The 105310-nt window shown below is 31.2% G+C and overlaps 3 protein-coding genes across 3 annotated transcripts; 2 read left to right on the forward strand and 1 right to left on the reverse strand.

Annotated features, from left to right (window-relative positions):
* The first annotated feature begins 34482 nt into the window (after nucleotides 1-34482).
* Nucleotides 34483-56371, forward strand: LOC107442737 (sodium/potassium-transporting ATPase subunit beta). Its single transcript, XM_016056375.5, has 6 exons — nucleotides 34483-34724; nucleotides 38733-38873; nucleotides 39905-40024; nucleotides 45248-45423; nucleotides 49111-49224; nucleotides 54091-56371. The coding sequence occupies exons 1-6, from the start codon at nucleotides 34604-34606 to the stop codon at nucleotides 54331-54333; spliced, it is 915 nt and encodes a 304-aa protein (XP_015911861.1). The 5' UTR covers nucleotides 34483-34603; the 3' UTR covers nucleotides 54334-56371.
* A 10152-nt stretch (nucleotides 56372-66523) lies between these two features.
* Nucleotides 66524-99931, reverse strand: LOC110282031 (uncharacterized). Its single transcript, XM_043050022.3, has 8 exons — nucleotides 99675-99931; nucleotides 82349-82522; nucleotides 79362-79656; nucleotides 76248-76460; nucleotides 73258-73386; nucleotides 71600-71722; nucleotides 69702-69896; nucleotides 66524-68291 (listed from the first exon to the last, which is right to left on the reverse strand). The coding sequence occupies exons 2-8, from the start codon at nucleotides 82515-82517 to the stop codon at nucleotides 68126-68128; spliced, it is 1290 nt and encodes a 429-aa protein (XP_042905956.2). The 5' UTR covers nucleotides 82518-82522; nucleotides 99675-99931; the 3' UTR covers nucleotides 66524-68125.
* Nucleotides 84286-93935, forward strand: mesh (sushi domain containing 2 mesh). The gene is made up of 2 exons (XM_016056386.5): nucleotides 84286-85652; nucleotides 90831-93935. Exons 1-2 carry the CDS (start codon nucleotides 84409-84411, stop codon nucleotides 92953-92955), a joined length of 3369 nt encoding a protein of 1122 aa, XP_015911872.2. The 5' UTR covers nucleotides 84286-84408; the 3' UTR covers nucleotides 92956-93935.
* Nucleotides 99932-105310: the final 5379 nt, after the last annotated feature.

Genomic DNA, 105310 nt, shown 5'->3' on the forward strand with positions numbered 1-105310 from the left:
GGAAATAATCCGCATTTGCGTTACTCGGAGAGGAAAACCACGAAAACCTCAAACGGTTAGAATGATGTCAGGGGGACTCCAACCCATGATCCGTCTACCACTGAGGATGAGATGTCGGCTTTGTGGTGTGTGCGAGTCGGGAGTGGAATTCATATCGACCAACCATTGCTGGGATTCGAATCCGGTTCATTTCATTGCTAAGCGAACGCTCTATCCCCTGAGCAACCACGACTCTACATTTCCCTATATTTTATTTTATTTGATAACCGTCGCTGAGCAGCCGACCCAATTATTCGGGTTTGTGTTTATTAATGCTAAACTCAGTAAGGCATTGTAATTTTGAACCTGATCCAGAAGACAAGGGAACTCCTGAATCAAGTATTGTGATGAATTTGCCTTCTTGGAGGACTTTTTTAATTGAACTAATCCGCATTTGCGTTACATGGACAAGTAAACCACGGAAACATCCCACAGTTAGAATGATGTCATATTGACTCTAACGCATGATCCGTCCACCATTGAGAATATTTTACGTCAACACTCTGTTCGGTGCAAGCCGGATGCGGAATTCGTATCAAATAGTTATCGCTTAGATTCGAACCCGGTTCAAATCATTGGAAAGCGAGCGCTCTATCCTCTGAGTCATAACGCATCATATTTCCACACAGTTAATATTGCAGCTGCTTTTGAAACTCAGATATTTGTTTAAAAAATGAATCAAGTTTATTGTCCTTATAATGTTTCAATATTTCGCTGTAAAGAATTTCGGCTTATATACCTTACAAGTACTGAAAGAAAAAGAATTACATTGATAGAAAATCATTGATTAAGAATTGTTGTTTAATCTTTCTTCTTCCTTCTTTCAGTATACCACGCAATCCATTCTTTTCTTCATGAGAGCCTAAAGATATCATCTTTAGGGCGCTTTTTCATTACACGACACGATACCGACAAAATCGGACGACAAATGTGTGAACGACAATGTCGTTGCCGGATCGTTTAAGCAACTGTTTTTTCACTTGTCCGATATCGTTAGTCCGAGAAGTAGAAATTCTTGTTCATTCAATGTTTTGAGCTTGAGTGTGTAGAGACATAAAATTTAAATAATTTATTTGAACGTGTTTCGAAAAATTATAAGTTTTAGTTTTGAATTCGTTTTGGCAACGGAGTTAGATACATAATAAATGTTGTTGTGTTCTAAAATGTTTAAGAAATAAAATATGTTATTTTTTGATAAAATTATTGGTAGTATCGTAAATTGACGTTCATTTAATTTAGTTGGCACAAAGACCCAACAAGTGAGCAGTTGCTTGTGTTCTGCTGTGATTTTTTTCTGCAAACTTTAAATATGCCGGATGATAATCGTCGTCTCAAACTTCTTACTTTATTTTAGAAGAAAAAAACTAGCAGTGCAGAAACGTTTTTGGGTGAACGAAATGGTACTTACGTATTAACGCCACAGCAGCTACAGATTTGGCGGTTTTTAAGTGCCGCCAATCTACACTTAAAATTATGTCTGTAATCACTTAACATTACTTAAATTCTTTAAATGCTTTAAAGTATTAACGTTTTTTTTCAAATCAAATTAAAATATTAGTTTCATTTAGAATAATCTTTTTAGATGATTTTTTAAATGAGTTTTATCAAATTTATCTTATGAAGCCGTTCTATCATGTTTCAAAAAAATGTTTCAGTTGAATCAGGGAACAGACTTTATATTATTCAATCAAGCAGAAACCAGTAGTTAAATCGAGTTCTGTTTAAAATAAATAAGGGTCTTTATTTGCCTTTTTATCAAACCATTACTATTATAAAAAATACCATCCCTTCATTAAAGCATATAATGAATTTATAAAAATTTCCAATGAAACTTTTATGATTGTTTACGTCGTTCAACCTCATTATAATGTAAAAAATGCAACTTCATGAAATTAAAAATTTATAACCAGACATGAGAATAAATTATATAAAACTTTTATTTTCGAATTTTACATTTGACATGATCTAATAAAATATTAAAATTGATTAAAAGAATAAAATAATGATATCAAAAGAGGAGATAAAACAGGAAGGATACACAACAACTAATAAAATCGCCACGATTTGAGGAGAAATTTTCTTGCCTAACCGACATTTGATTCCGACAAACGTTATCGTCTTGTCGGATACGACATAATCGTTATCGTATCGGTGAGTGAAAAAGCGCTCCGTTGCTGACCATGTATTTTACTTGACCCTATGTCGTTCGCCGACAATCGGATCCGTTTTGTCGTTATCGTGTCGTGTAATGAAAAAGCGCCCTTAGGATTCCATGTCTAAATAAACCACATGAGGCCTATTTTTGAATGTTATCTCTTGGTTCCAATGTTCCATCAGTTTGTTTCTTACAATAAGCTTGTCTTACATTCATGGTTTTGGACTTCTTTTCTCATGACTTCAAGGCAAATGCAGCCTTAATATTATGATTATTATTTGTTTTTTGCAACTTCATTTATTTTGGAAAGTGTAGAAAATGGTACAATGTAAATTTCTTCTTTTGTTTTTAAATAAAATAATAAATAAATATTTTCTTGTCTTTTAATTTCCATAGTACGGGTATTGAGAATAATTTTGCTCTTATTTAGCTTACTAACTTTCTAGGCGAAAAACAGCAATGACAGTAGACAAAATATCATAATATGTTAAATATAACAATATCATCAATCAAGATATAATGTTATCCGTCAGTATACATTTTTCTTTATATGTATTTAAGTAATTAGAATTATTAAATATTAAATTTAAAATACATTCTTGAAAATATTATTTCCATTAGTACCTTATATCTAATTTATTTTTTAATTTCTTTCGCATAACAAATTTCTTGTGAAATAGATTTCTTAATATACGAGTAACGATACATTAAGAAAATTTATGAAAAGTACAATAAATCTATTTTTAAATAAATACATCATTTATTGTGGAGAAAAGCATTATTCTTAAACTTTATAGGACCGCAAAATTTGCCAAACTTTTCTCGATTCCAGTGAATGCTTGATTTATTGTGGTACTAGGTACTACTGGAAATTTCATAACTGGTGTTGTGGTATTTGGTACCTATTATTACTTAAAAAAAGGGCTTCGGTAAAATGATTTCCATATTTTCTCTGAAGCAAATAAGTATCAAGATTTAATTAATTTTTTTGAAGTTATTCAGAGTAATATTTTGATTTTTGTAAATAACTTTTTTTGGTAATGATTGGATTTCTATGAACTAACTTAATCTCTCCTATCTTTACTTTTTGTGCGTAACAGCATATTAAATCTCTTTACTAAAATGAGTTATATTCTTCAGGGATGAGATTCTTCCGCTGATTCGCGGATTTTCGCTTCTTCTTACATTTTTCCATTTTTTTGCACAAGTTAAAATATTTTATGAGGAATTTAATTTTCCGCTGAGCGAAATTATTAAAGTCCTCATTCCTCCCTCTGAAGTTTCTCTAAAAATCACTTCCTTGGGATAAAACTGGTTGACCTTTATACAGGGATGAGATTTTTTTCGCTTATGTCTCTCGAATTTCAGCCTTTTTTATCAAAAACTCAGATTCTCTAAAAGTTTGGTTTTTTTTTATTCATTTATAAATATCCCGTTTTTTTTAAAAAAAATTCTGTCGTTGAAGTCAAATTATTATATTTATTTACGATTTTCAAAGAAAAACAGAAAATTCAAACTACATCCTAGTTGCTAATCCTTCCGCATGTTTACTTATATTAGCTATTTTCTCCGATTTCACGCACAGAAATAAGATTTTCCGTATTTTTTATTCGTCGGCGGGATAGCTCGTATTTTCGTAATTTAGACGTCGCTGCTTCTTGTATTCTGGAGAGAAAGCAAAACAAAAAAAAAAGCGAAAAAAAATAGAGGTGGATTTGTGGTGAAAATATTTATTTGCTCATTCAATTAATCTTGTAAATTTTTATTTATTGTGTAAACAAAAAACAATTCAAACAAGCCTTTTAGAAATCAGAAGTCCAGACTCTGCAAATATCTCGATTTTTATTCACGCGATTTTAATATCAATCATCGATTTTCGTATTTACCTGATTTAAAAGTTGCGCATTACAATTCTTATTTACGCTTTTTAAATATCGTACATTATGACTCGTATTTACGAGATTTAAGAATCTAATATCGTGTTTTGTATTTTTGCATTTTTAAAATCGCGATTTTATTATCAAACATCGATTTTCGTATTTATCTGATTTAAAAGTTGAACGTTGCGATTCTTATTCAGGCCATTTAAATATTGTACATGGCGATTCTTATCTACGAGATTAAAAAACCAATATCGCGATCTGTATTTACGAGCTTTTAAAACCATATGTAGCTACGCGAGCTTAAAATCCAATGTCGTGATTCGTTTTTGCGGTTGTAATATCGCGCGATTTTCAAATTATGCATCTTGATCTAAAAACTAAGCATCATGATTTGTATTTTCGCATTTTTTAAATTCGATGTAGAGTTTCATATTCGCGTGATTTAAAAGTCTCATATCGGGATTTATAATCACATGGATTACAAGTTTAAACAAAAATTTGACAAATATATATATATATATATATATATATTCTTGGATTTCCTCTTTTTTACTTTTTGACTACTCTCATCCCTGATTCTTGAATTAAATTCATTTAATTTAAATTTGAAGTTTATTTTATGATTCTAACAAAAATCCTGCTTTTGTTAAAACAGTTAGATAAGTGCCATCCTGAAATAATTTTTAATTGTATCGAATTTTTTCACCGTGATTGAATTTTTTGTACATCTTTCAGCCTTTTTGTACTTTTTTGTATAACGCAGTTGCCTTACTTAATGCTTCATGATATCTGTATAAAAGAAAGAAATATGAGTGAAATCAGAAATAAGTGTAAATTAGTTGTTGTTTGTTGTTGCTTATCCCCTTGGTCTAGATCCCTAGACCAAGTCCAGAAGATCACGTCGCATCAGCAAGTCATAGACAGTCTCTCCATCACTCATCAGTTGCCTCACAGAGGCACCAATGCAATCCAAAAGAGTGTAAATTAGTTTACAAGACTACTGCAGAAAACAATTTTTATTCAATTTAATGGAATGGTTTTTGCAAACATTTGTATATACTTTTTAAAGGATTCTCACATGTGCTTTTCGCATCATTATTAAGTTTGAACTAGCTAAAATATAATGAGGGAAATAATATATTATCTTAAATATTTATCCTTGTTAGATTTTAGATATTTAATTTTCTATTTCTGATGGAAGCGATAAATGATTGAAAGGTGCATTATTAATATGGCAAGTTTTTGATTCCAGGCGAGCTGTAAGCTCGTATTTTTTATTTCCAATGCTATTCGTAATAATGTTAGCCCTATGACGTCATCGTGTTCCATAAATATTAAATTTATTATTTGCTCTTGTTATAAGTGTTATGCTACTGAATATTTAAGATCATATGAAGATGATAAATTTTCTAAAAAAACTGTAAATTTTAAAATATTTTCAATTTTTAATTCATATTTAAGATTAAGTTGAATAAAAATAATTTTCTAGTTCTTTTTTAAAGTTATTATGCATTCTTCTAATAATAATGCATAAATTAATTTTGAACTGCTCCTTAAATTATCACATATTAAGAACTGATTTTAAATAATCTTTTTGATCAAAACTGTATGCATATTATTTATTTACTAGGAGGCTTCGCCCCCTGCTCGCTAACGCTCACCAACCCCCGGAACTGCTTTCGCAGTTCATTTCGGATTGCTTCGCAATCCAATGCTCGCTTTACTCGCTCATTGGATACGCTCTGAACGTCTAGTTTTGTATACCTTTTTGAATACTGAAGTTCCGAAAACTTTTCACTGTAGAAAATTCTGAACCTGTACATTTCAATATTAATTTGATATTGCAAACAGTTCACATATTTTGCTTAATCACACTATTCTAAATTTCAGTTGTTAAGAAAAGTAACTGTTGTAAGTTTTGTTTCAAAGTCTTTCCCACCAGAGGGCTAAAGCCATGTGTTGTAAAACAGTATGAAATAGTAATCTGACACTGAACGCCGGATGTAAAGCATCGGCTTTGATGAAGATAATTTTGCATTTTTAATTCTCTGAAGGGCGCCTACCTAATAATATGAAATTTGTAAAATAAATGTATATATTTTTGATTGTTGATGAAGCCCATCATTTTGGGTTTTCATCAGTGTTCAGAAGCAGAACAACTATAAGTTTTTTATTTTATCGCAGAAATATAAAATGTATAAAAAACAAAGAAAAGAGTAAGAAAATGAGTATAGTCATAGAAAAAGTCTAAATTATAATATAGCATACCTGCCAACTCTTCCGGATTTTCCGGAAGATTTTATTTTTATATTTAAAGTGGTAGTAAATATATACTTTTTTTTCTTTTATAAATTTAATTTTTAAATGATTTTGATCACCACTATTCTTACAAAAATTAAGCACATATATTAATATGCGTTACTATCATGGTTGTCAACTTAAGGTTTCTCAAATACAACGTATTTGTTTGCTTAAAATTGAAGTTTTAATTCCATTTTAGTACCACTGGGAAAAATGATAACGGAAAGGATTAAAAGTTGGCAGGTATGAATATAGTATTTGTCAGTTAAAATAAAACTTTTTGTTTAAGTCATTTCTAACAATTCAAATTTTTCCGAGGCAATTCTAAAGTATAAATTAAGGTAGTATTGTTAAGTTGAAATACAATATTTTTAGTTTTGATGTCAACAATACAAATCAATTTTTCGCAAAAACGATTGTTTCCATTGTTAAATTCAATGTCAACAATTCAAATTTTTCTGAGGCAAACTCTTAACCTCTAAATATTACTTTTTTATGTACACATTTCTAAGTGTAAGTATTCAACCACAAAACAACTTAAAGTCCTCAAATTTAGCATGAAGTTGTGAAATGTAATGAAAGAGGGTCATAGCAATAAAGAAAGTAGAAGTAAAGTTAGTACTGTAAAATTAAAGCAATATTTTTAATCAATGAGCCAAGTTCTTCAAGAAGCAGTTGTAGAAGTAGGTTGTTTTTTTAAAACTTTTTATAGAATTTCTTTAAAAGCACAATTGTTAATTTGGGCATTTGGAGATACAACACTTACAGAATTGAAGGATTTGTTATGTTAAGCGCTCAGGTATCATAATTTTGATCTAGTTGCGCTTCTATGTCATTTTGATTTATTAAGTTAACTTTCAAAAAATTCTATGGCTGGCAACAGCATTTTTATTTTTTAAGTTGTTTATTTTTATTTCTGTTAGAATTCGTTATTTTTTAGCGAAATGTTTTTAACCTAACAGAATTCTTTGCCGACTGATATATGAAGAAAATAAAGTAAATATTTAAGTGTTGTGGAACGAATCTTATTCAGTTGTACAAAGTACTTCAGCCAAAATTTGGGAGCCACGTAAGATAATTATATATATTAGATCAGAAACTCATTATTAAAAGGCAGAATGCTTTGATGTTTTCAAAACGTAAACAAAACAAAGCAAACGTTGCCATCGGCGGAAAAGAAATACAGCCAAAATTTGGGAGCCACGTAAGAGAATTATATATAATAGATATTATATGATGAATGATCGTAATTGTACTATTAATTCATTTATTTTTGTGTAGGAGTACAAATAATTTCTATGACTTAAATTTTGAATTTAGTAATGCATGATGCTTTTTAAAACTCGTATCGAAAAAATGCAGTGTATGTTTTAAATTTGAAAATATGAAAACTCCATATTGATTGTATTTAAATCTTTGATAGAATGGGAAATTTAAATCGTGTCCCTGAATAAGGAATTCATTTCATTTTCTGAGTATTCAGAGGATTTTATACGCCATTAGATATTTTGCGTTTTGTTAATTTGAGCTTGTTTTATAGTTCCGTACAATGTAAATTCGTATATTTAAATTTCATGTTTACAGTGAGTAGGATAAAAAAAAATACTTCATATTATTAAACTGCTTAAGTAAATTCAAGTTTTTATTAACCTTCCTGTTATTATTTCACGTGAAAGTTTTTTCGTCAGATAATTAAATTCATCGGTTCTTCAAAACAATTCCAGCAATTCTTTTTAATGCGATAGTGAATCTTGATGGGTTTTTTTCTACTTCTTAATGTTTATTAGTTTCTCCATAAAATAAATGAATAAAATTATTTTCAGTTGATATTTCTTGATTTAATTTTATTTTGAAATAAAATAAGTGCTGCAAGTGAAATTGCCACACATTAGTGTCACTTCGAAAGTATTATCAAGTACTCATACTGTCTTTTATTAAAATTTTTAAAAACACAGTTTTAGAAATGTTTATGTTTCTCAGGAAATAGAAAAAAAAGTAGTTTAGAACTTTAATCTCTGTAATATTCTGAGATTAGGTAAGATGACGATATTAGTAATGATAAGAGTGTCGATAGTCTGTCATTGTTATTTGCCAAACTGTCATATTTTTTACTCCTTTCAATCTAAATTGCGATTTAAAATATTTAGAATTTTTTTTAAATATTTTCTAAAATTTGCTGTTTATCAGTCTTAATCTATTTAAATGACTTTCAAAGAAGATTTTTATAGCTGCTTAATTACTGTAATGCCGCTCTAAAATGGTTTAATGTTACCGAAACGTTCAAAACCATTATACGAGTAAGTTATAGTATAGAAAAGTAAAAATAACATAATACCTCCGGAAAAAAATCTTCATATTTGCAGATTTTTGTACCTTATTAAAAAAAAATTTTGCGGAACTGTATGTTTTAAAAAGTTTTACACTTGACATTTATCTAAAAAAGCATTTTAATAAGAGATTTTTTTAAAAATTAAAACGTGGTATAAGTCTTTTAGTGCGATTATTAATACATTCGCCCATAATATACCTCATATATGCTAAAAATTGGCACACCGAATTTTAGGTGTTTTAGCCCCTACAATAAAATATTTTGTTTCTATGGTTCACCGTCTCATTAAGTTTTACAATATAATAAATTTAGTCTAGAGCATTATTTTTAACCCTTTCCGATGCAGTGTATCCAATAACTGATACAAACAACTAGAAATGTAAAACTAATTGCATTTTAACGTTTAGCAATCACTATTCTTTTAACAACATATTGCTTCATTTAGAATGTATTCTAAGCATCTAGTAACATTTTGTAATAGTTTATCGATTGAAGCAAAAAGTTTCTATGTCTGTGTCTTCTATGTTCCCAGAACGGTTTTTGCTAGCGTATCGGGACTGGGACAGCGAATGATTGAGGAAATATTATACCCTTATCCTAGAAATTAATCAAATATTTCTATTTATCCATTCGGGAAGGACATTTGAAAAAAATAACATTCTTCTCTTAGATATAACGCATTGTTCCCACTTCAAAAGCAGACTTTTCTATCAATTAAATTATGAGAATTGTTGCGTTTCCTTTCGTAAAGTTCTTCCTTTTTTCATTCATTATTTCATGTATCCTCAAGTAATAACAACGATGGCATATGAAGACGACTTCACAGAATCAGTGCTTTTATAGCTATCTAAAACAATGAGTGTCTTTTTGAATATTTTTCGGGGTTGTTTCTATAAATTTAAATAATGTAAAATCAACAGTAATTGAAGTGAAAACTCAGTTATGTACTAAAATGAAATTTTATTCAGAGAAAGTTTTAAATTTCTTAAGTTTCGAACACACCTGAAAATGTCATGATCAATAGCAACATATTCAGTGTAGGTTGATCTTTATTTTAATTAATTAATCTTTATTTCGATTTAAAGTTTTGTAAAAATAATTTTCAAAACTATAAATCTAAATTCCACGGGAAGGATACTAAATGATATAAAAATTGGATTTTTTTTTCTCTTTATACATTTTTTTGTATATGCTTTTCATATTACGTTTATGCTAATCTTTATTGTCGATTCATTTATTATTCTCCGCATACGAAGAATTGGAATTCATTTATTGGCGACCAGCAATAATCATTAGCTGTATTTTATATCAAAAGGAAAACATAAAGTGATTTTCAAGTTTACCTGATATGAAAAGGGCCGTAACTATGAAACACTTCTAATAGAGAATGTTTAATGAGAACTAATAATTGAACGGTGCCTAATTTTATTTTTTTGGATTTGTATTTGGTTTGCTACAAGGCTCGATACATTCCTTTAAAAATTTTTGAACTATAATGTTAAACTGAATTAAGTTGCTCTTCTTTCTCTTCAGGCGACGGGCCTTTGGAGGCAAACGAAAAGGAGATGTTGAAGAACAGAAGAAGGAAAAGATTCCACTTCTTCATGTGACTCAAGAGGAAGATGAAGACTTCTTTCGTTGGAAAGTCCCTTTTCAGGAATGCAATTTGATGAATTGCCAACCTAATGTTCACAAGGTGGTGAAGTTGTGTGAAGAGAAAGACTTGTTTGTTACCACCACCAGGAAAGATGAAGTTGAGGATCAGTCGACTAAAGTGGACTTAGTTTTCACCGATGTTGAATTGAAACCATCTCTTCATCGTGCCTGGCTAGATGTCAACTACATCTTAAGAGAGGTAAGTCCAAATATGTGAGTCTATGATTCAAAAGAGAAAAATGTTTTGAGATAGTTCCTTACGATTTAAATTCTTATTAAAAAGCGCTCAACAGAAACGCTGACAGTGTCTGAAGGCAGACCAACTTACGTTAATTTTCCGTATATAATTCATATTATTTTATGTAAACTGTTGCATACCTTTTTCATTCACTCTCTCCGTCAGTAAGTTTTTTTTTATGAACGCATTGTTTGTTATTAAGTAATTTTGGATCTAACAATAAAATATGTCTGCATAATACGTGACAAAATTTGGTAAATTTGGCAAAATTTGATAATTATATCATGCTATCTTAAAACATGGCATAAATACCATATTTATTAGATTAAATTTACATCTTGGTTTTGTATTTTCTTCTAAATATGTGGTAATAAAATGTATAAGTTTGAAGTCCACAATTTCTCCCAATTCCACAAATGTAAGAAAGTTATACCAAAAGAAAAGGAAAAGTGCGAATGAATTGTTTATATTTTTGTTCTCATCGCCAAAGTTATAAATTTTTTGTTGCCAGAACTGTCATTATCATGTAGTACAGTAATTTTTCACTGAATTTTTTTTTTCGTGTGGTATTTAAGTATGAATCAAAAAATTTCTCAAATAGTTAAATATTAAAACTGCTGTGTTATGATGTTGAGGACAACTATCGTCACAAGTGTTTTAAATTTTTGCTAAGTAGGGTTAAAAAGTATTTTCTCGAAAAATTTTGCAATCACAAAGTTTGATCATAAAGCTTAATGAACACAATTCTCCCCCATTTACAGAAGTCCAGATTTTTCTCAATGAAGCCGAAGTCCAATAAGAAGCTGATGTTTTCTCAAAAAACTCTTTCATTATATACTTTAATTAGATCCATTGACTTCCACTGGTGAATGTTGACAATCACATAGTCGCTTTGGTTTCTGAAATATATACTATGTCTAGTTAAGTGGTCTAGTGGTTATTTAGGGGAATCTTTTAAAAAGGCACTTACTCAAGTGCCCTTCTTTGCCTCACACACCCATGGGGCTGCTCTCTTTCATCAAGTACGCATCAAGTTTTTCCTCAAGTATCAAGCATTTTAATCAAGTATCAACTGACAGTATCAACAAGTATCAACTAGATACACTTTAATGCATCTAATTTATTTATTTAAAATGTGTTTCTATTTACAGTACGACATCGAAAGAAGTCTCACTATTCCCTTTATGACGAAAGGTATTCCGCCTAATTTTGCGGGAAAATTTGATGCCACTGTTGTGCGCTGTAACAGTTGTACTTGGTGGTGACAGGTGAGTGGAATGCTTACAATTTCTCGTGCGTAGTAACACTGTTATTTTCACTGTAATCTTCAATATATTTCGCTTCGAAAAACGCACTCACATTGTTAGGTGTATGATGTAGTATTATCAATTCGTCGATTATCGTCGATTTTAAAAAAATTAAATAATTAAATTATATATGTAGCTATTTAAAAAAAATTTATAACTTTAAACAGACAAATGATTTATTAATTTCATTATGATTTCTATTACTAAGAATAATTTTCAAAGTTTGCCTAAAAAGCAATAAAGGAACTACCATAATTTTTTGCTACTTGCAACAAATATAGAAAAATAACTTAGTAGTAATTATTTAAACATTGAAATATAAAACAATTCTATTACTATAAATGCATTTTTAACTCCTAATTCGATTTCTAAAATATCAAACAAAATTAACTAATTTCTAAATTTATAAAAAATAATTTCCGAGAAATCATATATAGACAAAACAATTTTCTGAACAATAAAGAGCTTTTTTTATTCTCTTAACGTGATTGTAAACCCATGCAGTTTTTTTTAAAAAGGATAGCTGTAAAAACTCCTTAACCTTGCTAATTCTTCAAAGTATATATTAATTTCTATCTATTTTCAATAATTGTTTCAATAAACTTTTTCTATCAGATGTTCGGATTTAAATTTAACCCTTTTTTAATTATTAAATATGAATAATTTTTTAATGTCCCAATTTTGCCAGATTTTCTGCATCTATTTGTACTTTTACATTCCAGCATTTATAATTTTTTTAATTTTTTCTATCAAAGTGCAAGATTTATTGTTAAGATTTTTAATACTTATTTTCTTTTTAATTTTAAAATTTCTGAGCAGTACTGAAAAATATAAATTTTATTTCGATGCTCATTGTTTGAAATTATCGATTTTTTTTATATTAAACAAAAACTGAAATTGAATAAAATAAATTTTGTTATTTTAATTTCTTTTCTATGTTGAAAATAAAATCTAATGAATACTGATAACAAAAAAATATGCTCAATTCATATTTAAATATTTTACTCACAAAACACTTTTTCTGTTCACTAAGCATTATGAAATAACATTTGAACATTCGTCTAAATATCAAACTGAGACTGGAACTGTAAAATATTTTTGTAATGTCATTTATAATGAAAAATTCAGAAATTGTATTTTGTTTTTTTTATTATTTAGACTAATATTTTTAGCAGGATTCCCACGATCTGGAAAGAAATAGAAATGTTTTACAAAATCTTGGGAGAGACAGATGCATTTAACATAAAAGTTTTTCTAAATTCTCAGAAAAAACTTTTAAGATAAGAATCTGTTGCACTCTTAAAAATAACTTTTAATTTGGAAAATCTTGACTTCATCGCTGCAACGATTAAATCAAGTGCGATAACAGCAACACTATTAAAATTACAGCTAAATTATTTTACACCGTGACCAATAAGTTCTCATACACAATCAAATTTTTCAAGACAGTAATTCAAAATAAATAATTCATAAACTTTTTGCTTTAAATTAACGTAGAAATCTTTACTATAAATGCTTTGAAATAACACCGCTCTTTATCTTCTTAAAGAGCTTATATTCAAACTCATCGCATGCGGGATTTCCTGCTATATCTTTTGAATTTATTAAGATTGACGATTTTGTAATTATTAAGTTGGGAGAGCATGTATGACCAAACACTATAATCAAGCGGTTTTATACCGGTAGAGTTGGGAGACCTTTCATTTAAACAAAATGTCCCCTAAATGTTTGCTGCCCAACTCTTGAACAGCACGTGTGGTACGAAAAGCACCATCTTTTTGGAGGCAGAAAAATTTCCCTTATACATACATACTCTTTAACTAAAACTTTTTGAAAACCTCAGTTTTATATTATCGGTCATTGGTATTTAATCCCTTTTTAATGAAAACTAACAGGAGTTTCCATCTCTTTAAATTAGCCCCACACCCTCAAAGCCATTGCTAAGATGAAACATTTTTATAACGCAGAACATAATGCTAGAATTCGGGGATGTATAATCAATAGAAATTGATCATATTCTATCATTTTGTGGTCATATTCTATCATTTCAAACCGTAAAATGAGTACTTTCTCGTCTGAAAAGGCAACCTCGTTTTCAGGGTGCCAAGCAAAAGATTCTGCCATCCTCTGCCTCTTTTTCTTCTCAGCAAACTCTGAAAATCCGTGAATTTTGCTCTTTCTATAAGTTTTGAAGTCAAGGTCTTTTCTACGAATGTTTAACTTTGATTCACTCGAAATCTTGAGCTTTAAGACTAGCTTTGTAGCAAATCTTTGTCCGTTTCGTCATATCTTTTCCCTGACCCTTTTTACAGTCTCTTTTATGAGTTTCGTCGTATTCTTTCCCTGAACCTTTTTACGGGCTCTTTTGTCCGTAAAGTCATTGGTCTGCTAGATTTTTCTTCATCTCATTATACCTTCTGATTGCTCTGTAAAAAAAAAAATCTCTCTTCACCCCCCGGGGATTTTTAAGTCTCTAAAAATTTGCTCGGCTGGTCTCCTTTGATGAATTTACTCAACACTATTTCTCTAAATTTCTTCATTATACCAAGGTGAAAAAATTATAAGTAGTAAAACATATAAGCTTGCAATAGCTTTCACTAAATTGCCCAAAAGATATTGGCATTAAAGCAACAATCACATAATTTTTTATCATCCTTCAAAGGTTGTATGAGAACGCTTTGGTCACGGTGTGCATTATGTCATAACGTGCACTAAAATCTTAAATTCTGTACAAATGTTTTTCTTTTAACTGAAAATAAAATGAAAGTGTAAAAATATTCAAAAAGATTTTCTAAAGATATTAAATTTCCTCAGAATTCTGGAAATTTTATTGGTAGTTTTCACTTTTTCCTGGGTCGTAGGAATCCTATTTTATTTACAGGTTCTGTGTAGAAGTAAGTCGCTACCTTAAAATGCAAACGGAAATATTGTCAATTGCAGATTCTATGGTAATATGGTATTTTTTTTCTTACTTTGATGTTTATCCGTAGCTGATTGTGGTCGTTTTAATAAGTAAATATATTTAAAAAGCACAGAAACTTATTTATAGTTAATTTATTCGAAAATAGTTAGCAATTCAATCCATTGATATCTGTTTTTTAATTAATATGTTGCAATTTCTACATTTTTACAGCATTTTAAAAGGAAATTGTTTTTTGGAGGTGATAAATAATTGCAATAGAGAATTCATTTCCAAAATTTTTTCATCCATTGCTGTTATGAAATAGCATTTTTAATGACGACTTTACATGATTAATAAATATTGCCTGTAACTAAATTAGCACCTTCATACTGAATTAATTATTTTTTTTTAAATTAAGAAAAAGTAAAATGTTTTAATTGCTTATTTCTAGGAGATAAATAATTCCGTATTTGTGAGTTGATAAATAATTCAGTTAGAGAATTCATGTCTAAAATTAATTGCTTCAATTGCTATTTTAAAGTAATCGTTTTTTTATGCCGACTTATTATGACAAAAAAATATTGCTCGTTACTAAATTAGCAATTTTGTACTGTATTAAAAAAATTTTCCAATCAAGAAATAGTAAAAAAAAAAAATTTTCTTATTTCAGTAGTTTGTGAAGCCAATAATCAGCTAGAATTTGTAATTGTTTTCGTAATATCATTCTCAACGAAACATTCAATTTTTCTTATTTTTAAATTAATATATTTTCACATGATTGCGTTCTGAGAAATATAGAAACTTGCAAAAAAATTATGGGATTTTTTGTTTTATTTGAAAAGATTATAAAAAATAGCACAATTCTCAAAATTGAGTTTAAATTTGGTAATGTCAGCACTTTAAACTGTAATATCTTCGACCACTTTATCGTGCCACAATCTTAACAAGACTTTCCAGTTGTAAGATATTTTTTGTATTAGTTAAAACATAGCAAATGACTAATCACGTTTAGTAATTATTAAATTGAAAGATAATACAACAATATGATATTTCTAACCCTATCGTGGTTTAAGCAAATATAGCTATACTTTTAAGATGCAATCGGTCAATATTATCTGTAATTATTAAAATGTTTTTCATTTAAAAAAGTTTCAGATTTAAACATTTTTTGAATGATATTTTAAATCCATCTAATATGCTAAATGTGTAAACATTTCAGCATTTTTTCAAAAATTTAGTTACAGGTTGTGGGAAGTTCTAGTTGTGGGAATTCTGTTTTAATTCCAGGTATGTATCTACTTTAATATAAGAAAGCGCACAAGTTACAGCTACTGCTTTATCCATTGCAATGAGGTATTTTTTGTTATTACCACCTTACAGTCGTTAGTACGATTTTTTTTATTATATTGTTGTTGATGATTATTATGAAACTGATCAGATTTCTAGTTAATTTTATTAAGAAAAAACTAATTATTTAATATATTTATATTATTATACATCTTATTTTAAAGTCAAATTTCTATACATCAGAGCTTGAACACTAATTTTAAATAAAACATTTTTATTTGCGGAATTGAAAAAAATTTAATTGAATAAAATTTGCAGATTGTATTACGTCACATATGGTCTCAGTAATGCTTAGACCGTTATTAAAATTTAAATAATTTTTTTTTACTTTGTGAACTTCACATATTTTGTATAGGCATTACCTAATAGTGGATATAATTAAGAAGTAGTCTATATAATGTATTTAAATGTTTTCGATAAAATTTTTGTGCAAACATCAGATTGTTTATTATGATTGAGCTTAAAATGACTAAAAGTATATTATTTCTGTTACTTGCAGATTTCTTTTTAGTTAGTTTTAGAGATGATTTTAAAGTAAAGATAATTTTGAGAATTTTTTTATTTATACGCTAAATATTCGGAAAAACTGTAAATAACAACTTATTTCTTATTTTTAAAAAAGCAAAATCTATATAATTTTTTAAATTTTCTGTGTTATGAAACCGTTGCAAAATATGTTCGTTATTTTAATGGGCATAACTGTAATAGTTGTCATCCCGTAATTCTGCATATCAACTATTAGCTATGAAAAAATAAGTTAAAACAACTACTTAGTCTGAAGTAAATAAAAACAATTGTATAAATAGCAATATATTAATGTAACTAACTAAATCAATATATGAAACACATGAAAGTAAAATCATCAATAATTTTAATTAAAAAATAATAATGAAATAACAATTTAATTAAATTATTATTTTTAATAATTAAAAATAATAATAATTAATTAATAATAATTAATAAATAATAATAAATAAATAAAAATGAATGAACAAAGATCGAGATACAGTCGATTGTTTCTTAGATTTTGTATGCATTTCTATGTTCCAAGAACAATGCTCTATGAAGGAACTTTTACAAAAGATGTTACTTAATTTAACGGGAATCTCTGGTAATATTTATCAGCAAATACTATCAAAAATTATACAATATATCAACAATTAAAGACTTAAAAATAAATAAAAATTATTAATTACTCTAAAGTAAATATTTAAAATTTTAGAAATTAAACTAAACTAATGAAATTAAAAAAACACATTAAACTAAAAAATAATAAAGTAAAAATAATAAATAAATAAGAACAATCAATAATTAACAAAAAATAAATGAAAATATAACAGTAAAGTTCAAAATACAGTAAGATGCCTTTAAGGAAACTCCCTGGTTCTATATACAGGGTATCTGCTGCATTTTAGAATTTCAAATTCATGACTTTTCATGACTAATTGCAAGAACTTTTCATGCCTTAGCGAAATTACTATTATCTCCCGACAAAAACAGAACAATAAATTTTAAAAAACATTATTATAACATTAATTGAAATGATAGGTATAACCATAACTGCTATACTCTACATCTTCAAATTTATTGATTTTAAATTTAAATACAGAGTAAAGAAAGAGTTGAAGCAATAAAATAGCTGGAAAAAAATACAAAAGCAAACAATTTTTTTTCTGCAGAATTATATTTTAAAGATACTTTTCTTGTTCTTCGGCAAGAAAAGAAATACTCCGGATTTTTCTGTTCTCGTTTCGGAATAGTTAGAATTTTAAATTGATAAAATAAAAATAATAAATATCAAAAATTTTGAAATCATGGAAGTTTAAAAGGTAATTCGCTCGAGAAATGATGTTTTTTCTTTCATCTTTTGAAGAGCACCATAATTTTTAAAGAATGTGATAAAACATTTTATATTTTAATAAAATATGACTGAGACTGGGGATTTTGTTACAAATTCAGGTAATCGGAGAACCATGAAATCGCTGGGGGGGGGGATAAATTCCATTTTAAAAATTAGATTTTTCGGTGACCTAAATCCATGATTTGATTTTTTTTAAAAATAGTTGATTTTTTAAAAAATCATAACATTTTATGACAAATTTTGTTCAGTGCCAAAATTCATGACTTTGCATGATTTCTCATGATTTTCCAGGCGGGCAGATACCATGTATATATTAACAAATTGTACAATTTTAAAATGGTTATATTAAAAATAAATAAAATTTGCTCCTAAGATCAAACAAAAAATTTGCAATTAATATGAAATAAATAAAATTTAATATACATCAATAAAAGTACAAAACCAATAAATAAATTAAAACCGATAAATTATTAAGAAAAAGAATAAAATAAAAAATAATTATATATTGACATAAAAAACATTTGTTTTAATGCTAACAATAACACAATATCATAACATCATGCAAACATTAGAACTTTGATATAAAAGTCAACTTCAGAAACCCCCAAAATTTTAAGAAAACCAGAGGGTCGACTTAAACTCCGGCAATAAAGTTGTTGATCGTGAAATATCAAAGCATTTTAATTTATGAGATGGATATAAATAACTCTGTATCAATTAATTCTTTTTAATTGCTTTTTTTAAAAACAAGTTATACGTAAGCAATTTAGCATTTTCTCTTTTCTTTTTTTCACTTATAATGTTTTCTTTAGAAACAATACTTTAAATTACTTTCAGAAAAAAATAAGAATCAGTACAGTTAACATACTTTTTTATATAATATAAGCAGTCAAACCCCGCTATAGTGAACCCTCAAGGGATTGAAATTTCTGTTCACTATAACCGGGAGTTCATTATATCCATACTACAAACAATTTTAACTCATTTTTCTGAACTGCTCCCTTTTATGACACATCATTCAAATAAATGACCCATAAAAAGAAATACAAAAATGATTAAGAAACAATATGTAGTAACAAAATATGTGTTAACTTTTATTTTTTATTACTCTTCGTCTTGCGTACAAAACATTTAGGGATGGAAAACTGAGATAGAAGAAGCAAACAAGAAAAACTGCTTATGGCTACATTCAACTCAATAGATGGTCTTAATAATCGGCATACGTATTTTATGTAGAAATTTCAAAATTACCAAAAAAGTAAGAAAACAAAATCAGTGGAAGACAGAAAAAAGTTCATAATATCCTCTCTTCTTTTGGTTCACTATATCCACAAAAAATAATATTATATGTGTATAGCAAGGCACAGGAGCAAACATTTCGTTCACTATATCCGGGAGTTCACTATAAACTGTGTTCACTAAAACGGGGTTTGACTGTATAAGGAAAATATTTAAATAGAAGGAGTATTTTAAGAAGTATAACATATTTAAAACTTATCTTAAAGCTACAAATATAAAGATTTCAGACTTCAAGATTCAAAAACGGCATCGCTGTACAAAAACCGTTCAACAATGAATCTTTATTTGCCGAATCCTACAAAAATTCACTCCCACACAAAGAATTTGGAATTCCACACTTTAAATATTTTACAATGACATTTGAATCCCGATTTTGCAAAGTGTCTACTATCATTTTAGGACAAATATATCGTTCACACAGATCAATGTAAAATATTTCTAACTTAAAAAAATATATTAAAGCTTCAAAAGTTTTTAAAGTTTTTTTTTTTTTTTGGAAATTTTTATATTTATTGTTTTTATCGGTTCCGACACACCAGAAAAATGTTGTCTCGTAAGATAGATATGTAGTATTTCTGAATTCAAGCTATAAAATATGAATAAACTATTCTGAAATTTTTTTAAAATTGTAAAGTCTTTTGTAAATTATAAATTAGGGCAAACAGTAGTATTATATTTATTAATGGTAGTTCTTTCTTTCATGTGACTTACTGATATGCATGAATTGACAAGCTGGTTCACTGAATGAGAAGCCTTTAAATTTTTATTTGATGAAACATCACAAATTAAAAAATATAGAATATATAATAATATGGAATTGAGTATTACTACATCAATAAAAAAAAATAAAAAAAAAAAAATAAAAAAATATTAAAAAAACAGATTAATTATTCCACTTTGGTTTGATAGGGCAGAGGAGTAGAAGTTGAAGTTGTTGTTTTCGTTCTTCTCACGTGATCATCTCTCTTCAGAGTTAGGGTTGAGATTCTCCTAATAGAAAAATATCTTTTGGTTTCTTATTTGACTTCAAAATTGTGTCTTAAAAATCAGAATATTATAGTTAAGTTACTTATTTATCTATTTATTCATCTTTTTCTAATTATTTTAGTATTAAGCAAAATTTATTTCCCTTGCATTTTGGCTCATTAGCTTTTAAGGTGTGTTGGCTTTTTAGCCGTTCTATATAACATTAGAATATCTAAGATTTATTTGGTTATTTGAGAGTCTAAATTTCTTGTGTTGGTACACATCATGTGTATATTTCTATTATCTCTTTTTCTATTCTTATATCTTCCTCTTAATATTTTTCTTTTTGGGAGAATTCTCAGATCTGCTTCGAAATTGATGTTTGCGTGGGATACATGGATTCAGCGATTTTTATCTATCTACTCTTCGGGGGGTTGCCACTAAGTCAACACCTGGAATGAAAAAAGCAGAGTGTGGCAGCCCCTTTGGGGAACTATTTTGACTGCTAACACACTAAAAGTGAACACATTATGATTTAAATTTATACAAATATTAACGATGCTTGAAATTTATTATAAGTTTAAATAAATGTCTTTTTTCGTTCATACTGGTCATACTGCTATTCAACAATTTATGGTACCTCTAAAATTTACGTTGAATTTCTATTTCAATGATCTGAAATTTTTGTTTTTAATTATATTGAGACTACAAGAAAATGGATTTCTTTTGCTCGGGATAAAGTAGATAAAATGTAAAGTTCGATTAAAGACTGTTTTTAATAGAATGGTAGAATTTATTTTAAATAAAATCTAATGCCACAAAATACTTTTTGCTTGTGAGAAATATTTTAATATTCCTAAAAAGATTCTATTCACGCAATTGATTTTTTAATATCTTCAATTAATTCGTGGCAATTTCTTTATTCCAATATCTTACACTTCTGTTATTGTTGTTTTTAGTGTTTTAGCAGTCAAAATAATATAACCTCGCCTCCTCGTATGGCGTTCCCTGGGCAACATTGTAATTACAGAAAAGGTAATAAAAAGCAACAGGAGAAATCATTTTAAAAATTTGATTATGTTTTTAGAAATTCTTTAAATGAATTAATAAATGTCAAAAATAATTTCAAAATTTAAGCGAATGTTAGTTCAAGTAAAAAAGGAAATTATAATTACCGTAAATTAGTTTAAAAATGTTAATCAGTATAAAATATTTTATATAATCTATTATATTATACTACTCATTACTAAAATAAATTACTAATACTATGATAAGATTTTTTTCATAAATATTTAATTTAGTTTTTATGCTTTTTTAAAAGTTTTGTTTAAAAATGCAAACATTTTTTTAAAGTCGAGAGAAAACAAGATTGTATTTTATGATTCTTAAAGAATTCAAATAATCTTTGTATTAAAATCCAACAGTACACTTTAAATTTTTTTTTAATTATTAGGAACAAAGAAAGGCTTATTTTGATGATTTTAAAAGACTTTTAAATTTATTTGTATTAAAGTAATAAAATAAACATTTTTTTAAATTGTTTAATTTTTGCAAATATTGTTTTAAAACTGTGAATCTTATATAAGCTCGAATCTTGTTTACTGTAACCTGAAATAAGTATTTTGATATTTTGTCTGGTAAATTTGTAGTTAAAAGATTCCATAGAACTTCCTGTTGTTTTTTAGTATACCTTCAAATAAAGAACAAAGCGATGCAGTTCTTTTCGATTACAGTGGCTAAGAGGTTAAGTGACTAAAGTGGAAAAAAATATGTTTTATTTGAAAAACAAAAATCTTTTTTAACGTATAAATAACGATAAAACATATATATTTTTAAATTTTCTTAAAAGGACATATTACTTATAAATAAGCTTTACTTTCAGATTAGCTGCGATAATATGTGATTGAAAGAAACCAAAACACTTCTATACTTTCCTTCATTATATAGTTTTTTACTTTTAAAACACCACTAGTTCAATTTGTCATTTATGATAGTTAAAAAAAGATTCTTAAAAAGGAAAGGTAAAGGGTAATTATAATTCAACCATTATTTTTGAAATAAATCTGTAATATTGTTGTTTTGCTCTTCTTGTAATTTTATGTTTTGTATTGTTAATGTGCTCTTTATTTGTAATTTTTTCTCTTTAAGAGAAACCTATAAAACGAGTAAGTATGATTTTTTCTTAATCGCATTTATCAATATGAGGAACACTTTTAATTATACATTCCTTTTTCGGAGGGAATGAGTATTAAAGAATGATTCCTAAAAATAAAAAGAATAATTATATTTAGATCGTAAAAGAATAATTATATTTTGAAAATAAATTTTTTATTATATTGTTTATTTTGCTTTTTTTTTTTTTTTTTAAATTTTTGTCTTTTGCATTGTGATTTGCTCTTTAGTAATTTTTTTATGAAAAAAATAATACAGATGATACGAGTAAGTGGGATTTTTATTATCTTACTTATCAATATGAGGAACATTTTTAATTAAACATTCCTTTTTAGGAGGGGTTTGAATTTATTAACCATAAAGACTGAAATAGATTTCGAAAGGTCATTAGTTTGCAAAATGATCACAAAGTGAGGCACATCAACCTTAGAAAATGTTTAGCAATTTCAGCATAGTTTTTGTGAAATTATGTAAGTAGTTTTAGATGATATTTCTCTTCCATATTCGGTCTTTGTTATCTGTCGATGAATAATGCGGGAGTCATTGAATATTAATACGTTATTTCATGAATTCTCAATTGAAGAATTTAGATAACTGAAATTTGAACGTCTATTTTCATGCGTACGACAAGTTTTCTTGCTCACTCTAAAGTTGAGTCTTTTACATCTTTTTTTCTTGGTAAAATTTTAAGTATCTCATGAATTCTTAGCATGGAATTATTAATGTATCAGAAATGCTTAAGGTGGTTTACATCGTAGGAAATATTTTTTTCCTGAATGTAAATGCACATATACAGTGGCGCTCACGTACTTAAGGACTGTGTTTTCAAAATAGATGCGTCATTATTTTGGATGAATATTATGCTTTGATCAAGATATCTATAATGAAAAATTCTACCTTTGTTGAACTTCAATCCTCAAATAATTCATTCGTGATCATAAGTGTTTCATAAAAGTTTATTTAAAAATTATAGTATTTTGTTAAGTTTCTTATACTTAAGGACAGTTTGTCTAATCATGAGTTATTGAATGATTACAATCAATTTATCGATCAATGTAAGTGTAATTTACTACATTATCTTTGTTTGATGCTTTAAAACATATTAATATTTTTTTTCCATTTTTTAGTACAAATTTCAACATTAGTATGAGTAAAGGAAAAAATGTTAGCAATGAGCAGAGATGTCGAATAAATACTCTGAGAAAAGAAGGTTTAAGCATTAGAGAAATTGGTAGGCGGTTAAAATTATCAAAAACAGCAGTTTCACAAGCATTGAAATCTATTAAAGTGACCAAAAGTATTAAAAAATCATCCCGAAAACCACGTCCTTGCAAAACTAGCGAACGAGAAGATCGAATTATTCATCGAATTTCTGAAGCTGATCGTCACAAAACCGCCCCTGACATCAGAAAAGAATTCCCTGAATTAACAGGCAAGCACGTAAGCAATAATACCGTCAAACGGCATTTAAATGAGTTTCGGCTTATGGGTCGCGTATGTAGGAAAAAACCGTTGATGTCAAAGAAGAATATAGCAGCTCGATTAGCTTTTGCAAAAAGACTCCGAAACTGGACATCGGCTGACTGGAATCGAGTTATACTTACAGAGGAATCGAAGTTCAACAGAATGGGCTCAGGTAGCAAAAGTTATGTGAGGCGTCGAGTCGGTGAAGAATTTAATGTACGGTGTACAAAATCAACTGTAAAAAGTGGAGGCGGCTCGGCGATGATGTGGGGTTCACGATGTGGTCCAATTCACAAAATCGAAGGCATCATGGATCAGCATGTGTATGTGGACGTTATCAAAACTGTTTTTCTGCCTTATTACAGGAAACTTCGCTCAAGAAAACCAATCATGCAAGCCGATAATGATCCAAAGCACACGAGCAAAACTGCGAAGGCCTTCTTGTCAAGCAAAAAAATTGAGGTTTTGCAGTGGCCTTCCCAACCGCCAGTTCTCAACCCGATCGAGATGCTGTGGATAGATGTGGATAAATATGTGAAACAGCAAAAACCAAAAAAATTAGGTGATTTAGAGAAATGTGTCCAAGAAGGCTGGGCAGCTATACCTCCTGAGCGATGTCAAACATTAGTAGATTCGATGTCTCGTAAATGTGAAGCAGTAATTGCTGCAAAAGGCTTACCGACTAAATACTAGCTCCAAATCTTTATTTTTTGTTACATTTTTTACATTGTTATTAATTTTATTAACGATTACGAAATATTTATTTTGTTGTCCTTAAGTATGCGGAATGCATATTTTTTCTAAAATATTACATAATTCAAGTATAACAGTTAGATAAGAGATTTTCATTGTGAAAATACACTGGTTATCATAAATTAAGGAAAAATCACAAAAATAGCGATAACTCTTTCAAAAGTAAGCCAAACCGTGCAAAATTTGCATATGTTGTCCACTAAGAGTAGCTGAGTAAAATTGCAATATGCAAATTAGTGGCGCTGCACTCGGCTTACGTCATCTGCCTGGAGCATAAAAGTCCAAGTTTGAGAGAAAGCACACAAATTTTACTGTGATTGCGACATTGAAAATCTGAGATAGCCAATTCGTAATAATGACCTCTAGGCATCATTTGCCTGAAGAACTACGATGGAGAGCCATCGGGAGACTAGAGGCAGGGCAGAGTCAATCAGAAGTGGCCAGATGGCTAAATGTGAGTCCATCTGTGGTTCATAGACTTTGGAGGCAATTTCAAACCACAGATTCGGCATCTAGGAGGTTCAGTCAAGGACGGCCAACTGTTACGACCAGTGCCGATGACCGATATTTGACATTAAGTGCACGCAGGAATAGAACCGCTACTCCGACACATCTTAGATCCTCTCTTGCTGCAGCCACCGGAAGGTTGGTGTCAACGTCAACTGTGCGCAGAAGGCTCCACGAAGGTGGTCTGTATGCGAGACGACCAGCCATTTGCGTGCCGCTCACATTACGCCATAGGAGAGACCGTTTGCAGTGGGCCCGACAACATGTCCACTGGACGTCAGATCAATGGAGGCCTGTTCTCTTTACGGATGAGTCCAGGTTTAGTCTAGAAAGTGACAGTAGACGTTATTTGATATGGAGAGAACCTGGGACCCGTTATCATCCATCAAACATCCGTGAAAGAGATGCATACGGAAGACGCAGTGTCTGTGTTTGGGGAGGCATATCCTTAGGAGGGCGCACATACCTCCATGTCTTTCCAAGGGGAACCGTGAATGCTCAGGTTTATCGAGACAACATCCTTGATGCTTATGTGCGCCCATATGCCGGGGCAATTGGTGATTGCTTCCTGTTACAGGACGATAATGCAAGACCACACAGAGCTCGCATTGTTGATGATTATCTTCAACAGGAAACAATTACTCGCATGGAGTGGCCAGCTCGATCCCCGGACTTGAATCCTATCGAGCACGTTTGGGATGCTCTAGGGAGGCGTGTATCTGCCATCAATCCGCCCCCTCAGACCCTTGCCACTGCTTTACAAGAGCAATGGCTCTCACTTCCTATTGAACTGATAGACCGCATAATTGAAAGCATCACACATCGCTGTTTGTGCTGTATTGCTTCTAGAGGCAATCATATTCCATATTAAAGGTACTTTTTCTATTGCAAACCGATACTTCCAATTTGTTTATTTTATACATGTGCTAATTTCTATACTACTATTAATGTCTGATAATTTCTTTTTATGTTGTTTAATACCTTACTATGTGTTGTATATTGTGGGTAAGTTTCATAAAATTCCATGTGTAATTTCTTGAGTTATCGCGATTTTTGTGAATTTTCCTTAATTTATGATAACCAGTGTATATTAAAAAGAAGTTATTTGTTCCAATACATAATTATCAACTCGATAAACTTATGCGTGAACAATAAATTTTGGATTTTACTTTTCATAAAGACATGTCCTTAAGTATGTGAGCGCCACTGTAGAAATTCAACAGAATACGTAAAATAATGTATAATATATATATTTATAATATGAATTATCTTAATACATATAAATAAAGTGCCATGAATGTAAGTTGGATGTTTAAATTCAATTTTTATTTCGTAAAAATCGAAGTAAAAACTCAGTTCTGCATCTTCTTGAAACTGTACGAACAAAATACAGATTTAATAACACATTCATTGATTCTCCATACTCTTTCATTTAAGCGCGCACCCGACTAGATACCGTAAGGTTCTTTTCAACAAAAATCTTTCCTACTCGCTACTGCTCTCATAATTATTAGCAATTGTTTCGAATCAGATCACTTATGTTCCCATAACAAATCAATACCTCTGGGGGTACCGATACAGAAGTTTCCTTGTCTTCTGGATTGGTTCAAAATTACAAGGCTACGGCGTTGAACATTTGTAGTCGTAAACCCAAAAATTGGGTCGACTGTTCAACGGCGGTCATAAAATAAAATAAAATAAAATCAGATCACTTAGAGATACGAGTTAACACTTTGCTTAGAAATGACTAATTTGACCAGAAGTCTCAGAAAAGATAAATTTGGGAAAAGTTTAGCAGAGAATTTCATACTGCGGAAACTAAAAAAAAAATTATAAAGAGCCCTTTAATAATCTTAAATTGACTATTACAGGGGGAAAGGGTGACTGACAATTTGATAAAAGTTTAGGCTGGCTGTAAAACTCAAGAGCATTTTTAACAATTTAACATATCTGGGAAAAGATGAACATATCGTTACGTTCCTTTGTGAAATCGAAATACCCGGGCGTAGAGCTTTTTACAACTTGAAAACTGGTTTACTCGTTATGGACTGAAGAAATTTCATTAGTTGTTGTAATATGGATAAATTATCGAAAGATTCTATTCATAAGCATAGTTAGAATAACCTTGCTTTTATCTCCTTTATATTCTAGCATATGATTAAAAAGTTATTATACGTCAATGAAAGCTAAAAAGAAATGCCTGCCTCTTTAGTACTCTACGAAACTTTATGCTTCTTAACAGTTTACAGTCCTAAAAACTACCCTGAAAAAGAAAAATTCTTCAATGAGTATAAGTCTTGTTGAGTTCCACCAAATAAGCAGATTGAAGACGATGCGAACAATTTCTAGAATATGGTCAGTCTAAGTTTTACCAACCTTAAAAATTTTTTTAGAAAAAGTGACATGATTAAAGTGTGCAACTTTTCATAAGTTTCCTTGAACGCCCTTTATTTTGAGGTTGAACTAAATAAGATGAGTATATTTTTCTACCAAGAAACTATCCGCTCCCCTTCTGAATTTTCTAAACTCAAACTAAACGTCAATGTTCATTCCGCAGACAAAACAAATTTTCGTTATGGTTATTTGTGGAAAATTCTAAGTTTCATTAGCAACCTTTATTTCAAATCGTGCCCCAATACCTACTAGAATATGCAGAGTATACCCACTAGATTATGTTATTTTTCCTGAAAATACAATTTTTCCTAAATTTAAGATTCTGCATGAATTTAAAATGACCTTTTCCAAATTTTAGAATATTTGAATCTTAAACCTATCTATGTGCATTGTTTTCACAATCAAAAATGATCACAATAGTAGTACTAGATTAATAAAATTGCCTGTCATTCTAGTGTGAAATAACTTCCAATATAAAAATACTGATTTCAACTTAATGACTTTGTGATAGATTTCTATTTTATAATTTTATGTTAAACAAATCAATGAAAAGAAAAAAATTTAAATACTGACAGTATTTTATTAAATATTTTCTTTTTAGAACTTTAAAGAATTTAAGTCAAAATATGCAAGACTAACACTTTACTTTACAAATTACAATATATATACGAATACATTTGACGTTAACATAATCACGTATTTAAAATAGCATTCTTAACAAATCAATTTGACACTTTAATTGGTAGAGAATAAATAAAAATATCACATTGTTCTTTACATGACATATTAAAAATTCCAATTTAGATTGAAATAGAATACTGGAAAATTTGAACAATGACAAAGGATATTTAACACAAGATACAGATTAATAACAAACTTCAGTTAAATTGTATTTCCACTTACGAGATGGAAGACATATAAGACTAGATTTCATTAGAGTACAAAAAAAGGAATTGATAAGAAATTTAATTCTAAATATGTGGTGGTGGCTGCTTAAATTTTTTACTTAAACTGTGTTTAAAAATATTAGAGATTAAGATTGGGGGATTTGAATTTTTAGAAACCTAATTTTACTTTAGAAATACCAAAACTCTTTAGAATTAATTTGTTTTAAATTTGAGTATAATAGTGAAACAATTTTGCATGCATTGAAACCTTACGGTTATGCAATGTATTTACACTAAATTTCCAAATAACTATTTACAAAATTTTAAAGAACGTTCATTTAAATTCTTTAGCTAAATTTTGAACTGTCTTGTTTTTTAAACTATGAAACAAATAAAGTTAGTCCAAAGTTTTTTTTTTTTTCTTAAATTATCCAATTTTGAGTTTTAAAATCTTCGTAAATTTTATTTCGACGCAATTTTAGATACGTAATTTTTTTATTTACCTGAAAATTAACTGAATCGCGATTTATGATACTGATAAGCTTTTATTCCTTTATTAATATTCCTCAACCTTTTCATTAGAGAATTCTTATTAAATTTTAAGCCAAGCAAAATTTAAGTACAAATTTATGCTCTATAGATCAAACGTAACATTCAAATGACATTTGAATAACGAGTTGTTTTATTTGAATGATTTAATGAAACCTTACATGAATTTGCTGCTTAAACATGTTTCTAGATATCAATCTATTAAGAGTATGAAGTTAATAGTACAATAGTATAAAAGTACAAAGTTTAATCATGTCTTAAACAAATAACTTTCAATGCAAAATATTTCTGCAAAAGCGCGAGAAAAATATATTCAAAACAATTATAAATTCACATAATACTATTAAAACAATTTTAAATCAATTGCTGAATAAAATGAGGCTATTATTCATTTACTAAAATTTATTGCAAGATTTTTTTAGTTAAAATTTGGTACTAAACAATTAAAGGTAATCGAGATGCTGCATCTGAAAAAGCGTTATTTGTAACAATAACGTATTAAAAAAAACTCCCCACAGTATTATTAATACAGTGATAAAACTCATATTCTCTTAGTAAAAAAATACTGCCTGCACAAAAAGTATCGTTAGCTGCCTGAAATCTACGGGAATACCAATCCACTGCAGAAACTTACATGAATGAATCGAGGAAGTTCCGAAACGGCTGAAAGAATGTGAAACGCGAAGAGAAAGCAGAACGACTGTCTACCACTTCCATTTCGTACGACACATTCTCCCATCTGGACTCTAATGTCCCATAATTCTAACTGAAAAACATCGGAGTCTAATCACTTAGTTAGATCCGATACACATTTGTGTACGGCCATATGCGCTTTTATAATCTATAAAGTGCATAGCTATTGTATTGACTTGCTGACTTTGAGGAATACAGTTATATTTTTTATGAAGAGATATCAACTACATTTAAAATACTATTACAACCGACTAACTTGACCGAGAATATTGAACGAATTTTATTCACTAAAGGCTTTAGGAATGTATGTTTATCCGTACTTTGGAATGTACGTTTTTATTTTGACAATTTAATCACGTAATAATTTTAACAGGATTTTATACGGTGGATATATATTTATCCAGAAATATCTCCAATATATGTTTTATTTATACCAAAATCTGCCAAATGTGCCTGCGGTATGCTTTTATTTCTTAATGCAGCAGGTGTTATAGTTTATTAAATTTTCCTGCTTGTTAAAGTCTTATTATCAAAATGCATTGAAAGATCAGATTCTTTATCTACATAAAATATTTCAAATTTTTTCAAAAACTTACCTTCCTTTATTGCTAATCTAACCACATTAAGCTGTTTCCGATACTTTCTTCTCCAGGATTTTTACATTGTCTAGGTAAATATTTTTATCACCAGCGATATTGCTTACATTAACATAATTCGTATCGTTCTGACAGATACTATCAGGTTGTATGTAATCTAGATCTATATTATTATTCCAATTCTTAGATCAGATTTGCTGTATAATTTTTTCTAGAAGACAAACATGTAAATACAGCTCTGACACAGTTGCAACCTAGCAGCTTGTCACTCAATTGTCTTAAACACCAAACCAAAAACGAAACTGTGATATATTACAAATATTACTTAAAATATACATTATAAACATTGCATTGAACCCTGAGCCCAGTTTAGGAACGGCAAGAAAAAGTAAAGAAAAATATTTTGCTAAGAGCCGATCATTACCAAATTTGAATTTTAAAAAACTAAAGATAACTGCTATCGAGTTTTATTGGACAGAATAATTAATAAGTAAAATCTTGTAGTAGTTTGTTAATTTTTAAACAAACTACTTGAAAAAAAGGATGGTTAATTTGTTTAATTTTCAATTAAACAACAACGACAACTGTTAAGTTTGGAGGTGGCAGGTTCGAATCCTGCCGTAACCTTGGATGTATTCCTTGTGATGTCCTTCTCTGTATTGTGCTATCTGTCCTTCTACTTGTCAGAGGTTTGTAAGCCTTAATTGAGCACACAAGCCTGCAAATGTATATTGTACCAATAAACCAATAAAGGAATATATATGTGGCCATCCTAGCAGAGCGCACTCGTTCTTCTGACGCTTTAGTGGAAGTAGCGGACCTGGATATATTTTCGTGATGTTCTTCTCTGATTTGTACTATCAGTCCTTCAACTTATAAAATAATTGAAAGATATCTTTCTTTATGAGCATACAAGACTGCATATTAATGTGCAACAATAAGCTGTTGCTGTAGTTTATTTACGTCGTACTAGAGCTGCACAATGGGCTACTAGCGACGGTCTGGAAAACATTCTTGTCAACCTCATGAGGTTGATCCGAAGACATGTCATCATAATTTTGATCCTCTGCAGAGAGGATGGCACCCCCGCTTCTGTAGCCGGACGACCTGCACGTGAAGTGGAACACTTTAAGGTAGAACAGTTTAATGAGAACCAACACCGCACATCCTCGGTTACTTCGTAGACTGATCAAAGTGGTCACCCACCTACACACTGACTGCAGCCACTAATGTTTGACTTTCTGTATTCTACGGGGAATCGTGCCTTAATGATACGATCAGTTCACTGCGGGGCACAACAATAAAATGATGTATGAAATGTCTACTATGATTCAGCGGTCTTGCCCGTGAAGGGCCGTAAACGGCTTCAAGAGTTCAGATAAATTTTGAAGATGATGATAATAATCCTACCGGCCAGCATCTAGGTAGCTCGTTCGAATAATGGTTGTCTGTGCTTCAATTTATGAACCGTGCTATGCATTGAGCATACAAGCCTGGATGTGCATCGTAAGATAGTCCCGCAGAGGACTGATCGTTAAGACACGATTCCCAGCAGATCACCGAAGTCAAGCATCACTGACTACGGTCAGTGTGCGGGTGGGTGACCACTTGGATCAGTCTGATGTAAGGACCGAGGGTGTGCGGTATTGGTCCTCTTTAAACTGTTCTACCGTAAAGTGCTCGACTTCGCGTGCAGGTCGTTGGGCTATCGAAGCGCGGGTGCCATCCCCTCTGCAGAAAATCAAAATTGTCTTCGGATCATCCTCAGGGATGTTTCCCAGACCGTCGCTCCAATAACCCATTGTGCAGCTCTAATGCGACGTAAATGAACTGCAACAACAACGTATCATAAGATTAAATAAATAAAAAATATGAATGAAATTTTACTCAGCACTCGCGTAAGTCAAGTTCCTCGTAAGTTAACACATTTAAACATTTATCGTCCCATTTAAATATCTTCATTGTCAATAAATTATTTCTTTTAAAATAATTAATTTTAATTTTTCTAGGCTTCTATCCAATAAAAACTCCTGGAACTTAAGATTTTTCAATAGAAAAATACGTAGATTAATATGGTATAAAAAAATTTATACCTCATAATTCAAAATTTTTAAATCCGCAATGAAATTAAATAGTCAGTAAAAAAATTTTTTTGCAGTTGTCAAATTATCTTTGAGTAAATGTGTTTTATAAATGAGTACAATTAGTGCTTAATTAGTTTTGAAAGTATAACTAAAACGCAAAAAGTGAAATTAGCATTAAGGGGTTCGAACTTTGGATCGCTCTCCTGACCAAACTATGGGGACCGTATTTCCCAGATTGCGGCTACCCCTTATATTTTGAGGGTTAAAAATCTTAATATGTAAAAAAAAATACATGTTTATTCAAGGAAAGTACGTTTTTATGTCCGATTTCGCAACTTAATTAATAGTTAGCCCTAAGTAATTTTCATATTTGAGGTCACCCCTAGGAACCTTTATGATCAAAAATTACATCATTAGGACGAAAGTTATTCAGAGTGATATAATTTTTTTGCCTACTGTACAAGATCCCCATGGATTCGCAGATATACAATTGGTAATAGTTTTAGTAGTTCCTGTACTTAAGTGAAAAAAGAAACATTTTTTAAAAGTTATGCATTTTTTTTTTTTTACAAACAAGGGATGAAAATTGTCTTAACATGGAAAATCGTTAAATCGTAATAAAATACTAGGATTGTTTTTGTGAAAAACATAAGAGTGTGATGTAGCGATGAGGAGGGAGTAGTGAGATAGGAGCTTTTAATATATTTCTCTCGCATATCGAATGCTTTCAATAGCTAATTTTTCTTCCTGTTAATTTCAACAAATATTTGAAAAAAAAACATAAAACTTTCAGAACATCTATTGAGATGTTTAATAATTAAGGACACATTTTTTTTAAAAGGAAATTAAGGATATCTTAAAACCTTGATTATGTATTACTATAAAGCATCAGTTACAGGTTTTAGTGCATGAAATGTTTTGTTATAATTTAATTTTCATAGTATTTCAATTATGATTACTTTTATAAAATTTAATTTAATCAATTATGAAGTTATGTTTTAAGCATCTTTTTAAAAAATTCAATTTAAGTCAAAAAATAATATTCCTTTTCATTTCATACATTTTTTTAGAAAACACAAAGAGAGACTAAGTCAGTAGGAAAATCATTTATTTATTATAAAAAGAAAGCAATTTAGGCATGCAATACATTTGAATCAAAAATACCGTAGCTACCTACATTAAAAGAAAAATCCAGTAGCAAGTAGTACCCCTACAAGCAATTAGACTGATACTAACATACGCCTGTCCGGCTTTAACAACCATGAGCAACAACCAAAAGAATAGACTCTCTAATACGAAGGGAACAATTATCAGGATGATGCTAGGGGCCCCATGGGCCATTAGCAACGCCTCACTAAGAAAAGATCTCAAAATCGAAAATATAAATGAATTCATAGCAAAATTGAATGCTAAGTTCTACAACGATGTCACTAAGCGTCAGAATTTAATCTACTTCTCAATCTAGAACTAATGATTATATTAATTATAGCCCAGTCACCGCCTTCCTGAGCTCCGACTGTATTATATCAAAATATTATAAAATTTTAACACCATAACAACACAAACACACACAGATCTCAACACCAGGATATGGCGAACCCGGTGAAGGAGCAACGCGGAAGATAGTCCGATCTGGGCGAGCCACATACCTGCTAATTCTCACAGCGAGCAAACCTGGTACGAGTGGTGATCACAGGGACGGCCGGGTCACTGTGCTAACAGAAAAACACGTACGAGTGGTGAACCTATCTCCCGTGTAAATAATTGAAAATAATTTATTATTTTTAATTTAAATGTATTAATTTAAATTTATTTTCTGCTCATGTTCATTTTTCAACTTTGTTGTTCATTTCAAATTCGTCTAGTAATTTTAACTTTTAACAATTTATTTGTGCTCTAAATCATAAAACTTGACAATGGAGTTTTTTCTAGCACCTCTCTTTATTTAATTTATGGCTTGTTTTAGATGTATATGTCTTTTTAGCTCATGTCTATTAGAACAGGATGAATCAGATAGTGGCGCGCCGAGATCTCAATCATATCCAGCATCCAGACAATGCGTAAAGAGAATGGTTACCGAGTATAAGTTTTTCTTTTCATTGAAAGCTGCAAGCTTGTCCAAAGGTGTGCTACCACCAGTAAGCACATCCGGGCTTCTTTCATGTTTGTCGTTGACTTTTCGATCGATTAGTTTGAAGAAGTCTATAGAAGTGTATTCAAAATGGGTGAGAAAGACGGTGATATAATGAAATCTTCTAGAGATTCAGAAGATAAAGGTGCAATGTATTTTATATGGAATCCCGACAAAAGAGAATTTTGTGGACGCAGCGGATCTAGTTGGTGTAAGTTTGTTTACGAAACCCCGCCCTCTAGCATGCTTTCTAACGTTAAAGGGCACTTCTATTTCTGAAATGCCCTTTACTACAAATCGGCTGTTATAGAACAATAAATATATTTGCAGCAGGAGAATTTCTGTTGTGTATTTTAATCTGATACGTGACAATATCAACATTGTCTTTTGATTGTTTCATGCATTTTGTGTTAATCTTGATTAAATAATTCTTAAAAATCGGTCCCATTTATCGAATAAAGTCTTCTTCATCAATTAATAATTTATTTGACATAATGTGGATAGTTTCTTAACATTCCATGTTATAGTCAACTGCTATCAAGGCACTAAATGGGTTTTAAACTTTCAAAATTATTTTAAAAAATTTGTACAGTGATAGCTATGAGTTATACTTTTCCTGAGTTTGTCCTTTGCCCTGAATTTTTTATTCAATTTTATAAAACATATTTTGGTTAAAATGTAGAATGGGGTGTTACTTGGAACTTAGTGCTGCATTTGAAACCTTCTGTCTTCCTATTTCTATTGCGGTTTATTAATATTAGCAAATCTCTTATAATTTATTTTTCATGATTTTTGTTAGTCCTAACGATAAAAAAAATGCAATGTGCAGTATAGCGGTCCTTAATGTTTTTGTATGGAGGGCGACTTGAACCAATGAAGGCTTAGCTAATTAAAGATAGATAAAAGAAGCAAACAAGAAAAAATACTTATTGCTACATTCCACTTTATAGATGGTTTTGAAAATTAGTATAAGTATTTATTTTGAAGTAGCCATTTCAAAATTATTTAAAAAAAAAAGAAGAAAAAAAATTTGTTGAAGACAGGAAAAAGTTGATAATATCCAACCTCCTGACTTTTTTAGTTCACTATATCCACAAAAAATAACGTGTGTATAGCAAGGCACGGGCCAGAGCATTTCGTTCACTATAACGGGGTTTGACTTTATTATAATTTTTGTAGAAACATTGTTTTAGATACTAAATTCTTTTTATCAGTCATTAACCTGAATATGCAAAAAAGGAAATGCTTAAATTCAATCAAATCTGAACAATACTAACTGATATTTTTTAAATAAACGAATAATGTTTAAAACTTTGAATCAAAAAAATAGGAAAACTTATGTTTTTTTAATTTTTATCAAATCATATAATACAAAGTTTTATTTAAAAAATAAATTATCTTTAATGTTTGTAAAAAAATAATATTTTTTTTTTATTGTGTAAAAATGCATATTAAAAATTTTTAATTAAAGAAATTTTACGGTTTTCTGAAATGATTTAAAATAAAGCACATTATAGTTCAACGTAAGTTGTACTTAAATACTAACTTTAGGACATTGAATAATTTAGAGAATTATTAAAGATTTTATGAATGTTGAAACTTAAACTGTTTTTTAAGCTATAGAATATAAAAAAAAAGCAGTTTTTTTTTTTTTTTTACTCATTTAAATTTTGTTGTAATATAGTGTAAAAAATATCAAGAGAATTTCTGAAAACATATGAACGTATGTAGCAATAACTGCCAAAAAAGAATTTTTCAATAAATTGAGAGTAAAATCTAGACAAGTAAGGAAGTTTTTAAAAGTAAGTTGAAATGCTTTATTCGAATTGTATTAATTAACATATTTCAAGACTTTCTTAACCATGGAGGAAAATGTGAATAAATAGCTTCGATTGATGTCTAAATTAACACATAGAAACAAGATATCTGCACACCTGGAAAGTCAGGGATTTTGATATTGAGCAAAATTTTTCATGAAGTATCGTGATTTTAACTATTTTTAAAAAAATAAAACATGGAAAGTCATGAGTTTTGGTCGCAGAAATTTTTTTATATAACATGAAATTTACCACCCCCTTTCCCCCATTTTCCAAATATCTCAATTAGTTACAAAATCCCCACTTATAATCCCCAAAAAGTGAAAGAAAGAACATCTGGAGCAAATTATCTTTTAAACTTCTGTGATTTCAGAAATTTTTTATTTATTTATTTATTATATCAATTTAAAATTCTAGTTTAGGCTCTTTGTATTACACTTACTTTAAAGAAGAAATAAAACAGCTTTAAATAACTACATATATTTGACAGTATTTAGTTATTTGCTTTTGTATTTTTTTCCAGCTATTTTTTTGTTGCAACTCTTTCTTTACTCTGTTTAAGTTTAAAATCAATAAATATGAAGATGCAGAGTTTTGGTTATACCTATCGTTTTAATTATTGTTACTATAATTCTTTTTTTAATTTTATTGTGTTTTTGTGGAAAAAATAGTAACATTTGTTAAGTCATGAAAAATTCTTGAAATTATTCAAGAAAAGTCATGGATTTGAAAATCTAAAATGTAGGAGATTCCCTGGATAAAGCACATCAAAAGGGATTAATAAAATGCGTGATTGAGATGTCAAAAGGCGTAAAAACATCATATTAAAATATTAGAATTTTCAAAATCATTTAGAAAAAAGTAGCAATAATTGCCTAAGAACGATGGCAAGAAATCCTTTAAATTTGTGATAAAATCGACTCAAATATAGCACTTGTTTTAATGCACAATCAAAGTGCCATAATAATATTTATTAAATATATCAGGATTTGTGTAACCTTGTAAAAATGTGAGCGATAACTGTCTTAAAACGATAGAAGAATAGCTTGGATTTGTGATGAAATTGGCTTGAATAAGACAAATTTAAAGTGATTATTTAAATATGCAATTCGAAACTCTTGATACATATTAATCATCACCGTAGTTGACCAGGCAGCCCAATGTGGGCCAGTGCCCTCCTCTGAAGATTTCTCCATAATGACTTCCAATTTATCTTTGATCTCCAATTCTTTTAATTAATTGCAAGAAAATCAGACTCCACCGAGTCAGCCCATCTCAGCTGCGGCCTTCCCCGCTTTCTTGCTCCAGTGGGTTTAAAAGCAGTATCTTTTTTATTGAATTGTCATTACTCATTCAAATCACATGGGCCATCCAATTCATTCTACTTATTTTTATGTATTTAATAATATCGGGTTGTTCATTAGTCTTGTACATGTACAGTTCAGAGTTAAATCTCCTTCTCTAGTTATTGTTTTCATTTACCCCACCAAGTATACTCCGCAAAATCTTTCTCTCAAATATTGCGATATAATTTCCTTCTTGTTTTGTCCTTGTCCAAGCTTCAGAAGCATATGTAAAGACTAGCCTGACAAGAGTTTAGTAGATTAAGAACTTTGTTTTTCTAGATAGAAACCTAGATTTAATAAATTTTCTCAGTCCATAGACAGCCCTTTTTTGCCAGATAGAGTCTGTTTTTTCTTTCAGGAGTCATTCTGTTGTCAATAATGTTATATTTGGTCCTAGGTAAGTAAAATTCCTTACTGTTTCAAATCTATAAGAATCTTATAGATTTTATCTATAAGAATCTTATAGATTTTATCTATAAGATTCTTATAGATTTGAAACAGTATATGACTATATTATACTTATAGATTCATATAGATCAAATCTATAAGAATCTTAAGACATATTAATATAGAAAAAAATAGAGATTTAAAAAACTACCTGGAAATTCGATAATAAATACCAAGCACACAATCGGAAGATCCCTATAATTTACAATTAAATAGATGTAAATAAGGCTCATAAAAAAATAACTCTATTTTGAAATTTGATTTGTCATAAATATATATAAAAAAGCATTAAGATTTTTAAAACTGTGGTATTGCCGAAAAACCTAACAGATTTAGGATGGAATCTGTGCAATTTGGGTGTGTTTAGAATTAGGGACTCGAATGCACAATGGAAAATTTCTCACTTTTTTTTTCTCTTCAGAAAAGAAGTAAAGGTTATAATAATTATTTAAATTATGTTCCGGTGCTGCCACAGTTCAACAGCAGGCAGGCCACAGTTAGTGTACTGCTAGCGTAGTATAATTATTTTAATATGGTTATGTATGTTTTTTTTGCAGTCGTGAATTTTATACAAGGATTTTAATATGTAAATTTTTTTTCTTGTTTCAGTGAAAATAGGAGTTTTCTACGTAATATTTTATCTGTTATTAGCTGGATTTTGGACTGTTATGTTATTAGTATTCTATCAAACATTGGACTATTACACACCTAGATGGCAGCTTGGTGATAGTCGTATTGGTACAAATCCTGGTGATTATTTTTTGTTCCTCTTTATCTAAAATATAGCAATAGTAGTAGTATATGTTTTATATTTTAATCAGTTATCGAACTTTATCTTAATAAAAATGCATGGCATTTATAATTTGCTCAGTATCAAGGAGTGGAAATATACATGTTCCTTCTTATCAGTTAGATTACAAAAATATATTTTACTGGTGCATGCACAAATAGGTGTGTTTGTATATCACATGGTGCATAATGTTTTAAAAAAGTGCTTAAAGGTGCTTATTTTCGATTATCGTTTTTTAAAAGCCTTTAAAGATGTTTTTTTATTTGGTATTTTTAAAAAATGCTTAATTTTCCTTTCACGAAAATTGTATTTTTTTCTTTACCATATCGATTTTTGCCACATATTATGCAAAAGTGTAGCTTTCACGTTAGTCTATTCAATGTTTTCACAATTCAATCAAAGAAATGCATTTTGGCGTACTTCCGGATCATAGTATGAAAGCACCAATCATTTTGCAAGTTTGATTAAATACTTGCGAAACCGCATGTCCCTATACTCATCTGGGTTCAGTGAGATTATTGCACACTCATGTGCAACTCTGTTTGCATTTTGCAAGTTATTCCCAAATTCAGACTTCATTTTCTACCCTCTGATATAGAACCAAAGAATCTCTTGATCATTATATAATGGCTAATATAATCCAGAAAAGAGTTCTTTGTTAGAATGTAATTATTTTATAATGTAAAGTCTAAAAAAATGATTTCCAATTTTGTTAATGTATAGTGCGCTTAAATTTTTTTTGCAGTGATTAAAAAGTACTTAAAACGTGCTTATTTCTTGCACCCTTGCTATGACCATTTGGCTATGCACCCTGTATAACAGTCAAGAAACTTGCTTTTGATACCTCTGCATATTGCCATTTAGATGCTATAATCTTTTGTGTTTTTGTAAAAAATATAAATATATATAATTACCTTTGACGAGCAATTATATAATATCCTTTTTCTTTTATTTAAGTTGAGAAGGTTTTCAATTTTGATATCTTTTTCAGGTTTAGGTTTTCGTCCCCTTCCTCATCCAGACAATGTTGATAGTACTCTCATCTGGTTCACACATGGAAGTGCAAGAGAGTGGGATTATTGGGTCACTTCTTTAGATCAATATCTACAGCGTGAGTATCTTTTACTAATCAAATTAGTGCAGCACTTTTTGTCTTTATAAATAAAATATATAAAGACAACTATGAATATATTAACCTATTAAAGCTTCTTTATTTTGAAAATAAGAGGAGTGAAAAAATTTTTCATTGTATTATTATTAATGATTTTAAACTAGATTTTATGACTGATTCAATCCTGGAACTAAGTTTAGTCTGGCTATGAATTTGTTATTGGTGTACATTAGGGGAAGGGTGCACAACCTTTTTGAGTGAAGGGCCACTTGCACAGCAGGTAAATTAACGAAAGGCCGCATGCATCTTTAGTCATGTCACTTTTTTCAAAAAACTTTTTCAATTTTTCACAATAATTCATTTATCAAATATATATAGATATACATAAGTATTAAAGAGGATATAAATTCTAACCAAAAAGAACTATACAGAATGAAATTGCAAAAAAATATAGGCATTTTAGTGTAATATAAATTTGAATTAATTATTTTAATTTAAGAAAATGTATATTGTTTAAACAAAAAACAAACTAAAAGATTTTTTTTGTTGCGCTCAGAAGTTCCCACGGGCCACACATAAATAGTTGATGGGCCGCATTTGTTGCCACAGGTTGTGCACCCCTAGTGTACATATATGGGTCATTAACTAGAAATGTCCAACGTTAACATCAGAAAGAAAAATTTTCATGTGATTTTTTTTTTGTTTGTATTAGGCAAAATATTAATATCAAGATATCATTACTATTCCTTATTAGAATTTTTGTCTTACTATGTATAAAAATTTTATGGATCATGAAAACAAAGTTTTATATTACCATTCGCATTAAAAGTTTTTTACATTTCACTGTAATTTAAAAATATTTTTGTACTGCGATTAACTTTTCTCTAGCATCATTACTATCCTACAGTTTTTACAACCATTCGGTTCATGCTATTGGTGACTTAAATAACATTTATTCTTAGAAGAGTTATGTTTGATGGAAGAATTTTGTGTGAGAAATTCTTTAACACTAAGCATAGCAGCATTTAATATATACCTATTTCTGACATATCCGGTCAATTGACCGAACTTTATGTCCTTGATTGAATGTATGAAATATGGATGTTAGGACGGAAACAATTATAATTAAACAAAATTGTATGTTGCCAATTTTTTATGTATTACAAACACAAAGAAGAAGAATTCTTAATTCATTGCTCAATGCATTTTTTAAATTTACAGGGTGTTTCCATTGTAGGGTGACCCGGGGTAATTCACGGTACACTTTACTAAAGTATAATTATATTTACTTAATAATAGTTTTTTGTTTAATCATGTTTTGTTTAATCATCAACAAAATAAGTATCTTTTAAACTGCTTTCTATATTTTCCATTTCAAAATGGGTTTCAAAATGTGCACATTTCTGCAAAGATCCCCCTCCTTCTCTTAATAATAAATATTTTGAGTTACTTTCTTTTTCTTTGATATAAAAGTAGTGTAAGCTTTTGTTTAATTGTTTCACATCTACTGTAAACATTATAATTGATTATAAGAAACTGTATCAAATGTTGCCCCCTACAGATGGGGTATTTATTAATCACTGGGGTAATTCCTGATAATTGTCATTTCTTCTTATAAATAGTATATAAAATAGCTAATTGTCTTTTCTTAGATAACAGTTCATATTTATCAAGTGGAACAACTATAAAATATATTTTAACTGTCATCACAAATTTTTTTTAACTTGTACAAGACTGTATTCTGATTAGCACCATTTCTGGTTTGTCTTACCTTGCTTCTATCTTAATTTTATGTTTGTACATTGTTAGAATAATTTTTTAAGTTTATAAATAGTGTAGATATATATATATGTGAGAATATGGTGAGAAATTATAAGCCTAAAAAGGATACTAAACTTCTAGAAAGCAAAATTAGTGAATTTCTTTTAACCCACTGGCGGTTAAGCAAATGGGTAAAATTGGGAGAATGTTTCTCCCTTATACACAATTCAACTATCTTTTAACATGGGAAAACCGATTTTGCTATGTAGAGAAGACTGCAGGTTAAAATGCGACTTTTTACGTGCAGACCCGTCAGTGGGTTAATGATTGAAAATGAAAATTTCAGTTTAAGAGCTGCTGCCAGAACTGTTGACATACCTTACTTAACTTTACACTTTCCCTTAATGAAGTTAAAAAATCCAGAAAAAGTAACCCATGTGGGAACTCTCTCATATTTCAGCAGAACATGAGAATGAGTTGGCTGATTGCCTCAAATGTATGGCATGATGCAAAGATTTTTGGAAAATTTAAAGTGTTAATCTTTCTTCTTGCTTTTAAATAAATCGTTTTATTATCTGGTTAAACATATCTTTTTGGTTTATTTGTTTAATCTTGATGTCTTATTTGTTAATTACTATTATATAATTATTTTTAAACAGTCCCTTTACAATAAAAACTGGGGATCAGTAATTACCCCAGAAATGATCAAGACCAGGGGTAATTCCTGATCACTAAAAATTTAAAATCTTTTCAATTCTAATTAGATTTTCAAACAAAAGAAGGTGGCATGGGACTCATCTCACATAGACTCAAACTTCCAGTATATGTTAAAATTCTACCTTGAATAGCTTTTTCCCAAAATAGATGTTTGCAGGGGTCGCATTCCCCCTAAAATTCATAAAATTCCTAAAAGTATGTGCAAACCCTAAAATTCCTAAAAATCTGATAAAATTTTGTTGGTGTTCCTAAAAAATTAGAGTTATAGGCTAAATATAAATAAAAAAGCAATAATCTAAATTGTAAGAATTTAACTACATTAATTAAAACTGTTTTAATTTTGCCAAATGGGAATTCTGATCCTGAGAGAGGTTTTTCGATAAATAAAGCAATGCTTAATGTGAGTCACCATGAGAATACTATTATGCCTCTTAGACTAATCAAAGATACCATTCGAAATTATGGAGGAATGTTGAAGATCACCACAACACTATTGAGGGCAGTAAAAGAATCTCACAAATCATATCAAGAATATATTAGAAAAATGATCATGATTAATTTGTTTTTCTCTAACTTCTAATATAAATTGCTGATTTGAAATCTAATAATATCACACAATAGTTTTTCTTAATAAAGTAAGGTAAAGGGTAATAATAAAGTTTTGATTAAGAAGGTAAAAATTAAATAAATATCCAAGTTGGTGTTAATTTATTTTTTCTCTTGATTTATTCTCACTTTTGCCTGGTCCTGAATTATGCACTTAATTTCTGATAGGTAATATGTAAAGTTGAAATTTCATTTTTACACTTTAGAGATTTCATTCTTGACTTAATAAATTTCAGAGCTTTATTTTATGGCTTGCAATTATTATGATATGTGTGGATGAATTGTAATAATCTTCTGTTATGTAATAAACTACCGTGTGATCTGTTTTTATCCTAGCGTAATCATATATTGCCCCTAAAATTTTTTGAAAAAAGTTCCTAAAATTTTAAAAAACTTTGCTGCTACCCCTGTGTTTGCATTTTTTGATCAGGAATCACCCCAGGTCACCCTACATTTTCTGCAAACATATTTTTCACATTTAGAACAAAATTTGATGGTTTTATTGCCATTACAATTTGGCATGTCTTGCGTTCATAAGAATCTTTCTGCTTACCAAAACTTTTTCTTACACAAAAATGCCAATCTAACATTTTAGGTACTTGCTTGAAACTTGAATTGACAGTTATTCTGATTGAACTAACTATGCAGCAGTCTTTGCAGAAATATGCAACTGATCAAAGGCAATACATTGAACACGCTTTACATTGTAATTTCTGACCCGTTAACCTTAAAAGCTATAAATTGTTCTCCCAGTCAAATGATCAGTTGTGGTAGAAAAAGGTGTACGACAAGTATCATTCAAAAGGAACAAAATATAATTATATAACTATTTTAATAAGTTTTAATCATGCATTTTATGTGTGGTGTATTGCTACAAAATGATTTATAATGCAGTAATATAGTTATAAATCTTTTGTTCTGATTTATTTTTCATATTACTCATCTTAAAAATTTATTTATGAAATTTGAGTAGTTAAACTATATCTAAAACACAACAACAACAGAAAACCTGATATAAGTAAATAAAGAAAATTAAGTTTTTTTAAGTGATTAACTTTGATATATAAACTAAATTTATTGTGGCCACTGAAAGCTTGAGCAGTTTTTCTAGACCCCCTTTTCGGACAAATGTTGTGCACCCTTAATATATGCAGGGTCCCCATGGCAGAATCGCAGCGATATTGTCGCAGAATGCTACAATGTTCTTGCAGAAACAGTTTTTTTTTTTTTTTTTTAAAGTAAAAAAAAACCACTTTTCTTTTCTATAAAAATGTACACATATTTGAACTATGTATTTAGAGAATCACTTTTTCATGCGCTCAATTTACGACGATGGTATTGTAAATCAATGTAATGTTTCGATTGTATTTTCTGCAGTTATTGATTTTCAAGTGGATTTTAAATAACCCGATGTATTTCAAACAATATCGAAAATTCCAATCGTGCATTTGAGCATTTACTTTTTACGGTTAGATAATTCTAGAGAATTTTTTGCTCTTATTGCGATTTATTTTTAAATTCGATATTTTTAATACGATATTATTTATTACAGCAACCTAATCTTGAAACGAAACACGCGCTCGAGGAGTCCGATTCGCGTGGTTTCATCACCGATTTTTTTTTTTATTTATTTTTTTTTTTGGCTATTACTACTACGGATTTTATAATTTTTAATTACTTTTTTTTATTGTGATAATTATTTACAAAATTTAATAATTTGAAAAAACAAAATGCGAGAATATTATCCATAATAAATAAAAAAAATTATCACATGTTCAATTAAGAAAAAATTATACAGTATTTTTTTTTTGTAAACACAGCTTATTAGCAATTCACATTATTCTCTGTGGAAATGTTAAAAAAAATTGGTTTTGCTTAAAAAGTGAGCTGCCATGGTTTAGAGTTCAATATTTGGGGATTTTATTATCGACTATGTCAAACTTCATCTATCGAAAGGTACCTCAAGATCGAATCAAGTTAACTTGTCTTATATACTAGTGAATTGGTATTTAATATTTGTAGTGGTAGTTATGCTACAAATACATTTTGTGTTGAGTTGAATGGTTTTAAAAAGAGAGAAGTAATTAGAGTAGGTTTCTTTTGTCCCTAAATCTAAGCAATGACTGTTTTCCTTTGCAGCCTACACTGGAGGTCGTCAATTTGGAGAACATGTACGCTCATGCGACTTTTCCAGCCACTATCCTGAACCACATGTTTGCAATTTTCATTTGGAAGATATTAGCCAGTTTTGTTCTAAAGCAAATAACTTTGGATTCGATGTGGGTCGTCCATGCATTCTACTAAAGATTAATCGAGTAAGTAGTTCTTGGAATTATTTTTATTTAAATTTTTAGTGTTATATAGATTAAAATATTTAGTGTATTATCTTTTTTGTTATATTAAATTGTATTAAAAAGGACTGTGTGTTCTTTACTCCTTCCAGGGTTTGGAAAAACTGAGCCCACCTGAGTTTTTCATCAAAAATTATTGTTGATAAAAGATTGATTGTTTTTTTGGGGGGGAGGGGGATATTTGGAAACATTTTCATTTTTTATTCTTCAATCCTTAATGACATATTTCCGTCTAAAATGAAAATTAAATATTTGGTAACTATTTAAAACTTGTTTTGTTGCAAAGTAAATAGTTTTTGGAAGGTTTTTAAATTGCTGTGCTATCATTTTTATTTCTTATTGGCCAGTGTATATTTACATTAAACTCAATTAAAATATCTAAAAAAAAATTTCTTGCATTGACACAGGTTGAGTTCCAGAGTCTATCGAAATAAAATTTAAACTCTTTCGTTTTCTGAGTGTCTTAATATGTACAATTTAATTTTTAAGTTAATTCACTGTAATATTTTAGTGTTCATTATTTGAAATGCTTATTTTAACTGGACAGAGTTTTATATAAAGCCCTCCCTTACCTGCTATATGTCCCTTCTTCATTCACCTGACTTAACTTTGCTTTCCCTTCATGGGACAAAACCAGTTGACTTTTCTGAGATTGTCTATTTTTATTCAAGAGGGAGAAACTTTTTTTTTCTTATTTCCTCCAGTGAAAAACTTATTGTTTGAAAAATTCGTGTACTCTATATGTTCTTTTTGAGAATGGGCATTTTTAAAATTATGAGAAAGTAAAAATAATATTTGATCAATGTGGTTGTGCATCTAAACCAGGGGTTTCCAACTTACATGAGGCCGGGGGCCCCCTATTAAAAACACCAGTCAAATGTCGGGCCACAACTTTATCAAAAATTTACGACTCTTTTATGTTTGAAGGAACATTGTCAGATTTTTATCAAGTTGTACAAAGCAAAAGTATTGAATTACAAATCAAAATACGAAGTAGAGTTTTACCTGAGAAATTTTTTTTTCTGCAACGTTGGTATGTTAAATATCCCAAAAACAAAAAGAAATAAGGCTTTTTTTAATGAAAGAAAAGTATTTTAAACCCATAAAGATTTTTTTTACGAGAATTGTCCACAAAAAAATAAAAACTAATATATTTTTGTTCACGGGCCACAAAAAAAAAAGACTTCCAGTTGGTAACCACTGATCTAAAACTTCCCAAATAGTTTTTTTATTTATTTATTTATTTTTTTATTGGTCAAAACATACTTTTGCCTCATAATTTTGTTGCCAAAAATCTGTCAGAAATGAGGGCATGTTTATTCAGACAAAGTGTATTTTTAAACAGAATACTTAATATATATGTACTTAATGTTATACTTAAAATATTGTCTTTACTAATTAATCAGCTTATTTGAAGTCGCCTCTTTGAATTATTAAGATTTGCATTTTGTTCAAGAAAATCAGAGTTGTTAAAACAAAACTTGTTTTAACAACATAATAGCAATTGTTTGTTAATAGCGACTTGTTTTAATAGCAATAGTGAAATCTCTTTTAGAATGCATGAATAAGAAAAAATTAAAAGCATATTTTAAATCCTTTTTAAATGAGACACCAAAATTTTTTTCTGACGTCTTCAATAAAATGTCTTTAGAAAAATTTAGGAGCAATTCGTTTAAGAGTATGCTAGTTATAACAATTAAAGCTTTTTAACATTAAGCTGCCAATTTATAAAAAATTCTTCCATTAAACCTGTGTTCTTGCTAAAGGTTCTAAACAAGTTTGACTATATATTCTCATGTAGTCAAATTTCTAATCTTTACTAGTTTTACTTTTTTCCTTGATTGTCTTAAGAAATAATTTGTAATTTTTTTAAAATTTTATTTCCCATCGGCAAAATGGTTCTTGGTTTGTATTTGATGGTAATAAAATCCCCACTCACAGTCATATTTTATTAAAATATAAAATGTTTTTATCATGTTCTTTAAAAGTTATGGTGCTCTTTCAAAAAATGAAAGAAAAAACATCATTTCTAGAGCGAATTATCTTTTAAATTTCTGTGATTTCAAAATTGTTATTATTTTTATTTTTTTATTTTATCAATTTAAAATTCTAGCTGAAGCAAGCCAGTCACTAACGAATTTTTTTTATTCTGAAATGAGAACAGAGAAATCAGGAGTATTTCCTTTCGGATGAACAAGAAAAGTATCTTTAGAATACAATTCTGCAAAAAAATTATTTGCTTTTGTATTTTTTTCAGCTATTTTATTGCTTCAACTCTTTATTTACTCTGTTTTTTTTTTTAAATTTAAGGGGTCACAGTACCCAAAAAATAACAAAAATACCAAATTTTTTTTTATTGCTTATAATGAAACTTCAAAGTATTTCAAATGTACAAAAAAAAAATTCATCTCTCTATCTACATTTTTAAAAAAGTTATGAATGATTTTAAATTGTTCTAATACAGAAATTTGCCCAGCAGTCTGACTTTAAAGTGCTTTTTCGCATAGATGATAATTTTGTGTTTTAATCTTAATTAAATCCCTAAGGATTTTTTTCTATTTAAGATAAAGCTTTGAAGTAAACTTTTTTATCTTGAGTATAATACACTTATTTAAACTGTGCATGGAATAAGCATTTTATGAGGTATTACTATTTTTACGGCATGTTATATATACAAAGCAGGAATTTTTACTCTTTTTTTTCTACTTTTTTACGAAATAATCTATAAAAAATATTCTAATTGATATATCAACAAATGAATGCACAAAATTGTTAAGATAAATATTGCAAGCACTATGAAAAAAACTTTTTTTGAAAATATGTTAAAATAAAAAAGCCTTAGGGATTTAAAAATTTAGAATTTTTTCAACTTTTTTTAAAATTTACAAAAAATTAAACAGTTAAATCATTTTTTGAAGATAAATTATTGATTATAACTTAAATGAGCATGTAAAGCATCCTCAAAATGAATGATTATACCTTTATTTTAAAAAATTGTTGCAAAGGTACTGTGACCCCTTAAAATCTTTAAATATGACTATGCAAAGTATAAGAGTTCTGGTTATACCTATCATTTCAATTTATGATGTTATAATGCGTTTTTGAATTTCTTGTTCCTTTTTTGTCGGAAAAAATAATAACTTCGTTAAGTTATGAATTTAAAAATCTAAAATGTAGCAGATACCCTGTAAATATGAATGCTGAAGAAGTGACGTCTTGAAACAGGTACATAGGCAGGATATGAAAACCAATCCCACGACAAACATCAATGGAGACAGTTTTTGCAACCCATGATTTGAAATATAGTGGTGTTTAACGGAGTCAATCTGGGAAGAAAAAGCATTTGACCAATGAGTAACCAGTGATCGTAATAACTTTCCCCCCCTTTTTTTTAATGTGTTTTTATTTAGCTTTATTCTAAGAAATTTAACTTCAAAATTATATAATTTTTTCCCTAATATTTGTTTTTTTTATAGTTAAAATATTTGAGGAGGATACGAACAGCAAATTTCTTTCAATGGTTCACTTGCTAGAATTCTTTCTTTCTTTTTTTTAAATTAAAATGATATAAAAAAATAAATATTGTCAAAAAAATTGCACTTGACATTTTTTAAAGTAGTTTTCCTAATCAATTGCAATGTTTGTTTACAGATATATGGATGGAAACCTGAGCCTTATTCTAACTTCTCTCTGCCAGCGACTATGCCAGAACATGTGAGAACATCATATGATCCCAACTATGTATATATATCTTGTGATGGGGAAGTAAGTCTGGCATGAAATTTATTTCCTATGATTGTGCAGTGGTAGGAAGTAGCGATACTTCCTGTAGTTGCTTTTTTCTTCTTCTCCACAATTTGTTGTGGAGTGACTACTTTTTAAGAGAAGTAGTGTAGTGGGTAGTGCAATACAGAAAACAGTAGTTTGTAGTTATTCCTTGTATGATTGGGCGATAAATCGATGCATCGGAAAATATTGATTCTATGCAATCATTGCCGATCCGATGTTTGGGTTGGCAACTTTGTGAAGCATCGGAAATTGGGATTTACTGGGATGTGTACGATATTTCCTGATGTATCGTTTACATCGGTGTCTACATGCGTGATGTTGAGCATTGTTCTCGGTAGTACATCGATGTCCGCAAGCTCGCAGCGCAGTGTGCAGTAATAGCTGTGGGGATGATTGTTATTGTTCCCCGATTTTTTTAGACTGTGACTCACGGTTTTACTGACACGATGAATCCGAACGTGATTGAGAATGGAAGTGTTGAATGTATTTTAACATTCAACACTTGTACACCTGCCATTGAATGTATTTTAACCACTATTTTTCAGGCATCCACGTCATTAAATATTGAGAAATGGTTATAAAAAATTAATTGTTTTTTTTTTTTTTTTTTTTTTTGAAAGGATGCAACTTTCTAAATGGGAATTTGTGCAGTACTAAATATAAAACATTAATGTACCGAAGCATTGCGATGCATCAAAATATTGCAATGTTAATGTGACAATACATCACGAGGCCAAAATTTTAGCATCGCCTAGTCCTAATTCCTTGAAACTACTCTTAATGTTAGTTTAGTTAAGAAACATTGTTCAAGCTCGAATCTGATGGGTGCAAATTTTCACGGGCTCGTCAATGGACAAAAAATAGTGTTAATTAATTATTTTATTTTATTATAGACTAACACATTTTGAGCTGAAAGATATACAAATTCTTACATCAAATTTCAAGGAAGTTCAGGGGTCGCATTCCCCCTAAAATTCATAAAATTCCTAAAACTATGTGCAAACCCTAAAATTCCTAAAAATCTGATAAAATTTTGTTGGTCTTCCTAAAAAATTAGAGTTATAGGCTAAATATAAATAAAAAAGCAATAATCTAAAATATAAGAATTTAACTACATTAATTAAAACTGTTTTAATTTTGCCACATGGGAATTCTGATCCTGAGAGAGGTTTTTCGATAAATAAAGCAATGCTTAATGTGAGTCACCATGAGAATACTATTATGTCTCTTAGACTAATCGAAGATACCATTTGAAATTATGGATGATTGTTGAAGATCACCACAACACTATTGAGGGCAGTAAAAGAATCTCACAAATCATATCAAGAATATATTAGAAAAATGATCGTGATTGATTTGTTTTTCTCTAACTTCTAATATAAATTGCTGATTTGAAATCTAATAATATCACACGATAGTTTTTCTTAATAAAGTAAGGTAAAGGGTAATAATAAAGTTTTGATTAAGAAGGTAAAAATTAAATAAAAACCCAAGTTGGTGTTAATTTATTTTTTCTTTTGATTTATTCTCACTTTTGCCTGTTCCTGAATTATGCACTTAATTTCTGATAGGTAATATGTAAAGTTGAAATTTCATTTTTACACTTTAGAGATTTCATTCTTGACTTAATAAATTTCAGAGCTTTATTTTATGGCTTGCAATTATGTATGATATGTAATAATCTTCTGTTATGTAATAAACTACCGTGTGATCTGTTTTTATCCTAGCAAAATCATATATTACCCCTAAAATTTACCTAAAATTTTTTGAAAAAAGTTCCTAAAATTACCCTAAAATTCTAAAAAACTTTGCTGCTACCCCTGGAAGTTGTACGAACCCAATTAATGATGCATTCACTCCTATATTTTCAATTTTTTGGTAGATTTTCTCTCTTCCTCTAATTTTTATTCCAGCGAGAACTGCATTTTAACTAGTAAAATACAAAATTCTAGCGAAATCGAAGGAATTATGCTTGTGAAAACATTTCAAATTTGATTTCTCAGGAACAATTGAACCAATTTTGCTCGATTATTTTCATTTTATCATGTAAAATTATGTTCACATAAGATTGAATTCTTTGTAAGAATCCTATACCTTACTGTTCAAACTTATTTCCGTCTATCGTTAGATGAAATAATGAAAAATAACAAATATTTACTAAAAGCTTATTTTTTGTTTAAAATTATCATTGGATAAATGAATTTCATAATTGCGTAAAGAAAAATTTCAATTCACTTAAAATGTTCTCCAGATATGGCAAAATACAGTAAAATTACAGTACAGTTAAATAAGTAAAATTAACATCAAGGGGTCCAAATTTTGAACAACTTTCGTATTTGAACTATATTTTACAGATTGAGTGGGGGGGCTGAAATTATCATTACATTAAAAAATATCATGAAATCCGCAGCAGTAACAACCAAAAATATAGGTCAACGTCAGAATCACGCAAATCAAACTCTTCAAAAAGGGGTTGCTAAATGCGTGTTTTCATTTTGAGATTCAGTTATTGTATTAAATAATACAGTATAAAAAATATTTGATTTTAAAAGCTATGTGTAAATCAATAGTAATAATTGCATAAAAAAATAGAACAAAAATTTCTATAGAAAAGAAAACCAAAACTTTTTACATCATTACTTTTGTTATTCATTATTCTCAAATGTGAACAGAACATCACAAGCATTTTTTTTCCACTCTGATGCACGAGAAAAGCATCTTTCGAATATTAATACTGAAGGAAAAAATCTTTCGAAAATTTCTGCAGAAAAGAAGACCAAATTTTTTATTTCCTGAGGGAAAAATCTTTCTGCAAGAACTTAGTAACGTTCTGCGACAATGTCTCCGTGTCCCCACGATACTGCCACGGGGCTGGTCTATTTTGGTGGTCAGAAATCTGAATCTCTTCTATGTATGTATCTGAATCTATGTTTATTCAAGAAAAGAAGTTTTCTGTGTCTTATTTCACAACTTAAAATAGTGTCTGCACTTATAATTATTTGCAGTTATGCTCTTGAGTCGTAAAGATTTAATCCTAGAACGGGAAGATCTGATCATTACATCAAAAGTTATTCAGGGTTTTTCTTTATTATTTTTTTTTTATCACTGTACATGACAAAAGAAAGAAAATAGTAAATTGGAAAACAATTTTAATGCATGTAAAAATAGTTTTCAATTTCACTTTAATATGCATTAGGTATTTTCATATACATTATATATTTTAATATACATTATAAAATAATAATTATATATATTATTTATTATTTAATTTTGTATAAATGTTAGATAACAATGTTTCCTTTCAATTTTACAATAAGTTTATCGATTAAATATACTTTTCAAGTGAAATGTAAAAGGAAATCTATGCTGCTTTAGTGCAGAGATGATCGTGCTCCAAAAATAATCCGCATTTCCGGATTTTTTGCCGGAAGTTTCCGGCTATCCAAGGTCCAGAAGTTTCGAGAAATAGTAGATCAAATTTATGTATTAAAGTTCTTGTATATTTTATTTAAATATATTAGAACTAGGATTTATACTTTGCATCTCTTTCATTTGTAAATATTTTTTTCTGGTAGAATAATAAATGTGATTAGAGATAAAAGCTAACTGATGAATAATTATTCATTTAAATTATGCTACATATAATTTATTTGGAATTGCATGTTTTTAAAGTATCAATGATTTTAATTTATATAGGCATTAATTTTTTGAAATGCATCATTAATGATTTTACTCAAGAAATTTTCAGGATTTTTTGAGTTGTGTCACAATCAACCCTGTTAGTGTGCCCTCATAAAGTTTAGTCTAAATGTGTATGGCTGTTTGAGTATTTTCTGGGTATTGCTGAACATTTAGAAAATCTAAAAAGGAATTTCGTTGTTTTTGACGTAATGATTATATCTTTATATTTGTTTAAAAAATATAATTAGAAATTCTCTACTTTTCATGTAATTATAGCTATTCATTTTCACAGTTATTATTTTCTACACACAGTTATAATTAAAGTAAATAACACCTTTTTTTTTTAACTAAAGGAAATATGCTACACAAAGTGAATAGGAAAAGTAATTAATTTAAAAAATGAAATAAAAAAAATGACTCAATATTGAGTAAAAGGGGGAAAATTCAACATCATGATGGAATCCCGAACAAAGAATACTAAGGCGTCCCCTCTGTATCTACTAGTGCTGTGCCACTGATTTCTTAGAACAAGGTGCGTAACGTTTTTAAAAGATGCTTATTTTTGTTTTATAAAAGCCCTTAAGAGTGATATTTTCATCGGGTGTTTTTAAAAAGTGCTTAATTTTCCCTTTTCGAAAACGGGATTTTTTTTTCTTTACCATGTCAATTTTCGCCACGTATTATGCAAAAGCGTACTTTTCACATTGTTCTATTCAATGTTTTAACAATTCATTCAACCATAATCTATTTCGGTGACCGGTCAGTCCATAGCATATGAATGCGCCAATCATTTTACATGTTTGATGAAATGCTTGCGAGTCTGCATGTGCGTCTACTGAGCTGAGTTCGGTGAGATTATTTCACTCTCTTGTGCAAGATATTCTCAATTTCAGGCTACATTTTCCACCCTCTGATATCAAATCGAAAAATCTCTCGATCATTTTATAAAGGCTAATATAATCAAGAAAAGAGTTCTTAGTCAGAAACTAGTTATTTAATCATGATCATGTAAAGTCCTTAAAAAATTATTTTGCATTTTGTTAATGTATTTAGTGCTTAAAAATATTTCTTGAGTGCTTAAAAGGTGCTTATTTTTTGTTGAAAGCTCTTGGTTTCCCAATTGCATAACATTAAGAAATTTATTCGTAATATCTCTTTCAGAATCCTGCTGATAAAGAAAACATTGGTCCGATCACATACTACCCTCCAAATGGAGGAATTCCTAATTACTATTTTCCCTTCACCAACTTAGATGGTTATCTCTCTCCTTTTGTGTTTGTCCGCTTCATGAAGCCAGCGACCGGCGTCCTAATCAACATAGAGTGCAAAGCCTGGGCCGCAAACATCAAACACGATCGAACGGATCGCATGGGAAGTGTTCACCTCGAACTTTTGATCGATTGAGTGTCATTCTTTCTTTCTAATGCACTGTTATTTTATTTTAAGCATTACCACTTGACTCCACAGTTATAGTAGTGCAAGGGTAAAAACAAAAGAATTTTATTTTAGAGCCAGAGTTATTATATTGATACATTCACTTTTTAGATGTTTAAAATGCCTGAAATGACTATATATGTATACAGGGGTGATTGTACTCCAGGTGTACCCCGGAATTCCGGGTTTTTCGTATTATCCCTCTTGGTTTAAAAACTAGGAGCGGGACATGTGATTTTTTCACGGTTCTCAAGACCATTGATTCGCGGAAGTCCGGGAATCAAAACCAATAATATGACGAAATTTTCTAAAATTAAAAGTTTTGAAACCTTTGCTTAATCGCGTTAACGAGACGTTTTCATACTGACGACTCTTCTGCTAAATTTTTTTCCGGTTCATCGGATTTTTGTCGTTTTTAATATTTGAAACAACTCTGGAATCCTTTAATATCGCAATTCATATTCACGCTATTTTAATAACAACCATCAATTTTCGTATTTACCTGGTTTCAAATTTACGAATTTTGAATTGTATTCACGCTATTTAAAAATCATACGTGGCAATTCGTATTCACATCTAAAAATCATGTAGTTGGTATTTTCTCGTTAATAAATCCTATGTTGTGATTCATATTCACACGATTTTAAAACCCAATTTTGCGATTTTTATTTCCATGTTCTTAAATTACAATGTTATGATTTTTGTAAGAACTTAGTTTTTTTCTTGAATTAGTTACTATAAAAGTGTCATATATTTTATTGGTAGGAAGTTAAATTATAAATCTTAGTTAAAAAAAAATTATATTAAATCTAAATGAAATATAAATTGATCTCTTGTTATCGAGTTTTTGCATATAAATTTTTCAGGATTTTTCACTTTGTGTCGCAATCACCCCTGTATGTATATGTATATATATATAAATTATAGATTTCTTAGTTAAAATTCTAACTCTTGTGCCTAGCAAAGTGGCCTGCAATGTCACATTATGTCTTATATATCTACAGCCTAGAATTTTCCTGCCAATAGGGATAAAGTGAGGGACAATCCTCCAAAAATCTTCTCTATTTAATCATGTTAGATGCAGTTAATGTATTTTTGGGGGATTTTACACTGGTTAGGTAGATGCTTTAATACAAAAAAGAAAGGTGTCTTGTATAAATGATTATCTAGGAATGTTGAGTCTCTTAGTTTTAAGCAAATGGGCTTATTGAATATTTGTAGTGTCCATTGAAACTTCTTATGTACAACAATAAGTTCTTGTGTGCCTATCAATTTTTACATATGTTTTAATGAAATAATTGTGATACAAAGTATAACCAAAACTTTTAAGTAAACAACGAAAAGTATTATACTAACCCTTTTTGTTAAATGTTTGCTTAAGTTGAATTTTTTTCCGAATACGAAACAATCATTCGCTGAAATTTAAATCATTAGATCATGAATTTTTTTTTTCTTTGTTACTTCATGTCATCTTTTTAAAAAATGAGTCACTAAAATTTCTTTTTTGTGCGAGTATGTAAGAATGTATATAAAATATGGCGTTTTCTTAGGTTTTATTTTAATGAGAAAGAAAAAGAAAAAAAATGTGCTTTGCATTTCTTTTATCATTTAGGATTAATGTATGTACAAACTTCTCAAATTATATCAAATTGTTTATTTTGTTTTTCAAGAAATTAGTATGACTACCTACAGACACATTAGAATACTCCTCTTTCTGGTTTAGGGACAACATTTTGTGCCTGAAATATCCCCAGACAAAACCACAAGGCCAACATCTCGTCTGGACAAAATCATAATATTGTTTTTAAGAAATTTCGCATAGGCATAATATCATGTATTCTAATTATCATTTATTTTACAACATAACATGTTTAAAAAAAATTAAAAAAAACCCCTCTTCTTTAACTTGAGTTTGAAACAGACATCTCATGTATTTTTATTGGATATACATTATAAAAGTTCACTAACCATTACTAATTTTTTAGGGGAAAAAAATGCAAAAAATAAACATGTTCTTTTCTTTCATTAATAAATACAGGGAACTAAAACAGAACATAATACACAAGTTGTAACTTGCAATTTTAATTTTTTTATGTGTAAAAAATATTTCAATTACCATCAGTTTACTAACCCAAATTATCTAGGGCAAATTAAATATTAGTCTTTGTATATGTTCACAACTTCATAATCTGAAAAATCACCTTCATTACTTTCGCTCACGAACGCCATTTATTAACTCTTTTTACTGTGCCATTTATTAACTCCCAAACTAAAATTGGCAAACTTCCAATCACAGCTGATTATTATTATCTTTTGTTTTACTTCTGGCCGAATAAAAACGTGATAAAACAAAACATATTGACGAGTTCTGCAATGCCAGAGTTCACTCGGGATAATAAATATTTGCAATCTATACATACCCGAGTTAACTGGGGATAATCAGGGAAGCAGTTAAAATGTAATTATGTTCGAAATTCTATTTTCTGAAGGCCTGCTGGTCAAAAAGGTGGTTTGTGTTCTTTACCACATATTGTTGTGTCATTTAAGTGGTATCTTCCGTTATGACATCAATTACGTGATATTCAGTCTCCATGCGAAGTTTGTCCACACGAGTTTTTGTCCTCTATGTGGCCTTTTGTCTGATTGACACAGAGTCCCCTCTTTCAGGGCTTCAGCTGCCATGTCTTTCAAATCACTGCCTTGGAAGCATTGCTTTATATATATATATATATTCTCAGTACGCATCTGTGGTATGGGCTCATGTAAGCTATTGTGGAAGCTTAATTGTTGCAATCATTCAAACAACCATCCAGTGGATAGAATTTTTTTTTAAATTTATAGTGTTCCTCAAACAAAGGGAACATCGGAGAACGGGTGCCAATCACTGAGGTGTTTCAGGAGTGGAATTATTTAAACAACTGAAATTATTCTAGATTAGGGGTGCACAACCTATGTCCTACGGCCCAACGTCTGTTGATGTGCGGACTTCTGAACGTAGTAACAATTTCCTTAAATTTGGTTTTTGTTTAAACATTATAAATTTTCTTTTATTAAAATTTTTAATTCAAATTTATATTACTCTATAAAATACATATTTTTTTTCACTTTCATTGGGGAAGCTTCTTTTTGGTTAGAATTTATATCACCCCTCCCAATATTTATGTGTGTATATATATATATATATATTGATAAATTAATTATTGTGAAAAATGGAAAAAAGTTTTTTTTTAAAAATGTATGTTTTTTTTAAAAACAAATTCAAATAATTAAAAGTATTTAATTTTCTGCAAATATGTTGTTATGTTTACTGATAAAAATATCTGGTGCTTAGAGCATTAATGTTTAGATAAAAATCATCATATTTGTCTCTAACATGACTAAATATGCGTGCGGCCCTTCGTTAATCTATGTGTTGTGCAAGTGGCCCTTCACTCAAAAAAGTTGTGCGCCCCTATTCTAGATCCTTTTTTTTTTTTTTTTTTTTTTTTTTTTTTTTTAATTCAAATGCAGTAGAACTTCCAACAAAGCGATTGGGATCTGACCTATTTTGCATAAGTAAAGTTTATTGATTATGGAGGTAATATCACTTTTTAATCTACTTTACGACTATCTCCTGTTTACCCATATATTCTCAAATTTCTTCCTATTTATTGAAGAAATTTGTTTAAAAAAATTTTGGGTGGTAAAATGTTCCCTGATGACAAAAATACTTCTCTTATTCCTCAACAGATGGTACTATTGCCAGTATTACAGTGTGTTGAGTGCTAATAGTTTTAAGTAATTATAAATAATGGTTTAAAAAATCTTCTTTAGATTTAAGATTTATATACATATTTTTTACTTCGCTAAATGTAGGACTAAATTAATATAAGAATCATATTCACTGAATTATATTTCCAATTTTGAATTTCTCTTTTTGATTATGCATGATGTATTTAAAACCTTACTCGTAGCCTAAACAATGTTGCTAGTAAAATCTCTTCTTTTATTTCTCCAATGTTGACAGGTATGATTTTCGTCAATAGTGGAAGCCTTTAATAATCACTAGTCTTAATGAAATGAGCGATAAATCAACACTAATTGCAACTTTAAGATTTCTTATTTTAAAAAAAGCAACTTTTACTGCATTATTTAACGAAATAAAAGGAGAAATTGAAAAATAACTTTGGTTAACTGAAGTATTCAAATGAAAGAGGTTCTACTGTAATTGAACTGTAAGAGACAGAAAATTGCACTCTAAGTGCAATACGAAGCCCTTATTATTATGAAAAAAAAAATAGAATGAACATGTTCATGAGGTTGTTCATAGACTTCAGTGCAAGTAGTGTTTGTTAGGTAGAGTATTGATTGGCACTTTGGAAAATAAAGAGGTGTGCCTTGTCTTAAATATGTCTATGAGAAAATTAAAGGATGTTATTTTAATATATAAATATATATATATATTTATCTGTTTGATGGTCAAAGAATAACAATATATGGTGTTGAACAACTTGAATATGTCTCTATGAACTTCTTATTTAAACCGTGACATTTTTTTATTTATAAGTTGTAGAATTGAAAATAGGAATGAAGAATTCAAAGTTGTTTCATTTAGCATTTGTCACCTAGGTTGAAGTCAGATTTTTATTTTGAAGAAAGTAATTTCTCAATAAGTTTTTCATCATCCAGTCAAACCTTGATATCTTGATGCATTGGATTTCATTCCTTAAGAGCTTCTTTAGCATATCATCATTACCCTTTTATCTTGACTTCAGTTTAGCTCAGTATGAGTCCTATATGAGTGTGCACCGAGGGACCAATATTGGGATGTCTAGATTTTTTATTGGTCCCATATAGGGCCAGTATTGACCTATATTAGTTGAAAAATAGAGTGTATATTGGTTTGGGGTGCGTAGCGGTTTTAAAAAGTACTTAAAGGTGCTTATTATATTTTCGTTTTATAAAAGTCCTTAAAGGTGCTTTTTTATTGGGTGTTTTTAAAAAGTGTTTCATTTTCCCTTCTCCGAAATGAGATTTTTTTTCTTTACCTTGTCGATTTTCGCCACGTATTATGCAAAAGATGATTTTTCTCATTTTTCTATTCAACGTTTTCACAATTCTTTCAACCACAATCTATCTCGGTGTACTCTCGGGCCATAGCGTATGAAAGCGCCTATCATTTTACCTGTTTGATAAAATATTTGCGAGCCCGCTTGTGCATCTACTCAACTGACTTCAGTGAGATTATTGCACTCTAATGTGCAACTCTGTTGCATTTCTCAATTTCAGGCTTCATTTCCACCCTCTGGTATAGAACCAAAAAATCTCTTGATCATTTTATAATAGCTAATATAATCAAGAAAAGAGTTCTTTGTCAGAAACTAGTTATTTTATCATGATCATGTAAAGTCCTTAAAAATTATTTTGCATTTTGTCAATGTATATAGTGCTTAAAAAGTACTTAAAAGGTGGAGTTTTTTTTTCTTTGCAAAACCTAAGTTCAATTTATCAAGGTTTGACTGTCTATCACTAATCTGCATCTGAAATATCTTCATCTAGTCTTTTTTTTTTTTGTGGAATTGTTTTTAACTCTACAAACTTAAAGATTAATCTTGGGTACTTGTATATTTTAAAGTTTTCTATGTTACTTATTAGTCTTTATGTGTTTAAATGTTTTGTTTATATTGCATTTATTTTTACATGAATCTTATGACAGTTATAATGATCTTATTTTTATATATTAATGAATTTTTTTTCTTCTATTTTGTATCAAATGGCAGTGGATGGATTTCTTTATTATTATTATTATTATTGTTTATGGTTTTTGTAACATTTTGGTAAAAAAAAAAAAAGTTAGTTTTGAAATGACTTTAAAGGAAATCATCAGTTATCTTAACTTGTAATTGAAAGTTCAGATTGGATTTATGAGAAAATAAAGATTTCTTTTAAGAGAATTTACAGAAGAAATTTTTTTAAGTAACATATTCTGACAAGGATATTTCTTGTTAAAAAATCATATTGCTTACAAATTCATTGCATTGTTTTTAGTGCAGAAATAAATAAAAAGCTTGTTGATGAATAGTTTAAAGTTTTTTTTACAATTCACATCGGAGTTTATTTATAAGACGAAAAATGGTGTTCGTCATTTGGGAAAGTTTTTTTTTTTTACTTAGTCTGGAAGAAAAAAAAGTGGAAGTAAAGCTTAAGTGTACTTTAAGTAGTTAAACCATATTTATCAAAATGACCAAAATGAAGATTTCCATATTACAGTAACTTTTTGCTTAATTGTATTATTTTATTAAATATTTTTTTATTATAGTTTTTTAATATTTTTTTACAGTTTGTGCTTATTTATAAAACATTTTCACGTCACCAGTGTGGTTGTCCCGGTGATATGGTGAATTACATTCCATTATTTGTATGTTTTTATGTAATATTAAAAAATGACAATAAAGACTGTAATATGGCATTTGATGGTTTTTGTCTTATTAAATTTAACTGTATGTTCAATACATAGCTGCCATCTCTACCAGTTTCTCCTGTTCTAATGAAAATTCCCTAAAACTGAGTAAGTTTCTTAAAAAAATTCCTGTTGAAATGAATTTTTGCACTGATTATTACGTGCTTGCATAATGAAGCAAACCTCATTTATAAAATCAGTTTATTAAATAAATTAAAAAAAATTTTTGTTCTAATATGATCAGTGTTGCAAATCCGCCACCTCCATCTGGCGGACAAAAACCGAAACTCTGTAACCTATACTGTTGAGTTTTGTTTTTATTATTATTGCTTTTTCAAACGAAGGGAGAAACCACTCCGATAAAAATGGATACCTCTACTCTTTAAGTGTACTTTTGTATATACCTTAATAAATTTTCCTATTGTTTCCTTATGTCAGATATCATTAGAGTCTCAACGAGAAGAAGGTATTTATTTTCAGGAAAATATGGCCAGACCCTCAGTGAAGAAGTAGCAAAATTAAGGAAGAGGTAAGCTTCTACCTAAATACTTTATTGGATTTGAATCACGAAAGAAATTATCTCTTTTTTAATAATCATTTTATGTAAAACTCCCTTTTTAAATAAATTTTAAAAAATCTCTTATCTTTTGTGAATTAAATGCTTATTACTATTCAAAATTATGAGTAAACATAATACAATGCATTTCAAGTTCATTTAGTGTCTATTCATAACTGAAAAAATATTCGCAGTATTTCAATTTAGATGACAATAAAAATTCCCTATGGGTAAAATATTTAATACATTATCAGGGCTGATTGTGCTCCGGAAAAAATCCGGATTTCCGGAATTTTCGCTAATAGTGATCTGGAGATCGAAGGTCCGGATGTTTCAAAAAATCATTGATCGCAGAAGTTTCCGGAAATCAAATTTTCCAAGGTGGAACTTAAAAACACAGTTTATTTTATTTGTTTGTAAGGGAGAGTCAGAGAGATACTTTATAAGCTTATATTCATGATTGATATTCCTTTTTTATCAGTAGATAGTTGTTATAATCATAAACTAAAGAAAGAAAGACATATTTGTAAATTTTAATTACTTCTGCAGGTCATTATAGGTATGTGTAAAATTTTAAATTTATTTTAAGTAAACTAAGAAATATTGAGAAAAGGGAAGAAAAAAAAACCTTGTTTAAATTTTTTTCAATTTAAACTGTCTTTTTTTTTAAACTCTGGAATTTTGACATGGGCTCACAATCACCCCTGCATTATGCAACAATTGTCATGAAATTTATATTTGTTCGTAAAATCTGCTGGATTTTTTTTCTATCTATTGTTGGCTACTATGTCAATAAAATTTTGATCATTTTTTTTTAACACATTCAATATTGTAAGGTCAAGGAAACGTATATATATAAGATACATTGTTTTGTTGACATTATCAAGAATTCCTGGAGACTCATCAAGAATTTTAATTGTTATCTTTTTGATGTTCAATTGTCTTTTAATGTGCCATTGGAAATAAAATAAAAACATTGTTGAAAGAAACTGAATTCCTAATCAAGGCACAAACAATGTTTACTGAGGTTCATTTTTATCATCCAATATATATAATCTTAAAAAAAAATCTTAATTTAATCTTTAAAAAAAAATAGTTATTGTAGCATTAACTTTTTTTTAGCTTAAGTGAATGCCCACAATGCTCAACTAAACTTTTATAGGATTTGACGTGATTTAAATAACCTGATTTTCTTTTTAAATACATAATTTATTATGATTTTTATTTTGAAAAAATTCTTTAAACAAACCACTATCATAAAAAAGAAATTTTTTTTCGTAAATAAACCTTAGATTTAAATCGAATTTTTTAAAAATAAATAAAGTCGAAATTATTCTTATGCAATAATAAGTACAGGGATTGGACGAAATGATGGAAACATTAAAATACTGACTCATTTTTCATATTTCTCAAAAAATATTTAGAGAATTAATTTAAAACTTCAGAAATGCTTAAGTCATGCAGTTTCTTAAAGTTCATATCAATAAAGGTTCGTCTAAATATTTTATGAACGAATAATGTTTTTGACCACCCTATGCCAAAAAATGCAGCGATCAGCTTGTAACTCGTGTCAATTACGTTGATTTTCATATTAAATAACAGCACAAAATTACGTAAGTCTAGCTCTATATTGATGGAAATATGGACATTTTTATTTTTAAAAAAAATCTTATGTTTTTATTTTTTACTATAGTTTTAAAAACAGTCAATAAAATTTTTAAAAAAAATTTCGTGAAGTAATCCTTTTATACTGCGCATACGTGGAGATCAAAATTTTTTCTACTTATTATTTTGAATCTATCGTATATGATAACTTATGAAGTCAGATTTAAATATCTGGAACATTAGAAAAGTTTCTAACAATATCCCAAGTAGTTTTTGCTAATTTGGAAAGGAAACTTTGAATGGTAAGGGGTTTTCCACAAATGTAACAAAACATGTTGACCAAGGTTTATTAAAAATGACGTCATTATATAGGACCACACCCTATTAAATGTTATATTTCCTAATACCATCACATTTTTTTTTTGTCCGAATCATCAGTTTAGGGTATTATCATTCAAGAAATTTTGTTTTATGATACAAAATGAAATTTGTGGAACACCCCGTTATCATTTAGAGCAGTGTTTCCCAGCCTTTTTTCTGCCATGCCCTACCTAAGCCTTTCTAAAAATCTTTTGCCCCCCTATGTAATATATATATAATTTTTAATATTAAAAAATTTAATTGTTCACGAAAGAAACTTAAAGATAGGTTTTAGGAAGAAATCACTCGGAAATTGTTAACGAAACACAGTAAGGAAATTTTCAAAGCACATAATGGAAAACTAAAATTCAAATGCGAAATAATTTTAATAAGGATTTTTCTATAGTAATTTAATATTTTAATTTAGTGAGATCCTTCAGGGCTAAAGAGATCCTTGCTCTTGATGCTTGCTGAACAGACATTTCATGTTAGGTTCCAATTTGGTTAGCATAAGTCTCCTCGTTGTGGTATATCCAGGCGATTTCTTTTTTCACCAGTAAATCATTTACAGCATTAAATCCACATTCAGCTAAACATGAAGATGGGAGCGGTAACAATAATTTTCTTGCTCATTTGGGTGAATTTGGGTATTTGATTTCTGTTTCCTCGCAAAGACATGTCATCACTCCTTTTATATTAAATAAAGTTTTAACTGACTCGTCATTCTGCGAGTTCATCTTGATAGTGCATATGTGATATATCAGACAAATCCACTAACATTGGCTGCATCATTCATGAAGGTCGTTGTAGTTAATTTACGTCGCACTAGAGCTGCACAATGGGCTATTGGCGACGGTCAGGGAAACATCCCTGAGGATGATCCAAAGACAAGCCATCACAATTTTGATCCTCTACAGAGGGGATGGCACCCCAACTTCGGTAGCCCAACAACCTGCACGCGAAGTCGAGCACTTTACGGTAGAACAGTTTAACGAGGACCCATACCGCACACCCTCGGTCTCTACGCAGACTGATCCAAGTAGTCTCCCACCCGCACACTGATCGCAGCCAGTGATGCTTGACTTCGGTGGTCTTCTGGGAACCGTGTCTTAACGATCAGTGCACTGCGGGGCTCATCCATGTTGGAAAATCAATTTATTTTAAATCAGAAAATCTTTCTTTTAAATCAGTCGATAAAATTTTTAGATGACAATAACAAGCAAAGCGGTATCATTTACTTTACATTTTTGGAGCCAATGAAACTGTTTAAATTTCTTGTTGTTAATATATTTCTGATATAACTCAATAAAGGTAATGAAACCAAATATCGTCGCTTTAACATCAACAAGAGTTTTATTTGTTCCTTGAAGTCGCTTATTTATTATGTTTAGTTTTTCAAAGATATTGGCTAAATAATTTACAAATGCTTTACCATCGACAGTTAACAGATACTTCATTTCAGGTTTGTCGCTTAAAAAATCAGTAAGAGTATCAAACAGTTCTATAAATCTTTTTAAGCAGTTCCCTTTTGAGAGCCATCTTACTTCAGTTTGAAGTAAAAGTCTCACATGGTCTGCCTTTTGTTCTTCACAAAATAGCTTGAAGAGACGCTCACATTTGGCATCAGCTTTAATAGCATTGATACCCTTTATTTCTGATATGTAGTACTTCATTTAGAACAGGCGAGATGTTTTTAGCTACCAAGTTTTCCCTGTGAATAACACAATGTACAAGAATCATTCCTGGATTCTCATCTTTCATCAATTTTAAGCAACCATTTTTCTTGCCCATCATATTACGAGTACCATCTGCAGCACAAGATGTTATATTTTTCATTGGTATATTATTGACATCTAAGTAGTTTTTTAGCTTATTATATATATCTTTGGAGGTAGTGGTGCATTCTAATCTTTTACTGAGGAACATTTATTCAGCAAAATGCCCTTTATCAATATATCCTATTACGTAAGTTATCATTACTGCCACACTGTCTATCAAAGTTGATTCATCCATTTGCATTGAGAATTTTCTTGTTTTCAACAAGTTGTTTTTCAATATCTTCACTAATTCCGTCTATTCTTCAGATTCGAACAACTGCATTGTTTAACGAGATTTTAAAGCGTGCGGGGGTCCACGCGGAGCCTGCCGTCTGCAGCAGGGAAGTTAACTTAACGATGTCAAAAACCCAGTTGAAACTTCAGTCTCGTCAAACGAATTTATAATATTTATTGGCCGCAATTATTTAAGAATTTGCTTTTTTCTTTCAATTTTGGCACCGAAATCTAGCATTGCATTTAAATGGCCCGGAGCAAAAGAGTTAAACTCGGGTCGAGTCCATTTTCGAATTGCCCCCCTTAACGATCAAAATGCCCCCCAGTGGGGCGTGGGCCCCACGTTGGGAAACAATGATTTAGAGCTTTCAATATAAAAAAAAAAGTACAAAAACTACTCAGAAATTTGCTAGAAATTTTTTTACATTTTAAAGATATTCAAATCAGAATTTGTTTATAAGAAGTTACACAATTCTAAATAAAATTATGATCAAATTTTTTTCAAAAATGTTTTCCGTGCAAGCGCAGTAAGAAAGAATTACTCGTATCTTACACAATTTTTTTCCAAATTTTAAAATATTTTTATTGTTAATCAAAAATTACTCTAAATTTTTTTTAAAATTTTATAGAATAATTCTGCAGCTATAGTAAGATACAGGGGGGTGATTGTAATGCGGGTGTATCCTGGAATTTCGGTTTTTTTCGTATCATTCTTCAAGGTCTAAAAACTAGTAGCAGGGACGCGAACCAGGTGGTTCTTTATAAAACTAAATAACTACTATTCTAAATCTTTTGAAAAAGGATTCACGCGATTCGGAAGCTTCTCTATTGGTTTTCTCATCTCAAAATATATGATTTTATATAAGTTTGTTAAAATGGTTCTGCTATGACAAATGAGCAGAAGCAGGCTTCGTGCAAACATTAACATTGTATATACATAATACAGGAAGTATGATGCTTAACGTCTTGTATTATGTCTTAATTGGTAGTGGAAAACTGTAAAATGATATTTTGTCATCTTATTTTAAATATTCGTTTTGGGGCAATAGTGTTTCTTATGTCAGTTGTATTACGATAAGGTAAAAATGCGTACCTTTCAAGTCATAATCCAACAAGAGATAAAAAGAACACAGTTTGTTTATCGACAACATTTTAGAATAAAAAACACTTTATTCATGCTTCTACAAAATGAGTGTACATTCAATCCAATCAAATTACAAATGAATGACAATTTTAGGTTTCGATGAAATCACTTTAATTCAAGTTTGAATATTGAATTCACAACTATTTTTTAACTGTTCAGGATGACAGAAAGATACTAGTTGTTTTCTCTTTGTACTGTTTTAGTAACATTGCTTGTTGTAAGCATTCTTTATTTTAACTCCATCTTTAGCACTAAAATTATATAGTATGAAGTAGTTTGCTTATAAGTATGCACTTCCTTTCTCCTGATTCTATTGTGGTTTCAATACTATTCTAAATTAATTTTTAACCAAAGAACCGTGAGTTCATTTACTTAACCCTACATTGCCTTAAGGAAGTTATTTTGACTGCTTTTTTAATTTCAATTAGAAAAACAATGATGTATATAATGACACAATTTCCTAGAGTTTTGTGACTTTTTGTACAACATATAATTTTTTTATTGTTAATATTGACTAATAACTTGTTATATAACCGTAAATAATATTAAAAAAATAATTTTAAACAAATTTCTTTACATATTAATTATTTTCTCACAATGCAGTCATTTTGACTGCTTTTGGGCAATATATGTATATACTAAGTTTCAGTCTTTCTAGTGTTATTTGGCATTTTTTGGCACGATTTTCGTATGATTTGTTGAATGAAAATCAGATTATAAGATCAAAAAGTCATTCAGTTTTTCATCTTTATTTTTTCAAGAAACAAAGCAATTTCATATGGTAAATTGGAACTACGTTATTTTGCTTTTCAAACTATGATAAGAAAACTCATGAGTGTAGTTCGTTCACCAGGAGTTGGCCCATGGCTCCACCTCCTCGAACGCAGAGTTCATTTCAGCGCAGAAGTAAGAGGAGAAACATATTCGCGCTTGAAATTGAGACAACCCTTAATGCGAGCCAAACGCAAACAGTGAATTTTTTTTCAGTCACTTACTTCGTTTTGTCATCTGCTATTATACCTATTGTTACTCCAGCTAATTAAATATATTTTGAATTTAAACACTGCTGTTTTCCCAGGCAAAATGTCTGAAAAAGGACAAACCATTCACTCAAACTAGCGAAATATAATCACATTTATGAAATATTTAATGTTTAAAAAATGCGCACAAAGATTGCGAAATAAATTCATTTGTCATAAGATCGCCAAATAACAACCTTGTTCTAAATTTTTTACATCCTTCTCCCAAGAATAGCGTAATAGTATCGTCGGATACCGCGTGATGAAGGCGGAGCCAACTCGTGGTGCACGAACTATAATAATGAAGAGAAAATTTTTGTCATACTTGTAAGCAAACTCGTAACTAATACTGAGGGTGAAACATTTCCATAGTATGGGAAACTGATGCTACAATAAATAATAAGGAAGAAACTTTTTTCGTATTGCAAAAAAGGAAAATATAAAGACCCAACAGCTAACAATATGACCATGATTAACGCTTTGTTAAGAAACTGTTCAGTGTCATAATGTGTTCCATGCTTACCTGCGCATGTTTGTAACCGTACTTTTTAATTTTTCATCCATTAGTGATCCACACATGGATGCCATTCATTCTGCGTGACAGACACAGGCTGATGGAAACCTGTAAAGTTTCATGGAGGGACAGTCGTGTTTCAGAAGAGGGTTAACACTCAACAGAAGGTGGTAGTTATACTTCTGGAGGCACTGGCTGCTCTTCAGACCGCACGACTTCTTACATGCAGTGTTCGTCTTCCTTTAGAACAAAAAGAAAATGAAACTTAATTTACGCTAACTGCCAAAAAGTATCCAGTAGTTAATGTTTTTTCAATGCGTTTTATTTCCGGTGTTGTCGAATCACACTTTACAACATGGTTAATATTTTACTTTTATGACCGTCGTTGAACAGCCGACCTAATTTTTGAATTTTCGAACACTAATGTTCAACTTCGTAGCCTTGTAATTTTGAACCCCATCCAAAAGATAAGGAAACTCCTGGTTCAAATTTTGGGAGAAATTTTGCCTTCGTGGGGGGCTGTTTGATGGAACTAACCTGCATTTGCGTAGCATGGAGAGGAAAACCACGAAGAACTTCCACGGTTAGTCTGACGGCAAGGCGACTCTAACCCATGATCCGTCTACCTCTTAGGATATTTTACGTCAGCACTGTGGTCGGTGCGAGCCGGGGTGTGGAATTCGTATTGTTCAGCTATTACTGGGATCGACCCCGGATCACCTTATCGGGATGTGAGCGCTCTACCCCCTGAGCAACCCTGGAGCAACATGGTTAATATTTTATAAACGTCGTTGAACAGCCGGTCCAATTCAATGGGTTTACGACTACTAATGTTCAACTCCGTAGCCTTGTACTTTTGAACCCTATCCAGAAGACAAGGGAACTCCTGGATCGAGTATTGGGAGAAATTTGCCTTCATGGAGGACGTTTTGATGGAGCTAACACGCATTTGCATTACATGGAGAGGAAGACCACGAGAACCTATCACTGTTAGCCTGCAGGTAAAGGGGACTCTCACCCATGATCCGTCTACCACTGAGGATATTTCACGTCAGAACTGTGGTCGGTGCAAGCCGGATGCGGAATTTGTATCGACTAGGATTCGAACCCGGTTCGCCTCATTGAAAGGCGAAAGCTCTATCCCCTGAACCATTGCGGCTCAACATGGTTAAAATGTAAAATAATCTAGTACGCAGTAGTGCATTAAACATTTTTAGAACTTAGCCTTGCTGTTAGAAATGTGAGGTATCTGACCATCCTGTTTTGGTTTGGACCATCCTGCTCTCTCATTACGATGGTGCACCCTCGTCCAATTACCAGGGCTCGAAATTAAATGCGGTCCGAGATCACAAAAATTTTACGAGGAGTACCAAAAAATTATCCATGGTCTCAGCAATCATTCTGAAGGGATAATTTGATGTTTCGTTTTTTTCCTGTTTGCCCAGTGTTTTTATTATTCAATAGCATATTTCATCATAATAGTGACATTAAATAAAAAATTACAATACAGAGAATGTGTAAACTCAGTTTATTAATATTTTTTAAATAAAATTACGATGTAAACGGACTAGTAAAAATGTGTGTCTATGTATCTTCATGGGTACTCTGGACAACTTCTAACCCTGCTATGTATATAAAGGCATTGCTCACCTGCACATTTCTATGGGGACTCTTTGTTTTAAGGTGTCTGTCTGCAAAATGATATTCCATTTGCCAGAAGTGTCTTTTGCTGTTTCGGGTCTCAAAAAACCGGCCTCTGAATCACAGAGAGATCCCTGGTGAAAGTAGGCTGCCCATGACCATGCATCGTGTGCCCTGTTGCCTCTCTCTTTCGCCCGGCTACCGCTGAAAGGCAAACATTTCTTAAACCATCTAAATACAACTAAACAATGTGTCTTACATTGCAATATGCATATCCGAATTTGTCGAAATTATAATGGATGCCGTTTCAATTTATTGTAATAAATAATAATTGTAACTGATGAACAAGTATAATTATGTTATGATTAGAGGAAATACCGTTCATTACTGTAGGTGAGCAAAAAACAAAAAGTAACTTAATTGTTCCCTGCATTAATACTTATTTTTATGACTAAAAGTGATTGTGTCATAGAATTTCTCCGATTACTCATGACATACAATAAATGTCCCTATTATTTAATAAATGGAAGATGTACTGTTGGTTCAACATTTTATAATTTCGAACTGTGTTGCTGAAAAGTCTTGTCTCTGTAATTTAATGTAATATTTGGTGTACAGTACAGAGCAAAATAGTTGAGACTTAAAATGTTTTAAGTAAATAAAAATTCAAAGGCATTTCAAACTGTCTTATCTTCATACAACATAATACAGACGTAAATTCTCTCTCCTCTTGCACCAGTAAGCATATAAAGCCGTCTTGGCACAGATTCTTTTTCAGCGAATTGAAAAAAATTTGCACACAATTATAAAATTCATTTGTTCAAATATAATTCTGAACTATGCAAAAAATAAATTTTAGTTAACATTTATTGTTTTATTTAGTAACAGTCAGAAAAAATTTTAAACTATAAAGTATACAATTTTTTAAATCATTTCAAAGTGGGTAATTTTACGCAGCAAAATACAAAATTTTACCAAAAATCTGTAGAATAATTGCGGAGAAATCAAATTTTAAAAAAGTCTTATGTCTCCACTTTTCCGTGCTAGCATGGTTACAGCCTTTTTTCCCCTGACAATATATTTCAGTAAGAAGTTGGAATGTAGTGACGTGGGGAAAAAAAAGCAAAAACCACGGAGAAAAAAGACAGCATGTTAAGAGTTGCTATACCTCACATATTTGCACTTAATTTCATCAATTGGGCAGAATTAAAGGGAAGGACCCTCCCGCACACTCAGCGTTAGAGATAGTTGATGAATTGAATAGGTTTATACTTCTGCGAGCGTAAATATTTCGGTGTCCATATATTCATAGTTTGTTCTTTTTGTAGAATAAAATTAGATTTAAATAAAAGTAAACCAAAAAGTCGTGATCGTCTTATTACGATCGCTGGTTACCCATTGGTCAAAGCATGGATTGCAAAAACTGTCTCCATTGATGTTTGTGGTCGGATTGGACTGCCTACGTACCTGTTTCAAGACGTCACAAAATACTTCTCCTTCTTCACCATTCATATTTATATTGAAATCACCGTCAAGACAGTAATTATACGTTAAGAATAAAAAGAACTTTAAATTATTATTATGTAAATACATTAAAAATGCCTGCTAGTGAAAATGAAAAGAAAAACAGCAGCGGTCGCCATAGCAACACATGCAATGACGACGCATGCGCACTGTTTACTATTACATACTCTTGAACACAGTTGACAAGGGTGTGAACACCATCAAATCCAAACCAAGACCAATTTTGCCAATGGTTAATATGTTACACACTCAACATTCTTTCGGCGGAATGATGGCAAGCGTACATGATACTTTTTGGTTATATCCAAAACTAAGGAAATCGAGTAACCTAGCTTTTTCCGGGTGATGACCTCCCTTCGAAGGAATATATATTTTGAACATACCTGTCATCTAATTGAGTTTTAAAGTTAGAATCATCGGATAACTTTTCAAAACTGTGTGGTACTTCCACGTACATCCTCTCAATAACATCTTGACAATTGGACACTACTTGATCAACATATTTCCTGCAATAACATTTAAAAAAAACTGCTTAAAAAATATAATACAAAAAAAATATATCAAACGGTTTAAAATGTTATTACAATTCAGGAAATTAACATATCATCTATTTATGCTGCGACATCTGAAGAATCAAGTCACCACAGATTAGTTGATAAAAGGAGAAAAACAAACTTTAATGATACACATTAAATAGCACATTACCGGAGTAAATTTCGGGAAACTCTTGATTCAGTCTTTTAACCCTTTAACAATTGCATATTTCAGAAAAATGGAAATTTTTTTTTGACTGTTTAATTTTGTTCTTTATATTACTATTATAGAAGGAAAAAAAAAGTTTTTTTAAAACAAAAATGAAATTTTAAATGCAATAACTACTGTATTTATAATTTTTACATACACATAAAAAAGTAATGGATTTCACACACATTTTATTCTATTAGATTTTGAAGCTAAATATAATATAATTAGTATAATCTAATATAAAAACACAACAATATGAATTTCAATACATAAATTTTACAAATCTTTTACAGTAAGGTATGTCCAGAGCCGGATTAACCTATAGGCACACTAGGCACGTGCCTAGGGCCTACGAAATTTAGGAGCCTACGAAAAACTTGGGAGAAAAAAATTTGTTGACAAAAATAATTTAGCTTTAAAAACAACAAGTGTATTTTACACAAAATTATGAAGATACATATAAAAATATAATATTTTTCGGTAATAAATTATTTTGCAGAATCTTATGACCTAATATATTACTTTTTCGCGATTTTTGGATTCAACGAAATCATGTATTATGCTGTCGAATTCCAAAACTACGCAAAATGTCGTATTCAATAGACATAAGTGCGAGCGATGCCAAACGATCTTGATTCATTGTTAAACGCAAATAATTTTTTATCAATTTTAATCTGGAGAAAGATCTTTCTCCTTCTGCATTTGATCCAAGAATCGACAAATATATTCTTAATGCAATGTGAACGTTAGGAAAAGTATTCACAAGTTTATCTTTAACATAGTTATCGATCGAACTAATCATAATGGTATTATCGATATCAACTGCAATATCGGCAGTATGTCGGTATTGCAGATAAAGTTCGATAAACAAATTTGTAAATTAAAATCCATATTAATAAAAATGTTAAAAAAATATGCAAGAAAATTTTAGCATATATTTTGAAAAAAGGGGAGGAGGGGAGGGTCCAAAAACGGCTATGCCTAGGGCCAACGAAAGGTATAATCCGGCTCTGGGTATGTCCCAAAACCTCCACCCACATTTCCTTCCCTCGACTGAAGTCGTAATCGGTGAAAAACAAGGACCACTAATGCCACCTATTAAGAAAATAGTGAGTTAAGTATCCTAAAGTGGAAACGAACCCAGCTCGGGATTCGCAAAATAGTGTTATTTTTTTTTCCTGCCCGAAGTCAGTTCATGTGGCCCGAACTGGATTCGGGCGACACTGGCAAGGGGGTTAAGGGATCATCCTAGTTAATCTGCTAGATAATGTGCACATTAAAGGAAATGAATATTTACCTGGGGTATTTACCATCGAGTTCGCACCATCCAAGATCCCGGCTTCCATTGCAATTTATTTCCAGCGTCTTTTTTGCTGTCGCTTTATCGTCTTCATTCACTCCATTCGGAACGACGCTTGAAATAACGCTGCAAATATAGGATAGTTATTATTTTTTTATGAATAATTTTGTTACATATCCATGCAACTATTGGCGATCGAAATGGACTACATGTGGCGTGTTACAGAACTCTCTTCCTATGGCAACACTTCGCATGATTTTACCATTAGCGTGTGGAGAGTCGTAGACGGAGGAAGTACGTTTGTTTCTATCTTGATTCTTAAATAAATAAAAACTTAGAATAATAAAGAACTGAAAACTACATTGAACATAGTTCTAGACGAAAGCGTTGTGCAAATTTAAAAAAAATATTTGTGACAATTAAATACGAAAAATATTAAGAAAGGGGAAAATATCATAGTACATTCCTATGGAAGGGGGGGGGGTCAAGCCATGGAGCCGGTCATCTTCCCAGATGGCGTATCAATGTTTAACTGTAATTTTGAACCCCACCCAAAAGACAAGGGAACTTTTGGATCAAGAATTGGGACAAACTAGCCTTCATGGAGGACTTTCGATGAAACTGCGTTGCATGAAAAAGAAAACCACTCACGGGTACCGCAACGACAAGGGGATTCTAGCCCATCGTCTATGCACCACTGAAGATATTTTACGTCAGAGAGTGAGCCGGGAGCAGAATTCGTATCGACGCGTCATCGTGAGGAATCAAACTAGTATGTAGCGATGTATGTATTCTTTGAAACACCGCTGCTGCAAAATGATTTAAATACACATCACAATAGCTATACGTAAAACCTCAATTATCCGAAGCTCGTCCATATGACCCATCGTTTAGATGATGTTTCCCATGAAAACGTTTTCACATAATATTTATTATTATTACAGATGATGTTATCCAATTACAGTTGCGAGGATAAAACGACATATAAATGGAACATAAGATAACAGATTTAGAGTTCAAAATGTAGTTGAAACAGTATTAAGAAATACATAAGCAAGGTATGCCAGCAAAATTTCGTTGTTAAACAGGGGATTTAGACTCCAAAATTTCGTGATCACCTGAATTGTGCACTGATCAATTTCCAGTCAAACTGGTACGTATTGATTTGAACCTGAATAGGCCTCAAACCGCCAACCTTAAAACTTAAAAATCAGTGCCTTTACCACTCTAAGAAATATAATGCCGATTAATTGATAATATAAATTTGTTAACAAATCAATCCCCACAAATAAAGTTATGATGGACATTTTTAACTAATAAAAATATTTATTGAGAAATAACATTTCCTGTCTATTTTTTTTTAAGTATTACCGTTCTGCCCCGTTTCTATATTCAAGAAATGAAGCCTGGCTGCTTGGGTGTTGGGTTCATGTATGAGATGGGGTAAGTTCGATCCCCGCAGTATACAAAATGGTGATTGATGTTCTTAGTGGAGCAACAAAGTCCTCGAAGTTACCATAACAAATCTGGATTAGAGATTGATCATGCTCTAATCCAAATCAAAATTACGATCTGCGGATGGATGGATGGGGAGGGAATGTGTTCTCGTTGTAAAATGCATAGCGTCATAGCGTATGCATAGCGTCATCAGATCATTCTCAGGAATGTTTCCCAGGCTGTAGTCAATAGCTCACTGTGCATCTCTAGCGCAACACAAATAAAAAGTACAGTGCCGTTTTAAAGAAAGCATGATCACTAACTATGTATCATATTTTTTATTGTGTCAGTATTAATACTTTATATACGTCGCACTAGAGCTGCGCAATTTTCATAATTTTTTTAATATTTCATAACCGTCGTTGAACAGCCGACACAATTGTTTGGGTTTACGACTACTTATGTTCAACTCCACTGCCTTGTAGTTTTTAACCCAATCCAGAAGACAAGGGAACTCCTGGATCAAGTATATGGAGAAACTTGCCTTCTTGGAGGACTTTTTTGATGGAATTAATCCGCATTTGCGTTACATGGAGAGGAAGACCACAAGAACCTCCTATGGTTAGCCTGGCATCAAAGGGACTCTACCCCATGATCCGCCTACCACTGAGGATATTTTAAGTCAGCACTGCGGTCGGTGCAAGCCGGATGCGGCATCTGTATCGACCAGCCATCGCTGGGATTCGAACCAGTATCACCTAATTGGAAGGCGAGCGCTGTACCCCCTGAGTCATCACGGCTCAAATTTAAAAAAAAAGTCTCGCTTACAATTGGTGATCTATTGTGTCTTACAATTCACTGTGTATGGCGTTGCTGCGATCCATCAAAATTAAAAGATGACCCAATTAAACTGCCTCATTCTTGAGTTTAAGTAAATTTATGCTTAAAATGATAAAAAAAAGGTATGTTAATATTTCTTAAAATCACTTCGTCGATCATGCAGGATACAATTTATTCTCTTTATTTGAAAGCAAACAAACCTTTTTTTTCTTCCAGAAATGAAACCAATATTTTTCAAATACATTTAAATAATTGAAAATTTCTTTTTCCCTCCTTCATACAATTGTATAGATTTATGATGATCTTTTAAAATAATGCAGAAAAATCTTTTTCGATAAAATTCCTCGTTTACTGCTTTTTACTGAAAATTCTTTGAAGAATAAAAAAAAGAATTTCATGGAATAAGGAATAGTGCCTAATTCTTCCCGAACCTAGAGGCAGTTTTTTAAATTGTTTTTTCTCTGAAAAATTGTTTGTTGGAACTTTAAATTGAAATGAAATGAAAACAAAAATTGAAATATACTCAAGCTTTTCTTAGTAATTCTTTTACATTATAATTCACTAGAACACACTGTGGGAATGCTTTGCTTTTACATAAGAAAACAATCTGATGAGTAAGTTATACACGCAAAATCCATAAAAGCCAGTTCAGTGCCAGACAATGTCTCAACGTTTCCATGAATTTTGCACTATAAGGAGCAGGCTCTTACCTTTCACTGGAGCTAGTGCTAATAGCCAGAACTCTAGCATCTCTTCCAAAATCTAGTTTACGGGAGTCACTTCCTGGTGTAGGGGAGGAAGTCAATGAGGAGTTGTCGGGATGGACTCTTGAAGAGGATGCTTTAAAACGTTGGGGATTAAATGAGGAAGAAGCTGTCAGAATAGGTGGCTCTAAATCTTTGAGAACGGTGCTTGATGGACTTCTGAAATTAGAAGAAGTGTGTATTGGTCAGAACAAATAGGAACAAGGCAATTAAAAGGTGTAGGGTTAGCAGTTATCGACAATGTCAACCTTTATCTATGAAAAGGTACCCCATCGTAGAGTCGAGTTAAAATGTGTTATATACTAGTGAATTGTAATTTTATTTTTGAAGTGGTAGATACACTACAGTACTTCCCCACCAGAATTTTATCTGTGATAGAATTCTATTAACGGGATACCACTAGTTGATGCATTGCTGTTTTGTGAGAAGCCGGGAGAGCTGTATTAGGATCACCGTACTTTTGCTGATTGTGTGAGCTGTATTAAGTTTGAATAGCAACAGCGCAATGAGGTGGATAATGTCGCAGTCATAAGTTGCAAGTCAACTGTTCAATGTGGATCATCTATCGAAGTAGATGCGTTCACATTGTAGTGGGCGCTCCTGCCAAGCTAGGCGTGTTCAATTCGAAGTTGGAGCTTATGTCAAGGTAGACATGTTCACATCACGTCCGAAGGTCACCAATGTGAGGAGAGTAGTTATCGACAATGTCAGCCTTCATCTATGAAAAGGTACCCCAACATAGAATCTAGTTAACATGTCTTATATACTAGGCAGGTTAACATACTAGGGCAGGGATGGCGAACCAGTGGTACGCGTGCCACTTATGGCACGCCACCGATCACAAAGTTTACTATGAAGCATATTAACAATTCAATTAAAATTCACAAAAAAAGAACAATTAATGCCAAAAAAGCAATTAATAACCACAAAAAACAAGCGAACAATAAATAACTAGCAAAAAAAAATTAACAGTACTGCTTAAACTAACATCTTATAACCCTAATATAAGTTATTTGTCATCCAATGTGCAACAACAGAAGTCACACTGATGTTACTTTAAGTTGAATTACGCGTATAACTGAGACATTGCAAAAGTTGAGAATTGCATTTTTTCGTAGTAAATAAAGAGTTTAGAGTTGATAGTATTTAGTATTATTATTTACCCAATAATCACGAAGTCAAAACTATTTGTCGGCACGTCTATGACCTCATTGCAATATTTTAGAAAAAATGGCACGTTGGTGCATGAAGGTTCGCCACCCTTGTACTAGGGTATTGGAAATGTATTTTTTGTAGTGGTAGATACACTACAAAGGCATTTTCTTCAACAAAAAAAATATAATTTTTTTCACTGCGCTGCATTGAAAATTGTGTGCTTTTTTTTTTTCTTGATACAGCATTTTCAAGATTTTAGCCTACTGGAAAATCACAAAAAACGCAGACAATTATTGCTTTTTAGGGAGTTTTGAGCACAAAGATAACATACAAGGGTAGTCCAATTTAAAAATGGAGTCGCTTGATGGCATCAGAAGTACAGTAGTGAGCAGCGTCACTTTTTAGGTTTCTAAATTTTGGTAAAATGAGTGTATTGTCGTTTGCGGGTAAATGACTGTAACCAGTTTGCATGTGCGAACTCTTAAAGTGAACGAAAACTCGTGGTAAGATGAAAGCTTTTATTATAAATCAACTCGCAGTTGTTAGAAATGCTATGAGTGGAAAAAAAAACAGGGTTAATTTCTGAGAATATACCCGATTTTTCGAAAAGGAAATTCTGAAAATTGTTGATTTATTATACCTAGATAATTGACATTCAAATCAATAAATGCTCATTTTTCAGCAGAACTAGCATATTATTTTCGCTAGAAGAGTTATGGTTAATCAGCTGATTAACTTTTTATAGACATTTTGCTTAATATTTAAGAGTATTTTGAAGTATTAAATTCTGATTTGTCATTTTTTTTTTCAATATCTTATGATACCAATTTTAAAAATATGAAACTTCTAATTTTAATAATCGGAATATATATCTTTTTTGCTGATAATTTTTTTGGAAAAATGTTTAATTGCAAAATTAATATGTATTTTAATAAAGTTTTAAAAAATATATGAAATTGAAAATTGACTTCTAAGAAAGTATTAAACGATTTTTAAAGTATTTCAAGAAAATAAATAAATTGAAAACGATTGCAATTAAAATGAAGTATATCAAGCTGCTACCTTATTTTATTATTGCATATTACATACATTAGTATCAATTAATATTAGGCCAGTTTCGCTTACCATCACAATTCTGGGTTTAAAACTCGTAACATCAAGGTTTTTCAAAAACTGAGGATTACATTAATATAATTTTCAACGGCGGAAAGTAGTTGTTATGTATTCATATATGATAGTCTGTCACAAATGTCGTGTACATATATCAACTCCAAAAACCTGGTTAAGCCATGATTTCGCTATTGCTGCTGATGATGAATAGGCTCATGATATCACTACAGTACTTTGACAAGAGAGCCGTGGTGGCTCAGGGGATAGAGCTCTCGCCTCCCAATAAGGTTATCCCGGTTCGACCCCAGCAGTGGCTGGTCGACACAAATTCCGCACCCGACTATCACCGACCACAGTGTGGACATAAAAATATCCTCAGTGGTAGACGGATCATGGGTTAGAGTCCCTTTGCCATCAGACTAACCATGGGCGATTTTCGTGGTTTTCCTTTCCTTGTAACGCAAATGCGGGTCAGTTCCATCTAAAGGTATTCCACGAAAGCAAATTTCTCCCAATACTTAATCCAGGAGTGTCTTCTGGAATGGGTTCAAAATTACATGGCTACGGAGTTGAACGCTGGTAGTCGTAAACTCGAAAATTGGGTCGTCTGTTTGACAACGGTTATTAAATTTTAAAAAAAAGTACTTTAACACGAACAAAAGGAGCTATCATCTGTCACTGAAAATCATCCTCATTATGCTCATCTCGAGGCATATTTTTTTAGCTTGACTTAACATTCACTTTAAAATCTTTCATGTGAACTGGGTTAAACAGTTACAGGTTCTTAACACTTACCTTTTACCGAGTATTGGAACGAATCCTCTCTGAATTTCAACTTTTTTGGACGTTGGCTCCCTCTTGAAACTTTCACTATTGAATCGACTTTCGCTCTGAGTAGAAGGGAAAGAATAATCTGAAAATGTACGAGTCCTTCCGTTTCGGCCATACAATCCCGGATCGGCATTGGCACTGGCCACCTTTTGCAGTTGAGTTTTGTAGTCCCTCTCAAGTTTCGACAACGTTTTTTGGGGAAGGGTTGCTTTCCCGTCTGTGTACAATGGTAAGTCTGCGCTTTCTGATGCATATGGAGCTGTAAAGAATAACAGAACCTTCATTTTTCTGAGACACAAGTTAATGATTATTTATTGTAAAAACTTTAATTACTTTGACGCAACAAAACTGCAAATACATAAGATAATAAATAAAAAATTTTGTTTAAAATAAATATGGATTTTATAAAAACGACGCTTACAAATTGGAATACTGTAAAAAGACTACAATCAAGTTTCGTTTTGTCTTATGCGTTAGGTCAATTCAGTTTTTTTAGCACAAGAAAAAAATCAATAAATAAATAAAAAGTAGCAGTTATAGTAGTTACGCAATTTCCGATCCCTCTTTTAAAGGATTAGGTTACTACCTTTGATCACAAAAGAAAGTCTCAGTTTCTAGTCATTGAAATGGCTTTATACAATGCCAAACGAATTCGAAACTTAGGAAGAAAAAAAAAATTGTCAGACTAGAGTAAAAAAATGAATAAGATGCTGATTTCAATACAATAAAAAATTATTCAGTGTTGGAATTGGAAAAAAAAGTAGAAACACTAAAGATAAGTCTGCAAATTATATTAATATCTAGTAAACAAACGATATCAATTTAAAATAACGTAGATATTTTTTAAATCTCGCCAAAAGCAGAATGTTTTGGCAGAAATAACCAAATTTGCTGAGCACATCAATACAAGAAACGAAAATAATTTTAAATCGCAACTTGAAAACGTAAATCCTTCGAATAACAAATTATCAGTCTTCGTTAAGTGGAACTTGGTCAATTAACATAAACCTTGACCTCGAAACTTAACCTGCAGCAGACTATGTACTGCACTACGTTCTGCCGCAGACATAATGATTTACAAGATTCGTTATTTAATACGTTGTCTGTTAGATTTGCAAATAAAAGATAAATTTAATTCGAATGAAATAATCTATTTGCCTTTTCAAGAATCCGCGGAAGGGTTAAGTAACTGAGTTGATTGTATTCAAGGATTTATTTGCTCTCTAAAGTCAATTAACTGGTTTAGAACTAAAGGATTTTTGCAGCATTATTAGCTAATTCCTAAAAAATTAGATAAAGAAACTAAAAATAAATATTAAAAAAAAACTAAATAAAAAAAAATTTGATCGCTTTATTATGATCACTGGTTACTCATTGGTCAAATGCTTTTTTCTTTCTGGTTTGACTCCGATAAACGCTACAACATTTCAAATCATAGGTTGCAAAAACTGTCTCCATTGATGTTTGTCGTCTGATTGATTGTCATATCCTGCTTATGTAAGTGTTTCGAGACGTCACCTTCCTTTTTCAGTATTCATATTTATATTAAAATCACCGTCAAGACAGTAATAAGTTAATAATACAAGAATATAAAAATACTTTAAAATATTATTATGTAAATACGTTAAGAATGACTGCTGGTGAAAAGAAAAAAGAATTATCAAACAGCAGCGGTCGCCATAGCAACGCATGCTCACTGTTTACTATTACTCTTGAACACAGTTGAAAAGTTGGATGACGTCCAAATAAAGCCATAAAACCCAAAAAACAAGACCCATTTTATCAATGGGTAAAAAGTTTTAATTGGTATCAATTGATTGGAAATAAAAAATTGGAAAAGATACTTGTTAAAGTATTCCAAAACATTCATTTGAAAAGAATCAAATGCGAAAACTTTTTGTAAGAATTATCGTAAGTTTAGTCAAGTTTTACGTGAAGAGGAAAAAAATCCCCATCCATTTTCACACAGAAGTAATTACTCTATCATTTGCAATCATTATCTGCGGTTAATTTCGACGGAAAGCTGGGAATATATGGGTGTGTGTGTATTTCGCAATTGCTCTTTTCAGGGAGAATAAAACTTGCCTACTGCTTATACAGATAAGACAAGCGGTTTCACCGAGAAAGCATATAACCTTATGGCAACTTTGTACAATGGGATTCTTTTTCTATTGTCGCGAAAATTCTTGTACTAAAAAACTTTTTTCAATAAAGCAAAAATATTGCAGTTTCAAACCTTTCATCCTAAAAGGACTGAAAATGATTTTTTAAAGCTTTTCTTTTTTTAAAAGTATTGTCACTTAAGGTCCACAATGATGTTTTAACTGACGTCACACTAGCGATAGGATCAAATTGCATTGTACATTAAAATTTCAAGAGAAGGTGGATTTTAGCTGAGCATACAAGACTTCGCGAAAAGAAACCTTATGATTACCTAGATTTAAGATTATTTTCACCTTGAGACCAGCTTTATTAAAGGATTTCTTCACTCTTGAAAACCCTTATCCAACCTCGATTTAAGGTTTTTATGTAGAAAGTTGTTTTCCAAGGGTTTGGATTAGGGAAATGTGCGTAGAATACAGTCACAGATCTAGTTTTACGGTTAGAAGATTTACACGTAAACCGCATTACGAACCTTTTTAGGTTTGCATTAAAAGGTTTTTGCTGAGTGAAAAAAAAATTATTTTGCTATCTGGGCAGTATGGATGTGCCAACATTGATTGCAAATCCCATGATTTTTGGGTCCGCTCCGCAACGGACGATGGCTTATTTGACAGGAAATGTTATAAAATATGTGTAAAAAGTGTTCTCTAAGGCGATTAGAATACCTAATCTAGTTGATTGATGTGTTCCCAGTGTGAAAAACTTGCAATACAAATGATATTTTTTAAAACGCTTAATCATTAATGTATCGATATGTAAAATTGAAATTACATGACTTGTGAGATTACCATTGAAATCTTGCCTGAGGGAGAGGGTTGAATCCAGCTTGTAGCTCGGGGGAAGGAATCTAAAGGGATCTTCTGCCGAGAAGAATGTATCGTGCGGAAAGAAGGGCTCGAACTCTATGGCATCCCCATTCTCCGTCATGGATAGGACAGCCAAAACAAGCCAAATCATTGTATCTATAAACAAACAAATCAAAGCTTAGCACATTTATCAAAACATTTATTAAATGCATAAATACAAAGAATGCACACATAAAATCAACTATTAAAACGATAAAATGTACAAAAAAAAGAAGAAAAAAATCAAAAGATTAAACTGAAATCATTGAAAAGTAAATGAACACGATTAAGTAAAATGGCTAACAAGCTGTTTTTTAAACGAAATTATTAAATTAAATTTCTTTTTTAAATTTGAACAAATACGCAAATGATAGTTCTTCTTTTGACGTATAACTTTACCAATTCATACTGGCAAAGAGTGAATACATTTTTTTTAATTCGAAAAAAATATGCTAACTTTCTCTTTCTGTTGTACTTTTAGCATATAACTTTACCAGTTTCGTCTTTTAAAAAGTGAATATGAATATATGAACCTAAAACAAATAAAAAAGTTTATATTTTAAAATGGGTGCTGTATCACAGCACCTATATATGGTGTATTTTATATTTTTATTTTATAACCGTCGTTGAACAGCCGACCCAATTTTATGGATTTACGACTACTACTGTTCAACTAAGTAGTCTTGCAATTTTGAACCCATTCCAGAAAACAAGGGAACTCCTACATCGAGTATTGAGAGAAATTTGCCTTCGTGGAGGACTTTTTGATGGAGTTAACCCGCATTTGCGTTACTTGGAGAGGAAGACCACTAGAACCTCTTACGGTTAGTCTGACTGCGAAGGGCCTATGTATGTTAAAGGGGTGTATGTTAAAGCGTGGTATAATTCAGATGGCATAAAATCAAAATATCAATTTGATGTCAGCAGATATTTTAGCGAGCTTAAATTTACACTCATTGTCTTCTTGTAAAATATATAGTACAAATTGTAGCTGAAAAAATCCATCTAGCAACTGCAGCATAGAAAAATGTATTTCGTTGCACATTCAGTTTAAATATTCATTTTTTCCTTAAACTGATGGCTGCAGTAAGTGTCTGCCTCTGAAAACTGAAGATATCTTTATAAACCTCCTCAGGAAGTAAGGAAAAGTTCTTTATTAGACAGAAATTTAGAGCACCGTTTCTCTAAAATGATTCATTCTAAAAATAAATGTAGATAAAAATAACAATCTAAAAAAGCTATGGTTTGTAGATTAAATAGGAAATTTTTTTAATTTCTAACAGAACGGAAAACTTAGAGAAAAGAGGGAGTGTTAATTAAATGAAGTCGTAGTGTAGTTGTAATTATTGTATTTGTAGTTAAAATGATAAGTTTTTCGATTTAAATAGGATGAAAATTAAATTATTTTTTCCTGTTTAATCGACAAATATTATTTTTAAAGAAAATTATTAATTTTGTTAAGATGGTGTTTGTTGATTTGTTCAAGTTAGAAAGTCGTTGAAATTTCAATTGGCGATTGATCATGCTTACATTATTTAGGATTTTTAATGGCATCGAAATTTTAGCGATCTATCTAGTAGGAAAATTAGTGCGATCGTACAAACAAAACATTTTATAGCTCTTATCTTGCAAGCAACTTAAATTCAGCATTAGAATTTTGCAATAAAATCTACGACATAAAATATTTTTACGGATGTTCCCATAATAAGAAATGTTTTCTACCGAGAATTTATACCAGTTGAGTCATTTCATTTACTTTAAAAAATAATCTCAAAATGAGAAACCATCATTTCTGATAAGAGAGGCCTCCTTATCTAAGTTATGCTTGAAATAACATTACCCAATCATTTCTTTTCTTCCGTTGCGCGTTGTAGATGTTTTTATCTACTTTAGGGAAGGTGATAACGCACTTACCTGAGTTCGAAGTATATCATTTGGGTGTTGAACTAAAGAACATAATCTTTTTTAACGCAGTGCCTTTTTTTTTCTTGAACGGAAAAAAAATGGCGCAGCTGCTTTGGATATTCGTTTTTGCATCTTTTCTACAAAGTGCTTTATTTCAAAATGTTGCTCTACCCAAACAGCGAGAAACCGTTCCCTTGAAAGCTCCTACTTATGTCGACATGAGGAGATTTCGTTCTGAACTTCTGTATCCTCATTCTAGAGAATTTTTAGTCGACACCATCAACAGAGGTCAAGCCATTCGGGACACCCCACTTCCGTTCCGTCTTCCGTTCTTTGGTTTCGACTTCAGGTACATTTGGATACACAGAGATGGATACCTTCTTTTCAACAAAGGTCTCCTGTCGTACGACTACCCCATCAAGTTCCCCACCCCTTACATCAGAGATCCGACGAGGGAAGAGGACCCTTCCATGATAGCCCCCTGGTTCAGTTACCAGGACATTCCAAACTCCATTGACAATGCTGGGGTGTATTCTCAGATGGTCATCATGGCCAAAGAATCGAACGATTCGCTGAGGGAGAGGATTCGAATGGATTTCAGAGATGGCATGATTGGAGCTGCAGATTTTGAGCCGACCTACGCCATGATTGTGACTTGGAGGAACCTCACGCACGCCAATGCCTACCCCGGAAGCACACTGAAGACCAACTCCTACCAAGTGGTGATCGCAACAGACGAGAAGAGGACTTACGCCATGTTCAACTACGACACCATCGGTTGGATTTCCGACAAAGACAATTACGACGGACAGAAAGGTATTCCCCCATTCATAGGATTCAACGCCGGTAATCGAACCAGAGCTTACGAGTTCGAACCCTATTCTCAACAGCCAAGAGTGAGTCGTCTGCCATCTCTCGGATTCGGCAACGGCCTGAGGGGAAGATTCTTTTTCCAGATAGATGAAGAGATCTGGCCCGGATGCTGCATCGAGAGATACCTTGATATTAATTGGCCTACAAGACCGAAGCTGACCTTCTTTCCTCGTTACGGAAGCATGCTGGGTGGTACGATGGTTAATCTGACAGGACCTTGTTTCTTCGATCCGAGAAGCATTATTCGCTGCAAGTTCGACACACTGGAAACGGATGGCATCTACAGAGATGAGAATCACGTGAGCTGCATATCTCCTCCCGTCATGTACCACGGATATGTCGATCTGTCAGTCTCCATAGACAACGGACCTTTTCTCTTCTATGGTAAATACTATATTCAACCTCCCGATATGGTGGAAGCTAACGTCAACATTCTAGAAGGCAGCGACAAACTGGAAGCACCACTGAGGTAACATTTTAAACTATTTTTTTCGAAAATTTTGACCTGGATAAATTATTAGACGCACTATAAGATTCTATGTAAAATCTTTATCACGTGATACTATACCGCTTTATTGTTTTTACGCGACTGAAACCGGTTTGCACTTGTTTACGTTCGTATATCTATTGGTTAAATTAGACGATATATGACATAAATTCGACGATAGGATAAATTAGACGGTATATTATATAAAAATAGAATATTTATTATATCAAGTATTATATTAGTATATTATGATAATTAGACCAAACTATTAGACGCACCGTAGTTTTTTAATAATGACATGTTTTGCAAGAGTTTATAGGCGATATTTTTACATTTAAACGTTCATGTAATGGGTTTTTATTCCGGAGATTTTTTTATACACTTCCTATTTGTATTTATTTTTAACCTATGACATTACAAAGTCAATGTATCAATTGTAGTTTTATCTAAACTTGATTAGCTTGATAAATAACAAAAAGCATTTAGTTGAAGACAATTCAGTGAAAAATTTTAATGAAAATACAACTATTTAAAGTTCTTAAATAATTATAATTCTTTTTAATTCATTCGAAAATTACTTCTCACCTACAGAATTTTTTTAATACATTTATTTTAATCCTGAACACAGTGGTCAAAGCATCAAATAAACTGTTATTTACTATTACCTACAGACTATTTATACAAAATTACGCTTTTAAAATAACTGGTATTACGTTGAGAACATGACCACGCCCTAAAAATAGGAGACATTCTTAATATTATTTATGACTAAACCTGAACCTTAATTTCAAACATTTTCTAACAGTTTTCAGTGAAAATAATTCTGTTTTAAGTGCTTCTTATGTACAGAGTATTCCGTGTTGATTTTTAAAAATATATTTTATTATTATCGACAAATTTAAATGAGGAATAAAAACATTCTTTGTAATCTAAAAATTTACTACTCTGAAACGTGGAACTTCATAGTTTCATTACCTGATAAAATATGGGCGTGTTCCTAACAATCTCCTTTTTCTCAGACAATCAAACAGATTTTTAAGTTTAGTTTTTCGACCCATTTTCTTTAGTAGTTTTTCCTTCGCTAAAAACTTTAATTGCGTATGCCTAATGTGTATGCTCTTATGCATGGGATTTTTATATATATATATATATATATATATATATATATATATATATATATATATATATATATATATATATATATATATATTTAGGAGGATGATTGTGATTTCGAATTGTGCAACCCTACTAGGAAAAAACTAGATCGGTGGTAGAAATTAACAAGTAACGGCACTTTTTTTTCACGCGATACTCAAAAACACTAGTTTGCACAGTGGGCCAGCATCTTCGTGGCCAAAATTAGTATATCGATAAAAGTTGTTTCAAAATTTGGGGGTTTTTATTTAGGGGTTTTTCTGTGCAGGTAAATTGAATTCGTAGTTGAAATTTTGAAATACACTAAAAAAGACCAAAATAACAAAATGGCGGCTGAAATATGGCTAGCAAAAATAAAAATAATATAGCACGCTTAAATAATTAAATATAGCAATGGAAATATAATAATTTTCGTTATTTTATGTTAAAAATGAAAATCAAATTATGTTTCCGAAGTTATATTACAAAATAACGCGAAGACATGAAAAAAAAAACATAATTTTTGTTTTTCGGTATAATTAATCCACCTTTGCAATACGAGCAAAATGGGGCAGGTTTTTTCGAAAGAAGAAACATGAAAGAAAACAACAACAAAAAGTTTAGCTAATTACCTTGTGAAACTTTTTGGTACTAAGTTTCGAAAGTCACTCAAACATTGTAAAATGTCAAATGATAAGATATAAACTATAAATTTGTCAAGAGTATTAACTAATCCAACACATTAAAAAATTGTACTATAATTTCAGACTAATTACTCTGATAAAAATGTTACAGTAAGGTGAAATTCCTATATATATTTCTGAAATAAAAATTTATAAGTTACATTTGAAAAATTTTTTTTTACATATTTTTCATTACATTGTATTCTTGTCGGTCCAAAAAGTAAATTATAATGTTTGGAATGATTATGAATAATTAATTTGGGCAATATTAAAACTGCCTACATATATTTTAGTTGAAAATTTAATTTTTGACTTTTGGCCAAAGATCATGGTCTTCTGGCCCACAGTGGTTTGTAGCGTTTATTTTTAACGTTACTTTAGTAAAGAAACATGGTGTAAATTTAATTAATTTTTCTAATCTTAGTAATCTTCGATCCCAGCCGCATTGTAGCTGTCCACGCTATATCTGTCGAGTCACAAAGTACTCCATGTTCCTATAACAAATCATGCCTCTGAGGGTACTGATTAGGTGTTTCGTTGTCTTCTGGATTAGTTCAAAATTATAAGGCTATGGAGTTGAACATTAGTAGTCGCAAATCCAAAAATTGGGTCGGTTGTTCAACGACGGTTATAAAATAATATCTTAGTAATTCCCCCGGGTTCAATATCCGGCACCTACAAAATTTTTGAACTATGGTGGTTCAGGGGATAGAGCACTCGCGTCCCAATGAGGTGGCCCGGGTTCGAATCCCAGTGATGGCTGGTCGATATGAATTCTGGACCCGGCACGTACCGACCACAGTGCTGACGTGAAATATCAGTGGTAGACGGATCATGGGTTAGAGCCCTTTTTCCGTCAGGTTAACCGTTGGAGGTTCTCGTGGTCTTCCTCTCCATGTTATGCAAATGTTGGTTAGTTTCCTCAAAAAAGTCCTCCACGAATGCAAATTTTTCCCAATAATTGATCCAGAAGTTCCCTTGTCTTCTGGATTGGGTTCAAAATGACAAGGATATGGAATTGAACATTAGTAGTCGTAAACTCAAAAGGTGGGTTGGCTATACAACGACGGTTATAAAATAAAAAAATCTTAGTGGTGCAAATCTTACGAGATTCCATCAGCTGAGCCAGTGAAAATGTCCAATATTCTTTAAGTTTATTTTTATTTTTAGCTAACAACTAAACAGCAAACATTCCATCTAGCAATTTATTGAAATCAATATTCACCGTTACAAAAGGCATAAGAAGTTGAAGAAAAAAAAATTCTTAAAAAATAATTTTGTTCATTTATTATTCTAAAACATTTTTTGGGAATATTTTTTCGTTCAATATTTAGACATGAATAATATATAAACAATAATATATATAAACAATATATCAATATATAAACATGAGTGTAAAATGAAACCTCCAACAAAATTAACTAAAAGTAGCGACAAGATTACGAAAGTAGATTGCTATATCACTAAAATTTAATAAATAATTGATTGCAGTTGCTATAAAGTTGTTATAGGGAAAAAAATGTAGTTTTGCCGACCAGTGGCTATTAAGAAATTTTCATGGAATCTTGGGATGCGGCAAAATATTTGCTTAAATGGCTTACACATGTATAGTGAGCAAAATAAAAAACTGGCCACCTTTAATAACTTTTTATGTAATGATCGGATTTTCAAATTCTTGAACTCAATCATAATGGTTCGAAAGGGTGCTAATTAATTAGTGCAGACGATATTTTAAATTACGTGATCAGACTCAAAAACATACTTTCTCAATAAACACACATTTTTTTCAATGGATTCGAATTTCTGACCCCCAAAATATAGGGGTTAGCCGCAATCTGGGAAATAGGGTGTCCACAGTTTGGCCAGGAGAGTAGTTCAAAGTTTGGAACCCTTAATATTAATTTTACTTTTTTCGTATTTTATCTTATCTCGGGAATTTTTTATGCTAATTGAAAAGACTTCGCACAGAATTATAGAATTTGTTGATCCAAAGATAATTACATTAAAAAAAATAGCTTTTAGTAAATATTTATTATTTTTTGTTATTTTATTCAGAAGTAGTTAAAAAGAATTTGAAATTAAAAGCAAATTTTTTTTGCAATCATTTCAATTACAATTTTAAATAGCAAAATACAAAGTATGAACAAAATCGGTCAAATAGTTTCTTAGAGATCGAATTTTGAAAAAGACGTATTTTTCAAATTCAATTTTTCAGAAACTATTAGACCGGTTTTGCCCGCATTTTGTATTTTTCCTTGTATAAATACATTCTTTAAAATGATATGAAAACTTCACAATCCAAACTTTTTTTTGACTATTATAAAATAAAATAAAGAGTAATAAATACTCACTAAAAGTTTTTTTTGCATGGAATTGTCTTGGACTAAATAAATTTTATAATTTTGGGCAAAAAATTTTAACACCCTTAAAAAATTCTCGAAAGAGAGCAAAAGACGTAAAATTATCATTAAGGGGTCCAAACTTTTGACCACTCTCCTGACAGACTATGGGGATCATAAAATTCAGATAGCGGCTACTCCCTATATTTTTGGGGGTCAGAAACCGGAATCCATAGAAAAAAAGCTATGTTTACTCAGAGAAAGTTAATTTTGCGTCTTATTTCGCAACTTTAAATATCGTCTGCTCTAATTAGCATATTTGAGGTCACCCCCTAGAAGGCAGTGACAGAACGTAAAGATCTGATCATTTGTTCAAAAGTTAATTAGAGTGATCCGTTTTTCTTTGGCACACTGTATAACAAAAATTAAATAACATTCGTAAAATTATTGAAACTTATTGAAAATAAGCTGATTATTGAAACTAAGCATAAAACATTTAATAATTATAAAATTTAATCTATTTGAATAAATTATGAATAAACTGATCGAATAAACTGAATCCCCCTTTTTTAATATTGTTTATCAGATAAGTTTTTAGTTCTTGTAACTGTATTCAATAAATTTTTTTAGAGAAATTTTAATTATATATGGCTATTGGTGGTTACGGAGCAACTTTTACAGACAAATCACTTGATACGATAAAAAATCGGTATTGCAGAAAAGACCTATTTTTTTAAAAAAAATGGATGAAAATATAACAAATTCCTTAAAATTTAAATTTTGTTTTAAGAAATGCAGTTCCAACTCAGACACCTATTGATCAAATAACATAAAAAGGGATAAGTTTTAATAAGACCTTAGAAGATGGACAAGATATTTTAGAAAGAAACCACAGTTGACAGTATGAAATTTTGTATGGAACTCTTTCCAAAATATGCCGATTGTAATGAAATTTTTCATGGGTGTTTTCTTGCATTCTATAATAATTAAAACAATTTTTGCAGGTTCACTCTGCAATGGAAGCATGAAAAATTAACATGGGATAGAAGGCATCCGGTGACCATAGCTCTCTGGGGCTACCGTGAGAGTAGCGAACATTATCCTAAACTTACATACATCGACGTCCTGACGGATGATACTGTTCTGGCCGGAGACGGACAATACAACCTGGACTTGGAAACGTTTAAAAATCGATGGAACTGGGATAAGCTGGACATTACTTTTGGATTCATTGCCATCAACATCACGGATGCCGAAGTGGTCGGTAGTGGTGCCAGATATTCTCCGGTTTTGTGGTCAGGTCCCTTACCCCTCGGATGGTACTTCAGACATCAATGGTATCGAAAATACGGAAAAACTTGGAAGGCTGATATTTGCAAGGAGTGGTACATGAGAGAAAAATACAGTGATCGCTTCGCTATCACTCTGTTCAGATGCCCCTGTACTTTAGAGCAAGCCAAATTGGACGCTGGCAGGTTTGCACCCGATCTCCAATGTAACGAAATCGATCGTAAGTGTGAGACATTTCACAAAGCGGCTTACCATTGCGTGAGATCTGGAAGACCAGCAGTCGGAGGGGCTGGACAGCTTTGCTGTTACGACGATCATGGTGAACTCATAAGGACCGGTGACACGATGTACGGAGGTAGGCCAGCAAGAGCATTCCAATTCGGTAAGCACCCATTCAAACAACGTATGATGATTCCTTCCTTGTCCTATTGGTTGCACGACGTCACTCCTTATTTCTTCTGCTGTAAGTGGGCGGAAGGCGAAGACGATGCTGAAACGTGCGATATGTTTAAATACTGGAGAACTTCTCAGGACTGCTCACTTTACCAGACACCAGGGGTCGCATCGGTGTACGGAGACCCTCACTTTCTGACTTTTGATAAACACAACTATACATTCAACGGAAAAGGAGAATTCGTTCTGACTCGGGTCAATCACAGGCTGCATAAATTAGACGTCCAGGGAAGGTTCGAGCAACCCGATCCGAAATATCATTTCAGCCCCAAAATTAACGGCACGCGATTGATGGCTGTGACAGCGAGGGACAACGTCTCTTCGATTGTCGAGTTCCGAGTGCGACCTGCTCCAGCAAGGTGGCAATACCACATGTACATCATAGTGGACAACGAATACGTCTATTTCTGGGACAACAGTCTTCGGGTGCAGTTCTTCAAAGGTGTGACACTCTTTCAGCCGGCAAACGTCTACAACATGTCGCACATCGTGGCCATGTTCGATTCAGGAGCAGGTGTGGAGGTGATGGTGGAAAATGGTCACATGGCCGTGCACGTTTATCTACCAGTGAGCTTCATAAACAAGACGAGAGGACTGCTTGGAAATTGGTCGAGAAATAAAGATGATGAATTTACCGCTCCGGATGGAATAGTTTACATAACTCCGGATGCGAGAACGTACGATGTGCATCACAGATTCGGCATGGAATATCGTGTGACTGAGGTAGGCAACGAGAGAGTGGGTCGTTCCTTGTTCTACCACAATGCCATTCCATTTGCGCAGTACGACAATGCCACGTTTGTACCGGAATATGAAACACCGCCTCCCATTCCCAAGAACTTCAGCTATCAGGATCATGTCATAGAGAACATATGTGCGGGTTCCACTTCTTGCCGTTTCGATTTCATAGTGACGGGTGATTTTGACTTCGCCAAGGCAACCAAAAACCACGAAAACTACGCCGAAAAGTTGGCTTCGGATGTGAGAAAGCAGACCATCCGTTGCCCGGAGTTGATGAAGCCGAGGCACGGACGAAAGAGTGAGATCCGTTACTTTGTTGGAACAACTGTGAGGTTCAGTTGCGATTCGGGTTATCGTTTGGTCGGGTATGAGAACAGGAGGTGCAGAGAGACTGGACTCTGGAGCTGGGGTGTGAACCCGCAGTGCATCAGCGAGGGTGATTACGCCAAGAAAGTGACGGGAATATCTCTGGGGATAGTTCTTCCCATTCTCATCTTGTTGATCCTTTTGTGCGTCTTCTTGGTTCAGAGGATGCGGAATCGTAAACAGCACTGGACGGGAGAGAAGGGCGTTCCAGAAAATCACATGTTCGAAGTGAAGCCGAACAAAAACGGCAATGGAAGCAGTAAAGTGTCTGACTTTTAGTGAGTTATTTTCTTTAAAAAAAAACAATTTAATCACCAGAAAAAAAGCTCATCTTCACATAACTCTTAGTGAAAGCATTTTTCGATTTGTGTTTAAAGCGAGCAACTGGTTTGGAATGAAATATAATAAATGTTTTTGCTTGGAAAATGTTTAAAAACAAACATTTGTTCATTTCAAACTTCTTATTTTCAGGTATTTATAATAATTTAAGAGAAAAATTATTCTTATAATATATGTTTTTATTTATTACAAAACAGCTTTTGCCACATTTTCTATTCGAAACGTAGTATATTTTTAACTATGTCATATTGTATAACTAATAATTTTAAAAAGTAATTTTATATTCATTTTTTTAAAACTATCAATTTGTTTTAATATTTTAAATTCTAGCGTTTGTTCCAACTAATTTGTGAATCAAAAAAAAGAAATAGAAAAATCGAAACAATTTTTTTAAAGTAATTTACGACAGCTATGAAAAGAACACTTAGAAAATAAATAACCTGAAGCTAAATCAGGCTACATTTCCAATTTTAAAAAATTAAAACTTTGATTTTTAGGTACTAAAAAACTTTTGTAGCTCTCATAATTTTTTAAAATTATATTTGAAATATATCTAAAAACATTCAAACAAAAACTTAAATGCGTCATTGATCTAAATTAAAAAGAGATTTATGTGGCAGTAATGTTTTTTACAAGCAATTAGATTTTCGACAAAATAAAAAAAAGCAGTCACTAGTGTCATGATATTGATATTGGATTTAAGTCAGCATTATAACTTGCACATTTTATATGTATGTATATAGAACTTTTGAGATATTTTTAGTGTAGTTTCTTTTTAGCAATTTTGTTTCAATTTTCATATTGTATTTTCCTTTTTTAATTTCTTCGTTTTTTTAAATCTTATTGTTTTGACATTACTATTTTGTCTCTGAAATCTTTATGTAATGTTTAATGCCTAATAAACATCATTTTGTTTTTTCTTCGGTATGTGTTCCTATAACCAAACATATGTGGGTAGTGATTGATTTTTCGTATAATGTAAAAACATTTTGCTATTTTCAGGAATCCTGTTTCTAAAAAGATGGATCTTTTTAATGGCTTACTTAATTACGCAGCTTACTATTGATTTTAAAAATTATGTTAAAAGTAACGTTAAAAATTATGTCAAAAACAATTACAATCCAGTCTTTTTTTCTTTTTCTTTTTTTTTAAAACTGCCATTAATTGCAAATCTTTTCTTTTAACGCCATTTTCTTCAATAGTTCGTTCACCAGGAGTTGGCACTTGACTACCTTCTCGGATGCAGAGTTTATTTCAGCGCGGGAGTAAGAAGAGAAACATCTCCGCGCTTGAAATTGAGACAACCCTTAATGCGAGTCAAACACAAATAGTGACTTCAGTCACTTACTTCGCTTTATCATCTGCTATTATTCTTTTCGTTTCTCTAGCTAATTAAATATGTTTTAAATTTAAAAACTGCTGTTTTCTCTGTAAAATGTCTCAAAAAGGACAAACTATTCACTCAAAAGAGAGAAATATCATAATGAAATGGAGAGAAATATTAACAAATTTATGAAATATTTAATGTTAAAAAAAATGCAGATAAAGTTTGCGAACTAAATATTTTTGCCATACTATCGCCAACTAGCAACCTTGTTCAGGATTGCTCACAACTTTCTCCCAAAAATAGCGAAATAGCATCGTCGCATACCACGTGATGAAGGCGGAGCCAAGTGCCTACTCCTGTTGAACGAGCTATACTGTTGTGAACATAATATTGGCTAGAATTATGATAAATTTCATAGAAGCATTAAATTTGTAACAATTTTTTTTAAAAGAAAAACAGCTGCTCTTTAAATATATGTATATAAATTCTAAAAATCCTTGGCAAAATTGAAAATAAGAAACACACACATTAGGTGTTGCGAGTTTAAGATATAAGCAAGGTAGAAGGATAAAAACGCTATCCAAATCATTCGTTAGAGAAGCGTAATTAAAAATACCAAAACCAGTTTGATTACCCGATGTATAACTTTAAAATATTTTTAATAGTAACCTTTTTACTACTCAGTTTTCTTCTGTAATCAGATAAGTTTACAGTCCTGTCTTCAACTGTAGTTATTATTTTAAAATTCTCCCTTAATCTCCCGTAATTCCCCCCGAATCTTTAGTGTGATATCTAAAAATATATAATAGAGGCGGTAATTACGAAAGACCTTATATAAGTCAGAAAAGGTTATTTACAAACTTGAGTGAATTCAAACACCAAAAAATTGCAAAAAAAATAACATAAAACGCAACGTGATAGAAACGCGTTAAAGTACAGTTTGCCTATAGAGAATTTTCAATCGCGAACTGGCCAAGAGTGCCCCATGACTTTACGGATGCATTGCATTGAAATACAAAATCATCCTAAATAAAATAAAAAATTTGAAATTTTTAAAGAAAATAAACTTAATGGTCAATATATCAGCTACTTAATCTTTTAATGAATTCAATCTTTAAGTTAACAATAATGAATCTTTATTACAATTACAGATTATTAATTACCAATAATAAAGATTAATAATTACTTTCCAATAATAAAGATTAATTTACAATAATCATTCTTTTCTCTTACAATAATATTATTTCAAATCATCATTATCTATAAGTAAAACTAGTATATTTCATAAGCATCAAAGCCATTAAAATAACGAGCGATTGTTAGCTTAAAGGAAATATTTAATAGTGTGATTTCAAATAAAGTATCATAAAAATACCTCCAACGACCTTTTTGTTTTAGTTTTTTTAAAGCAATCTAAGGCAGGTCCAAAAAGCAACTGAAAATTTAAAATTTTTGTATGGAAATTTCACAAAATATTTATTGTTCTTTTTTTAAGTTTTAACCCCTTGGGGACGGGTGATTCAGAAAAGCATTCGTACAAAATCAGAATCAAGTTGCAATTAAATAAAAAACGGTAGCTTAAATGTAGTCGTTACTAATTTGACAGACTTACTTTGCTTTTATTTTAATTATTGTTAGTTTAATCATATATATAATCAATGTTAAAACAAAGTATAACTAAATAGTTTTATTTTGAACAAAGTAATGGTGAATTAAATAAATCAAAAAATTATAACTCCGCCCACAAATAAACTGCTAAAGAAATACTTTGATTACCAGTTTTATCTTCTTACCCTGATTGATACGGTTTTTTGCTGTCACGTATTTGTGACAGTCGGCGCGAAAGGGTTAAGGAAGGAAATTTTGAAATGAATATGTACTTTAAAATCACTGAGACTACCAAACGAAAAATGGAGCCAATTTAGAATGTTGAACCTTTTGACTCAAACATTTCTGGCAATACAACTGTTCGACAAGCTGGACTGATCACTGGACAGAATTTGTTAAATTCCGGAGAACATGTGAAAAGTTTCAATTGTTGCCTTAAATTGAACTGTTGAAAGACGTACAACGATATTATTGTGTATTGTAAAGTTGTAACAACCTACATTTCGGGGGGAGGGGATTGAATAGGATGCCATAAAGTTCAATATTCAAAAGTGACATTAACCCCATTTTTTATAATAATGAGTTAAGTGAGTCAGTAGATATATTTAAGTTCCCATCAGTAATGTACCCACACATTTGTTCCGATTACGTGTGTCGAATGTCGTTCGTAAACAAACAACTCGTTATTTTTTTAGATTTCTTTTTTGGGGCGTATAAAGATGATGTTTGTTAATTGCATTCAATTAAGTTAATTGTTGCTATGCTACTGACTTCGCTGATAGTGAATATGGAATTCATTATAAATTAATAAATTTCTCGAAGTTTTCTTTGGAATCCACATAAAGGGCAATCTAACACTTTTTTGACTGACTTTCATCAAAAATCGAATAGAATGGATTAAATCCGAAAAAGAACAGATCTTACGTTTATTTTCTTTTTTTTCCTTCGTCGACGTAAAAGCTGATTTTAGTCATCTCACCTTATGTTGTTGGTCCAGTACGATTAAAATCGAAATTTATACCTATAAACATCTGAAATCTTTGAATAAAGGGCATCATATAAAAGAGCTTCTGTTTGTTTTCTTTCAAAAGTTCTTTACGACTTGGAGGAGCTTGATATTTTTTTTCTTCATTTAACTGTTTCTTAGTAGTATTTCCCGAGAAGGAATTATTAAATTACCAGATAATACAAAGAAAAGTTTTATTGGAATCCAAAAACACTATTGGGATAAATGTGGTATCACTGTTAGCATCTTGTGTCTCCAAACATTTTGAGTTTCAATGCGTGATATCATTTAGAATAAAATACATTCGAAAATAATAATCATTCTAACCTAATTTTAGAAATATCTCAGTTTGTACTGGCAGAATGAAGTTGGTGTGCTATGACCAATTTTGGCAACGCACCTTCAGTTATTTGGATTCTTATTTGCTTTTATTTTGCTTCTTTTCGAACTCTCACTTTTTTGACGCATCTTTTGTTGAAATATGCAAAATGATAATAAAAAAACTCACGATTTAAATAGATTCACAAAAATAAAATTTAGTATTCCTCTACGAAAAAATATGCAGATTCAGTTCTGGTTAACGAATGCACTTATGGAATCAGTTTTAAACTGTAAATTTTATTTTTATTTTATATCGTTAAACAGCCCACCCAATTTTTGGGTTTACGACTACTGATGTTCAACTCCGTAGCCTTGTAATTTTGAACCAATCCAGAAGACAAGGAAACTCCTGGATCAGTAACCCCCAGAGGTATTGATTTGTTATGGAAACATGGAGGACTTTGCGATTCGACAGATTTAACGTGCATCAGTCACTATTTGCTACACAGGGAGTCTTCGGCTTGCGAGATCGAACCCACGAACTCTTGGACATGGGCCAGTGCCCTACCATCCAGGTTATCCTTGACTTTCTTAAACTGTGTATGAAATGATTCACATTAAAGATTCTTTTATTTGGGAGGACTAGGTATGTACTTTATTTACGTCGCACTAGAGCTGCACAATGGGCTATTGGCAACGGTCTGGAAAACATCCCTGAGGAAGATTCGAAGACATACCATCACAATTTTGATTCACTACAGAGGGGATGGCTCTCCTGCTTCGGTTGCCCAACGACCTACGAGGAAAGTCGAGCACTTTACGGTGGAACAGTTTAACGAGGACCAATACCGCGCACCCTCCGTCCCTATGTAGGCTGATCAAAGCGGTCACCCACCTACTTACTAAGTGCAGCGAGTGATGCTCGATTTCGGTGTTCTACTGGTAACCGTGTCTTAACGATCAGTCCACTGCGGCACTAATAATAATTATATATAATTATAATATTTAAATGCCGTTTATCGTAAAAAGAGTTAAATAGACATTCAATATTTTTTCAACAGTTTAGTAATAGTTTAGAAAGCATTTTAAATTTTAGGGTATACAAATTTATATATGTGTGCAATTTAAAATGGCAAAATACAAAATTTGAACGAAACAGGTATAATACTTCCTGAATTAACCAATTTTAAAAAGTCGTATGTTTAAAATTTGATTTCTGTTTGATTCTGTCTATTTTACCAATTCGGTTCAAATTTCGCATTTTGTCATTTAAAATTAGGCAATTTTAAAATGATAAAAACCTTATGATTAAAAATGTTTTTACAGAAAAAAAAAATTAATAAAAAAAAAAATAAATAAAAAACTATTAAAAGCTATGTTACATCGAATTAGAATTAAACAGTTTTACAATTGTGTGCCAAAATTCTTTAATTGTTAAAAAAGTTCTAAAGATAGAAAATCGGGAAAGTGAAAAGAACATTAAAGAGCATCGACTTATTTATTATTCTCCATACCACCAGTTCAAAATTTTTAATTTTATTTTTTTGGGTCTGATTTTTTAACATAGTCTCCATTAATTAATTAGCATATTTCATGTTAGATCCTAAGAAATTAACATTGAGATGAGGTGCGTCCTTGTTGATGAAAATCCTATCAATAGATCAAACGTAATTCAGGGTTTAATTTTTTTTTGCACACTGTTTCATTGTTTGATTATTATAAAAAATCGACAAAGTAGATTAGCGATATTATAACCAAACATTATACTTGGTATAGAAGTCTTAGCGTAACTATATACACTTACGTCTTAAAGTAAACTCACTTGAAAACAGAATCGAAATACGTATATTTAAAAAAAAATGTTCCAAAATGTACTCAGATTATTAATGTTCTATTAAACTGTTCCAAATTTTGCTTTTGTATAATATAGTTTTTAACCGTTCTTTGAAATCACGGTTTCTTGACACTAGCTTTGTATATGTGAACAATTAAAGTATTGTTCAACGTATGTCATTAAAAATTGACAGAAAAAATTTAATAATTTTCTCTAGTTTAATGCAATTTAATTTACGCAGATTTAAGAGTTATTTAGCAATAATCGAACATAATCTTAAATATATACAAATGCATTTTTTTTTAAAAATTTGAATGCTTGATGAATGAGAAACCCATTTTTTTTAAAAAGTTAATGTCAAAACAGTTTTGTTTTGCAAATTTAATTTTATGATTAAGGACTGTTTGTAACTGCAAATTTAATTAAATTCTTTTTTGTTGCTTTCTAAAGGAAATAAATTCATTTTTAAAAAAATGAGAGAGTTAGAAATAATTTTACATTCGATAAAACAAGTTTTCATATGCTTTAAAAAAAAAATTAATAGGAAAAGAAAAAGTACTCACTCTCTAAATCGTTTGAAGCAACGTACGGAAAGAGCAGACGATTTCGTAATCATGAAAGTCTTGGTTTAGAGTTCTAAAGACGACCGGGCAGTCTTCACTATCATTTATAGGCAGACAAAAAAAAAGAAAAAAGAAGGCAATGGCAGTTGACCTACTGACTCACAGAACAGTATACGGATACACCCTCGGGAAACAGACGTTTTTTTCGCCAGAATTAAAATATGATCCACCTGTGCCTACAAGTTTAAGGTTATTCTGCGGATAATTTTATTAGAAAACGATATTGGAAACTTAACGAACGACGACCGGTGATTGAGATTATTAATCATAATCGATATAAAGAGTCAATGCTCTGGTCTGGTTGCATATATTAGGAGTCACGGTCACTTTTACTCACAATAAAAGATTTTAAAAAAAAATAAAAAAAATAAATAATTATGTTATAGTAATTTCTCTGTCGGCTTCGATTAATTTATCTGTCATAGAACTTGCAATATGAAAACCCGTTACTTTCTTTGCGAGAAAATGAGTAGTGTTACTTTTGAGTCTAGAACTAGACTGCACTTCTGTTGGAAAGTTCGAAAATGGAGTTTTTTTTTTCTTTTTTTCAAGAAATATTTAGAAAGTATATTAGAAAGTATTTTGGACATTTTTCTGTTATAAAGATATCAAAGATGGCGGTCGCTCGATCACTGAATTATTAATATTTATGTTAATAATTGGCCGATTTGCATAAAAATTGAGTTAGTATGCTTAAATTACTGTTTATAAGTTCAATAACAAAGTGTAGATGCAAAAAAGAAATCGTGCGGATGGGTGACCACTAAGATAAGTCTGCGTAGGGACAGAGGGTGTGTGGTATGGGTCCTCGTTAAACTGTTCTACCGTAAAGTGCTCGACTTCGCGTGCAGGTCGTCGGGCTACCGAAGCGGGGATGCCATCCCCTCTGCAGAGGATCAAAATTGTGATGGCATATCTTCGGATCATCTTCGGGGGTGCTTCCCAGACCGTCGCCAATAGCCCATCGTGCAGCTCTAGTGCGACGTAAATTAACTACAACAAAAAAGAAATCCCGAGATTCTTATCTCCTTAAGCGTCTCAATCGGTGCTCCAATATTTTGTATTTTTAAATTGTTTCTTGCATTTAAAAGTTCGAATAATACCGTTTGAAATTGACAGACTACAAGTTTGAAGGAATGAGGTTCGAGTAAGAAGAGCGGCGAGTCAGAAATCATAAGTTCAGAAGAGGAAGAAAGACTAAATTGATTCGGAAGGAAATGTTTAAGTCTTTCAGCTCTAAACAAGTAATAATATTAAAAAAAAGTTATAGCCAATTCCTACTTAGGTCAACAAAGAAATTTTTTATTTTAGTTACTTTTTATTAAATAATTGCAATTGTTTCGCCCATATAAAACTAAAATTAATTGATTAAATTTAATGAATGAATTAATATTTGAAAACACTGTATTAACATCAACACTACAAGTTTAAAAAAAAATGTATTTGAAGTTGAATGGATGAATATATAGTATTTTATGAAAGATTGAAAATTTGAACAAGATAAATATATATAGTTGTTGTTGTTAATTTACGTCGCACTAGAACTGCACAATGGGCTATTGGCGACGGTCTGGGAAACATCCCGGAGGATGATCCGAAGACATGCCATCACAATTTTGATCCTCCGCAGAGGGGATGGCACCCCCGCTTCGGTAGCCCGACGACCTGCGCGCAAAGTCGAGCACTTTACGGTAGAACAGTTTAACGAGGACCCATACCGCCAGAGCCGGATTATACCTTTCGTAGGCCCTAGGCACAGCCGTTTTTGGGCCCTCCCCTCCTTCCCCCACTCCACCCCTCTTTTCAAAATATATGTTAAAATTTTCTTGCATATTTTTTTTACATTTTTATTAATATGGATTTTAATTTTCAAATTTGTTTATCGAACTTTATCTGCAATACCGACATACTGCCGATATTGCAGTTGATATCGATAATACCATTATGATTAGCTCGATCGATAACTATGTAAACACTTCACGTCAACAATACAACAACAAATCAGCAAAGAAAACAGTGAAATTGATAGTGAGATTCATTACAAGAAATATTTATACTACAAATAGCTTCATAGTTTTCATGATACTACTATGATAACTAAGTGAAGGAAATTAACATGTCAAAAGTAAATCTTTTGAAATTATGAATGCAGAAGGAATTATGAATGCAAAATTATTATTGAAATTATGAATGCAGAAGGAATTATGAATGCAAATGCAGAAGTTAAAAGATCTTTCACCAGATTAAAATTGATAAAAAATTATTTGCGTTCAACAATGAATCAAGATCGTTTGGCATCGCTCGCACTTATGTCTATTGAATACGACATTTTGCGTAGTTTGGAATTCGACAGCGTAATACAAGATTTCGTTGAATCCAAAAATAGCAAAAAAGTGATATATTAGATCATAAGATTCTGTAAAATAATTTATAACCGAAAAATATTATATTTTTATTTGTATCTTCATAATTTTGTGCAAAATACACTTGTTGTTTTTAAAGCTAAATTATTTATGTCAACAAATTTTTTTCTCCCAAGTTTTTCGCAGGCCCATGAATTTCGTAGGCCCTAGGTACGTGCCTAGTGTGCCTATAGGTTAATCCGGCCCTGCATACCGCACACCCTCGGACCCTACGCGGACTGATCCACGTGGTCACCCACCGGCACACTGACCACAGCCAGTGATGCTTGACTTCGGTGATCTGCTGGGAACCGTGTCTTAACGAAGGGCGCGTTGTATCAGACAACTTTAAAAGTTTAAATTTGGTGACGTGGACCACACGTGCTACCCCTTAATGTTTTTTTTTATCGAATTTATCTGACACTAGTTGTAGTTCATTTACGTCGCACTAGAGCTGCACAATGGGCTATTGGCGACGGTCTGGGAAACATCCCCGAGGATGATCGAAAGACATGCCATCACAGTTTTGATTCTCTGTAGAGGGAGGGCAACCCCGCTTCGGTAGCCCAAAGACTTACGAGCGAAGTCGAGCTCCTAACTGTAGAACAGTTTAACGAGGACCCATACCGCTCACCCTCTGTCCCTTCGTAGACCGATCCAAGTGGTCACCCACCCGCACACTGATCGCAGCCACTGTCGCCTGACTTCGATGTTCTACTGAGAATCGTGTCTAAACCATCACTCCAATGCGGGACAAGTTTATTTCGAAGATTTAGAAATAAATTTCATATAAATTTTAAGTGCAGTTGCCACGATTTTTATCTTTATTGTGCAAGCGTTTCTGATTGAATTCTAGATGTATATACAAGACAGATCGAGATTAGATTTGTATTGACTCCAGAATTGCTTCCGATTTCAGGCCTATCAGCCTACTCCTATCCTTCTGGAAAATTTTCGCTAACTTCAGACAGTCCAACAATTCATCAACTTCATACCTAAACAGCAAATATGCATTGAGGAAAGATCTTTCCACAACTGATAAGACTCCATCTGCGATGGTTGTTGTTGTTGTTAATTTACGTCGCACTAGAGCTGCACAATGGGCTATTGGCGACGGTCTGGGAAACATCCCGGAAGATGATCCGAAGGCATGCCATCACAATTTTGATCCTCTGCGGAGGGGATGCCACCCCCGCTTCGGTAGCCCGACGACCTGCGCGCGAAGTCGAGCACTTTACGGTAGCACAGTTTAACGAGGACCCATACCGCACACCCTCGGTCCCTACGCAGACTGATCCAAGTGGTCACCCACCCGCACACTGACCGCAGCCAGTGATGCTTGACTTCGGTGATCTTCATCTGAGATGGAATTTGTAAAAATGAAACAACACGGCCTCTGGCCGCGTCTGGCATAAACATTAATTACCAAGATGATTAAGCAAAATCTATAATTTGATTTTATCCATATTATCGACTCTAATCTAAAAGCATTTTAGGCCCAGTTCTATATCTAATCTATGCCAGTGATTTTCCTATTGATACCTATAATCCTAATTACATGATTACTTGCTTTAATGTGGATGATCCGCTGTCGCAACATGAAACCCAAATCAAGCAGTCAAAAAACTAAATGTTCATATGCCACCCATGGAAGAAGGGTGTTCTATTAACACAGATAAGTCAAAACTTATGGTAATCAGTTGAAAAGTGAGACATTAACCAATAACAGGTACACTATTCGCAGACAACTTCCCAATCGTTACAAATGCAGATTACCATAGACTAGTTATTAATAAGAAGCTACATTGAAACAATCACATTGACTTCATTGAAAATGTGATTGACTTCATTGAACATGTATATAGTGGATTGTCACTAAAAAAGCCCAAGCAGCAGCCAAAGATCAATATTAAATTCCAATTATATCAGCTCCTTCAGACCAATCGTTATAGCCCAGCCTAAACAATAGACAAATCAAAAATTAGAGCTAATTCATAACAAATTCTCAAGAAGAATCACGGGGGCACCATTTCAAACAGAACCATCAGAAAAGGCCTCGATATTGAAACAATAAACAAATTCATGAATAAACTAAGCGATATTTGTTTCAGTAGCTCTAAGAAAAGCACTACCGCAGATTTCTACCTAATTTTTAACAAGGAACTAATTCATGATGACAAAATCCGATCACAAATTACCTTCTCTCAAATCCCTCCCACCCTCGTTCTTATACATGGTTGCTCCAGCATAGAGGAAAAGAACAAGGGTTCGTTCATTTCATTTATATCAGTTTTAATAGATTAAGTGAATATTTTTACGAAAGTGTTCCATTTCAGAATAAACTGCGATGAATGCTAACTAGTAAGAATCTAACTTAAGAATTTTAATAGGAGACACATAATCAAAATTTTAAAAAAAAATTTGTTAACAAGTCACTATTTTAACTAATTTTTCATACGTGAAAATCTACCCACAAACAATTAAACGTAGTAAAATACCTACCAACCACTACTTTTATCTTAAAACATTTTCTATGGACTGCACTTTTAAGCTAGAAAATAGTACTGCTTCATCAAAATAGTTGTATTTTTAATATTTTAGCAAACTAAAAATCATTTGAGTGATTTTGAAGATATTTCTTGAAAATTGAAATTTTCACATTCTGCAGAAATTTCTTCGTCCCGCTATATCATACCATCCGTATTATTAAATGACAGCAATTTTAAAATTCTGATGCTTCATTTTAAATATTAATTAGCATGGTTTAAATGGGTGATATTCTCTATTTAAACTTTGATTTTCTTTCTCCCCATACTCTCTGTCATGATATCACAAAGGGCGCGTTTCATAAAAAGCACATATTTTTTTGTGTGAATATTTTGTCATTGGAAACACTTCGTTTTGACTTCAGGTTCAACTATTTGCAATTCCGTTATCAACCTTCTGCCAACGGCACCTGCAATTCTGAACCATCAGTCGTAAGCAAAAGGTTAATAAATTTTATTTTATAACCGTCGCTCAAAAACCGACCCAATGTTTGGGTTTACGACTACTAATGTTCAACTCCGTAGCCTTGTCATTTTGAACCCGATCCAGAAGACAAGGGAACTCCTGTATCAGTATCCTTAGAGGTATGATTTGTTATGGGAACTTTGTGGCTCGACAGATTTAACG

Source organism: Parasteatoda tepidariorum, chromosome 4 (assembly GCF_982258835.1).
Source record: "Parasteatoda tepidariorum strain Cologne lab strain chromosome 4, Ptep-v5.0, whole genome shotgun sequence".
Taxonomy (NCBI): Eukaryota; Metazoa; Arthropoda; class Arachnida; order Araneae; family Theridiidae; genus Parasteatoda; species Parasteatoda tepidariorum.

Bases quoted from the DNA above. Each gene is read 5' to 3' on its own strand.
- mesh (XM_016056386.5), top strand. From the start codon at position 84,409: ATGGCGCAGCTGCTTTGGATATTCGTTTTTGCATCTTTTCTACAAAGT. The intron at 85,653-90,830 runs GTAACATTTTAA...CAATTTTTGCAG, and splicing joins AAACTGGAAGCACCACTGAG to GTTCACTCTGCAATGGAAGC.
- LOC107442737 (XM_016056375.5), top strand. From the start codon at position 34,604: ATGGGTGAGAAAGACGGTGATATAATGAAATCTTCTAGAGATTCAGAA. The intron at 38,874-39,904 runs GTGATTATTTTT...TATCTTTTTCAG, and splicing joins TCGTATTGGTACAAATCCTG to GTTTAGGTTTTCGTCCCCTT. The intron at 45,424-49,110 runs GTAAGTAGTTCT...GTTTGTTTACAG, and splicing joins TTCTACTAAAGATTAATCGA to ATATATGGATGGAAACCTGA.
- LOC110282031 (XM_043050022.3), bottom strand. From the start codon at position 82,517: ATGATTTGGCTTGTTTTGGCTGTCCTATCCATGACGGAGAATGGGGAT. The intron at 71,723-73,257 runs GTAAATATTCAT...ATGTTATTGCAG, and splicing joins CTCGATGGTAAATACCCCAG to GAAATATGTTGATCAAGTAG. The intron at 68,292-69,701 runs GTGAGCAATGCC...TTTGTTCTAAAG, and splicing joins GTCCCCATAGAAATGTGCAG to GAAGACGAACACTGCATGTA.